The sequence below is a fragment of the Marmota flaviventris genome, chromosome 11 (genome assembly GCF_047511675.1).
Source record: "Marmota flaviventris isolate mMarFla1 chromosome 11, mMarFla1.hap1, whole genome shotgun sequence".
NCBI classification, from domain to species: Eukaryota; Metazoa; Chordata; class Mammalia; order Rodentia; family Sciuridae; genus Marmota; species Marmota flaviventris.
The window spans coordinates 34,232,139-34,376,317 of record NC_092508.1 but is presented as its reverse complement, the minus strand read 5'-3'; the positions used below and the strand labels follow the sequence as shown (position 1 = coordinate 34,376,317).

Sequence of the window (144,179 nt, the reverse complement as noted above, 5' to 3'; positions counted from 1 at the left end):
GAGGGAGAAACCATTTTAAAATAAAAAGTAAAAGGGGCTTGGGATTTAGCACAGTGGCAGAGAAACTCTGGGTTCAACCTCTAAATCCCCACCAGAAAAAAAAAAAAGTTGGCCGATGAGAGTGGCTCAGAATTTAATCCCCAGTTCCACCAAAAATAGAGCATGTAATATTATGAATTGTTAAATTAAGTCATAAGAATGCTAGAAAACAAATACCTTTATAAACAAGAATAACCAGTTAGAAATATGAAATTATTATTACCAGCACCAATTAGTTAGAAAAATCGGGAAAAAATTCATTAGGAATAGAGGAGGGGGTGAGGGAGTGGGGGGTGGTTGGCGTGGCACTGCACGTGAAAGCTGGACAATAAACCCAGGGCCTCCACACGTGCTCAACATTCACCCTAGACCCTCAGCACAGAAAACAGCAATTGTTAAAAATATATAACAACTAGGAATAAACTCTCATGCAAGCTCTACAGTTATGAAACTGCAAAACATTCTTGAAATGATGAAAAACTTCACCCAACTGGAGTCAAACGTCTATTTGGATGAAAATCATAAGGAAAAAAAAAAAAAAAGACAAACGCCTAAACCCTATATATATATATACCATAAAGCAGGGCACAAACATCAGGATAGGCCCCAAAACAAACAAACAAAACATATATGTACAGTAGTGACACTCCTGTAGAAACATTACTACCAGCACCAATCACCAATACAACTTACTATACATAAGATTACCATTGATTATCATAAACGCTTAAAAGGAAAAGTCTTCATTTAAAAAATGTGAGAGCCAGGCCCAGAGTGACCTCTGTAATCCCCTCTCAGAGGCTGAGAGGGAACTAAGGTACTATGGCAGGAGGAATAAAGTTAGAGAGCAGCCTGGGAATTCAAACCTTCTGCCAAAATAAGCAATAAAAATTGTCATGGCTAAACCAGGCAAGGTGGTGCACACCTGTAATCCCAGCGGCTCAGGAGGGGAGGCAGGAGGATTATGAGTTCAAAGCCAGCCTCAGCAATTTAGCAAGTCACTTAGCAACTCAGTGAGACCCTGTCTCTAAATAAAATATTTTAAAAGTCTCAGTGCTTAAGCGCCCTGGATTCAATCCCTAGTAAAAAAACAACAACAACAACAAGAAAAACCCGCAAAGCTGTGGCTTAATGGTGAAACTCCCCTTGGTTGAATCCACAGTATCAAACACACACACACACACACACACACACACACACGCACGCACATATGCTGGGCAGGCCCACACACAACAGAATGAATGTCCAGCCGCTTACAGAGATACACTCCTTTAATCTCAATAACTCTGCAAACTGAGGGAGGAGGACTCCCAGTTTGAGGCCAGCAACTGAGGGAGACACTGTCTTAAAAAGTAAAAAGGGGTACTGGGGATGTAGCTCAGCAGTAGCGCGCTTGCGGGAGGCACTGAGTTCCATCCTCAGCACCACAAAAAAGTAAAATAAAGGCAGTGGGTCCAACTACAAGAAAAAAAAAGTTAAAAGGGCTTGGGATGTATCTCAGTAGCAAAAAAATATCTGGGTTCAACCCGTAAATCCACACCAGAAAAAAAAAAAAAAACTAGCCTGTGAGTACAGCTCTGAATTTAATCCCCAGTTCCACCAAAATCAGAGCATGTATATTATCATTCATTAAATTGTCTAAGTCATAAGAATGCTGGAAAACAAATATCTTTATAAACAAGAATAACCAGTTAGAACACAATGGGGAAAAAACTCATTAGAAGTAAATGAGGGGTTGGAGGGTTGGGGGATGGTTGGCGCGGGGCTTGAACTCTAGACATTAAACCCAGGGCCTCCACACATGCTCAACATTCACCCTATACCCTCAGCACAGAAAACAGCAATTGTTAAAAATATATAACAACTAGGAATAAACTCTCATGCAAGCTCTACAGTTATGAAACTGCAAAACATTCCTGTAATGATGAAAAACTTCACCCAACTGGAGTCAAACCTCTAGTTGGATAAAAACCATAAGAAAACCAAAAGACAAACGCTTAAACCTGGATGCAGAAGGTACCAGCCTGTAGTCCCAGCTGCTCAGAAAGCTGAGACAGGAGGACAACTTGCACCCCGAACTTTAAGGCAGGCCTGGACAACATAGGAAGACCCTCTTCCAGAAAAAAACAAACTAACAAACAATAACAACAAATATGAAATAACTCTACTCCGGACGTGAGGCAGTAGGATGAAAAGTTCCAAGTTAGCCTGCCTCTAAATAAAAAATTTAAAAAGGCCAGGGATAAAGCTCAGTGGTAGAACACCTTTAGGTCTAATTCCTAGTACCGAGAAAAAAAAAAAAAAAAGAGCAATAAAGCAATTAACAAAGAAAAGACAAGCTGGGCAAGGTGGCACACACTCCGGTAATCTCAGCAGAGCTAAGGAGGTTGAGGCAGGAGTGCAAATTCAAATCCAGTCTCAGCAATTTAGCAAGGCCCCAAGTAACTTAGCCAGACCCTTCTAAATAAAATATAAAAAACCGGCTGGAAAAGTGGTTCAGTAGTTAATCTCCCTGAGGTTCAATCCCTGGGCCTCCCAAAAAGATAAAATAGAAAAAGACCAAAATGTTCCACCACCCAGGTGCTGAACAAAATGCAAAGGAAGTCTACCTACTGAACCGGCAGAAATACAAGGACTCACAACCCTGTTGCTGGACCTTGGGTACTGACCCAATGATTCCACTTCCACAAACTCATTTTGAAGAGTTAGGGCCAATTCAACAAGTATATTCCACAAACTCGCTTAAATAAGGGCAAATAAGGTGGGCGAACTAGCGCATGACAATGATCCCAAGTATTCAGGAGCGTCAGCCTAGAGGATATCAATTTTAGACCAATCTCAAGCAAGTTAGTGAGACCCAGTTGACTCAGAATAAAAAGTAAAATAAATAACAAAAATGGACTAAGGGGCTGGGGATGTGGCTCAGTGGTAGAGCGCTTGCCTACCATGTGTGAGACGTGGAGTTGAATTCTCCGCACCATATATAAACAAATAAAATAAGGTTCACAGACAACTAAAAATATATTTTTTAAAAAATGGGCTGGATATGTAGCTCAGCGATAAAGTAGTCCTAGGCTCAATCCCCATTAGCAAAAATAGTTTAAACAAACAACGGCAGACTACTATGAGGAAATATCCATGCATTGGCTCATTCAGGCTTCTAAAACAAGACCCCATTGCATCTCTGTCTTACAAACAACCGTTTATTTCTTACCGTTTTGCAGGGGTAGAAGTTGGAGATTGAAGACTGCTTCCAAATTGCTTGAGACACCTTCCTGTAGGCTCCTCACAAAAAAGGGGAATCACTTCGTGACCTCCTTTATATAGCTACATCAAAATGGGGGGTGGGGGCGGACTCCACCCTCATGGTCCAAGGATCCTCCCCCTAAGAGATAAGTTTCAGCTCCCTAAGGGTACACTTCTGGCGCCACCACTCCCTCAATAGGGTGGGGTAAATTAGAGTGCATCCAAACAAAATATCACTCAGCCTTTGGGAAATTATTTAGACCATGAGGCAAACAAACTTTTCATGTTTTGAGACAACAAAGGAAACCCAAACACCACTAGTGTGACAATAATAATGAATTGCTATTGATAGACTTCAGTATTTATGAAAACCTAGCTTTGAGAGATACACAATAGAACATTTAATGCAATGGTTTTGCTAGCCATGCATGGAGAACTATTGAAGAGGGGCAAAGTGGCAAAAGCACAATCTTTCAACTTTTGTGAATATCAAAAATGCTCCAGGGCTAGGATTGTGGCTCAGTGGAGGAGCGCTCCCGTTTGCCCGTATGGGGCACTGGGTTCCATCCTCAGCGCCACATAGAAATGAATAAATAAAATAAAGGTACTATGTCCATCATAACTGAAAAAGAAAGAAAGAAGATGCTCCACAAATATTTTTTAAGTTATCCGTGTTTCCACTTACTGACATGAAAAACCTTAAGACAAACTGTCACATACAGTACCAGGGAAAGAGCGGGGTGTGATGGCACACACGTGTAATCCCCTTGGCTCAGGAGGCTGAGGCTGGAGGAGTACAAATTCAAAGCTAGCCTCAGCAACATAGTGAGGCCCTAAGCAACTTTGCAAGGACCTGTCTCTAAATAAAAATTTTAAAAATGGGCTGGGTGGGGGCTGGAGATGTGGCTCAAGTGGTAGCACGCCTGCCTAGCATGAGTGAGGCACTGGGTTCGATTCTCAGCACCACATAAAAACAAAATAAAGATATTGTGTCCACCTACAATTAAAAAAATAAATATTTTTAAAAAATGGGCTGGGGATGTGGCTCAGTGGTTAAGTGCCCCTGGGTTTAGTTCCTGGTGCCAATAAATAAATAAATAAGAATCAAAATTTTAAAACACCAGGGAACAAAATGTGAATTTATTCAGGTAAATTTATGTATTATATGTACATGTTAAACACAAATGCAGGGTGATATTCTCAAATTAACTATGAAAATATTAATACTGGAGTCACATTAGACTATGATTTCCACAACTACTTCCTAATGAGACCTTTCTACATCACTTGAATTTTAAAATAAACCCTTTGTTTTCACAATTTAGTAAAATAAAATTATTTCATTTTCTAAATGATACAGACACACAAACATTAAGAAGATCTACTAAGGTGCTAGGGGCATAGCTCAGTGGTAGGGTGCTTGCCTAGGAGTGTGAGGCATATTTGATTCCCAATACCTAAAAGCAAGGGGCCAACAAGGAGGAGATTAAAGCTGCAGACCTAAGGTCAGTTGAGGGTCACCCACAGAAAAATCCAGAAACAGCAAGGGGCAATAGAAGCAGATACCTTACACAGACAGTGGGCAGAGGAGGACAGTTCAGAGAACCACAGACCAATCAGAGTCAGGAGCAGTAGGGAGGGGCTGAGTGAGCACCAAAGAATTCTGATTCTTCTTTGCAGGACGAAAAAGACAAAGGAAAGAAAGAGCAGGCTGCATTTAAATGTAACAACAAGACCTGGAGGACCTAAAGAGAGTGCTCAGCATAGTATAGGATGCAAAAATGTAAATTTCCAAAGGTGCCACCCAGTCATACAGGAGGTGAAGCACAGGTCACAATCTAGGGGGAGAGGGGATGTTCCCAGAACAGCCAGAACACCCACACTTTTCTAATAAGACCACAGCTCAGTCCCTGAGGCATAAGGATAGTTTCCATCCCTTTGCACCAAGAGATCAACCTGATGCTAAAATTTTAAAATTATAAACCCTCCACTCCACTGAAGAACTGCATGATGCACGTACCACCACCCTTGTGTTCACAAGGAAATCAAAGGCCAGGAGTTTGTGCTAGATTCAGCATCTCTCTCCACACTGGACTTTAAAGCCCTTCTTAGAAGGTCACCCACAGGCCAAGAATAGAGGCTCATGTTTGGAAGTCAATCAATAGGGGAGCAGAGGGAGGAGGATTGAGAATTCAATGCCAGTCTCAGCAACTTATGAGGCCCTTAGCAACTTGGTGAGACACTGCCTCTAATTAACAAATAAAAAAATGGGCTGGGAATATGGCTCAGTGGTTAAGTGCCCCTGGGCTTAATTCCTGGTGCCAATAAATAAATAAATAAGAATCAAAATTTTAAAATACCAGGGAACAAAATGTGAGTTCATTTAGGTAAATTTATGTATTATATGTACATGTTAAACACAAATCCAGGGTGATATCCTCAAATTAACTATGAAAATATTAATACTGGAGTCACATTAGACTATGATTTCCACAACTACTTCCTAATGAGACCTTTCTACATCACTTGAATTTTAAAATAAACCCTTTGTTTTCACAATTTAGTAAAATAAAATTATTTCATTTTCTAAATGACACAGACGCACAAACATTAAGAAGATCTACTAAGGTGCTAGGGGCATAGCTCAGTGGTAGGGTGCTTGCCTAGGAGTGTGAGGCATATTTGATTCCCAATACCTAAAAGCAAGGGGCCAACAAGGAGGAGATTAAAGCTGCAGACCTAAGGTCAGTTGAGGGTCACCCACAGAAAAATCCAGAAACAGCAAGGGGCAATAGAAGCAGATACCTTACACAGACAGTGGGCAGAGGAGGACAGTTCAGAGAATCACAGACCAATCAGAGTCAGGAGAGGTAGGGAGGGGTTGAGTGGGCAACCAATGAATTCTGATTCCTTTGCAAGATAAAAATGACAAGGGAAAGAAAGAGCAGGCTGCATTTAAATTTAGCAACAAGACCTGGAGGACCTAAACAGAGTGTTCAGCATAGTATACTATGCAAAAATGTAAATTTCCAAAGGTGCCACCCAGTTGTACAGGAGTTGAAGCACAGGTCACAATCTAGGGGGAGAGGGGATGTTCCCAGAACAGCCAGAATTTCCCACATGTTTTCTAATAAGACAGCTCAGACCCTGAGACATAAGGATAGTTTTCATCTTTGAATGTGCAATCCTCCTGCCTCAGCCTCTGGAGTGGCTGGAATTACAATAATGCTAAACACTGAAGATGAATGAAGGCAGACTGGTATCTGCCTTCATGTCAAAATGATCATCTCCACACTAACCATTACTTATCCCTTTCCACCACTCCCTCAAATGTAGCTCCAAAGGGAGTCACTTTTCTATCTGTTAAAGTTAAAACTGCCTGAAGAAATCATTACATTAAGGTACCCTCCCAGAGATCTGGAAGAGCTCCACTAACCCATGTCTACAAACCAGGAGCTCAAAGCCCTTTGTAAATGCAAAACTCCAGAGATTGCATAAGCATGATAATCCCTGCCCTCTACTCAAGCTGCATGTGTGTTGGGGAAGAGCAAGAGGGTACATTCAGGGTATCCCAAAACCAGGGAGAAAAGGTTCTTAGTAATCCAGAGCCATCTCATCTCTTAGGCTACTTCTTTGGAGAATATAAAGGCTTTTTTGGAGGGGAGGGGGGATAGCACAGCCAGAGATATCAAAGTCAGCAGGGTAGAGGTAGAAATAGCTCTGGAAACTTCCTTTCCAGGGTTTCCTTAGTTAGATTTCTGATTAGTTTCTTGTTTATTCGCCCTTTCAGAACTGCCTACTATGTCTTCAGAAATCCGTGTACTCAGGGGGAAAGTCAAGCCCATTAAATAAGAAGTTGAGGAGAATAATGTACATGTGAGTAGTCCTAAAGGTCAGGAGGATAAATAGGTACAGCAGTCTATGGACATGGGGCCTGGTGCTTCTTGATGGTACAGAACCAACAGAAGACGCACCAGGAGTTCAACCATGTAGAGGAGCTTCTGAGACCCCAAAACTCAAGGACAGTTCAGTGGACCCCTGATGCTGGTGAAAACTAGGACTTGGGGTGTAACTCAGTGGTAGAGTCTAGCATGGGCGATAGTCTTGTCTAGCATGGGCGATGCCCTGACTTCTACCCAAGCGTAGGGGTGGCTGGTGACACACCAGCTGAAAAATTTTGGGAAAGGGAGTGCATGTTACAAATTTTGATTATTGCCTTCCGTTCTCCAAGACAGGCAAGAATTCAATTCAAACTGATGCTCTAAGTGAACCAGATTCTGTTTCTTAGATTTGTTGTTGTTTCTGTGTGTGTGTGTGTGTGTGTGTGTGTGTGTGTGTGTGTGTGTATGTGGTACTGGGGATTCCACCTGGGCCTTGTGCATGCTAGGCAAATGTTCTATCACTGAGCTATACCTACCCAGCCCATCTTTTCCTATATCAAGCGAGGGTCTTGCCAAGTTGCCCAGGATGGCCTTTGAAGTTCCTGATCCCAATGTCTCAGCCTCTAGAGTAACTAGGATTACAGACAACAGGGCCCTGCCAGATTCTGCTTTAATTTTAGGTGTTGATGCTGTTACTGACAGTCAGCCAGATAACCCGCCTGGCCAGCAACCCTGTAGGCAAGACTCAGCTGCCCCAATGCATAAGAAATAAGGAAGCAAGGAAATACAAATTGTATGCCTGTTGACCAAACTGGGAAGAAGCAGCTAGATTGTTTCTCTACCGGCCTTAAAGAAACTGGTTACAACTTATAGAAATGAAAGACAGGTGGGCTAGGGATGTGGCTCAAGTGGTAGTGCACTTGCCTGGCATATGTAGGACACTGGGTTCGATCCTCAGCACCACATAAAAAAAAATGAAGTAAAGATATTGTGTCCACCTAAAATTAAGAAATAATTATTTTTTTAAAAAAGAAATAAAAGACAGGAGATATATATGTACAGATGTAGCTTGGCTATGAAGCCAGAGAATGTGAATTTCAGCTTCCTTGGCAAGAGCTTGGTCAGGACTTGCTCTTAATTTCAAAGGGGATCTGTTTCAATGCTGTCTATACATTTGAATTTAACAGATCCTCATTCTGATCAACTTTAACCATGTCTCTATGAGCACTGTTCTCAAGTAAGCCTCAATTTCCATAGCCTAGTTTAGAAAGGATCTTCGTACCCTGACTTTTTATCACTCTCAATATTTAATCAAATTCTGCACTCTCCCCACCCTTAATGTCTCATCACCCTAGCCTGCCTTCAGCAAGAATCCTGTTTGGTAATTTTAGTAAGAATCTCCCCTACCCTTGATGTGTTGTAGTAATTTTCCATCCACCATTACCACCAGCCTGTTCCTTGACTATACTTGTACTCAATGTCAAAAACAAAAACAAAAAAATCTTCCATACTGCAAAAGTCTTAACACTTTCACCTATCACAATAGTCCTCAATAAAATCTTCCTTACTCTGTTAACTAGGGTCAGATCAATTTTTATTAAAAAAAAAAAAAAAAGCCCCGCCTATTCTAGACAGCACTGACATGTGTCTCCAAGAACTAAGAGACACTTATAAGGATCTTATTACTTGGTAATCTGAGGTGAGGAGGTACAGGACCAAATCAAAGGATACCACTTTCTCAGAGTATTTTTTCCAGTTCTTAGACAAAAGAGAGAGAGAGAGAGAGAGAGAGAGAGAGAGAGAAAAGACATAACATCCTTAAATGCAGTAAAGTTGTGATATGGAAAAACACCAAGTATTTAAAATAACAATATCCCAGTAATCATTCCATTTACACAATAAAATTAAATATGGATTATTAATTAATTTCATATTAATGTCCTTCCATAATGTCTTAACATGGAGTCATACTCTTCAGATAAACGGCCTTGAGCAGGGGTTGGACACAATACCCTGGCCTCATGGTTGTTTCACAATATATCCCAACCACCTTTTATCACAGCCTGGGCTCCTCCAGGGCAGGAGCTCTGGTTGGGAGTCAGGATGGGAAGCTGCTCATCACAGCTGAGCCCAGGCCTCTAATTCCATTATCACTTAAAGAGTACCAGGTACAGGACAAGTGTTGTGGCTCAGTGGTAGAGTGCTTGCCTAGCACGTATGAGGCCTTGGGTTCAATCCTCAGCATGACATAAAATAGATAAATAAAATAAAGATATTTTGTCCATCTAAAAATAAAAATTAAAAAAGAAAAAAAAGAGTAAAAGGTACAAAATGTGGACCATGAGAAGCTCCGGACAATATTTAGGTTCCTTAGATATCCAATAATGTAAATAAGTTACTAAATTTGTGCCTGGAACTTTTGAAGTTATAAATTTTATTTTTTTATTTATATTGTTGTACTGGGGATCAAAATCAGTGCCTCCCACTTGCTAGCCAAGCACTGTATCATGGAGCTACCTCCCAGTTCTTTTTATTTTGGAATTACAGGTGGGTACCACTACAATGCACAGAAATTTAATTCTTTAAAAAAAATGTTTTTTAATCATAGTTGGACACAATACCTTTGTTTTATTTGTTTATTTGCATGTGGTGCTGAGGGTTGAACCCAGCACCTCACATACTAGGTGAGCACTCTACCACTGAGCCACAACCCCCGCCCCAGATATTGAATTCTTTATTGCCCCTCTGGTCAAATTATGTCTGGTGCTATTTCTTTATATCATTATTTGATCTCAGTTTTAAAAAAAGAGAGAGAGAGAGATTTAAGAAAATGTAAGTCCTTGTCCAAGTGGTAATCACATTTCCCCAGTGGCAATCAACACAGACTGAATATTATTATATAGGCTTTAAGATTTTTTAAAAATAGTTTTTAGTGTTAGCAGACCTTTATTTTATTCATTTATTTATATGTGGTGCTGAGAATTGAACCCAGTGCTTCACACATGTGAGACAAGCACTCTACCACTAAGCCACAACCCCAGCCCCAGGCTTTAAGATTTTTTTCCAAGGATGTGTATGCATCTATGTGTTCATTTATAATGGATACAAATAAAGAGTTCTCTGCTTCTGTTGGGGTATAAATGGCAGATAGTTGTAGATTATATTTCTACAGTTTTTTGTTATTTTAGAATGGCTATAAAGTGCTTTGTATTTGGTCATTCTATTAACTTGAGAGCAAATAGAAATTCTTCTTCTTCTTCTTCTTCTTCTTCTTCTTCTTCTTCTTCTTCTTCTTCTTCTTCTTCTCCTTCTCCTTCTCCTTCTCCTTCTCCTTCTCCTTCTCCTTCTCCTCCTTCTCCTTCTCCTTCTCCTTCTCCTTCTCCTTCTCCTTCTCCTTCTCCTTCTCCTTCTTCTTCTTCCTGAGGATTAAGCCCAGGGGCACTTAACCATGGAGTCACATTCCTAGTCTCTCCACTTGTTTTTAATTTTTATGTTTTAGTTGTAGATGGACACAATATCTTTATTTATTTATTTATTTTAAATACTTATTTTCTTAATATTTATTTTTTCATTTTTTAAATATTTATTTTTTTAGTTATAGGTGGACGAAATGTCTTTATTTCATTTTTATTTGGTGCTGAGGTTTGAACCCAGTGCCTCCTGTGTGCTAGGCGAGCACTCTACCACTGAGCCACACCCCAGCCCCTTTATTTATTTTTATGTGGTGCTGAGAATCGAACCCAGTGCCTTGCATGTATGAGGCAAGCCCTCTCCTGATGAGCTATAGCCCCAGCCTGTCCAGCCCTTTTTTAATTTTAAATTTTGAGACAGTGTCTTGATAAGTTGCTCAGGTCCTGGCTAAATTGCTGGAGGTGGTCTCAAACTTCTGATCCTCCTGTCTCAGCTTCCCTAGTCATTGGGAATACAGGCATGTGCCACTGGGATTACAAAAATGTGCCACAGGGCCTGGCACAAGTAGGAATTTTTTTTTTTTTTTTTACAGAGAGAGAGAATTTTTTTAAAGAGAGAGAATTTTTTAATATCTATTTTTTAGTTTTCGCTGGACACAACATCTTTATTTTATTTTTATGTGGTGCTGAGGATCAAACCCAGCGCCCCGTGCATGCCAGACGAGCGTGCTACCTGCTTGAGCCACATCCCCAGCTCAAGAAATTTTTTAATGGAACGATTTTTGTAGCAAATTTATAAGAAGAGAAAGTAGGCGGGCCCAGTGGCACATGCCTATAATCCCAGTGACTTGGGAAGTTGAGACAGGAGGATTACAAGATCAAGACCAGCCTCAGCATCTTAGCAAAGCCTTAAGCAACTTAAAGTTGCTGTCTCAGAATAAAAAATCAAAAAGGCATGGAATGTAGCAGTGGTAAAGACCCTGGGTTAAGTCCTCAGTACAAACAAACAAATAAACAAGAAAAGATAAGGAATGAGCCCTCAGTTTTCTTACAGTTTTTAAAAAATATTTTCAGTTATAGATGGACACAATACCATTTATATATTTATTTATTTATTTACTTATATTTATGTGGTGCTGAGGATTAACCCAGTTCTCACACATGCTAGGCAAGTACTCTACTATTGAGTTACAACCCCAGCCCTTATAGTTTTTGACCTAACAATTTTTTAACCTTTCTAGAATAATTCCATATGTACTTTTTCATTGCCAGTCAAATTTCTAACTTAAAATATAATTTAGGTTACATGAGTGATGTAGACATTTTATGAAAACATTTATTATGTAAACAAAACTTTAATAATCAATATGTACACATTAATGCCTTGTGCGTCACCCTCAGTTTATGGTTTAAGATGGTGGTGATGATGATGACGACGACGATGATTTCTACAGTTTTTTGTTATTTTAGAATGGCTTATAAAGTGCTTTGTATTTGGTCATTCTATTAACTTGAGAGCAAGTAGAAATTCTTCTTCTTCTTCTTCTTTTTTTTTTTTTTTTTTGATACTGCGGATTAAATGGCAAGGATGATAATGATGAAGCCTGATTTAGTTAAGAGCATGCTCTGTGGCCAGGCATAGAGGTTGGTGCTTTCCTATGGTCCCAACTACTATGGAGGCTGAGTTTAAGACCAGACTGGGAAACTTAGAGAGCTTCTGTTTCAAAATTTAAAGAACCTGGAGGTGGGGCTGGGGATGTGGCTCAAGCGGTAGCGCGCTCGTCTGGCATGCGTGCGGCCTGGGTTCGATCCTCAGCACCACATACAAACAAAGATGTTGTGTCTGCTGAAAACTAAAAAATAAATAAATAAATATAAAAAGAAAAAAAAAAAGTAAAGAGCCTGGAGGTGTAGCTCAATGGTACAGTGTTCCTGTGTTCAATCCCTAGTGCCAGGCAGGCTGTGGGGAAAGAACAGTTGGTGGAAGTGGATTAATTGAATTTGAATTCCTGGCTCTTACTCTTACTGACTGTGTTGTCTCAAGGAAGTTATTTAATCTCTGGACTTTAATTTCCTTATCTATGAGAGGTCATGATGATCATGATCATGATAATAATAATATCTAGCCCATAGGATATTTATGAGGATCAAATGAATTAATATCTGCACCATTTTTAAATAGTGTCTAGCACCCAAATTCTTGGTGAATTAGAATAGTGCCTAGCATATAGAATGCACAAAGTAACTATTTATTAAACAAAGCAATGATAATTAATATTCACTGCAAACTTACTGTGTGCCTGTTTCCAAATTTAGTACTTTGAACACATTATTGCTTTTCATTCTCCCAGAATCCTATATGAAGGATAGAGACTCAGGTTACAGATGAGGAAACCTGAAACCCAGAGTGCTTAAGTAATTTGTCCAAAGTGGCACAGCTAGTGTGTAGCAGAATTGAGGCGGAGTTAGCCTATCTCTATCTAGAAGTTATATTAATACCCACTGCATGTCCTTGTTGCATTTAAACCATTCTACTATTGATCAAGTTGATTCTGTACCATTTGGGATCCTCTACAACCTCAGTGAGCTGCATAAATATTCAACTTTGTCATTCTCTTCTAACTTTTTTGTAACTATTCAGATAAATCTTAATTTATTCATATCTTTTTGATATCAAAGTATACACATTTTTTGAGACAGTTTCTCCCAATGCTGTCCAGGCTGTCCTCAAATTTATAATCCTCCTACCTCGCTCTCTATATAGATGGGATTTCAGACATGTGCCACTATCCCTGGCTAGAGATATATTTAATGACAAACAAAATAACATAGCTATCTTTAATAAGGATAGTAAAGATGGTTTTAGGCTCACAAATATCTGTCTCTGCTAATAGGAGATTACTTGGATTATTTAATCTATTACTTTGGTGACTAAATATTTTATTTGTTTGACCTCAGGTTGAATCCTTCTGAAGTACAGCAAGGCCAAAGGTACCCAAGGGTGCTTAACCACTAACCATATCCGTAGCCACTCCCAGCATTTTTTTTTTTTTTTTTTTTTTTTGGTATCAGGGATTGAATTCAGGGGCACTCAATCACTGAGCCATAGCTCCAGCTCTATTTTGTACTTTATTTGGAGACAGGGTCTCACTGAGTTGCTTAGTGACTCACCATTACTGAGGCTGGCTTTGAACTGATGATCCTCCTGTCTCAGCCTCCCGATCTGCTGGGATTAGAGGCATGTGCTACCTTGTTGGCCCTCACAGACCTTTTTATGTTATTATATTTTTAATATTTTTTAGATGTTGATGAACCTTTATTTTATTCATTTATTTATATGCAGTGCTGAGAATCAAACCCAGTGCCTCACACATGCTAGGCAAGTGCTCTGCCACTGAGCCGAAACCCCATCCCCTTTTTATGTTATTTTGAGACAAAGTTTTCCTAATTGCTGAGGGCTTTGCTAAGTTGCTAAGGCTGAACTTAAACGTGCAATCTTCCTACCTTAGCCTCTTGAGGAACTGGGATGGCAGGCCTGTGCCATCACACCTGGGAAAGTCCATATATTACAACAAACACTAGGATCGGAATGAGGCTCTTGAAACATCAAAAAGGTAAACATACAGTCATGGATTTAATACTTTGAATATTTTTTCTTTCCTAAGGATTGAACCCAACACTTTGTGCATGCTACGCAAGTACTCTACCAATGAACTATACCCCTAGCTCAGTTTTAAATAATTTTCATTTCCTTTCGTATATTTGTAAATTATTTATTTATTTATTTATTTATCTTAATGCCTTTATTTATCTTAATGTGGTGCTGAGGATCAAACTCAGGACTTCACACACGTTAGGCGAGTGTTCTATCACTGAACCACAACTCTAGCCCTGTAAATATTTTTAATTGTTGTAAGAGATGTTTCCAAAAGTATTGCTGCATTTCAGGGAGAAAAGACAGGATAAAAGAAGTCTCCTACAGAATCAAGGTGCATTCATTTACCAACTCTCTCCCAATTAGAGGTGTTGGATGAGCCCTTATTCCTGCTCCACTGGGACCCAGTCCAGACCCATCAGTCATTTTCTCCACTTGGGGTTCATAACGTGTGTAGTATTGCGTGCTTTGGGTATTGTAAGGATGGCCTTAGGCCTTAGCCTTAGCAACCCCATCTTATTTATTTTTTGAAAGATTTATTTTTTTGTTGTAGTTGGACACAATACCTTCATTTTATTTATTTATTTTTATGTGGTGCTGAGAATTGAACCCAGGGCCGCACACATGCAAGGCAAGTGCTCTACCACTGGACCCCAACCCCAACCCCAGCAACCCCATTTTAAAACTCCACTTTCAAACCCGCAGCCCCACCAGGCACACCTACAGAGCCCTCCAATATGATCATCAGGCATTGCCCTGACATAAACAAGTCACTTCTCCCCAACCTGAAAAACTCAGAGTGAGGTCTGTGTCATGTTGCCCTCACCCTATAAGGGTAAGAGGCAAGAATATCAGGGTGGGGACCACCTAATGCTTTAACCATCTGATGCTTTAACCTCAGGGCAAATGTCATCACTGAAAAATATGATAGTGTTGTAGGGACAAACGAGGCAAGGCACCCAAGATAGCAGGAAACAGTTTTATTTGGCTGCAGCCAGGTTCAGGGGGCACAGCTTTTGCTATAATCAATTAATCCCCTGAACCCTGGGTTCAGGGAGTTTCAGAGTTTTACACCCAGCATGTAAGGGGAGGGGCTCAGAAGTTCACAGTCTGCAGAAGTTCACATAAAAGCAGCTTTTTTTTCATTGTTCTGGCCAAGTTAACCCTTCAAGTACAACACCTGAGAAGGGGAGAGGTTCTTCTACCCTTTCTTTCTTCTCCCTGCCAGCTGTTACCATGGAGCCCATTTGTAAATTATCTTAAAAATGTAGACATCTCTGTGAAGCTCAGCTCAAGGCCAGAGGCCTTGTTTGCACATTTATTCAAAGTACTATACTGGATATGTTTGTGAAAAACTATTAAGGGGGTGTCCAGCACCTGGAGTGCTGGTATCTTCTCAGCCAGTGGCCAAGTAAACAAGGTGACATGAAAATTGGAAGTTTATCTACATTGGACTCTTTTGCAGAGACACTTTTGCTGACAGTCCTAAAATCAGCCATGGTGAAGAGGGCTTTTCTGTGGAGAAAGGGGGTGCCACTTCAATTCCCCCCTTTAATGATGCTCCTCATAATTTAATCCTTTAAATTTAAGAGCATCATTACCATTATCTTGGCTTAAAGCCTTATACAATGTCAAAACCTTAGTTGTTATCATCCTTTCAACAGCAGCTTCTTTAGTGGACCAAATAGTTTTAATGCACAGTGGAGCCAAACATGGGAGCAATAAACAGGTTAACAGCAGAATACCCACTACACCAATTAAGCTTTTAAATCTACCAAGAGTTGAAAACCATCTCCCAAAAGCATGTTTGGGACCCAAACTTTAATGCCCTTCTAGGTATGCACTAGCACATGTGCTAGTTCTCTTGTGTTGTTGGCTATATCCTTAACTGTTTGTCTATTGTCATCCATTTGGATGTAACAATCTGAGCTGTTGAACTCTCCACATATGTTTTTTCCTCAGCCAGTAAGTAATCTAATGCCAAGCGTTTTTGATAGTTAGCCACTCGCATCTGGTCTGTTGTGTGGCCAGGAGGTCAAAGGATGTGGCAGTCTGATTAATAATAATTTCTAGTACAGCTTGTAAGTGAATAATTTTGTTTAACATGTAAGTAGGAGTTTCATAGCTCCAACTGCCATTTTGTGCCCATAAGTGGCAATAATCCTCTGAGGTGGCCAGTTACCTTCTCCCCAAGATTGGTCACCTCCTACATCAAGTTTCTTTCCAATGGACCTCTTTTTCCTTTCCAGTCATCTATCTATAGCATTCCTCTGGTGGGAGAGGTCCTAAATATATTTTACCACCTCTTAGTTATAGTGGATTGTCTTGAATTTTTTCACATGATCTCCATTGTTGGAATTGGAGTAGGGCAGAATCCCTTAAGGTTATCAAAGAAAACCAAGCTAAATAATAGACTAACAATTTGTTTATCATAGGTTAAACAGCAGAAATTAATAAAGCCAAACTAATAACACCAAACAAATCCTAGAAAACTTATATAAGCAAGATAAAAATGTATAAGTGAAATTTTTGTTACCCAGAGCCCAGTCAGTAGGAGTTACTCTTATCAAACCAGTAGCAAAAACCAAACAGAAAATTATGTATATATCTAGAAGCAAGGGATGGCAATGCATTACAGTGTAAGAACTATCTCAGAGGTTGAAAGAGTTCATTAGTCTTGGTGGGAAGTTTATCTTTCACCGGGCATTGATCATCCAGTCCCTCCTGTGTGGCTGAAACAGGGCCATAGTCTCCTCAAGCTTTGGCCATGCATAGACCAGTCAGCTTCCGGAGTGACTGGAGCAGGGCTGTTGTCCTTCTGATCCTCAAGCTTCTCTGATGCTCCTTTTTCTTCAGGATGGTCAGCTTCAAGGGCACAGCAGCATCTGGAGAGCACTCCCCAGTCCTCAGCTGCAGGAGTGAGTCTGGTGTAGTGAATCCAGGGACCTATCTCTGTAAACTTTACTGCAGTTAGGATGGATAAAATAACAGTGAAAGGGCCCTTCCAAAGAAGTTCAGGGGTTGAATATTTCATTCTTTGACCCAGACTCAATCTCCAGGCTTGAAGGAGTGTGCACCTGGGTCAAACTTACTGGCAATCTTTCTCTAACCCATTGGTTGAGAACCTGTAACATTTTTCCTAAGGCCTAAAGCTGTCATCTCAGGGTTAATTTTTCTATCTCTCTTAAGTCTCCCAGTAGTCCCCTAATAATTGGGGGAGCCTCCCATTTATTATGTCAAAAGAAAAGAATTCAGTCCTCCTAGTGGGAGTGGATCTAATCCTCAGCAGTGTGATAGGGAGAAGTTCGTCACAATGTGAGTCTCCTGACACTGCTTACCCAATTAATTGAGCCTTAAAGCCCTGTTCATCCTTTGAACTTTACCAGAACTCTTCAGCCTATAGACAGTATGTAACTTCCATCTAATGTTTACACTCTTGGTCAGTAATCATATCACCTTTGCCCCAAAGCTGGCCCATTGTCTGAGCCAATAATTATTGGCACACCAAATCTGGGAATCATTTCCCAGAGAAGCAACCTAGTATCTCCCTAGCCTTTTTAGTGCATTCTGTTAGGCTTCTACCCAGTCACAGTGGGAACACACAAAAACCAAAAGTTACCTATAGCTCAATGAATGTGGTAGTTCAGTGAAGTTTACTTCCAAGTCTTCAAAAGGTGCTCCTCCTAAAGTTTGGGTTCCTGGTGGGAGCCCTGGGCTCTGACAAGGATTGTTGTGAGCACAAACCTCACATTGTTTGCGGATCATCCAGGTGTTGCTTGTGAGCTGGGGGACATAGAAATGTTGAATCAAACTGTCTCAAGTGCTGTATGTCCAACATGTTTTTCTGAGAAGCTGTCTGATAAAGGCTGGGACTAGAATCTCCGGGATGGCTATGCCGGGCATCAGAAAATCTCCACCATCCACCTGGGAGAAAATTTTCTTGTTCAGTCTTATATCACTTACTTTCATGTTGGGAGTATGTTAGCTCCCATTCTGTTAGATAATCGGCCGGGCAGAAGGGCAGCATTTAAACCTGGGACTGGATTTTCTTCCCATTTCTTGCAGACAACTAACCTGGCCTCTCTGTCAGCTCTCTGGTTGCCTTGAGAAACCACAATGACTCCCTTTTGATGACCTTGGCAATATATAATCACAATCTTCCCGGGAGCCCACAGTGCATCCAAAAGTTTAAGAATTTCTTGCCCATCCATCATGCCCCCTTTTTTTTCCTCCTGAGTTAATGAGCCCCTTTTCTTTATATAAGGCCCTATGAACATGAAGGGTAGCGAACGCATATTTTGAATCTATGCAAATATCCACACAGACTCCTGCTGTCAACTGAGGTGCTCGAGTCAAAGCAATAAGTTTTACTTTTTGTGCTGAAGTTCCCTGAGGCCGAGGTTCTGCCTCGACAGTAGAGTCCAAAGTGACCATTGCATATCCAACAAAATATACCTCATCTTTTATAAAACTGCTTCCATTTGTGAAGTATTCTGCATCAGCGTCCTTGAGAGGCTGGTCTGTTGGGTCTGGTCTGCTGGAGAACACTTCATCCATATCCTCAACACATTTATGATCAGGTTTTCCAGGTCCAATGGGCAGCAAAGTTGCTGGGTTTAGAGTTTTGATGACCCCAATGTGGATATGTGGGTTTTCACATAACATGCCCTGATATTTGACCATACTTTCATTAGTTAACCAATAGTGTCCTTTATATTTTAACGATGTCAAAATTGAATGAGGAACTCTGACAACCAGTTATTGTCCCACGGTCAGTTTATCAGCTTCTAACACCAGAAGAGCTGTGGCTGCAAGGGCCCATAAACAAGTGGCCAGCCCTGGGCTACAGAGTCCAGCTGTTTGGACAAATAGGCCACTGGACGGTGCCATGTCCCCAGCATCTGAGTCAAAACTCCCACAGCCACTCCAGACTGATCATGGATGTACAGAAAGAAAGGCTTTGTGAGGTCAGGGAGCCCTAATCCAGGTGCACTGGTGAGTGCTTGTTTAATGTCCTCAAAGGCCTTTTGCTTAGTTAGCCCCCACATCAGAGGATCTCATTCTCCCCCATTTGTGGCTTCATAGAGGGGTTTTGTCATAACTGAAAGTTGGGGATCCATATATGGCTCCATATATCCAATAGCCCCCAAGAATTCTCTAGTCTGATGGCAGGTTGAAGGGACTGGAATTGAGGAGATCTCCTGTTTCTTTTGAGGCCCAGTTGCTGTTGTCTGTTCTGTTACTGAGTCAGATGGTAACCAAAGTATTTGGCCTTTTTCTTGATAGATATGGGCTTTTAAGTCAGAGTCCAGTACTGTCCCAAGGATGGTGTCCTCAAACCCCTGGGAGGAACTGTCCTTTAGGGAAGGGAAGCATACATAGAGCTTCTGGCACTTTAAGATGCAGGAATTTTTTGTTATCTCCCAGTGCAGGATCTTGGCTTCTGGGATTTTCCAACTCTTAATTCTAATGTAAATCTTAGCAGAGACTGATGACCTAGGACATCATTTGGGTAAAAGGCACCTATGTAAATCTCGCTGTGGGCTGTCTGCCAAGGTTGGAGGGCAGCGGTGTGGTCCCATGCAGGTCCCAGTGTGGCAGCCACATTGTGCCCACCTCAGTGTTGCTCTTTGACTGTGTGGCTTTATCCTCCTGCCAGGTGGGAGCCTGCTCTAATTGTATATAGTGGTTGCCCCACTTGTGCTTTTGTTCAGTATGTCTGGGTGCATGGGGCTCTGTGGCCCTTCCTGCTGGTGGCTCACAGCATGTGGCTTGGAGCCAGGGTGGCATGTCCTTTTGGAGTGTGCACCCTATGGCCCACTATCAGCCATTAACATGAATATATTCCTGTTCATTTGGGGGCTTGCAGCAGCTGAGCCCTCCTGAGGCGCTGGGTCCCATGCATCAGATGCAGTTGTGTGTGTCTATGGATTCTTGCCATATTTGTCAATCATCAACTTCCGAGCAAATGGGAAGAAACTGAAAGTAGGGGCTGGGGCCAAAGTCTTGGGGGAAAAACATTCGCTCCTTCTCTGTTTAAGTCTTAGCTCTTGAGCATGGCAGTGGGTACTTGTCTGCAGGGGCCATTGAGGCTTCCCCTTTTGTCTGGCCATGCTTTTTTTATCCTTATAAATATTTGGACCATTGGTTTTGTTCTATAGACCCCCCTCCCCCTTTGAGTGACCTCTGGGTTTGTGGTGAGGGCAGCTGTAAGGAGATCTTTTTGGTCTGCCTGTCTTTGATCCTCTGGATCTTGATTGATGAAAACTGTGGTGGCCACCTTAATCAGCTCACTGGCACACTTCTCAGTAAAGTCCTCTAGGATTGTAATTTTGGCAAATGGCTCTCTGAGCCTGTCCCACAAAGGCTGCATTGATCACCTGTTGCTTGTGCCTGTGCATTTCTTCACTGACAAACTTGCACTGCGGGTGCAATGATTGTATGGTGCCCCTCCTCCCCCAGGCACCTCTGGGCAGGAAGATGGGCAGCAGCGGCGGTGGCCTGGACACTTAGCTCTGAGTCAGTTGGGCCCACCTCTTTTGATTATTGCTGCCAGTTTCATAGGGCAGAGGGGCCTTAGGCAGATGTGGGGCCCAGAGAAATGTTCAGGGCTATCAAGGGTGTGAGAGGGAGATGGTGGAGCAGCGGGAGGCTTATCTCAGCTCTGTTTGTCTGCAGATGTGCTCAGCTTAGGCTAGGGCTCAGGGCTGGCTCCGATTCCTTCTAATTCTTGGGCACAGACAGTGTGTTTTGTTCTCTTTTTTTTCTTTTCTTTTAGACTTTCTATGAGGGCTTCTTGATATCTCTTTATCTTAGACCTTCTTCTTTGTTGGGGCCCCATCCTAGGTCTGGATAATAGGCTTCATGAGATCAGGCATGGCCCAGGGTTTCTCTGTGTAGGAGGGAGTATGATTTTTCCAGCTTATGAGCTCAATGGTAGAGAAAGGCTGGCACACAAAACCACCTTGTCTCCCTCAGATGTTTCCCTTCTGTCCAACATGGACAGGTCCTTTAGTCCCTTGCAGGGGCATCTGGAGAGTTCTCATCTGAGTTGTGGCTCTAGTCTTGGGACAAATCTCCCACCTTCATCTTTGGAGGCGAAAGAGTCTTTGGTCCTAGGAAGCCTTTGGTTCTGAGGACATCACAGAGGAAGGAATAGCCAGTATTGGGGGCCATCATTTGTTGCCTCTAAGGACAAGGGGGCTGAGGGGATAGTCTGCTGTCCCAGTGGTCTTGGCAAAGTTGGGTAGAGTGGCACATAAGGTCTTGGGTCCTCTTCTGGCTCATGGGGAAAACTGTTTCTTTTCCTGTCTTTCCTAGTCAGGTTTTCTGCTTAGCTGCTTTCCGCTGGGTCTTAGAGACCACTATGCTCCTGGCTAACAACAGCTTGGACTGTCCATCTAGACAGGCTCTCAACCAAGGGGGCTGTTTCTGTACTATCTCTTGCCAGCAATCAATATAAGAGAATTGGTTCAGGGGTTCCAACAACAATCAAAAGGGACCTCAGCAATGACTCTCTCATCTAAAGATCCTTCTGGTGGCTAGCCCACATCTTGGGTGAGCCACTCTAATTCACAGAGTCTTCAACATTTGTGGAGGGAGTCTCACTCCACAGTTACCAGGAAAAGCTTCCTAAAGATTTCTCGCAGACATTTCAGAAGGCTCAGTTTCCTTAGTGTGCCTCCCATGTTCCACCCTGCATCGGTGTCTCACACTTAGAACAAAACACACTTAGGACAAGACTCGCTTCATCCATCTCCGGCCGCTCCTCTTGCAGGGACTTAGGGCCCTCTTAGCCTTGCGGGTCGGTATCAACTCCCAACCTGGAGCTTTCACCTAGACATTGGTTGGTGAAATTCCGCCATAGACTGTATGAGGTGCCACGGAACCGCGGATCAGGACTCTGCACTCGCTTCGGCCCTTGGGTTGGGTCGGAACCCTTCCCTTTGTCCGTCTCATTCACACACTTTCCCATAGACGTGGTCAGAACAAAATTTCTATACCACCCAAATTCCAACAATTCCAAACCAAACAAAAGGGCGTCATGGTTTCCCCCTGCTTGCTGACCCCGAACACACGGCGACTTGGAGAGCCAAGTAGTTGGCCCTGGCAGGGGTCCCATGAAAACAGACGGGGCTGGGGAAGAGGGAGGGGAGAATGGGGAGTGGGTGGTGCAAGGAGAGGAGGGCTCAGAGACCAGATCCACTGATGGGTGTAAGGTTTGGGGAGCAGGGCCTGGGCTGAGGGAGGCCAAAGGTCCAGAAAAAGGGGAAGGGCTACATTTTCCCAAAGAGAACCCCCAGGGCCAAAAGTCCAGGTCCAGTCTCCTGGCCCAGGTGAGCATCCTGGTAAAGGAATCAGAAAAATTGGCACAGCAGGGACAGAGACAATGGTCCCAAGGATGGCACAGCAGCAGGAAGTGCCAGAGGACACCTGTTGGTGGGTTGGTGGCCAGGACCTCAGTAAGGATACCAGGCTAGGGACCTAGACATGGGCCCCATCCTGAAAAAGCAGGGAAGGGCAGGGCTGGGTAGGCATGCAGCACTAGGGTTCTGCGATGCAGGGAAGCCAAGGGAAGCAGGGATGCAGCCCAAGCAAGGGGCCTGCAGTCCAAGCCCAGAGACGTACTGAGCAAGAAGGACCACCAGAGACTCAAGTGAGGAGACAGGCCAGGGAATGGAGATACAAGGGCCAGGGCTGCAGTAGGGGCCTCAGGATAGTGAAAATGGCTTAGGAGGGAAGGCAGGGGATCCAGCAGTGGGGAGGCAGTCTCCATACTTAGGGCCACTGCCAGGTCTCAGGGTTCCGGGTACAGGACCAAGGGCCCAGGGAGAGCAAGGGGCCCAGGCAAGGGACAGGACTCTCTTTCCCATGAGGTTCCCTGGTCCAGATGAGAATCAAGAGACAAGGAACAGGCCAAGGGGGCCTGGCAAGGGACAGTGGGGAGGAGGAAGGTGATGGGAGGTCATGGTGCGGGGTCTCGGTGGATGCAGAGACCAAAGACCAGGTGGATGCAAGAGCCAGGACCCAATCCAGGATCCCAGGCAAGGAACCAATCCTACTAACAGAGCATTAGAAACCCAAGAAGCAGGAGGCCAGCACTCCAAGGGAAAGCGCTAGTGGAAGGAGACAAAGGGTTGGCACTAGGATGTGGAGACAGATGGCAGTGCAAATGGCACCCAGTGGAGTGCACTAAGGGGCCCAAGCAAGGGGCCCCCAGGTCATACTCTACACGAAGTGACACCTCACAATGCCGTGCAACAAGAGGAATGTGGTCCGGAGTTCAGGCAAGCAGCTGAAACTGGAGGCAGGCCCTGAAACTGGAGCACAAAATGTCAGGGTTAGGGAGGGCTGGGTTGGGGTAGGGGAAGCATGCAAGGCTAGATGGTAGTGGAGGGAAGGTAGAAGATTGTGCAGGGCAAGGTCAGTGAAAGGCCAAGTCCATGCCAGGTGTCAATGTTTGGAAGGCGAAGGGGGCCCAGGCAAGGGGCAGGGCTGTGTTTCCCATAGGGAGTCTTCAGGGCCCAGAGGTCAGCCAATTCCACTCCTCTGCCCCAAGTAATTAGAACCTCACAGAGAGACCGGGACCAAAGATGGGCATTGTGAGGGCATACCTTGCATCCAGAATTGGGGGCGAGGGTCGGTGGGGAGCCAGGACTCTTTTGAGCAGGCCAGGCTAGAGAGAAACAGGGGGAGGGGAGGGTCCTGGCAATGCCAGGATTCCACAGCATGAGGGGAACAGAGGGGAGGCAGAGCAGGGGCCCAGCAAAAGGGGCCTGAAATCAAGGGATAGGGTCCTTGAGAAGGGCCGCCAGGGGCTCAAGCAAAGAGACAGGCCCAATAATGGAGAGCCAAGTGCTAGCATCTGGGCCTTGGTGAATGAAAAGGGACATGGATGGGGAGGGGCAGGAGGGGAGAAAGGGGAGCCGGTGGCACAGAGGGAGGAGGGCTCAAGGCCCAGGTCCACTGCAGGGTGTCAGGGTTCGGGAGCAGGGCCTGGGTCGAGGGAGGCCAAAGGGCCCAGGAAAGGGGCAGAGCCACGTTTTCTCAAAGGGAGCCCGCAAAGCCAAGAGGCCAGGTCAGGTACCCTGGCCCTTGTGTGCATCCTAGTAAAGGGATCAGTTAAAGGTGCGCGGCAGGGATAGGGACAACAGGAGATCCAAAGGAGGGCACAACGGAAAGGGTGAGAAGACGGGTATTGTTGGGGTGGGGGCCAGGACCCCAGCAAGGAGACCAGGCTAGGGACCTAGATGAGGTCCCATGCCAGAGAAGAGCAGGGATGGGCGGGCAGCACTAGGGTTCTGCAGGGAAGGGAAGCCAAAGGAAGCAGGGAATCGGCCCAAGCGAGGGGTACAAAGTCAAAGCCCAGGGACGCTGGGAGCAAGAGGGGCACTGGAAGCTCCAAGGAGGAGCCAGGGAAGGAAATGGAGAGCTGAGGGCCAAGGCTGGGGCAGGGGGCTCAGGACAGTAGACAGGGCCGAGGTGGGAAGGCAGGGGATCCGAGAGGTGACAGGCACGCTCCTCGAGGCCCAGGGCCACGGCAGGTGTCCGGGTTCCATGTGCAGGACCAAGGGCCAAAGGACAGCAAGGGGTCCAGGCAAGGGGTAGGGCTCTGTTTCCCATATGGTACCCTGGCCCAGATGAGAATCCAGGGCCAGGGAATGGGCAAAGGGGGCCTGGCAAAGGACAGGGCCCAGGAGGAGGGCAATAGGAGGGCCCGCCATGGGGTCGTGGTGGGTGCAGAGGGGGCGAGATCCAGGACCCAAGCAAGGAGCTCAGGTAAGGGTTCCACCCGACTGACCAAAAATGAGGGACCCAATGAGCAGACTGCTCCCAGGCATGCCCAGGTAAAGCACAAGGGGATGGGGAGAAAGTGGCAATGCAAGAAGGAGGAGTCAGCTGGATGCACAGGGCAAACCAAGTGGAGCACGCTAGGGGGCCCAAAACGGAAAGACATCAGGCAAAGCCACACAACGCTATGCGACTCGGGAATGCGATCAGGGACTCAGGCGAAGGATCAGGGTCAGGGAGGGCTGGGTTGGGGTTGCCACAGCATGGAAGGCCAGAGGGGAGGGGAGGGAAAGGAGGGAATGGTGCAGGGCGTGGCCAGTGCAAAGCACACTTCCACTGCCAGGTGTCAGGGTTCTGGCGGCGAGGGGGACCCAGGTGAGGGACAGGGCTCTGTTTCCTTAGGGAGATTTCAGGACATAGAGGCCAGTCAGTTCCACTCCTCTTCCCCAGGTGAGTAAATCCTAAGAGAGGGACCAGAACCAAAGGAGAGACTGTGAAGAAATACCTTTCGTCCTGATGTGGGGGGCATTGGTGGGGAGCAAGGACACAATCAAGGAGCTCAGTCTAGGGAGAAGCTGTGGGAGGGGAGGGTCCAGGCAGTTCCAGAATTCCACAGCACAAGGAAAACAAAGGGGAGGCATATCAGCAACCCAAGTAAGGGGCCTGAAGTCAAGGGACATGAGCAGGGTCTCAAGCAGGGCGGCCAGGAGCTCAAACAAGGAGCCAGGCCCAGGAACAGAGAGCCAAGTGCAAGGGCCGGGGCCAGGGGGACATGAAAATGGACAGGGCTGGTGAGGGGAAGGAGGGAAGGGAGGGAGCTGGTGGCGCAAAGGAGGGAGGCTCAAGGCCCAGGCCCATTGCAGGGTGTCCAGTGTCAGGGAGCAGGGCCAAGGCTGAGGGAGGCCAAATGGCCTATGCAATGGGCAGAGCTACATTTTACAAAAGGGAGCTCACAGGGCCAAAAGGCCAAGTCCAGTCCCCTGGCCCTGGTGAGCATCCTGGGAAAGGGATTAGGAAAAGGGCATGGCAGGCACAGGGACAACAGGAGGATCCAAAATGTCACAGCATGAAGGGCCAGAGGACTGGGGAGGGTGGGGTTGGTCCCAGGACCCAAGGAAGGAACCCAGGTTAGGGACATAGAGAAGGGTCCATGCCAGGGAAGTTCAGGGAAGGGCAGGGCCATGAAGGAGGGGCTGCACTAGGATAGTGCAGTACAGGGAAGCCAAGGGGCACAGGCAAGCGGGCCCAGTGAGGGGCCCTCAGACAAACCCCAAGGAAGCACGGAGCACGAAGGGCCACCAGAGGCTCAAGTAAGGAGCCAGGCCAGGGAATGGAGAGCCAAGGGCTAGGGCTGGGGCAGGGGTCTCAGGAAAGTGGACAGGGCCAGGGAGGGAAGGCAGGGGATCTGGCAGGGGGAGGCCGGCTCCAAGTCCAGGGCCACTGCCAGGTGTCAGGATTGTAGGGGCAGGACCAAGGGCCCAGGGAGAACAAAGGGCCCAGGCCAGGGGCAGGGCTCTGTTTCCCATAAGGCGCCGTGGCCCAGATGAGAATCAAGGGCCAAGGACCAGGCCAAGGGAGCCTGGCAAGGGACAGGGGCCAGGAGGAGTGTGATGGGAGGCCATGGTGGGGGGTCGCAGTGGGTGCAGAGAGGGGCAAGAACCAGGACCCAATCAAGGAGCCCAGGCAAGGGACCGACCCCACCAAAAGATATTAGGGACCCAATGAGCAAGAGGCCTGTGCTCCAGGAAAAAGCACTAGGGGAAGGGGAGAGAGGCGTGGTGCTAGGATGAGGAGACAGAGGGCAGCGCAAAGGGCACAGAGGGGAGCGGGGTAGGGGGCCAAAGAAAGGAGACCCCAGGTCAGACCCGACACAAACAGACACCAGTCAAAGTAACATGACACGAGGAATGCAGTAAGGGCCTCAGGCCGGCATCCAGGCCTAGGGATTGGGGGGCGAAGGGTCAGGGTGTGGGAGGGCTGGGTTGGCTTCAGGGCACCTTGCAAGGATAGAGGGCAGGGGAGGGAAGGCTGGGGATCGCCCAGGGCAAGGTCATCACTAGGCCCACGTCCACTGCCAGGTATCAAGTTTGGCCTGCGAAGGGGACCCAGGAGAGGGGCAAGGCTGTGTTTCCCACAGGGAGCCTTCAGGGCCCAGAGGCCAACCTATTGCACTCCTCTGCCCCAGGTGAGTAGATCCTCAGAGAGAGACCAGGACTAAAGGAGAACCAAAGGAGGGCACTGTGAGGGATACCTTTGTTCTGGGATTGGGGGTTATTGGTGGGGAGCCACACCATTGGAGGAGCCCAGGCTAGGGAGAAGCAGGGGGAGGGAAGGGTCCGGGCAATGCCAAAATACCACAGTACAAGGGGAACAGAGGGGAGGCACAGGAGTGGGGCTGAGCTAAGGGCCTGAAATCAAGGGACAGGGACAGGGTCCTCGAGAAGGGCGGCCAGGGACTCCAGCAAGGAGTCAGACCCAAGAATGGAGAGCAAAGTACCAGGACCTGGTCCTGGGTCCAATGAAAACAGACAGGGCTGGGGAGGGGAGAAAGAGGAGTAGGGGAGCTGGTGGTGCAGGGAGAGGAGGGCTCAAGGCCAGGGTTCACTGCTGGGTGTCAGCATTGAGGAGCAGGGCCTGGGATGAGGGAGGCCAAAGGGCCCAGGCAAGGGGCACGGCTACCTTTTCCCAAAGGAAGACCACAGGGACAAATGCCAATTCTAGTCCCCTCACCCTGGTGAGCATCCTGGGAAAGGGATCTGGAAAAAGAGCCCAGCAGGGACAGGGACAAGAGGAGGGCCGATGGAGGGCACAGGGTGAAGGGCCGGAGAAAGGGTTTTGGTGGGGGGTGGGCCAGGACCCCAGAAAAAAGTCCAGGCTATGGACCTAGAGGAGGGCCCAGGCCAGGGGAAAGCAGGGAAGGGCACAGCCAAGTAGGCGGGTGGCACTAGGGTTCTGAGGTTCAGGGAAGCCAAGGGGAGCAGGGAAGCAGCTCCAGCGAGGTACGCAGTCCAAGCACAGGGGAGCATGGAGCAAGAAGGTCCCGGAGAGGCTCAAGTGGGATCCAGGCCAGGGAATGGAGAGCCAAGGTTAGTGCTGGGGCAGGGGACTCAGCACAGTGGACAGGGCTGAGGAGGGAAAGCGGGGTTCCAGCAGGGCGGAGGCAGGCTTGAGGCCCAGCGCCACTGCCAGGTGTCAGTGTTCCAGGTGCAGACCCAAGGGCCCAGGGAGACCAAGGAGCCCAGGCGAGGGGCAGGGCTCTGTTTCTCATAAAGCAGCCTGGCTCAGATGATAATTCAGGGCCAGGGACCTGGCAAAGGAGGCCTGGTAAGGGAAGGGGACCAGGAGAAGGGCAACGAAAGTGCACGGTGGGGGCGGGGTCACAGAGGGTGCAAGGAGAGGCCAGAGTCATGACCCAAGCCAGGCACCCAGGCAAGGGACCCACCCAACCTACTGAGGATGAGGGACCCAGGGAGCAGGAGACCTGTGAGCACCAGGGGAAAGCACAAGGAAAAGGGAGGAAGGGGCTACGCGAGGAACAGGAGACTGAAGGAAGTGAAAGAGGCACCTAGGGGAGCCCGCTGGCAGGCCCAAGCAAAGGGCCCCCATGTCAGACCAAACATGGAGTGACTCCATGTCATGCCAAGGGACATGAGAAACATGGTCACGGGCTCAGGCGAGCACCCAGGCCCTGGGACTAGTGCACTAAGAGTCAGGGTTAGGGAGGGCTGGGTTGGGGTAGGGGCAGCATGCAAGGCAAGAGGGCAGTGGAGGGAAGGGAGAGGATCACTCAGGGCTCGGTTGTAGCAAGTCCCCTGTTAACTGCCAGGCCTCAAATTTTAAGGTGGAGAAGGGTATACCAGCAAGTGGCAGGGCTGCGTTTCCCACAGGGAGCATTCAGGGCGCAGGGGCTGCCAATTCCGCTCCTCTGTCCCAGGTGAGTGGATCCCCAGAGAGGGACCTGTACCAAAGGAGGGACAAAAGGGGGTACTGAGAGGGGATACCTGGCGTGTGGAGGGAGGGGGGTGTCAGTGGGCTGCTAGGACCCATTCGAGGAGCCTAGTCTAAAGAGAAGCAGGGGGAGCGGAGGGTCCAGGCTGTGCCAGGATACCACAGCATGAGGGGAACAAAAGGAAAACACATGAAGGGGCCGGTAAAAGGGGCCTGAAACCAAGGGACAGGTACAGGGTACTCGAGAAGGGCGGCCAAGTGCTCAAGCAAGGAACCTGGCCCAGTAATGGAGAGCCAAGTGCTAGCACCTGGGCCTGGGTGAATGAAAAGGGACATGGATGGGAGGGGTGGGAGGGGAGAAAGGGGAGAGGGTGGCACAGGAGAAGGGAGGCTCCAGGTCCAGGGTGAGACCCAGGTCCACTGCAGGGTGTCAGGGTTCGGGAGCAGGGCCCCATCTGAGGGAGGTCAAAGGGCAAGGCAAGGGACAGGGCTACGTTTTCCAAAGGGAGCCCTCAAGGCCAAGAGCCCAAGTCAAGTCCCCTGGCCTAGGTGAGCATCCTGGGAAGGGGATTAGGAAAGCAGGCCTGGCAGAGACAGAAATGACAGGAGGGCCAAAGGAGGGCACAGCCTGAAGGGCCACAGGATGGGTGTGGGTGGGGTGGGGGCCAGGACCTCAGCCAGGAGCCCAGGCAAGGGACTTAGAGGAGGGCCCAGGCCAGGGGAGAGCAGGAAGGGCAGGGCTGGGAAGGCGGGGCTGCACTAGGGTACTGCAGCACAGGGAAGCCAAGGAGAGCAGGGAAGCGGCCCCAGCGAGGGGCCCTCAGACAAAGCCTAGAGAAACATGGAGCAAGAAGGGCCACCAGAGGCTCAAGCAAGGAGCCAAGCCAGGGAATGGAGAGCCAAGGGCCAGGGCTTGGGCAGGGGGCTCAGGACAGTGGACAAGACTTGGGAGGGAAGGCAGGGGATCCAGCAGGGGGCAGTCAGGCTCCAGGCCCAGGGCCACTGCCAGGTGTCAGGGTTTCTGGTGCAGGACCAAGCAACCAGGGAGAGCAGTGGGCCCAGGCAATGGGCAGGGCTCTGTTTCCCATAAGGCAACCTGGACCACATGAGAATCTAGGGCCAGGAAGCTGGCCTGGCAAGGGAAGGGGGGCAGAAGAAGGGTGAGGGTGGGGGGCTCGGCACGGGGTTCTGGTGGATGAGGAGAGGGGTGAGAGCCAGGAGCCAAGCAAGGAGTCCAGGCACGGGACTGACCCGACTGACCCAGGATGAGGGACCCAAGGAGCAGGCACGTACTCCATGGGAGAAAAGTGCTAGGGGAAGGGGAGGAAGGGGCAGAGCTATGATGAGGAGACAGAGGGCAGTGCAAAGGGCACCTAGGAGAGCGCCCTAGGGGGCCAAATCAAGAGGCCACCAGGTCACACCCGACACGAAGAGACACCACACAAAGCCACACGATATGAGTAACACGGTCAGGGCCTCCGGTGGGCAGCCAGGCCCTGGACTGGAGGGCGAAGGGTCAGGGTTAGGGAGGGCTGGATTGCTCTAGGGGCAGCATGCAAGGTGAGAGGCCAGGGGAGGGAAAGGAGGGGATTGCCCAAGGAAGGTTGGCACTAGGCCCACATCCATTGCCAGGTGTCAGAGTTGGGTGAGGAAGGGGGCCCAGGCAAAGGGGAGGGCTGTGTTTCCCACGGGGAGCCTTCAGGTTGCAGAGGCCAGCCAATTCCACTCCTCTGCCCCAGGTGAGTAGATCCTTAGAGAGGGACCTGGACCAAAGGAGGGGAAAAGGAGGGCACTGTGAGGGGTACCTTTGTTACGGGATTGGGGAGGTGTTGGTGAGGAGCCAGCACCCATGCTAGGAGCCTAGGCTAGGGAGAAGCAGGGGGAGGGGAGGGTCCAGGCAGTGCCAGGATACCACAGTACAAGGGGAACAGATGGGGGGAACAGGGGGGCCCGAGCAGGAGGCCTGAAATCAAGGGACAGGGACAGGGTCATTGAGAAGGGCAACCGGGGGCTCCAGCAAGGAACCAGGCCCAAGAATGGAGAGCCAAGTGCCATGACCCGGTCATGCGTCCCATGAAAACAGACAGAGCTGGAGAGGGGAAAAGGGGAAGCAAGGGGAGAGGGTGGTGCAGGGAGGGGAGGGCTCAAGGCCCAGGTTCACTGCAGGGTGTCAAGATTGGGGAGCAGGGCCCAGGCAAGGGGCATGGCTACCTTTTCCCAAAGGAAGCCACAAGGCCAAACCCCCAGGTCCAGGCCCCTGGCCCTGGTGAGCATCCTGGGAAAGGGATCTGGGAAAGAGGCCCAGCAGGGACAGGGAAGACCGTAGGGCAGAAGGAGGGCACAGTAGGAAGGGCCAGAGGACGGGTGTGGGTGGAGTGTGGGCCAGAATCTCAGAAAAGAGCCCAGGCTAGGGACCTAGGGGAGGGCTCAGGCCAGGGGAGAGCAGGGAAGGATGGGGCCAGGCAGGCGGGTGGCACTAGGGTTCTGAGTTGCAGGGAAGCAAAGAGGAGCGGGAAGTGGCCCAAGGAAGGGGCATACAGTCCAAGCCCAGGGATGCACAAAGCAAGAAGGGCCCCCAGAGGCCCAAGCGAGGAGCCAGGCCAGGGAATGGAGAGCCAAGGCCCAGGGCTTGGGCAGGGGGCTCAGCACAGTGGACAAGACTTGGGAGGGAAGGCAGGGATCCAGCAGGGGGGAGCAGGCTCCAGGCCCAGTGCCACTGCCAGGTGTCAGGTTTCCTGGTGCAGGACCAACTAAGCAATCAGGGAGACCAAGGGGCCCAGAGGATGGACAGGGCTCTTTTTCCCATAAGGTGCTCTGGCCCAGATGAGAATCAAGGGCCAGGGACCAGGACAAGGGGCCCTGGCAAGGGACGGGGGCCAGGAGGAAGGCAATGGGAGGGCACTGCGGGGGGTCGCAATGGGTGCAGAAAAAAAAGAGTTCTTGGAACTTTCCAACAATAGAAAAGGCTGTCCTTTAAGTAGCAGGTTTATAGGAGTTGGAAACATTCCATAAGAAACCAGAGTCCTTGATACACACATTATGAAAAGGAAGTCTGCAAGGGAGGTTGAGCTCGACAGAGTGCTGAATCTCAAATTTTCAGCCTTAACAGCCCACCTACAGCAATGTGTTAATGCCCTCTTAATATCACAAGTGAAATGCATAATAATAAAACCTATTTAAACACATAATTTCAAAATGATCATACAACTCTTTAATGTAAATATTAACAAGAAATAAAGGGGGAATCATTTAAATTAAATAATATACCATTGCAAGATGTAAATATTCAGAAATGACTAAACCAGAATAATATATATTCTGGGTCAACAAAGACAAATAATATATATTTTTTTAATTTTAATGTTCCTACATTTTGCAAAATGTTGTTAAAGGCATATTACTACCCCCATTGAAAACCATTAAGCTGCCAGATACTAGGACACACATCTGTAAGCCCAGTTACTTGGGAGATTAAGGCAGGAGGATCACGAGTTTTAAGCCATCCTGAGCAACTTAGATCCTGTGTCAAAATAAAATTTAAAAAGGGATGGGCATGTACGTCTGTGGTAGAACAGTTTCTGAGCATGTGCAAGCACCTAGGTTCAATACCCATAATAGGAAGAAAAATAAAACCCCAGTAAGCTAAACTACTTCAAGTCTCCTTTCCCCATCTCTATGCTTCTACAACTTTGTGAAGCACCCTGCATATTAACAGAGTCATTTCCCATAGGACTGGCTGCCCAATCAGATTCATCCTAGAGTGAGGTGATGACATGCTGATAACTGCTGGCCGCCACCCACTGCTTGGAAAATACAAAGTGAGTGAGAGCCTTCAGGTTTAACAAGCCACTAAGACATTGTGTTAACCAATCAATAGTAAAGACAGTTGATTCCTACCACATAAAGGGATATTTTGATGCTGTCTAAAGCTAGTCAGAACTTTCTGTCTGGATCATATTCAACTTGAACTCTCCCTGAGTGTTCCTCCTGTATCTGTCACATCTATCCACATGTATAAGCTAGGTAAGGGTGGATGACTGTGATCAGATGTGTTTGTGTACAGCACAGTTAGGTTGCAAAGAAGCATGATTGAGAAAATTGTCTTGCTATCATTTTGCAGATCAGAGTCATGAACAATGGTGTGATCAAAGCTGTTGATGTCAAATATTACATCAATGGTGGATGCACTCCTGATGAGTCTGAGATGGTGAGAAACAAGCTTTTCCATAGCTTTCCAGTGGGGCTATATGTGCCATGCTTTATTTGCATGAATATTCATTTTATGAATTAGATAAATTCTTAAAGGGTTTGTGTTAAAAGTAAAATTTAGAGAAATTGTTTTCAATATTGTATAGAAGTTGTTTTTTTCCCCTTTAATCCAGGTGCTGGAGTTCATTGTGCTGAAGTCTGAAAATGCATATTATATTCCTAATTTCAAAGCAAATTTGCCCTCTAACACTGCCTTTCAAGGATTTGGCTTCCCTCAGGCCACGGAGGTAGTAGAAACTTACATAAATGCTGTAGCATCTCAATGTAACTTATTTCCAGAAGAGGTAACCCGTCAGAACCTCCTAATAAAATTCTGGCTTCATTGGATCAAACGTATCTTGTGCACCTACACATAGCATTATGTCAGCCTCTAAGAAATGAAGCATATCATTGTATCAGTTAGCTTTTGCTCTTGTAATAAGTCAACCACAAAACCAAGTGGTTTAAAATAATTAACATTTTTCATGAATCTGTAGGTCAACTAGGGAGTTCTTCTGGTCTGGGCCAGCTCAACTGGAGCTCTATTGATCTCAGATGGCTTCACTAACTTGTCTGGTGGCAATCTGGTGGGTTTATCTGGGAATGCCTCAACTGGGAAGGCTGGAAAGTGCTCCATAGTAGTAGGCTGTGGTAGGCTAGCCCATATTAATTCTCATGGCAGTGTCCACACAGTTCCCAAGAGCAGCAAGAATGTGGCGTGCCCCAATATGCCAGTACTTTTCAAGTCTCGGTGTGCCTTACTATGTATTATCCCATTGACCAAAGCAAGTCACAAAACCAATCTCAGAGTCACTATGAAACTACCCCAGGACAGACATAGAGTAGAATGATTATAGCCATTTGTGCAAACGTTTAACCACAGACAAGACTTTGAGGAGCTAATTTGAAAATAATTAGGACATAAGGCAAAGTTATATAGGAGTAAAAGGACTTTGAGCCAGAATTTGAACTTATCACTAATAAACTTGTGACCAGGCTAATAATTGTGCCTACTGTTTCTCAGGGTTATCATGAAGTTAATTGAGATAAACACACTTAGATAAACACTGATGCCTGAGCATATAAAGTGTTTCATAGTAATTTCTGTTTTTCATTACAATTTTATATTTTTATAATTATATAATTTCAATTTTATATTCATACATTTGCATTTACATATTTATAGCCACATATATAGTTGTTTATTTTTTTAGAAATATTTTCTCTGTATCAGGCATATAACAAAAATGCTGTTATATGTGGAACAAGGATCCATCCTTAAAATCCATTTTACTTTATTATCTTTCAAGTTAAAAAAATAAACCTGTATAAGAGAACAAGAAAAACAGCCTACAAGCAGACATTTAATCCTGAGCCCTTGTGAAGATACTGGAAAGAATGTCTGGAGAAACTTCATTCTATGCTAGGAAAACAAGCTACAGAGAAATTTAACCAAAAAAATTACTGGAAGAAGAGAGGGCTTTCCGTTGTCCCCATGAAGTATACCATTGGGGTCCCCATAGCCTACTACACTCAGGTGAAGTGAGGAGAGATGTCCTCCTGAAAGCCCTGTTCCAAATGACTGGCCTCTGGAAAAGGCAATCATATGCAACAAGGGGTTGTCCCTGCTGGGGTCAGAGAAGAAACTGGGGCACTTTCCTTTAGCAGGAGATAGAGTAGGCTTAAGCAAGGATGGGGACTATAGGTATTAGGGCAGACCTAGCAGGACATGGCATGAGGACCTCAGAAATCAATCAACAATACAGTCTAGCTCGGGGGTTACATGAGTATTGGGTAGGGAGTCTTAGGTTGCCTTGTATGTGGCTGTCTCTTGGAGGTCAATGATTGAAAACTGAATGGGTCAACAAAGACAAATCTATGACAGAGTAATCTCCCCAATGCATGAGAAGCCATAAGACCATTTTCCAAAGACAGGATGATAGAAAAGAAGGAACAGAAGCCAAGAGGAGGGTGTTCTGAGGCTGAGATGAATAAGAGTAGAGATACAAATGGACTCACATTTGAATTAAAGGTGGAAGCTAAGCTGGGATCCACTAACTCCCAGGGATCTAGTATAATCTTAGAAGTCCAAGAAATTACCTCAATAATTTCTGTTTTCACTTCAATAGAAATCTTTTAAAAATTAAAATAAACATATTTCAAGTATCAGTGGAATACTTGTATTGATGATCATATTTGTCCACATTTGGGACCAACACTATTTTGGGTCAAGGCAACAAAAACAACAACAAAAAACAGCAGAGATGGATTTCATATATGAATGATGTTTTCCTGCCCAGTATAAAGTAGGTGATGACAGGGAATAAAATGCAAGTGAAAAGCTCATTGCCATTTCAGTAAGAAGAGTGGAGAGAAAACTGATTCTTTACACTAGCAGAGTAGGCATGTTGGACTTAAAAGCATCTGCACGTTAGCAGACAATATTTCCACACTCCAAGCAGCAATTTAACTTCCAAAACACAGTATCATCTCTCAATTGAATTAATGTTGTTATTTTGAACTTTATTAGTATATGTATTGATGTGCATGATCTGTCATTTTGGTTTTGCTTTATAGTTACAAAAAAGCTATAACTCTAAGGAGACTCTGCTTAGCTTTATGTTAACATATATTTAAACATTGTAATAAAAATAAATCAACACTGTAGAAGCTACAAGAGGATCTTTTTCCTTTGAAAAGATTCCACACATTTCTTTCTCAAGTTTGAGAAACCCTCCTATAAGAGTAAGGAAGATACTTTAAAAAAATGGCAGGCTCCATCAAAAGTGATTTAAATAACCAACATTTTGCTATTCCCTTTGCCTTTTATTTCTGATATCATTTCAAACATTTATTTCTAGAATGCCTGCCAGATTCTCATGGCCCGCCTACAGCCCATCATCAGGAAAAACCCTAAAGGAAAATGGGTAGAGTGGGTGAGTGTTCCTTTTATTATCCCAGCCAGGAAGAAGCAAGGACATCCACATAGGAATGAGTCATAGATGTGTGGACTGACAAGTGGCAATCATTCAAGAATACTTATGTATTAGCATTTACTTCTACCTTACAGAGCAGGTAAAAGAGATACCCATGTTCATTGCCACCTGGTTCTATTTCAGAACCTAATATCTTATAGAACACAATAGCAATAAGAGCTCAGATATCAAACCCCAGGGACTATTGCCCCTGTGTCGTAGCTATGGCAGCAGGGCCAGGGTCTCAGGCTTTGGTGTTCTAATCTGTGCAATGGAGAAAACAGCAATGCTAAGATCAAAGGATTGCTCTCCTTTTAATAGTTGTTACTACAGTTACCATTATTAATATTGTTGCCTGCCCCTAACCAGGGAAGATGACATAATCTTACATTAAGACAGTTGGTCAGATTAGTGCAGGGTGAAAATACAAATATGCATATATGCATATGTGCATATAGGTGTGTGTGTGTGTGTGTGTGTGTATATATATATATATATACACACACACACACACACCCTATGTACATACCTAAATATGTAACTACATAAAAATATAGTATAGTATACCCCTCTCCCTAATTTGTGAAAAATAGTAAAATTTTTACACTGTGCAACCCACTTTGGATAATACCAGAGCACAGTTATCTGCTATTTTTCCCTAACAAATTGTGACCCATAGCTCACACTCAGTCTTGAGTTTCACTACAGATAAATGTAGGTACAGAGCCCCATGTAAACAAGAGACAAGCCCAGAATGGATGGCATTTTTTAATTACTTTCCCTAAACTTTTTAACTAATCATCTCTTTCAGATTGCAAAAGCTCTTGAAAAATCCATCAGTCTCTCAACTACTGGATATTTCAAGTAAAGGACATTATTACTTTGCTAATAGTATACTTGGGCAGGGGTGATGTGGGGTGGGTGTTAATCCTGTAGTCAAGGGAACTCTGGAGATGGGGAAGGAGATGAAAGTTTGGATCGGGAGCAGGGGAACAATCCAGAGCCTCCTTGGGGAAGGGCAGACATAGTCCATCTCCTCCTGAATCTGCAGCAATTCTCTTGTAGCCCTGATCACAGTCCCCTCACAAGAGAAGGAAAAGCAGGCCTCCAGCCACAGCGTGGGGCACGGTCTGCAGCCTTCTGCCCTGTAGTATAGGACCCCACACAGCCAGGTGACCAGATCACTAATCAGGAAAGTACCTTTGCTTTTTAAATTCCATTCCTGATTTCTCTTCTCAGAGGCTTCCAGACAAATATGGACTGAGTGAAGGAGGAAGGTGATGCATTTCCTTATTTTGTTTATGGAGCATCCTGTTCTGAGGTTGAAATTGACTGTCTGACTGGGGCTCATAAGGTAAAAAGCAACATTTATATGTGCCATCTTTATAGGGTCAACACAAAAAGGGATATGTTTCCTACACTGTAAATAATAACCAACTTGATTCTCTAGGTGGAAGAAATAGGGACAGATATATAACTTTAGTTTTAAAAAATCTACTTTAAATAAATTATACTGTCCATTATATCTTTTCTCTTGGTGTAGCTCCTTAGAACTGACATCTTCATGGATGCTGCTTTCAGCATAAACCCAGCCCTGGATATTGGACAGATATGTACCTTCCCCACAGAGACTTTTAATCAATCCTATTTAGCAGGAATTCATTCAGAATACAATTCTCCAGAATCATCGAAATCTTGTTCATACCTCATGCAAATATTCTGCAACATATGTATGACATACATGCGTGCACACTTGCATACACCCACAGATAAAATACTAAAAGAAAATTCAAGAAAAAGTTAACAATAGATGTCTGCATTTCAGGAATATTTTTGATTTATTTTGCTTTGTAAGTCTCCATGCTTCCTAATTTTTCTTCGATGAATATTATGTTTATAATTAAAATATTATGCGGGTCCATAATGGTTAAGTTACATTAGTGCTTATATTAATATTGAATTTAGACATTGAACAATTTGGGGAAATAAAATAGAAAAATGTTTAAACACAATTTTTCCCTTTTTGCTGAATTTAATTCTGATTCATAGCTCACAAATAAATAAAATTAACTCACCCAAGTCTTTTAAACTTAGAGTTAAAACCTTTCCAGTTGTTGGGGCAGCTCTGCTTTTTCTAAGTTTGTTTCTCAAAGTGGGGGCATCATCACACCCCAAATCTGATCACCAGCTCCCAGGTGAGTCAAGGTGACTGGTCCCTAGTGTGCACCTCAGTAGCAATTTGGAGACTGAATATCTTGGCATCCAACCCTGAGAAATATGTGGTGCTTTCATCTGCCAGTCTCATCTCACCATCCTAAATCCTAAAAAACGAGTTTGCCTAGCTTGACCAATGAACTTCGTAAGGAATAATTCTGTTGACCCATCAGTGTTTCTCAAACTGTGGTCCTCAGACTCTCTGTAGCCAAAGCAACTATAGTGTTTCTGGCCCACTTCAAGCTCAGTCTTACTCCATCATAACTTTGCTAGACTAGGAATTGAAATCTGTACCCACAGTGGATCTTAAATTCATAAAGTTTGAGAACTACAGCTAGCCCCAGGCCCTGGTCCACCTCTCCTTTTCTTTCCTCCTACTCCCAGTGTAATGCCAGATTCGTGGGAACCCCAGTAGACCTCCAGGAGCCGAATCCAATGCAATCCCACAAGAGTCTTTATTGCAAGCTCAAGCTTGGACTCACAACCATTCCTGATGCAGCGGTCCCAGAGAGTGAGTCTTAGTCCTTTGTTCAGTGAAATTTTGTAGGTTTTGGGGGGATACTCTATGCATCACAACATCACACAGCAAATCATTCTAGACCACGGAAAAAATCAAACAACAACTCTTAATATTGATTAGCACATTCACTGGCGGCAAAAAGTTGGGTAGGGGTGATTGGTTAGTGCAAGAAGGGGATTCGTTTGAACTGATTGGTTTAAGCCACAAGGGGTGTACATGCTAAAAACTACATGGTTTCCCAACATGTTATCAACCACCATAAACTACTGGGGGGGGGGTCATCTGGCATCCCCGCTATTTTTCCTGTCTCATGCTGATTGGTGGTTGCTATGGGTCTTCACCTAGCCTAACTGAGTCAGGGACACCTGGTGCCACAGATCTCTCCTGTTATTTACAGACAAACAACTCAGCAGGGTGGGTGTGTGCTTAGGAGTGCTCTGTGGGTTTTCCACAGGACAAGGGTCACGCCCCCTTCCTTAGGAGACGCCTTGAGGTAGAAGCTGGTTTCTCAAAAAATGGAGTCACATCAGTTTCTCACCAGCTAATTCCTACCTCTTTATTGCTCTTATAAAGGAAAATGGGAGATCTGTATTTAGAAAAAATTCTACGTTTGTCCCATCAGAAAAGGAAAGAAAAACAGAAGTGTTAGAGCCCTTGGGCTCTTATCTTTTCCTTTAGAGACACTGTCATTTCCTAAAGTAGCATTTAAATGTACTTAAACTCATTCCAAAATTTGAAGTTTCAGTAAAAACTCAAGCCATAATTCTCCTTCAATTTTTATAATCTCCAGACAGACACTCCCTTTGAAAGGAACCTTTATCTCAGAGCATAATAATTTATAAATAAAGCAACATGACTTTTAATGAATATAGTTATTTCTTCCAACCCACCATGTTTAACATTGATCTACTCATCATAGTAATTTATAAAGGGAAGCAAAGAATCAGATATTAATATCAGCTACAGTGTCCTGGCTCCATTTATTCTAGTTCATGCTCCTTTTATGGTAGCTTCTTTTCTATCTAATCCACAGACATTTATTGAGAACTCTATGTACCAGGCACTGTGCTGAGAATAGAATAGAAGTAGACCCGGCCTCAGCAAGCTTAAAAGTGAGGGGGAGGTGGATAACAAGTATTCAAGGTGCAGTGAGCCTGGGAGATGCACCCAGAGGAGGAGGAATATCCTGAGAGTGGTCATTTTCACCTGGAACTTAAAGGGTGAGGAGTGAATAGGGGTTTGCCAGGTAGACAAGTTGAGGTGGGCAGGTGTGAAGAGAATCAGGAGAAGCTGCATTTACAAAGACTTGGAGGTGGGAAAGAACTGGGTGGGTTTGAGAAACTACCTGGAACTTGGGCAAGCGTTAGGTTACGTAGGGTACCTGAGGATGAGCCCAGGCAAGGTGGAGGCACCTTTCTGAGGACCCTTTGTAAAGTCCATTGCAATACATTCAAGAAAAGCTCACTGTGGTGAGGAACTCAACTTCCTTTCATACTGGAATATTTTTTTAAACCAATATTATCCAAATCTCACATATGTAATTTCTGACTGTAGGTTGAGGGAGCATTTATCCAGAGCATGGGATTTTATACCATAGAGGAGCTGAAATGCTCAACAGAAGGTGTGCTTCATTCTTGGGGTCCGGATGACTACAAAATCCCCACTGTCACTGAGATACCAGAAGAATTTTATGTCACTTTTGTGCATTCCCAAAACCCCATTGCCATCTACTCATCCAAGGTAAGAACTTGACACCTCTGTATTGGCCAGGTCCACCATAACCAAATGCCACAGGCTGAGTGGCTAAAACAACAAATTGACTTTCTCACGCTTCTGGAATCTGGACAGTTGAGATTGGGATGTTGGCAGGGTTGGTTTCTTCTGAATCCTCTCTACTCAGCTTGTAAATAGCTTTTTTCCTCCTTCCTATTTCTTCACATTGCGTTCCCTCTATGCCCATCTGGGTCCTAGTTTTCCTATCTTATAGGGACACCTTTGGACAAGAGCCCACCCAAATGACCTCATTTAATCATCTCTTTAAAGACCCTATCTGCAAAAACAGTCACATTCTGAGCAACTGGGGATGAGAACCGTTTTAGTCAGCTTTTTCATTGCTGTAACTAAGAGATCTGACCAGAACAATTTTAAAAGTAGAAAGTTTATTTAGGGCTCACAGTTTCATTCCACGGGGCTCAAGGTGAGGCAGAACATCATGGCAGAAGAGTGCGGTGGAGAGAAACAGCTCACATGATGATCAGGAAGCAGAAAGAAACTCCACTAGCCAGATACAAATATATAGCTCCAAGCCATGGACCAATTGCTCCTGAAGCCACACATTACCACTTCAGGTAGCACTCAGTTAATCCCTATCAGGGGATTAATTCACTGATTGTGTTAAGACTCTTACAACCCAATCATTTCTCCTCTGAACCTTCATTCTTGCATTGTGTGAGCTTTTGGAGGACATCTCACATCCAAACCATAACAAGGACTTCAATATATGAATTTGAGGAAAGATAAATTCAACCCCTTGAAAAACCTCCTCTTACAAGAGGAGGTTTTTTGAAACAACCCCCAGAACTGTTTTGAATTTGGTTGTTCCTTTGAATTGCAAATCCTTCTAAAAGGAAACAAGCTCTCTCAGAGTAATGCTCAACATCTTCAGAATCCTGAGTCCTCTTCATTCTTGAGTCCTCTTCATTCTTCATTTAGAAATCTAAATCAAATAAGAAAGGTCAAGGAGAGCTGAACATCTTGACTCATTAGGCTAAGTGCCACCAGAAGATAAACTGACCTTACAGGCAAATTACATCAGCCTGAAAGGTCTAGCCAACTTGCTACCAGATTTCCTCATCATCTCAGAGGACCCTCTCTCACTGGTCCCACTTCTCCCTCCATATTTTCCTCAGAGTAAACTGGTTTTTGAAAACCAAAGCGTGGAAACATTCTTGTCTGTTCCCAGCCTTTGTCCCATTTCTCCACCAAGGTCCTGGCCAAGAAACCACAGACCAGACTACCCTAAGGAAAGAAAGAAGAAATATCAGTACAAAAAGCTTTGGTGAATCATTCAAAATATAATGTTAATTCACATCCATCTAACACACTCCAAGAAAGCCCACGTGAAAAGGACCAACCGTGTCACTGTCCCCAAGACATCTACAAAGATTGTGGTCATTTTGTTTTGGCTTTGAATTAAAACACAATGACCCAGAGAAAGGATTGGAGTATCCTAGAGGGAAACCAGGGACTTTGGTCTTCAGGACTTTACCTGGGAAGGAGAACAAGAGATTTTAACGGCTAGATATCCTGGTGTCCTGGAACATTTTCATCAGCTACTCTCAAGAGCACCCACACACAAAGAATTGCTATGGGGGAGTTCAACCCAATAATCCAGATGCACTCCACTCTAAGGGGCGATAAAGCAAGAACGGGTGAGCATGCATGCACATGCCCGTGTGTGTGTGTGTGTGTGTGTGTGTGTACACAAATTAGTCCTAAAAAAACTTCCAGTTGTACCTCTCTCAGGGATTGGGTGAGGCCGGAATGTTCTTGGGATCCTCTGTATTGTTTGCCATATATGATGCAGTGACTGATACCCGTGGAGATAGGGGGCTGAGCAAGACCTTTGCCATAAGTAGCCCAGCAACTCCTGAATTGATTCAGATGACTTGTGTGGATCAATTTACTGACATGGGAAGGGAGGTTCCTGTAAGAATTGCCCCTTACAAGGGTTTTCAGGTCCTTGGTTTGGATTTGATAATGATGACAAAATTAAATTTAAAAAAATTTACTTCCATAAGCTTCCAATACGCTTCAAAGCAATTGCAAAGTGAGAAAATCTCTTCAAATAAAGATTGAATTATTTCAGACCCAAAAGATAAACACACTGAGCCAGTGCTAATAGAAGATGGATGTGGTAGGTTGCATCTTTAAACACTTTATCAAAATGCAGTTGGTGTGGCATTTTGATTAACTCAGTAACCAAATTATATTTACTAGATATCAGATCTGGTCTATTATGCAGAAGTATTTGTTAAGTAAACTAAGAAAAATAATTTAAATGAAAAATATCAGGTCCCTGGACACAACTTGATTTGCCATATAATCACACAGTAATAAAACACAGTTTCATTTGCCATCTGCTAAAAATATATCTTGAACTATCATCAGAAAGCATTTCTCTATTGAACTGCTTACTGAAGCATGAGTCTATCATATAAAATTAGATTGAACATCATGCTTTAGAAATTACAGGGATTTTGAATAAGATGCATCTTGTCCCAAACATAAGTCTTAGAGGATAAGGAGGTTTATGATTCAAGAATTCAAATAAATATGAAAATTACATAATTTTGATAAGGATAAAAGAGACATTGATTTTCCCCTTTTTAAAAATACATTACTTTTAAATTATAACATTTTCCATGTAATAAAACTATATTAACAACTATCTTCCTTCTTTTGATTTTTTTAGATTTCTAAAGATGACCCTTCAACATTTACACTTTGGTCCATCCATATGTCTTAACCTTGTGTTTTCAAAAAAAATGAAATAACACGTGATTGATCTTTAAAAAAAAGTTTCAAATCAAAGCAAAATATAGGTTCACTCCTGATTGTCAAAGATAATTTTAGCATTTTTAAAATATTATCTGTGGCTTAGGTACCTGCATGATTGTTTTAGGATGCAAATTTTCACCCAAAGTATAATGAAAATTAGAAATAGAAATTCTATTTTTAATTTTTATTATCCTAAATATCTATATCAACATGATTTTAAAACATGGTAGAGTTTTCATTAACCTGGAACAACCCAAGAGAGACTACTCATGCTTTATTCTTCAGAAATCTGCTCAAAGCAGATTAAAATCTGTAAAATCATCCACACCAAAAACTATCAAGACTGGATTCCCCCAATGTCTCCTAAAAATAGCCAGCTCACATGGTAAAAACCCTGGTTTACAGTGCTTGCCAATTCCCATGGTATAAATATTCCCACAATGGCAAATTCCAAGCCACCACTTTAGGAATCTAAATGTGGTGTTGGAAAGAAATGCTCATAATCAGCTCTTGTGAGTAGCTAAGAACTGTCTCTAACACTGCATGTCCACCACAGTCCCAAGGCTCCTGTCAGTCCCATGTGATCTATTTAGAAGGGGCTTTAGGAAGAAGAAGCTACCCTGGTGTGGATGCAGTTTGTCACCAATGGTTCATGTGCTGGAAATTTAGTCCCCAGTGTGGTGGTGTTGAGGTAGTAGAACCTTTAAAAGAAAAGGCCTAGCAGAAGGTTATTGGGTCAAGACCACTAGTGTGAAGGGATTAATGCTGACCTCAAGGAATGGATTGGGTCTCATAGAAGTGGACGAGTTTCCACAAGAGCAGGTTCCTAAGAAACAGTGAGCTTTGCCCCTCTTCACTTCTTGATTCCTCTCTGGCCATGTGATCCTTTGCACAAGCTACCAGCATGTGATGCCATCTGCCATGTTGTGAAACAGCGGAGACCCTCACAAGATGCAATCATCCAGAGTCAAAATAAAAACCTCTTTTCTTTATAAAGAACCCAGCCTTGGGTATTTTTTTATTGCAACAAAATACTAAAACTAAGGTACTATTCAAAGCCTCCAACTGGTCTGTACCCACCATGAGCCATGTACATGGTACTGTATCTTCCTACCTGGAAGTTCACACTGAGTAAAAGAAAATGATCTCAAATCACTCTTGAGTCCCTTGTTTTAGATTAGGGTCTGACAGGTGAAATCAGAACCACTTTCCTTTGCCATCAAAGAGGCACAGAGTTCTCAAGAGTCTTTTTTTATTATTTCCTAGCTATTTTACATTGCCTTTTCCTGCAGAAATGCAGTCTTATGCCATGGATTTTTAGTCCACTGTGAGGTTTGAAAACACAACCCTAACCCTAACCCTAACTCTGGGCAAACTCTTAGTGCTTATTACTTGTAGAAACTTATCATTCCTACTTTGCTTCATTTTGGAGCCAGTAAAATTTTGTCAAAAGAGAAATTCTACATGGAATTGCTACATGTACAGTGCTTCTCTTTTCATATTCGTGGGCCCAAGGATGTCTTATTTCTCCTGGACCAAACGTTTGCAATTAAACAGTTTTGTATCGCCTTATGGAAACCAGGAAAATGGAGTTGAGTGAATACTGGTAAGGATGGATTTGATTTCAGTTTAGCACCTCAAACCTGCAGATGCTCATATTTGGAAAATGGTCAAAAAGAAGGCTGGAGCAGGGCTCCATAGAGATCTCTGTTGTTTCCTTTAAGGAAAAATCTTAAATCCTCTGCATTTGATATGTTCAGTGATGTAAATTGGCCAATATTCTTTACACTACCAGAACATACAGAATTGCAGGTTGAGTTCTCCAGACACTGACACAGAGTTTGGGAAGCAGGACTTTTCCTAGAAATTGACACCCAGTAAATAAAAGTTGAAAATGCAGAATTGGGCAGAGGAAGAGGTTGAATTGCAGTGTAGTCCCCCAAAATACCATGAACTCAGCAGGGAGCGCTGGAGCAAGTAGTGCTCCACTGAATTGCAGACTGCAATGTACCTCCACATCACTCACTGGCAGGGCTCCCTCAGGAAGGACACAACCTTGAGGAAGGAGGCTCTCCACCTTCAGGAGCTGGAGGCCCATGCTGACACCACTCCCCAGTTGGGCCCAAGTGCTTCCTTCAGGGATCTGGTTGGCTCACCTCCACGTCTACCACCCAGACCTATCAGTTATTCTTCCTGTTTTGCCAGTTTATTGCTTACATGGGTATAAGTAGCAAATCACATTTATACATTGGATGAAGTAGTTTTATAGAAAAGATTAATTTTGCATTCAAAGAAATGCACAATACATATGAATATGTAATGTTTTTCTACCTTAAGTCAGTACTTGCCCCAGAAATTCTATGTCCTAAATTTACTATATTGTTTTCTTACTCATTCAAAAGTATTCTTTTAAATTCATTACAGCACACTGTGTAGGGTGCTGTTATTTATTACAAATAAAACTACAGAGCAAGTAGTTCTTCCTGAGATTCATTATCTCAAATTGACACTAATCAAAAACTCCATATAAAAAAGTGACCATGTGAAAATGTTAAAGATGATGACTATCTGCAGAGCTCTACACACCCAAGCCCTAAGTTAACAAAGATGGCCTGGAATCAGCATTGTAAGAAAGCAAAAACTTATTGTAAAAGATCACAGGAGCGCTTGTGCTCTCTAGTCGGTGGTGCGAGCAGTCGAACTTGCCGCCGCTCCCACGATGGCTTGGGTCTGGACTGCGCCACAATCTCTTGAGAGAAGTGGGTCTTCGGATCCTCTTTAGTGCCAGAGTTGGGGACACAGGCAGCTTGGACACAGCAGGATAACAGAATCTCTGGATGGACTCTTCCTGGGAAGCCTTGCTAATTTGCAGCACCTGGACAATGTTCCTCATTAATACCTGTCTGTCAGCATAGTGGTGACATCATTTCACTGTGGTGGCAGGGACTCAGCTCCGAATTATAAATTGAAAAAAACCTGGATCCCAGTCTATCAATGGCTTCAAGACAACCAGAAGTACCTGCTCTTGGGCCTAGTAGGCCCCTAGGCAAGATGTCCCTGCCCATCGGGATGTGCTGTAGGGCATTCAGCTATGATGATGCCCTTGAGGACCCTGCACCCATGACTCCTCCTCCATAGGACATGGGCAGCATCCCCTGGAAGCCAGTGATTCCAGAGCGCAAGTATCAGCACCTTGCCAAGGAGGAGGAAGGAGAGGCCAGTGTATCCCCCACTGCCATGACCCTGTCAACGGTCACTGACAGTACGGACAAGGTCCCAGTGGTGAAGGCCAAAGCTACCCATGTCATCATGAATTCTCTGATCACAAAACAGACACAGGAGAGCATTCAGCGTTTTGAACAACAGGCAGGACTGAGAGATGCTGGCTACACACCGCACAAGGGCCTTACCACCGAGGAAACCAAGTACCTCCGAGTAGCAGAAGCACTCCGCAAACTAAAGCTGCAGAGTGGAGAGATAACAAAGGAAGAGAAGCAGCCTGCGTCAGCCCAGTCTACCCCAAGCAGCAGCCCTCACTCTTCCCCCAAGCAGAGGCCCAGAGGCTGGTTTTCTTCTGGTTCCTCTGTAGCCTTACCTGGTCCAAGTCCTAGCACCATGGATCCTGGAAGTGGAGATAAGGATAGAAACTCATCAGATAAATGGAGTCTTTTTGGTCTAAGACCCCTTCAGAAGTCTGATTCTGGAGGTTTTACTATCCAGGCCTACAAAGGCGCCCAGAAGCCCTCTCCCATGGAGCTGATCCGTGCCCAGGCCACCCGAATGTCTGAAGATCCAGCAACCTTCAAGCCACCCAAGATGGATGTCCCAGTGATAGAAGGGAAGAAACCACTGCCGCGGACCCATAATCTCAAACCGCGTGACTTGAATGTGCTCACACCCACTGGCTTCTAGAGTGTGTCTATTCCAAGGACTTGGGCTGGAGGGTTTCTTGTCCTTTATTCCCCTTTTACCTTAGCTCTGACATAGGAATGGTATATTAAAACAAACAAAACTGAGGATAGAGGTGGAGACATAATTAATTCTGAGAAACATCAGTGCAAAGCTTGTCCTTGTGTGGAAGAAACCATTTTGTAGTGTTTTAGAGTCAAACTAAAAAAAAATCTCAGCAGTGATTTTGGGGGGAGGACTTCATTACCCTTTCTTATCATTTACCCCAGACCAGGACTTTGATCATTGCTTACTAGGTAAATGTTTATGCTATTCCAAAATCTAGGCTTCTTTTTACCACCATCAGCATAAACACACCATGGTGTAGAGGTGTCCGCTGACAAGTTTGGCCTTTTTGACTCCGCTGATGTCAGGTAGGGGGACCTAAGACCTGTTTAAGGTCTGGGTACAGTTAACAGCCACACTTCGCAGGGACCCCTATTTTCTAGGCTAAAACTGGTCTCCTTGCTTTTTGGTCAGTCTAATGGATTGCTTTGTCCTGTAATCAGTTCTTCATTCTTCTTGGTACCTCTTGAGCTGCTGCTGTTGGAGGGATGCTTCTCATTTACATGTCACAGAATAAACACTAGTCTTGCATATCCTTTCTTGCACTTTAAAGATTAAAGTAAGATTAGTTTAACTCCAATTTGGTTTAAACTTCCTAAAATAAGAAAATTAAGTCTATTGATTTAAGATATATTTTGTGATGCTGGGGATTGAATCCAGGGCCTTGTACATTCAAGGCAAGTGCTCTACCATTATTGAGCTATACCCCACCCCCTGCCCTAGGATGGTAAACTTTTAGAGTAAATGAAATTCATTTGAAATTAGTGTCAATTATTTCAGTTTCTTTGTATAGGTCAGGGCTTAACTTTTTGGAGGGGACATGGATATATTCAAAATAAGAAGAAAAGCATTTTTCACCAAAATGAGCCTCATATCTTTATGCAACATATCTTAGAAACTGCATTTTTATTTCTCCTCACTTTGTACATTTGTCTTGAACACTGTCTCAGATACTTGCCATTTTTGTTTTGGTTAGGATTTTTGTTTACATATGAAGCTGACCTTCTTATAGAGAAGCCTTTAAGTCTAAAATTGTCAGAACAACTAATTTATTTGTGTCTTCTCTGTTATGATCTTTTGTTTGGACAATAAAGATCCTTACTGCTTTCTCAAAAAAAAAAAATATCACAGGAATACCCAAAGGGTATTTCTAATGCTAATAGATGTTTAATATCAAATAATTCTCAAAAATTAGAGTCAAAGAAGTTTGATCATCAGGCCAATCATTTGATTCACTTGCTAAGGAATATTCAATAAGATACTTCCTGATTGACATTTATTAAATTCATATGCACACTAGACTATATTTTTAGGTCCTTCTTTAGTTTAGTTGATCTAGTTATCTATCCTTATACTAATACTGTATTAATGAATACCATAGCAAGTCCTCCCTTGATCTTCTTGTTTTTCAAATTCATTTTAGCTGTTTGGTCCCATACCCTCCACAGAAAAAAAAAAAAAACATTTTATCCAATTACCCCTAAATATTAGGTAGGTAGAATTCTAATTAGAATTGTATTGAATTTAAATATTAACTTTAAGAGAGTAGCCGTGTGTGTGTGTGTGTGTGTGTGTGTGTGTGTGTTGCTGGGGATTGAACCCAGGGCCTTGTGCATGTGAGGCAAGCACTCTACAAACTGAGCTATATCCCTAGCCTGAGAGTTGCCTTTTTATATTAACTTTGCATTAAAGAAAATTTTACGTCTTTCCATTTGTGTAAATTTTGTCTCATGAGTAGATCCTATATTTTTTTTGAAAGAGGAGAGATAAATTTGTTTTTACATGATCTATGTTTTGGAGCTATAAATTTTCCAATATTTATGTTATAACCATTCACTAGAATGTTTCTTTCTCCACCAATGTTTATATGAATTTATATGTTATATCACTTTTTCATTATTTTATTTTATCCATTGCAACCTCCAAAGATATGTTACACAATAAGAGAGAAAAGGAACTTTATGATTCTCATTTGACTTTCTACAATTTATACCTTCCTAATTAACCTGCTCTTATCTATTTAGACTTCCTCTCCTCACTTTTCCTGTATAATCTCAAATTTTAATCAGAAGAGAATTGGTTTTTTGCTTTGCCTTTAAGGATAGTATTAGATATTGGTTTTTCTAAGTAATCTGATTTCATTAGTTTCTTCCTCTTCTCTGTGATTTGGAGTTTTTCTTGAGAACAGCTTCTGAATCTTATCCAGTAATTTAACATAATCTATTTATTTGACCACAGTTCTCCTTCTCTGTTTTTTAATGTAATATACCAAGCCAGATTTAATAACACTGATATTTAACTTATAGTTCTGATATTGAAGCACTCTTGTGTCCCAGAAATAATTCTTACTTAGTATATTATACCTTGATACATTTCTGGACCTGATTTACTAATATTTTAATATTTATCTTTTTTTTTTTAGCTTTCAGCGGACACAACATCTTTGTTTGTACGTGGTGCTGAGGATCGAACCCAGGCCGCACACATGCCAGGCAATTGCGCTACCGCTTGAGCCACATCCTCAGCCCTTACTAATATTTTACTTTAAATATTTGTATCTATATTCATAAGTGGGATTATTCTATAATGTTTTCTAATATTTTGAGTTTATAAGATGAATTAGGCAGAATTTCCCTTTATATATGTCAAGGAGAGTTTAAATACCCTTGTCATTATCTTAATGATTGATTATACAAAATTCATCTATAAATCATTTGTTCCTGCTTCTTTGTTGAACAATAGGATTTAAATCTTTCATCCTGCCCTTCATGATTTCTTATTCTGCTGTCTTGCTCTGTACAGAGATATATTTCCTGCACTTTGTTTTCCAGGTCACTAATTTGGATTTCAAAAATGATCATCTCATCTACTGAATTGTTCTTTGGCTGGTCTATTTTACTCCAGAAAGTGTTTTGGAGGGCTGCAGTTTAATGTTCTTTTTAAAATGCAGATTGACAGTTGTCTCCTCCCACAGTTCTCTTGTGCTAGGTGTGTGTCCCACCTATTTTGGCTGATCCTCCCTCTGCTCTTGGACCTGTATTAGTTTCCCAGGGCTGCTCTAACAACTTGTATAACTTAACACCACAGAAATGTATTCTCTCCCAGGCTTAGAAGCCTGGAATCAAGGTATCAACCTTCTTTTAAAGGCTCTAGGAAAGAGTCTTTGTGCATCTTCCTGGCTTGTGGTAGTTGCCAGCAATCCTTTCCACATTGTGGCCTGAAGACACATCACTCCAATCTCTGCCTCCATCTCACCATCTTCCCTCTTTGTGTATCCATCTGTCTCCAAATCTCCATCTCTCTCATGACAGGTCATTGGATTCAGGGGTCACCCCAATCAAGTATAACTTCATCTTAACTTGATGACATCAATAAAGACCCAGTTCCTAGGGCTGAGGTTGTAGCTCAGCGGTAGAGCACTTGTGTAGCACATGTGAGATGCTGGGTTCAATCCTCAGCACCACTTAAAATAAAAACAAATAAAAATAAAGATATTATGTCCAAATACTACTTAAAAATATTTAAAAAAAAAAAAAAAACAGTTCCCAAATAAGATCACATTGGGAACACCAAGCTCCCTAAAAGGACCATTAAATTTGTTTTTCATCTGTCAGCTCACTGGGCTTCAGCTTAGATTAGAGTACCCTAAGAACCCCAACCACAGGCTGTAGAACAAAAAATGTTCCTAATCCATCCTCATCCTCAGAAGGGTAGAAGCAAGAAGGCTGCCAGGGCCCTGTGATGCAAATAGAGGAAGCCGCCTAGCCTTGGGTCTCTCCCACTCCTCATACTCATCAAGTCTCAGGGACAAGAAGGGCTCACGCACTGCTTTTGGCACTACTGACCTGCTTACCTCAATGTCAAGATTTCTCTCCATGTATCACCCCCATCCAAGGACCAAGCTCTCTCCAAATTCACTGTTCTCAGGCTGCTGATCTCCAGGCACTCCCTCAGCCTTTGGGGAAGAATCCTCTCCCACAGAGCCCAGAGCCTCACTGGCACCCAGCTTCCCATAGACTCAGCAGAGGTAGAAAGGTTAGAGCCTGGAAGGGCACAGAAGGGATCTCATGGTCAGAAGAGTGGAGAGGGAAAGGCCTGGAATATGGGTATTTAATGATCAACCCAAACCCTCAAGGTCCTAAAAAGTGCTCACTGTCTGCTTGCCTTTGTTCCATCTTTGGATTTCAAATAACTCAACACAGAAGGCCATACCCAGTGACACCAAAGCCTACTACCAGTATTTTTCCATTTATATCAGTGAGCAGAATGTGTTACTTCTTCCCCCACCCCCCAGGAAGAAGGCCTGTTTGAATTGGAGGGGAGGGTAAGTGTCATTTCCAATATTAATTCTTTTATTAGCTAACAGTATCTTTGATGTAAATCATAAGTCCTTTTATATAACAAACATCTGAGCACCTGTTAACATGTGGAGTTTCTCTTGCCCACTGGAATAATCCATTTAAAAGTGAAGAAACTTGTTCTTCCTTCTTCATTAAAGGAAAAAAAAGAAAGAAAACAAAGTGATTGCTTTTTGCCATTGTCTTGAGTAAGATCTGAGAGTCAGAGGACTTGGCAGAAACTGCAGCTCACCCTCCTGCTTTACTTCGCAGAGTCTTTGTTCACTCTGAAGTGGATGTTTTCCAAGCTAAGCTCCCCAGAGCCCTGGGGGTTTCTTAAGGGAAAGAAAGCCAGAGGACTTGAGACCTCACTCCCCATCTCCTCAGCTAGAACAGCCACCTTTTTGTTTCATCTGTTTACACTTCACAAGATTTCACTCAAACAAAGGTTTCCTGGCCCAAACAAGTTTGAAAAACATTTTTTCAAAGGCAATGCAGGATCAGTTTTCAGTTTCCCAGCAATTAATGCAATTGGTTCCCTAATCCAAAGTACTTTTATATAACCTAAATCTAATACCATTATCCAACGTTAGTACTCCAAAACTGTTTTTCTACCCTAAATGCTTGAACTTTATGTCGATGCTGAGAGATATTTTCCAATGGCTACTTTGGGAACACCATGGTTCATGCTTTCTGGTCTCTGGTAGCATCCAGCTCCCATCAACGGTGACTATGGGCCCTTTGTGTGTACAAGTCGCCCTCTTTTAGAGGGAAGCATGAAGTGGTGAACAGATTGGGGACCCTTAAAAAAGCCCCTGAGGGCATTCAAACGAATGCCCTCAAACTAATGCTCTTAAATGGAAGTGACCACATCCTGTGTCTCCATGTGCTCCTTTCTCTCTCTCCCCATCCTGCTTACCTTCTGGGTTCAATTCTCAGGGAATTAACTCTTGTTCATCTTTCAGGCCTAAATGTGCCTTTCTCAGATGGATTGCCTGGTCCTTGTCCCCAGAAACAAGGCTACTTTCTCTGTTTTGTGTTTGTCAAAGGCATAAATGTTGAATTCCCTGCAGAGAAAGGAAATGGATGGATCTGGTGTCCTTTGTACCTCTGCCACTTAGCAGAGTCTGGTGCAAGGCAGATGCACAATGTCTAGCAAATTAGTTCAACATTAATGTCTCCTTCTTTTAAAGTATCTTGGGTCATCAGTCAAGTACTTATTCACCCTTGCAATGAATACGTTATCATTCACCCTGGGCACTGGGTGGGGGGGTGGGATACAAGTAGCTATTATATACACTAAGGTTCTAAGTAGAGAACATCAAGTTAAAGTAGAAAGACACATAGAAAAGTAGTTTGACTAGAGTTTGATTTTTGTTGTTGTTGTGTTTTTCTTTGATTTATTTGGTTTTTATGTGTATGTGTAGTTGTTTTTGTTTTTGCTTTGTTTTACAGAGCAAGAGCATCTGAGGCCAGAAACAAGGACAGACTGTGGAGGACTTAGGGCTGAGTTTGGACCTTATGTTCCTGGCCACAGAGAGCTACTAGGGGTTTTTGAGCAAGAGAAACATGATCAAAAAGGCTAACTCAAAGGTCCCTACTCACTCACACCATGATCTACAACTTCTCACAAACCTATTGTTAATTTATTCAGCCACTTCTTAATACAAGTGAAACTCCCATACACACTTGTGTCCACAGGTATACTAGGCCTGGTATGCCTAAGGACCTGGGCATTAGAATTGCAAGGAAAATTGAAAGCTTCAACTCATTTGGTTAGGAGTATTTTCTGGAACACCTCTGTGGTGGGAAAGATGCTGAAACCCCACCTGGATCAACTGAGAAAGAGATCTTCCCCATTAGCCCTGGCAGAGGGATGCCAGATGTCTGTGGTTTCTGGCTTGACATGCTGTCATATAGTGTGTGTTCTTAGCATAAAGGGATTGCTCTAATGAGGGTTCCATGACCTCATGAAGGAAGTGTGGGGAAGAGAGGTCTTGCCATCTCTCCTGAGCATCTACTTGCTTCATAACCTGCAATGCCAAGTCCTGGGCATGACTTCAGCTGAAAGAACAAGGACTGCTGGATTTTATCTGTAGACAGCTCACTGGAGATGTTCAGAGAGGTCAGCCTGGTATGTTTTCTGATCAAGGGTCTCTATGTATACTTAGAGGTATTTCAACCCAGGAGATCTTGGTTTTGGTTCCTGCTTTACCTTTTACTCCTGCAACCACTTTGGCCCATGGGCCTGACTAGATCACTGTGGCTGACTAGATCACTGTTTTCCAGCATAATCATAGGGGTGGGGAAAAAGAGTGCAGAGGGGCTGGGTAGATGCAGCACCCCACACCTCCCCTTCCACTAGGGCACAGGCTGGACTTGTTCTTACGTTTTCCTCCTAGGGGACATTTCCCAGGGTAGAATAAGAAACAAGTTGGGCAAGTGTGAGGTCTCAGGAAGCCCACCCCACACTCCGAGAAGAATGAAATCCATCCAGGATATGTTCTTAGGCCAGAGGTGACATTGCAGAGGGAGGTTGGGCCTAGATTATTGTTTTTCACACTGATGGTTTTCAAACTAATGCCTTTAAACTTCAGAAAAAGCTAGAAAAGGTGTGGACTGTGTGCCGAGCCAGCTTCGAAGCCAGGATTGGTAGGAGTAAGGAACAGGATTAGAGGCCAAGCCCTCAACATAAAAAACCCCAAAGCAAGGAAGTCTCCACCTCCTGCCCTCCCCTCTGAGGCTCCAGCCTGCCTGCTTCCATGCAGGGAGAGATGCCAGTTGCTGGTCCTAAATCCTTTCCACTCACTTCTGTGGCTGGTGCCAGAGAGCACTCCCCATAGAACTGTGAGCGGAGCATCAGCAGGTGCCATGCCTTGCCCATCGAGATCGGATGCGTTGGTTTTCTTCGTGAACGGGAGGAAGGTGAGTGTTGGGTGTTACTCCCCGGCTTGCAGAGGTAAGCCTGCTACAGGGCCTGATTCTGTCTATTCCCCTCTCAGTCAGGGCTTGGCTCTAGCAGTTCCATGGGCTCTGCCATTTACTGCATGATCTTACCCAGGGAGCTTTGCCTCCCTGAGTCCTCACTTGTGGAATCTGTTTCTTGGGGCTTTTGTAAAGATGAAAAGAGAGCCACTCCTTCATTGCTTAGGATCCCACAAAGTGCTTATATAACTGAGTCTGAGACACGAAGGACTTTCTCCAATAACACATCTTCATCTTCAGACTCAGGAGGATAAGAAATGGAGCTTGCTTTATCTTTCTATTTACCAACTTCATTTTTCAGTTGAGCCCCCTTTAAACAGAATCCATCAAAGTGTAATCTCCATCAGTTTAGTGTCCCCCTCTCTCCCTGGGTGTAGCCGAGTTCCAGAGGGAACCTATGTGACAAGGGCAGGGTCTCCTGGTTGCCACTTTTCCCTAACATCCTCCCCTCCTGTCCTCACAATCCATCCACACAGACCACTTCTTGCCCTCAGCGCCCTCTGCCAAGCCCTGTCATAAGTCTGTATCTCTCGAGGGCCCACAGCTTCTCTCGGGCCTTGTCCCCTCTCCTCCAGGGCCTCTCTGACCTCCAATCCCACATTCCTCACTGGGGATTGGTGTGTCTCCCCAACCCATACCCACACCTCTGGGCTTGGCCCAAGAAATGAAATAGACCATGGAGCCCCTAACGTCTCATCGTTTGCCTAAGAACCCTCTCTCCTGTATCAAATCTTCCCAATCAGCAACCACCGTGTACTTCCAAAACAATCCATAAGCTGAGCCCTACCTGCTTTGCCACTGGCCTTGGCTTTGGAGACTCAAAAGCCAGAGGCAGCTCCTTCCTCCTCCTGCTGCTCTGTGTCCTTTCAGAGTAAAGTAGCTGCAGTCAGAACAGAATAAGTCCAGGGTTAGAGGTGGTGGGGGTGAGAGTGTTAGGTGATAAAAAAATAGGATCCCACCACATTCTCAATAAGTGTTTTAAAGGACTTAGGGTGGTATAGGGGCAGGCAGAGGGGGACTTCTTCCCTTGGATAGGTGCCCCTGGAATCCAGAAAGCAGCTGAATTTTAATATCTCAACTTGGAAGCACCTTTCTATAGTTCCTTATTCTTTGAGGTCTAAAAAAGTATATGTCTTCCTTTTGGGGAAAAAGGAAGAATCTAACACTGACACCCACTGGATCTTCTCTTTCTCTATACAACAGAATGGCCGTTTTCTGGACACCCCAAGACAAAGTCAAAAGGAATATCCCAAGATACACAAGTGGGAAAGAGGCACCAAAAAGGACCCTCATGAATTCTGAGTGCCAACACTTCCACTTCCCAAGGGGAGGGATAGAGGAAGTCTAGTGTCCCACCAGAAACACCCTGGGCCCTGAGCAGGGTGTCAAGGCTCACTGTAGGGCCACTCTGCGTTGAGCGGACTGGCAGGCTCCAGGGCTTGTCCAGGATGACAGCAACTCTCCCCACTCCCTTTTCTGCCACAGATCATGAAGACCCCTGATGTCATCCACCATTTCATAGAGGTTCCAGGAACTCCTTCTGCCAAGTTTTCCTCCTATAGGACCCCACACTGCACACCCACTATCCAAGTACCTCCCAGATTTGAAATATTTCAAGAGTACAATAGGTTGAATTGGAAGATTCCACTAAGGTAGATAGTGGAGCAAATGTGAAGAATACAAGTCCAGGGACATTTGTAGACAGAAGCGGATCCCAGTTTTTATCATGAAGATCAGAACTGCCATGCTTTGTGAGGCTCCTGCCCCTAAATGTGCATGAAAGTTGTCTGACCTCAGAGCACCAAAAAAAAAAAAAAAAAAAAAAAAGGTGCATGTCTAATATTATAGCCCAAGCCCTAACAGGCTGTAATAGACATTCCACTGGTCACTGATTCAACCCCACAATAATCTCTCTTCTGTTTTAACACAGGTGACAGAAAAGAATGCAGACCCAGAAGTGACTCTGCTGACCTTCCTACGAAAAAACTGAACCCTTTTTAGCTAAGTCCTGGCTGTGTCTGTTCCTTAAAAATTTAGCCATGTGACCATGGGAACTGATCACTTCCTCCATCCAGTTGGCCCTTGGCCCTTGCTATTTGTTTTTGGCCATGGTTTTAAGTTGGATCTCAGGTGAAGGAGGCTAGTTTGGAGAGGAAGAATTTTCCCAGAGGTGCTTATATTTAATAGCATAAAATAGAAATTAAGTTCTTCATTTCCTCACGAAATAGTCCCTGGAGGGCTTTGCAGGTCCCCAGCAGAGTGTCATGTAATAGAAGCTCCTGTTAACTGCCCATTCATGAAACTAAATTCTCCAGAATCAGTGAGACAGTGTCAGAGGAAAAGATTTTCTTTCCCTATACCTGCTTTCTGACACCAGACTCCTCCAGCCCCATTTTATATTCTGGAATCTAGATTTTCATAATGGCCAACATATTTTAATTGGCAAATCTAATGGATCTCTTGGAGTTGCCAGAAAAATAAAAATAAATAGAGAAATTTCAAATTAATGAAACTGGCCTCTACAATATTGTTTATAAGCCCACAAGCTCACATGGTTTATAATTAGTTGTCAATATTTGAAAATTAGGAAATTCCATGTTTAAAAAACAAAATCAAGATTTTTCAGCTTCTCATTGTGACTGGGAAACTGGCCAGTCCTGTGTGGCAATAGTATTGCTTAGAGCTCAGTAGGGACTGTGCCTAGTTCCCTTTGAGTTCAGGCTCTCCAGTCACACCCTTGCCACTGTATTTATTTGTGTGACATCTCTGGTTAAGCATTTGAGGCTATGTTTTAATTCAGATGAATAAGCCCTATCATTAGGAAAAAATAGATAATAGCAATAAAGAGTCAGTGATTCTGAAGTGTTTTTAGCCAGTCTAGTCGATTACATCCAGTTCCATAAATTGTGTGAAACAGATCACAGGAAAAAGGATGAATGAGGCTGGGCCTAGATTCAGGATCAGACCTGGACCAATCCAGGGATGCTCAAGGAAAAAATCAAAAAGTAAAGATAGGAGTTTCCTCTGAAGATTCCTTGTTTTCAAATACAATACAAGTTACTGAGCAAAACTCATAATACATTTACTAAAAATAAAGTGCTTCTCTTCCAATTACATGATTACAGCTCAGAGGAAGACATATAATGAAATAGGATTTTTCAAAGTTTTTACATCATTATCCCATGAGATGCTTATAATAAACCTGTGACAATAAAGTAGATATTATGCCTCCTCTTGTGTAAATTAGAAAACAGGCAAGAAAAAATTAAATATGGCCCATGTCACACAGCTAATAAGGTATGGAGTGGCCTTTAATAAGACCTGGAAGAAAGAACATGACTTCAGAGACCTGCAGCTCACCCCACAAAGACCTTTAGCGACACCCTAGGGAAGCAGCTAGCTATGCTAGATGCAAAATGTTCCCCTTGGCAACTTTTCCTTGACCACCCTGACCTCCAGTAGGCCTCACAGGAACCAAATATGCCTGTGGAAGAGGAAGTTGTGGAGCCTGCACGGTGATGGTGTCTAAGCACGATCCAGTATCCAAGAAGATAAGGTACCCACAAGACACTCAGAAGCCAGAGGAGGGCTTTGTTTGTCTGCCTGGCTTGTGTTCTAATCTCGCAACTAAGAAAGATTTTTGGATTTTTGCTATCTCTGGATCTCAGACCCCTCTGAGAAATCCCATAAATGTTGGGAGGCATCTACTCAGATAATGCATAAGCTAATTACATTTTATGTATCATTTCAGGAAGATCATAAACCTCCCAAGGCTCATCTACATGCCCTAGATTAATAAACCCCACCTTAGACCAACAACATATTTAACAGATGAGGAAATTGAGACTCAAAAAAATTAAGTAACTTGTTCAGGGTAGAACTTGAACCCAGGAAGCCTGAAGCTAATTCTCTTTCTACTTTTGGGATGCCCTAACCCTGCAGAACAGGTATCTGGGCAACATTATAGAACTTGGGCTTTTTCCAAATCCCATTGGCCCAAGAAATTAAGAGATGGTTTAGAGCATAGGTCATTCAATATCATTTAAATTAACAAGCAAAAAAATACCTAAATGTGTAGCTGTGGGTAAAAGACACATATGTTTTGCTTGCCTTTGCTTTTTATGAGGTCAGTGTCTCAATGGATATCTGTTGAAGTTCAATCACTCTCCTAGAGACCTTAGTCCATTCCTGTTGTTCCCAGGTGAGTCCATCCTAGGCCTAGGAAGTTTTTCTGAAATTCAGAATGCCCATCTCCACCTTAAGGATCCTCAATCCTTGCAGATAGCACAGAGGCAAAGAGAGGACTGACTCTAACTTCTCCTTGCTGTCACCTCTCCAGTTCCCCAGCCTGTCAGAGCTGATTGATGGGCTTTGGAGGTTTTCTGCTCCCCTTCTGGCTCCAGTGTTCCCCATGAGGCAGGACTGTGTTACTCCTCCTGTTTTTTTTTTTTTTCTTGTGTTTCTCATACAAAGACACTTCTCCGTCACTGCATGCCTGGTGCCCATCTGCTCTCTGTATGGAGCCGCTGTCACCACCGTGGAAGGCATTGGAAGCATCAAAACCAGGCTTCACCCCGTGCAGGTAAACATTCTTCTGAAATTTCACACTCCTTAACTTTATTGCTTTACCAAATGTTTCTTAAATGTACTGATTCTAGATTACAATCAAGTAAGTAGAAGATTGGGGTGTGCGTTGATCAAGGTAACAACATCTGTCCCTTGATTTAAAAGAAAGCTGGAAATACATCTATATTCTATTAGATGGTCATTCTTCTCATTACTTTTTCTACCTGAATGATAAGCAGGATCATCAAAATACCAATTAATGCCTATTGGACTATGAACTAGAATACATACTACACACTGGCTATTATGTGTAGAATAAATACCTCTGTAAATAAGAGGATAAAATTCAATATTGTTCCATGTGACATAGAGGTCTCAGGAGTACAATCAGAATTGGGAATGAGTAGGGTCTAAAAATAACTTTTCTAGATTAGGAGTACAATCATTTGCCCAAATCCTAACCTAAAGCCAGAACAAAGATTTTGGATCCAAGAGTAATGGCATACATTGGCAGAGAACACATCAGTTCCTCTGTCAGTGTCCTAGAGGTTCAGGGAGTCACAAGACCAGATCAACTGAATCATTCGAGGCAGAAGGAGCCCCAAGGATCTCTGAGTTTAACCACATGAGAATCATTTCCAAGATAAGCAAAGGTAAAGAATCCAAAAGAGTCTATTAGAATCTACTAGATTAGGCAAGGTGCTCACATCAGGTCCATAAACCCCAATCCTAGGATAACACTGCATCCTGAAATCTAGAACAGGGCTTCCCAAGTTTACTGTTCCTAAACATCACCTGGGAGGTTGTTCAAGATGCAGATCCTGAGTCAGGAGGTTGGGAGCAGGGACCCCGAGTTCTGCACTTCCTACAGCTCACAGAGGAAACCAATACTGTGGGACCACAAACCACCCTTTAAGTAACAAGGATCTTGGGCTGGGGATGTGGCTCAAGCGGTAGCGCGCTCACCTGGCATGCGTGCGGCCCAGGTTCGATCCTCAGCACCACATACAAACAAAGATGTTGTGTTCGCCGAGAACTAAAAAAAAAATAAATATTAAAATTCTCTCTCTCTCTCTCTTTAAAAAAAAAAAAAAAAGTAACAAGGATCTTGAACACAGACCAAAATCCTTAAAAGTATAATTTCATCTGAGCCAACACAGAAGAATTCAAAGAAGAAAGGAAAATGAGATTGACAGTAGATAGTATTCAAATTAATCAAGAAGAGGTAGCCTCCTGGTCAACCTCCTTGATGGAGTGTTCAAGAAACTATTTTTGAAATTTATGCACACTCATTATAATTATTGATGCCTGAAGAGTTCTTCTCTGGGAGTTGAAGGTGCACAGTATCTCAACTTGAAGGATTGAGCACTTGACTTTGAGAAGTGCCTAAAATGATAGTCTATGGCTTCTGAGTCACTTCCTCCTGAAGCCTCCTAGGAAAAGGGACACACAGACCCTAACAAAAGGGCTGGGGTACATTTGCTCAGAGGGAGGGTTCCACCTCTCATACCTTGGTAAGAGTTGATCACAGCAGGAAAGTATGCCTGTACCCATGCTTATGTCCTTCCAGGAAAGAATTGCCAAGAGCCATGGCACCCAGTGTGGATTCTGCACTCCTGGGATGGTGATGTCTATGTATGCACTGCTCAGGAATCACCTGCACCCCTCAGAGGAGCAGCTCATGGAGGCCCTGGGAGGTAGGTCTGACACAGGGGAAAACCACCAGCTACCCACAGCCAGGTGAGAAGTTTTCTTCAGGCTGTTATAAGCCACCTTCCACATTATTCCTGCCCTACTAAGACCTCCACATAGGTCATTTCTAAAGTAGCTACAATTCACCCAAGAGCAGAGAAAGATACTAAGCAGTTCCCTGCTTATCACAGTATATACATGTATGTTCTGCAAAGCACTAATGCACAGCATATGGACCACACCACTTATCTGTCCAGTGATTTGTGTGGCTGCCTTCATTAAGGGCCTGTGTTAGTACTGGGGCTGCCCTAACAAAGCACCACAAACAGGTTGGCTGTAAGGAGGGCCATTCCTTGCCTCTTCCTAGCTTCTGGTGTTTGACAATAGCCCCTGGCATTTTATTTATTTATTTATTTGGCTTGTAGATGCATCACTTTAATCTGTGACTCCATCTTCACATGGACTTTTCCTGTGTCTGTACATCCAAATCCACCCCCCCCCTTTTTTTTTAACAAGGACACCAATTCGTAGGACCTTCCATAATCAAGTATAACCTCATCTTAATTCAGTTACATCTACAGAGATCCTATTCAAAATGAGGTCATAGCCGCAGGTTTTACAAGTTAGAATTTCAACACATCTTTCTGAGAGACGCAATTCAACCCTCAAGAGAACTCTTACAAATTGAGAGAATCCTTTAAAATTTGTAATGGGTGTAAGTTACTAAAGAGGAGTTCATCAATCTGTCTTTTTTATGGGATCAGTAAACTTCATCTTCAGGTGTCAACGGTCCCTCAACAAGTCGTCTGTCAGACACACAGATTCTTAATTGAGGACCCTCAAGCAAGCACACACCTGTATTCAGCCAGCTGCTGATGAAATTCCTCCTCTCTCATGTCCTCTCTTTTTCTCTCTGCTCCAATGCAGAATATCAGTTTAAGTCATGTAGAATCCCCACCTTCCTTGGGTCCCTCTCCTAGTATGGTCCTTCAGCAGATTCTCAGTTTAAAGCATGGCCAAGCCCAATCTCCCTCACCTGGCATTCAGAGAACCCTGGCAACTGGTCCCGTTACCTAAGGCTTCCTTCTCCTCCGTGTGACTCCCTTTAGTCCTTTCTCCTCTCTGCCACTACACATTTCCTCCTCTGCACCTTGCTCATGTTGCTCTGAGGATTCAGACTGCTCCACACCAGTCCATAGCTTGCTCATCTTTGAAGCCTGAGCTCCTTAGCAACGTATCCCCAGATGAGCTCTAGTCCACACTGACCCTCCTTTACCTCCACTCCCTATATCCTTGGAAACCTGAGGTTTGCAAGCTTTTCCATGCAATAGAATGTACTGCAAACCTCTTAAATGCATATTCCTGGGCCCACCCTCAAGACATTCTGATTCTAGAGAATCTGAACAGAGACAGGGATCTGTATTTTTAACAACTGCTTTCAAGAAATTCTGTTGCCTGACCTTAAAGTCTCTGAGGAGACCAATGACAAACTGCCCGAGGCATGATACTTTTCTCATATTGTGCCTTGGGAATTATTTATAGTTTCTGTTTCAGGATCACCAATATCTTACAGTCTGAAATATAGTTGTTGTCAATAAATACACAATGGAGATGGAGATGGAGCTCAGTGGTAGAGTGCTTGCATGGGCCCTGAGTTCAATCCTTAGCATCAGCAAAAAAAATTAAATAAAAATAAATAAATAAGTATCTAGATCTATTTAAAATTTCACAAAAAGCCAGTAAATATAAGTCCTCCTGACAGTCATGCTTCTCCTCCAATTAGGTAATCTCTGCCGCTGCACTGGGTATCGGTCAATTCTTGAGAGTGGCAAGACTTTCTGCATGGTGAGTAGGTGGCTCTACAGAGCAAGAATGACAGGGACACAGGAATTAGTTTTCCAAGACCATCTCAAAAGTCTATAAGGGAGACAAAGTAAGTTAGCTCCAATTAACTTAAACTGGAGTTTAAGCTATTTCCTGGGGATTGGGTAAGTTCTGTACCACCTTTGATGTTGTCCAAAACCACAGACAAAAGTCAAATGATCTAACCAGACATCCAGATATTATTTATCAGTTAGCAAAGTATCTAGATAGGACAAACAAGAGGGCTTCAGCAAACCCAAGTAGACACACAAGGGAATAAAGTTTGCTGTGGTGAGGTAAGGTTTATTCCAGAATCTAACCAGCTGGGAAGGTGTGAACAGATTGAAAAAAAAAGTTGAATAAGTAGAGTGGAATCCAAAATTCACTCCAAGTGCAACAGCACAGGGAGCTTCCTCTACAAAATGGGGGAACTTCAATGGGCTATTCTGAAAATCAAGTGAGTCTTCCTTGGCAGTGAGTAAAGTTTAAGAAATAGTTACTACTGTTTTTGATAATGTTGTTGACACTATGAACTAGCATTTGACAGGGATACCAGACAGATGCATCTGATGACCCTCTACTGAGGGTAAAATGGATATGGGCAACAAAGTTCTTAGATCCAAGCAAAGGGGACCCCACAGTTTAGAAGGCCCCCCTCTGATCTTTCTCCAGCAATTCTCAGGAGTCAATGGGGCCAAGTGACATGCCTACCTGTATCTTCACGCCTTTTCTAAGTCATTCTCCATTATAGTTTTGACTCCACTTTTAGGGCAATATAAGCCCCTTTCCTGATATACTCAAGGGTGGATCATAACAGCCAGCATCTACACCCTGCACCCTAGGTCAAAGGGAGTGGACAGAACTTGGAGACTCCGGTGGGAGTGTTCACATGGGTGAGGCCCCTCATAGTGGAGAACAGAGCCAGGGCTGAAAGAGCAAGGGAGCAGGCTATAGGCCTAGAGGTGGACCAGCAAGTATGTCCAACTTAACCACAAAGTCAAACAGATGTTCCATGTCCGTGTGTCCCAGACTTCTATTACCACATTGGGGAAGCCAAAGTTAACAAGCCAAGAAGTAAAATAGGGAATAGCCATGAACCCAACAAATTGCTGGTGTAAATGGAAAAGCTCTTGTGAAATACAAAGAAAGAAAGTTAGAGGAAAGCCCTTTCCCTATGGATGTGGTGTTATTCACCTTTCCAGGCAAACTGATTCTGGGGATAAGGTAAAATGTGGTCAGACACTCACCCTACAGCTAACACGTCCCATGGGACTTTAATGGGCGACAGCAACCCAGCCCCAGAAGGATTGTAAAAGGTTGATATCTCCTGGGCCAAGGGAACACGGGCTTCTTTCCATTATTGTTGACTCAAGGTCCATCCTGGCAGCTCTCAGAGATTTCAGTAGAAAAGGAAGCTTTCTACTTTCTTGGCCCAGCTATTTTAGTTTCTTGAACAGAATTAGTAAGATGGCAGCTTCAGACACTTGGGCAGAGTTAGAGAACTGCTGAAGTGTCAGGGAAAAGGTATTTTAATAGACACTTAGGAGAAAGGAAGAATATAGTAGAGGTAAGTTTGGAAATGAAAGAGATTCAAATGAAAACCTGCTTTAAAATTCATTATCAACTCATTCCCAGTCAACCCATGTATAGCCCAAATGTCTGGGAGATCTGATTTCTTCTTTTGCTTCTTTCAAATTTTTCTTAAGTACCTTATATGAAATATGATTATAATGAACAATGTTGTTGAATATTGTATAGAGTATATTGCTAATGTCAAAAAACATTTTATAAATTAATTTTACTTCTAATAATTAATCTTAAAAATTCATAGATATACACAATCTGTACAAAAATGTTCATATACTATGTAGTATGTAAACATGTAATATATAAATGTAGTGTATATGTATTTTATGTCAAATATCATTAATAGAATAGTGTGATGATAGTCTCTTTTATACTTTGGTATATTCTGTGTCATTTTATATTAGCATATATCTTTTATATACTATATATATATATATATATATATATATATATATATATATATATATTCTATGTATATCATCTTATATAAATAGAGAAATACAGCAAAAGAAGAAAGGCCTTATGATTATCCCTGTTCCAATAGAAACTACCAACAGTGTTAAAAAGTGAAAACTGCCAAATCCTTCAGGACACATATATACTTACCTATTTAAAAAAAATAAAAAGTGTTTAATATAAGGCATCCTACTTCTTAGGAGTCAGCTGACTGTCATCAGAAAGGAACAGGAAAATGCTGCAAGGACCAGAGAGAAAACCACTCCTCCTCACTGGACAGGAAAAGTGATGTGAGTGTCTTTGTTAGTTTAGGTCTCTGGCTGTGAGTAGTGCCTGGTCAAGTTTTGAAACTGGACTTGCTAGTTTCAATGGTCACTCTCTGCTTTACTTAGAACTGTCCCAAGTGTATGCTCAAACATGGCACTTTGCATTTGGAAGTGGGTAAAGTGGCCATCTGAAGCAAAGACTCCGATTTTCCCCTCAAAGCCTAAAAGACTAAAAGAAAAACTACGTGCACAACAGAAAAAAAATCCACCCCTCCTGAGGGTGGATCTTCAGGTGGGAATGGATTTTGGAAGCTGCCCCTGCTCACACGGAGTCTGTACTCTGTCACTGTGCCTCCTCCTCTTCAAAGAGGGCACAGCAACCTCAGGAAGTCTGAGAGCCCTCCAAAGTCACGTGGCAAGTTAATGGCCCTCATGCCTAGGACATCCAGCCCTAAACATTCCAGCCTCTGGCTTTTCTTCAAGAGATACTCATTTCCAAAAAGGAGCCACTGCCAAGTTCTCAAAGGAATTACTTGGAGAAGTTGAAATGCAGAATAAAATAGAGAATTGGCTCCTGTTATACAAGGAAACCTGAGAGTCCAGAGCAAGTCTTAGCCAACACTGTGCCTATTATCCCCTCCTCCACCTCTGCCCTTCAAACCTACCTTTTCTCTATGTTTGCCTCTGTCACTTATTGGTCTAAAGAAAGTGTGCAATGGGGGCTGGGGATGTGGCTCAAGCGGTAGCGTGCTTGCCTGGCATGCATGTGGCCCGGGTTCCATCCTCAGCATCACATACAAACAAAGATTTTGTGTCGGCCGAAAACTAAAAAAAAAAAAAAAAAAAAATTTAAATTCTCTCTCTCTCTCTCTCTCTCTCTCTCTCTCTCTCTCTCTCTCTTTAAAAAAAAAAGAAAGAAAGTGCAATGGAACAGAGGATGTTTCCCAATGGATGTGGGCTGCATCCTCCATGACTACTACCCAGAGGATCAGTACTTTGGTGCACTTAATACTTTCTAAAGTCAATCTCAATTTCTTGAGAATTCAATTTGGGCAATGATTGGTCTCTAGAGACCACCTGATTTACATTAACCAAACTTAAAAGAATATGATATTTAAACTGGAATGTGCTCCAATATTTGTTCATAAAGAAAAACACGATTATAAATTGGGTCTTGAGATCAGTGAACCACAAGTCCTTTTTCTTTTTCTTTTTCTTTTTTAGTACTTTTAGTTGTAAATGGACACAATACCTTTATTTTGTTTAGTTCTTTTTTTTTTAAATCTAAAACTGTACTAACTTTATTAATTATTATTTTTTTTTAATTTTTTATTGTGGGTTGTTCAAAACATTACAAATTTCTTGACATATCATATTCCACACTTTGATTCAAGTGGGTTATGAACTCCCACCTTCACCCCATACACAGATTGCAGAATCACATCAGTTACACATCCATTGTTGTTTAGTTCTTTTATGTGGTGCTGGGGAACGAACCCAGTGCCTCACACATGCTAGGCAAGCTCTCTACCACTGAGCCACAGCCGGAGCCACCACATAAGTCCTTTTTCTACAGGAAATCTTGTATAGGAAACCAAATTATATTGCAAAGGCTGTGTGCCAAGCAAGAACACAGAGCAGTTGCACCATCTTAACAGGTACTGTTCTGAAAGACCCCTGTTCCATGGAGGCAGCCATTCTACCTGGCCAGATATCTGCCCTGCAACCTCAAATCCTCTTTAAGCTCTCTTAACATCTTCTGTTTGGGCAAGTCTTGGCCTAGAACCTGTTTAGGGGAACTCTTCATTTCTCAGCCTTGAATCATTATGCTTATCTGACATTTTCATTCTCAGGCATACTCTCATTTCTGTTTTAGAGATACACCCCATCATCACCTTCCAAGTACCGCCCATATTTAATCTAACATAAAAACTAGTCATTCTGATATTGGCCCATAATGCCTCAATCTGCTGCCCTACAAAGAACCTTTATAAGGAAAATTTTCCTCCTGGAAGCTGGGACATAAAAAGAGACATAAAAAACCTCAGAGACCTCAGAGACATAAAAAAAAAAAGGGCACGGGGGTTGGACAAATGTCAGACCGTTTCACCTAATCATCACAATTACCCTTCAAAATAAGCATTACTTCCCCCTTAATCTTTAGAAAGGTTAAGTACCTTCCAATGGAAAGGTCAGAGAGAGGAGCTGAGAGTCAACTAGACCTGTATGCATCCCACATCTAAGTACCCTCCCCATGGCACCTGCTGCCACCCCTGCATCCCAAGGTTCTCCCCAATTTTCCTTACTTCTTTAGGAATGTTTTCTGGCAACAAGTGTTTTCCAAAGCTAAAGCAGCTCTGAGTCAGGCAGGATGACAGTTCAGGAGATGGTTCACTATGCTTTGGTTTCCTTAAGTGTAAAATCGAGATGATCATTGATTTCCTTTATACAATTATCATGAGAATTGAATAAATTATTAATACATGTAAAAACACTTGGGTTGGGGATGTAGCTCAGTGGTAAAGCACTTGCCCAGCATGCATGAGGCCCTGGGTTCAATCCCCAGTACAGGAAGGAAAAAAGCACTCAATAAATATTAACTATTATTATGAAAGTCAGACTCCGTGAGTGAGTGTATGTGCATGCTAAATACAGGACTTCTCAGAGCTTTTAGCATTTTGAATCCTGACTTGGCCTGGGAAAAGATAGTGGTACAATGTAGAGGACTGCTCAAACTTATTTAATGTCTGATAATTTTTCACTCAATGCCTTAGCATTTCCCAGAGTACTTTTTGGAGGAATTCATAGAATACTCTTTTCTCTAATATCATGCTGCTGGAAAATCTGTATCTCTCTTACAAGATTCTTATTTAAGTTATTTAGTTTGAACCATTTCCCTGTATAAGGAGAATAGGTGAATTAGTACTAGTTAATCTTGCCTAATTCCTGTAAAGAACTACAGCACTGTTGCCAATTGAGTGGGGCTGACAGGGCCATCTGCTTCTTCCTTTTATAAAGATTTGCACAGAGTTATTTGCGAAAGAGGAGTTCCAGCCGTTGGACCCAACCCAGGAGCTCATATTTCCCCCAGAACTCTTGGTAAGATGAGTTGGGTGTTTTATGTGCTTGTTTAAATATAACTGGTTATGAACTCAGTTTTATAAATGCACCCATTTCCTTCCCGTGACACTGTCAAATTGTGGAAGTGGTTGATAGGATGGAGATGCCTGTTCCCTCCCTAGATCACCACCCCTGAGCCAACCCCCCCCCCGAATGTTTCCTGAAGACCCATCTGAGGTTTTGTTAAAAAAAGATTACACCATTGCTTTCATCATTGTTATCTGGAATATGTCCCTGTCAACTGTCCAGGTGATAAAGCATTGTAAGATCCTACTTGGTTTTTCTGACCACTCCAGTGTGTTGACCCCTAAAAGCACCCCTATTCCTTACCCTCCCCTCTGTCAAAACACAATCTTTATTCCCAAGCATTCTGTGTCTGATTCTGTAAAACACCTTTTTCTGAAGGTGTTCATTCATTCATTCAAAAATCTTTGTCTATTTAGCAACATGCCAGCACTGTTCTAGGTACTGACATGAAGCAGGAAACCAAGCTAACAAAAAGCTCCGCCCAAGAGAGCTTGCAGTCTGGTAAGAAAGACAGACAATAAGCAAAACAATAGATAGGAAATACAATGTGTCAACCAGTAAGAAAAATAAAATTAAACAGAAGAATAGGATGCAGATAGTTGCCAGAGAAGACTTCTCCGAGAAGGTACCATAGGAAGAAAGTCTGGGAGGAAGTGAGGGAGCCAAAGATGTACAAAGATGTGCGGGGCAAGAGCCATCCAGGCTGTGGGAACAGCAAGTGCAAAGTCCCCAAGGGTGAGAGAACAGCTGGCCTGGTCAAGGGACAGAGTGGAGGCTGGCAGGGCTGGAGTCAAGTAAGCAAGGGGCAGCCTCTGCTGGACTGAATGCCACTTGGCTTTTACTCTGCAAAAGACAAGGAGCTATTAGGAAGGCCTGACAGAGGAGGGACATGCCCCTGCAGATGTTGCAATGGGATCATCCCAGCTGCTGTGTTCAGAGTAGTCTGCAAAGAGCCCAGCAGGGACTAATGTCTTCTTGAGGGGTGGTGGTTGGGACACGCTGCCAGAGGAAGCAGTGAAAAATGAGTGGATTCAGAATCATTTTGCAAGAAAACCTAACCAGCTTGTTGATGGATGTGATGTGGGTGTGAGAGAGAGAAATAGCAAGGCTGACCCCAGAGCTTTGGGCAGCTGAGAGAGTACAGCAATTTACAGCAAGGGAAAAACTTTAGAGAAATGGGTTATTTTTCCTTTGGGGCGGGGGGGGGGGTTCTTATCAGGTGCTTAGAAAGGGATTGGCTGGCAGGAGCTCTGCTTGAGACAGGTTAAGTTTGAGAGGTTTGTTACATTAGTGCTCATTCAGAATTGAGTTTGGATTTCAGAGGCAAAGTCCAAAATAAAGATGTTAATTTAGAAGCATTGGTGTAGTTGTGATTTTTAAGACCATAAGACTGAATTACGCTAAATTAATCTACTCTGAGTGGTCAATGACAGGTACCAGCTTATATTGTCACTTGCCTCCCCTCCCCCCCCCAAAAAAAATCTAATTACAGGAATTTGAATTTAGCCAATAGGTGTAGTGAGCATCTTTCTGGGCAAGTGGAGCCCAGAACCCCCAAAATCTTTCTATTCCACCTGGATCCTTGTTATAACCCAGGAGGACTGGTGTGCACACAAGCACACACAGTTGCATTTGCCCTTAGAGGATGGCCGAGAACCCAGAAAAGGGAACCCTGACCTTCTATGGAGAGCGAGTTACCTGGATCTCCCCCGGGACCCTCCAGGATCTCCTGGAGCTGAAATCGAAACACCCAGAAGCCCCTCTGGTCCTGGGCAATACCTCACTGGGTGAGTGGCTGCAGTGGGTCTCATCCCACCATCAGGACTGAGCTGAACCTGCTGGTCTATTACTCTGTTCTTACTTCGTGTTTTAGGAATAAAAAATCTTATTCTGTATAATAAAACCAGTGGTCTCCAAAGTTGGAGGTACACATGCCCTGATAGTATACAAGGCGATTCCATGAGGGAGGGTGTAAGAAATAGCAGGGTTTTAAAAAATCATTTAATTTATCTATCCTTTTTTAAACATCTTTTATTAAGCCTACCTTCAAATAATATTATTTCACCTCATGTAAATAACAATGTAAGAACCTTACAATTATATATTTTCAATTCCTCTCCCCCCAGTCTTTGTGCTATTATTGCATTATATTTTTAGTTTTTAATTTCAGTCTATTTTTAATGGGTGCAATACAGTTATACATAAGAGTAAAATCAGTGTGATATGTTCTTACCTGCACATGACATAGTTTGGTTAATTTTCATTCTGCTGTTCCTCCCCTCTCCCATCCCTTCTCCCTCCCCCTCATCCCCCTTCCTCCATTCCACTGTTCTCCCTTCTGTTTTCAGATCCCTCCTTTTTTAAAAAATATTTTTTAGTTGTCAATGGACCTTTATTTTATTTATTTCTATGTGGTGCTAAGAATGGAGCCCAGTGCCTCACACATGCTGAGCAAGTGCTCTACCACGGAGCCACCACCCAGCCCCAGATCCCCCCTTTTTTGTTCCTTACTTCTCTCTACCTTCTGCATGGGAAAGAAAACATTCAACCCTTGACTTTCTGAGTCTGGTTTATTTCACTCAGCATGATGTTCTCCAATTCCATCCATTGACCAGCCAATGACATAATTTCATTCTTCTTTATGCCTGAGTAAAACTCCATTTTACTCTTCTTTATCCAATCTTGCTTTGTTTTTGTTAAATGTTGAGTAGACATTGTACAATTTTATTAAAATATTCATGAATATATTAACAATACATTGTACACCCAGGGACCACCCACACCCATCGTTAAGAATTTGAATTTACCAAGAACTTGAAGGCTCCCATGTGCCTAACCACATTCCTTCCTTTCCTTCCCTTCTTGAAGGCAGTCCTTTGTCTACATGGCATGTCGGTCAATATTTTCCTTGTTTTTATGATTTTACCATGCATATTTGAATCTGTAAACAATGTCATTTAGTTTTGCATATTTCCAAACTTCACACCAATAGCCCAACACTATTATTCTTTTGCAATTTGCTTTATTCATTCAATGTTCTTGACCTAAAATTCACCCCTATTGTTGCATGTAGCTGTGCTGTATTCTATTGTATGAACATGGAACAATTTGCCCCTCCATTCTATTACTGAAGGACATCTGTTGAAATAGTTCCAGCTGTTTTCCAACTTGTGCTATTACAAATATTCTCATTTATGTCTCCTGGTACTTATGTACAAGAATGTTATAAGAATTTCCCACCCTTTTTATTTTCTATTTTTATATACATGTAGTGAGTATCTAAATAAATAAATGCATATATTGGGAGAGCATCTGTAAATTTACTTGGCAAGGATGCATGGTCATTGCCTTCACTTCTATACATATTTATTGTCAATTTTTAAAATTCATATCTTTTGTGAGACTATTTCAATGCAAAAAATATATATATATTTTTTTCTTTCCTGCCTCTAAAATATATTCACCCCTCAGGACCTGCAATGAAATCTGAAGGACACTTCCACCCAATTCTCCTTTCTCCTGCTAGAATTTCTGAGCTGAGTGTAGTGATGAAAACAAGTGATGGTAAGTGCCCGTTCTTCTTAGTAGATGTCAATGAAATGGTTCCTGTACTAAGCTTACACCTGCCAAGTAATTCAGAGCCTCCTCATCCGGTTGTATTGTCTGGCCTATTTCTACCTCTTTGTTTCTGTACTGTGATAGTACATCTCCATCGATGCACTTGACTGTCAAAAGCTTTGCAGGGAATATGAGGTATCTGAATGTCATTCAAGATCTTGCGCTCACTACAGGAGTCTTACCTACAAAATTCCATGGTCTCAGAGACAAAAAATTTACAGTATCACTTTGATGGAGATAGTAAGAAAAAACAAATGGAAAGGGGGTGAATGCAGGGGAAAAATTGGAGAAAGATTGTCTGGCATTCTCTTGCTACTCATTTTGAGGGAACAGTGGCAAAAGACCAAGTGGGACAAAGAAAACTCTACAGGCAAGCACCCCTAGTCACTTACCACACCCCTAAGTGTTCCACTAGTGTGGCGCTCTCTATCAGAGGAGGAGGGACCTGCAAAGTAGGAAGAAAGCATATAAGATTCACATTCAAGATGCACAACAAACCCTTTAGAACACACACACAAAAAAAAAAAAAAAAAAACTTATTTTACACTTTTCTTCATCCTCTGGAACTACTAGTCCTGTGCATGTATATAAATGCTCAGTCAATAGCTGATAAATGAATTAATGGAAAATATAAATGTATGAGTGGGTCAGGAACTTGAATGTAAATGGAATGCAGTAGAATAATGACCTTCTTAACCTGGGCAACAGGAAGGTTGACAGAGCTGGAAGCTTTAATTAGGAATGACTCTAGCTCGCCCTGTGTTGGTGGGGACCAGTCGTGAGCAGGGGAGGGGGCCACCACAGCTGAACCTGCTGTCCAGGAATCCTCTCTCTCTGGTCTCTCTGGTCTCTGGACCAGCAAGCCTGTTCTTCCCTGGCCTGACCCCATCCATTTCCAAAAGAAAGGACCCCTTCTTGGGTTTTGCCCAGCTTCAGTCTTTGGACAATTCAGGTAACATTGCTGGTGTGAGCAGAAGGAAAGGAATGAAAGAATGAGTGGATGGGGGTATAGACAGTAAGTCCAAGCAGAAGGTTAAGGCAGGAGGCCCTGGATCATCTAGGAATTATTTAGCTCTCCTGCTTTCAAACTTCTCTTTAATACTGTGACCCTATACTCAAGTCTTAAATAATACAAGTAAATGAAATAGGCCACTCTGCTTAAAGAAAGGGGAAGACTTTCCCCCATCCCTTCCTATCCAAAGTCCCCCAAATCTGTTCCAAGAGGGCCTCTGGACTACAACTCAAAATCCCCAGTATAATCCAAACCCTTAATTTTATAGATGTAGAAAGAGATGCAAAAATAAAGATAGTCTGTGGTCCCCAGATTATCTCTCCCAAGCCCACCCCACCACCTGTTTAATGACCATTTATTTTGACTGCTCAGTTTGGTCTCAGGTTGAAGTTGAGCCAGTCTGAAATCTAAGCCAACAAAGAGCATGAGTGCCCTCTAGTGGCGTCTAGGAACATTTCCATGCTTCTCAAACTTTTCTTATGACCCAGGAAGAATGAAAGATATTCTGGAGTAAACTGGAGCCGGATGTGCTCCCACAGCCCCCCTCAGGAAATAAATTTATGTTACTGTTGTTATTTTAACTTAAATATTTATTCAATTTTTTAATTTTCATCTATATACAAGACACGTCTGGCTCAGTGTCCTTTTCTTCCCCCTGAAAATCTTTCATCTATTAAGTGCTCCAAGAAACCACTGCACAGGCCCATGGACTCTGAGATGGGTGGAGTTCAAGTGAAGCCCCCTTTCTGAGAATCAAAGACTAAGCCCTGTTCAACTCCATTAGAATGCAAGCTAGGTTCTGTGACTAGAGAGGGAGTCAAATATAAACACAACTATAGAGAACAGGAGAGCCTCTCCCACAGAGCTGCGGCCATGTCGGCAGTGGAGACAGCCAAGCAAAAGCCCTCAAATGGATGATCTGGCCTCAAACTGAGCTTAAAATATTTTTAGAATTCTGAAGATAGGACAGACAGATGGACTTTCACTTCCTCCTGAGGCTGGACTGCCAATTTCTACTTATGTCAAAATAGAGGTGGTGATGCTGGTCTGCATGAAGCCTCGGACCTTAATAACACCAACAAAACCTTTTGCATGTTTGTTTCCATACTAAGAAAGCTCAAGTCTTCTCTTTGAGGAGACGGAATTATATGACTGGAAGCAAACATAGTTTTCCTGAGATCCTGCAAAGATAAGGCCAGGGTTTTTGCAGAAGTTAAAAATCAGCCCCCAGCAGAACCTGTGGTGACAAGGAGACACAGACCATCACTGATGTGTCTGGGTGGGAACAGATCCATGAGACTGCCTTTCATGAGATGCAGAAGCAGGAAGAGGGCAGAGACCCCAGGCTGAGACATTCCAGGGAGGAGGGATAATTCAGCTACTTTTAGGCAAGAATCACTTAGAATAAGGATATTAAGGAGCAGCTGGTGGTCTCCCTAATTGATTGCATTAGCTCAGATTAGTGAGGCAATGGGGGTGCTGTGGGTAGATGCTGGCAGAGGTAGAGGAAAGAGCGTGCCCAGGACATTTTTAATATTGGTAAAACAGAGCTGTGTGGAAGGTTGAGATGTACCCAAAGATTAATCAAGATAAAAATCCAAGCCCAACCTGAAACCTGACAAAAACAGATTAATACTTCCCAATCCTGCCAGTGATGTCAACCCCACCAGTGATGTCTAGGGTTTCATGCTGCAAATCCCAGGGGAATGAAGGATTCATTTTAAAAAGGTTGGCTAAGTCATCTCCTGAAGGCTTGGGTGACCGCTTCTATATATATATCAGATTTTCTTTTTTTATTGGTATGCTATCATTACACATAGTAGGAGATTTTTTTGTTGAATATTCAGATATGCATATAATGAGCCTTGATTTGAGTCCCTTATCCCAAATGAAGAGAAACCCTGCAGTTTGGAACTAATATCCTACCAATCCTGTGGCAACAGTTATCAAATATTGAATTACTTCCTGGACAGTTAGCAAGTAGCCCATTCAGTTCTGTTGGATGCTGTCCCATTGCTTCCCTGTCCCCTCCCCAGGGAGCCCCACCTTCTCCACACCCAACACCACCCAACCTAAAGCCTAGGGCAGCTGTTTGCTTAAGCTGTGTTCATGGGGCCTCGCTGGTGCCTCTCACAGAGCTCATTATCAAAGATTTTGAGCATCAGGTACCTGTAGAGGGACAAAATCTGAAGTCAAAGCATCATTGATTTTAGACAATGACCTTGGGAATTGAATGTCATAGAGCCAGGCCCATTTTGCCTGTCCCCCCAACACTCCCCCACACACATACATACACAGTATGCCAATCACTATTATAATGAGTTTTTCAAAAGTCTTAGAGCTTACTCACAAGGCAACCAAGCATGTCATGGGAGACTCAAGTTTCCAATTCACCTCCCTGAGGACAGGTTTAAAGATATAATGAGATAAAGAAGCAGGGTGATTTAAGGTGTGGGGAGAGGTGATTGGAGGTGAAGTGATCAGTGGTCCCCACATGCATAGTCAAACCTCATGGTTCCTCATGAGCTGTGTGTTCAGAAAATGGCAGCATTAGCATGATCTGAGGGTGGAGCTTCCAGCCTTCTGAGATCAACAGGTCACTCATTGGGCACCTACACAGACCCAAGTGAAGCTTTTGTGGTTTCAACAAAAGCAGCCTGAAGGTCCCTGAAAAGGAGCCCCAGCAACCATTGTCACCAGGACCCATTGTCATCAGGACCCATATGTCAGAGGTGTTATCTATAAGCAAGGCAAGGAGAGGCTCAACATAGAACTCCACTGTGTGAGTTTTAAAGCTAACTAAAGCCAATAACTAGGAGAGGAGCACAGGGACTTGGAGTCAAAGGAGGAAAACACACAATGGGTTGGTTAGTGTGAAAGAGACTCGGCCAGCTGAGTTTGTTGGCTGGTAATTATCCATATTAAGGCTTTGTTCCCCCATGGAGTCTTGGAGGCAGAGGTCCTATCCTTTTGATAGTTACATTCCTGAGAATGGCTCTCAGGCTCTTGAGAGATGCTTCTGAGCTACAGAAGATGCCTATCTCCAATGTAAGCCCTGCTTTTGGTAAATGCCCAGCAAATGGCCATGGCCATTGAGCAAGGGCTCCTCCATTCTGCAACCTTTGCCAGTGTTAATGCCATTAGATGTACCTCTTAATCACACAGCAACTTGCACAGCTTCACCATGATCTGTTAGAAGGGAGTCATGGAAAGTTCTCGTAGGATCTACTGCTGAGTGTCGTCTCTGGCATCCCTTCTCTCTAACCTCTATTTCCTCATATCTGTCAAGAAAAGGGTGTGATCCAGGGTTTCCCAGCCCTGGTTGCACTGGAGGTCACCTAGGGAGCCTTTTAAAAATCCCCATGCCCATTCAGGCATGGTAGCACATGCCTGTAATCCCAGCAGCTCAGGAAGCTGAGGCAGGAGGATTGCCAAAGCCAGCGTCAGCAAAAAGAGAGGCACTAAGCTATTCAGTGAGACCCTGTCTCTAAATAAAATACAAAATAGGGCTGGGGATGTGGCTCAGTGGTCAAGTGCCCCTAAATTCAATCCCCAGTAACCCTTACCCTCCAAAAAAAAATCCCCATGCCCAGAGACTCCAATTCAATTGATGTGGGAGTGAATGTTGGTGCCCTTTTTGAGTTCCCGCTGACCCTCCATGGAGCCAGCTGTAATGGCCGAATGCTAAGACCCTGGTACCAGGATTACAATTCTATTGCTTCTTCCATGTCACACAAAACCAATTCATTTTCCAGGACTAACCATTGGTGCTGCCTGCAGCCTGGCCCAGGTGAAGGACATCTTGGCTGAGAGCATCTCTGAACTCCCAGAGGAGAAAACTCAGACATACCGGGCCCTTCTGAAGCACCTGCGGAGTCTGGCAGGCCAGCAAATCCGGAATATGGCGGTATGTTCCCTGCTTTCAATCACTGAGCACACCTCGCCTCTTTCTAAACCTCACTGAAATGTCAGAATACGTGTTGGCAGAATCAGTATGCCAAAAGGTCTCGGCAGATTAGTAAGTAAATCAATATTTAAAATTAACAAGTATTATTTAATAAAATATCCAGAAATGAGCTATAAGTCAAATTTAACAGATGAGAAAAAGCATGTCATGATTTTGTTACTTTCAATGGCAAGCCTGTCAAAGAACCTAACTTATTCTCAGGTTGCATTAATAGAAGCACCAAGGAGGATAGTCTTCTCTGGAATATGCAAACCACAAGTGGAGAATATTGATCAGAAGAATGGAAAAGAAAAATGGTTAGGTTTTCAAAATATACATGCTCTCTCTGCTGCATACCCTAGATGGTGTTATTATCCTTGGGGTATGGGGAATCAGGGGAGGGCACATTTCCTTTGAAAAAGCTCTCAAGTGATTCTAAAGAGTTCTGTCCCCAGTCAGGAACTCTGACTAGACCCCCTAGAGATGGTAGCAAGAGAGGGTGGAAACATAACAAAAAGGGATGGGGGTAGACAAAGGGAGCATGAGAGATACCTTCCAATATTTATAAATCACTGGGGACAGATGTGCTATTCCATAGATCACAAAGGGTAGAAATACAGCCCATAGTTGAGAGTCCAGAAAGGCATATTTCAGCTCAGGGGGGGAAAAAATCTTGAGGATGAAGGTGTTCATAGAGGAGTAGGTTGGCAAGGGATACCCTGCCCTCACCTATGTTCTAGCTCAGACCATGGGACAACTGGGAGTTCCTTGTGGATCCCGTCACAGTGCAGGGAGGAGAGCACTGTATTGGCTGAGCGGTCATTTTCCTCCCCAGTTCTGAGGTGCTACAGGCTCCATCAGATCTGAGTAAGGTCTCCCAAGCAGAACCAAGGGACAATCCTGTCCACAGTGTGGGTTCCCCTGCCCCCCTAATGTGGTCCACATGAAGACTGGTTATTCCAGAGCTCATGAGCATGAGGATGAGATCCTGAGTATGGAGGCAGGCTGGCAGCTCTATGGCTGTGCCTCAGCTACTTGCACTGTCAGAGTTGGCCACCAAGCCAAACTGCTTGGGTTCGAATCCCAGGGTTGCCATGTCCTAGCTGGGGACCTGGGTCAAGTTTCAGGATTTCTCTGTGCCCTAGTGTCTTCACCAGTAAAGTAGGGATAACAGCCTCCATCCCGCTGGGTTATAAGGATTATTGTGTGAGTAGGCATGTCAGTAGACATGTGAAACATGCCCAGTGCTGAGGAAGGGTCAGTTATCCTCACTTCCTCTTCCCATCCAAAGGAGTCAGAGTGGGGGGGCCTCCCTGACACCCTGAGCTGAGTCCCTCTGCAAGGAAGGAAAGGTCCAAACTGCCCAAGATGCCCCTTCACCCCTTCAGAGCCACTGAGAGGACCATAAGCAGGAGCCATGGGGTGGAAGAATTGAGAGAGACTGACGCAACTGTAACTTTCTCTTCTTAGTCCTTAGGGGGTCATATTATAAGCCGGCATTGCTATTCGGACCTGAATCCAATTCTTGCTGTGGGCAATGCCACTCTCAATCTGCTATCAGAAGGTAAGCGACCCCTGAACACTCTGCACACCACCTAGAGATTTAGTGTATTTTTCATGAATTTTTTTAGGGAATTACTTTTAGTCAAGGCCCAGGTTCCTGGCTGTCAATTCTCCATGGGGAGAACAGCTCATGGGGGACGGCACACTGATGTGAGGGGCAGCTGGAGCTTCCTTCTGACCCCCCACACAACATGTGTGCACACACAGTCCAGGACCACACCCACACTTAGCCTGGGTGTTAGCTCACTTATTTGTGCTTGGCCAGCAAGCACCAGGGGTGGCGTGTAAGGCTGGGGTGAGAGTAAGGTTGCAGTGAGCACCCTGCCTGTGCCCAGGGGACCACTCCTTGCTTCCTCCTCCTCACGGTCCTCCTCCACCAGCCCCCAGTCTGAGGCTCCCCACATTACACTCTTCCCCCTCAGGTGCTGTGTAAGAATCCACGAGTCTGATGAGGAAACACAGCAGATGTTTCAAGGACATCATGGGTCCCTGGGGCGAGGGGGAAAGCAGTGATTGAGTCTAATTGCTGGCTGAGAGGAACAGTTCCTGGGGGAAGCTCCCTGCTAAACCCCCATCCCAGTTCCCCAGGTGCCCTGTGCACTCACACTGCCTCTGGCTGCCCCAAGGATTCTAACACCCCCTTGACTGGAGGCTATCTCCAGGCCTGGCTGTGTTGCACACTTGACACATCCCATCTCTGAACAATACACCTCCCAGCAGGAAAGATGGGATGTGGTCTCAGTCCATTTGTGCAGCTATAACAAAATACTGAGACTGAGTAATTTACAAAGAACAGAAACATATTTCTCACAGTTCTGAAGACTGAGAACCCAGTCTCCAACATTAAGTTGCTGACACCTGGGAGGGGCCTTCTTGCTGCATTTTCCCGTGGTAGAAGATAGAAAGGCAAAAGAGAGTAAAAAGGAGCCGAGCTCATTTTACCACCAATCCCACCCACGAATGTGGAGCCTACAGGCCCGATCATTTTTGTTGTTGTTGTTGTTCTTGTTAGTTATACATGACAGTAGAGTGCATTTTGACATATCATACATACATGGAGTGTCATTTCCCATTCTTGTGATTGTACATGATGTAGTGTTACACTGGTTATGTATTCACATATGAACATAGGAAAAATATGTTCGATTCATTCTACTGTCTTTCCCCCTCCCTTCCCTTCATTCCCCTTTGTCTAATCCAAAGTATTTCTATTCATGCTCCCACCCCATTTATTGTGTGTTAGCATCTGCGTATCAGAGAGAACATGGCCTGATCATCTTTTAAGGGTCACATTTCCTGTTTTTGGGGAGGAGTTGATTTTTTGGCTTTTTTTTTTTATTTTTTTGGTGGCACTTGGGATCAGACATAGGGTCTGTGCATACAGTGTAAGTGCTCTGTCACTGCTATACCTACAGTCCAAGGGTCACATCTCTTAATATCCTTATAACGATAATTAAATTTCATGGACTATGTGAGTTTTGGAGGGGACATGCTTTCTGACCATGGTAGGTGTCACTCCTAGTCTGTCTGATTTCCCACTGAGTATGCACCCTCTCTTCCCTAGGCCATTCTGCCTTTCCCACAGGGCCTCCAGCTCTCGAACTCCCCTTCTGCTTCCCTCACCTACAACCTGTCAATACTCACTCACTCCCTCTGTCCCTCCCACTCACCCAGTGGGCCACTGACTAGCTGGCACCTCCTTGGTGCTGACAGTGCCCCAGGCATAGAGGAGTAGTCACAACCTCTGCCCATGTGGACTTCCAGTGTATGCCCACCCAGGCATGACATGCCTCCCTGAGGTTACTGCTGGCCAACATGGTTCTACCCCTCACTGCTGGGAATTCAGATGCGATGAGGAGAAGCTTGAGGACTAAAGACAAGCATTCATCCCCACATCACCCCATTTGTCTTTGAGGCCTGCAGTGAGGAAGGAGAGGTAGGGTATACCCTGTTGACCAAAGCCAGACTTTTTTCTGAGTGCCCCAGGTCTATGGTCTGAGATGACCCAGCTCAACCCCCAAAGATAAGAGAGAAGCCAAGACTCTGGGGCAGCCCAGTTACCATCCAGGGCCTTCTCCTACAGTGGTACTAACTGTTCTTCTACCTGGGTGTTCATTGTTGTCTTCAGCTTATGGCCTCTGCTTTCCTAGCTCAACCAAAACTGTCTCTGCCTCAGGGGTGGTAGGCCCTGCTCCAGGGAAGGTATCAGATCAGCCCACTGAACCAGAAGCACGGCAGGTGGGCAGAGATCAACAGGGGCTCTCACGGTGTTCCCTGTCTCTCTCAATACACCTGCCTTCCAACCCACATAACACTAATGGTGCCAGGAATGGAACCCGTGTCCCTCCTGGGCTGCAATTTTGACCCCTTCTCAGCACATCCTTCAGTGCCATAAGCCAGATTTCCAAGCCAGAGGGCATGACTCTGATCACCAAAAGGTGACAGCTGAGCTGGAAGGAGGTTTTACACTCTGCTCATTTTTCTTCAGAGTTTTAGGTATCTGTCTCTGGAGCCAACAGCAGCAAGAACAAAAAGCAAAACCAATGATCTGAAGTCTGTTAATAATGGAAACAGCCCTGTATCTGCTTCAGTTAGGTCTATGCCCCTATCCTAAGCTGTGGCGGGTTCTATTTAGCCAGCCCCTGCTGAAAGACCAGACCATGTGCCTGGTAGGCCTGCGGCACAGGTGACCTCAGTGCTCAAAGGGAATGGGACCCTGGTGATGTGCCATAGACTCAGACCTCTGCCTCGCTCTGTGAAGAGAAAGGGGATCTTCTGTGCTCGCTGCCAACATTTAAAAGTGCAGAATAATCTTGCTTTTCTGGCTGTGACTGTGCAAAAAATATCATTTTCTTCCACAGAAGGTACACGGCAGATTCCTCTCAACGAACACTTTCTTGCTGGATTGGCAAGCGCAGGCCTTAAGCCAGAGGAGATTTTGGAATCTGTGTATATCCCTCACTCTCGAAAGGTAAGAATTCCCACTGCTGTTTTTAAGTTGTTTTTCCCTTTTCATAATGGACTCCAGTCATCTTTGGAAATCTGAAAACAAATGGAAGGAAAATAACTCTGTCCTGAAAACCTGGCTCCTGTCCCACTGTGGATTGGTTCAGCACCACGGCCCTCGGACAGCCTGGAGCCAATAGCTCCAGGGTGTGGATTTGAGGTTGTTTCAGCTGTTGGGTGCAGCCTGGCTGAGGACCTGGGTCAGGCTTCCATGCCCCTGCGTTCCCAGGGGTCAAGGCTGTGGAAAGGAGCTTCTCTACCTGACCCACAAGGAAATGGAGTCCAGAGCTCAGCCTCCGCATTCCTCACCCTTGCCAACCCCAACAGTTCGTAGAAGAATGAAGATCCCCAAATGTTTGCTAGCACAGGACCCTTGGAGTTGATGGGGCCACATAGGTGGCTGTGGAGGTGATCCCTGCCCTCACTCTCTGTTCCTTTCCCTGTCCCCAAAGCTGTACCTAAATCCAAGAGGAGAGTCTTTCCAGAGAGAAGGGTACAAGACACACACACACACACACACACACACACACACACACACACAGACTCATAGCAATCTAAAACCAGGAGACAGGGCTGGGGATATAGCTCAGTGGTAGAGCCTAGAATGTTCAAGACTCTGGGTTCAATCTTAGCACAGAAAAAAAAATTAAATAAAAATAAAATCAGGAGGCAACTCAGTTTTAGAAGCTTTTGGAAGAGAAAAACAGGCAGACTCAAACATGAGCACCATTGGACCAGCACAGATGGAGAAGCCCTGCTGGGCACAGGCTGTCTTCATTGGCTTCACCTGGGCACACCAGCGGTCATGGCACCAAGGGGTCCACTGGGCAACCATCATCCCCTGCCCCTGCTCCTGATATAGGGTTCCCTAGTCCACAGCTGGAAAGCTCCACTCAGCTCCCCTTTGAGTTTTGCCAAATGAAAAAGTGATTTTTTTCCCTACCAAAAAAAAAAAAACCGAGTTGTGTCTCTTTGAATGTTACAAGCCCCAGTATTCTTAGGGCTTCTCTGTCCTCCTGGGAGACAAAGGCATCTGAAGCCTAGAGGGAGGAGCTCCTGCAGATCCAGCACAAGTTCATGTCCCTGATGCAAGTTTCTGCAGCATTCTGTGTAGAGCCATCCCAGGCTCAAAGGGAAAGTGCACAGAGACTCCTGATCCTTGAGGTGTCTGAGATAGGTCTTGGGAAGGACATTCTCACCTCGAACAAGAAGTCAGCCCGGTTGTCCTCCAATTGTGCTAAGTGTTGTCTGTGTCCTTTTTGAGTGATTCTAAATGATTTAGTAGAGGCACCAAGAAGCAGAAACCATGCTCTTCGTTCTGACTTATCCGATAACCCGAATTGATTTTTGTCTCCACAGTGGGAATTTGTGTTCGCCTTCCGTCAGGCTCAGTGCCTGCAAAATGCCTTGCCCGATGTCAATGCTGGCATGCAAGTCCTGTTCAAAGAAGGCACAGATACCATTGAGGACCTGAGCATTGCCTACGGAGGTGTAGGGACTGCTACAGTCAGTGCACATAAATCCTGCCAGCAGCTCCTCGGCAGGTAAGCAATGAGCCCTGCACCTTAAGGGTGAAACTTAACATTGAAAAAACAAGTGGAAATTTGGCATTGGCAAGTGTTGATAAAACTCTGGAAAGATGGAAACTCCTACTTATAAAATCACTGCTTGCTCCTTCTGTATTTTTGCTGAATAAATTAAACCTTACTTAACTTGGATTAATTGGATGCCACTCTTTGGGTAAGGGACACAACAAAAATAGCCCAGGCCCAAGTTCAGCCAGCAGGCAATTATTCCCGGTCTGGCTGTCATTGTCTTATGCAAATCAACATTCAGCAAGCCACAGCAGTGTCCAAGCAGCACCTCACACTTCTACAATGTGGCACACGCAATTTCTTCCTCAGCAAAGACAGTATCCAGTTCTGAATCCTGTTTGGTTCTTAATGGGACTGGCCTAAATGGTCTGTTTAGTACTTGTTTAGTTTAGTCTGTTTAGTTCTTCTATCTTCTAGCTCTGGAACTTTCTTGATTTGTGTTGCAATGGAACAGGTCCCTTACTCACCCTGTCATGATAGTTGGGCCAATTGAAGCAGCCTCCCTAGGCCTCAATTTTCCATAGAGGTTGGATAAGGTGATATCTAAGTTTCCTTACAACTCTAAAAAGGAAATTCTGGGATCTCTAAAATGCCACCTTCTGGTATCTAGCATATGCCATGCAATAAAGACTGCCCTTTAACTGTCTCCTTCCTACCTCTGTGCTACCAGGCACTGGAATGAGCTGATGCTGGACGAGGCTTGCAGGTTGGTTCTGGATGAAGTCTCCCTCCCAGGCTCAGCTCCGGGTGGCAAGGTGGAGTTCAAGAGGACTCTAGTAGTCAGCTTCCTCTTCAAGTTCTACCTAAAGGTTTTGAAGGAACTGAAGATCCTAGTAAAACAGTTCTCTGTGCCTGTAAGTGCTCTAATGTATTTTGCTAGCCATCCTGTAACAAAGCACCACAGACTGGGTGGGTGGCTTAAACAACAGACATTTATTATCTCACCAATCTGGAGGCTTAGTCCTTGGTCAAGTTATCAGCAGGGTTGGTTCCTTCTGAGGACTGTGAGAGTTGTCTCTGTTCTCTTGCCTAGCTTCTGGCAGTGGCTGCAATCTCTGGGGTTTGTTTAGCTTGTAGGGGAACATCTCTAATCTGCCTTCACAAGACCTTCTGTCTACATGTCTGTGCCAAATTTTCCCCTACTGATAAGGACAGCAACCATATTAGACCAGGACCCATCCTCATGATCTCATTTTAACTTGATGACCTCTACAGTACACAGACTTTACCTTGTTTGGATAAGGTCAAATTCTGAGATACTGGGGATTAGGACTCCAACTTATAAATTTGGAAGGACAGACTTCAATACATGACATCTGGCTCTTATTAGCTCCTTGCAGCCATACACCCCCAGCTTCCCTACTGCTTTTGTTCACTGTCTTGTGGGCAGTCTATGCTACAACCTGTCACCTGGTTCTGGGCCCATCCTGTTCCTGGGATTCAGCCCCAAAGTGCTACATGAGGCTCAGGGTACCAAACTATCTTCAGGCCACAGTTCACCGTGTTCCCATAGCACTCAGATATCTGGTGCTTCCTTTCTCCAGCAGCATACAGCTTTTTTCTTTTAAAATAAATTTGATTGGCCAGGCATGGCAGCACATGCCTGTAATCCCAGTGGCTCAGGAGGCTGAAGCAGGAGGATCAAGAGTTCAAAGCCAGCCTCAGCAAAAGCAAGGTGCTAAACAACTCAGTGAGACCCTGCCTCTAAGTAAAATACAAAATAGGGCTGGGAATGTGGCTTAGTGGTTGAGTGCCCCAAATAAAATAAAATTAAAATTAAAATACTTGGTTGATATATAATTTACCTCCAATAAAATTCATTGTTTAAATTCAGTGAATTTTGGCAATGTGTATACCTACATAGCCACCACCTCAAACTAAACATAGAATGTTAATTCCACCAGCCCAACCCAGCCCAGGCAGTCACTGATCTGCTTTGTGGCGCTATATATTCATTTTGCTTATTCTAGAATTGTGAATGCAACATAAAATGTAAAATAAAATGTTATTTTTCAAAAAGACCAAAACTGATCTGTTCCTGATGCCCACGATCAGATTAAATTTCTGCAAATTAAAAAAAAAGACCAAAATTGATGTATATTGTATACTATTATACTAATATTTAAGTAGCTTTCTAGATTTTCTGATTGTAAAATTCTGGGGAAAATTTTTACTTTTCTTTTTCTAGAATGAATTAAGCAAAGTATCCTTTCTCTTCTCCTCCTCCTTCTCCTTCCCATCCCCTGACCATAATTACAACTTTTTCCCATGATTACAACTCTCTCCCAACCCTGTACTCTGTTCCAGCCACCCTTACCCCAACAGCCCACTGTTCTAAAACATCTGTATTTCAATGACTCAGATGAAGACCTGCTATTTAATTTCTGAGTCAAGACACTTGACATGTTTCACTGATGCACGGAGCAACTTTCCCTATTCTGCTGTTGTCCCAGAAAAGCAATCAGGACTTGGGCCTTTTTTGTAGACAACAGCTTATTCTGGAATGGCTTATCCTGTCCAACATTTTCTCCCCACCACCCATAGCCTCTGCCCCAGCTCACCAGCTGGCCTCTCCCTCCAGGTGACAGGGAAACAGATTCAAACCAGTCAGGCCAGGTCCTTATTATGTGGGAAAGGACAAGGGTGTGGGGGTCATAAAAAGCGAAACCCTGGGGCTCACTGTGGACTTTGGTTATGTGAGAGTAACATTTGTCAAGTTACTCTCACATAAACCCAAACCCAACTTAATCTAGACTAACCAGCCTCTTTTCATTGTGCTGAATCATCGCAGGGCAGCAGTCGTTATCCGGAAATTTCAGATGGGTTCCTAAGTGCTCTGGAAGATTTCCCAGTCACAATACCCCAGGGAGTCCAAACATACCAGGTCCGTGAGTCTCATTTCACAGAAACCTAAACAGGAAAAGATAAGCTGGAATTGCACAAAATGAGCAAGTTTTTCAGAGTTGTGATTTTGAGTTTTGACTTTCCAGTGGTTCCTACGTCCAAGTCAGGGTGACTCTGGAATCCAAGCTCAGGCCTAAGCTGCCACTAGATGTACTTAAGGTTGACTGATCTACAGACTATAATTATAGTCTTTTCAAAGAGATGTTCTTTGGGCATTTGTTTCATATTTACTCAGAAGTGCAGCTGAGCAGAAGGTTCAACCTCTGGCCCTGATTGCAAAAGTTTAATCACCAATCAGCAAACAAGAGCCCTTCAGGTAACTGAACTCACTCTTCTGGAAGGACAATTTAACAATTATCCATTTTTACTGAAGCACAGTCCCTCCCCTACCCCTACACACACACACACACACACACACACACACACACACACACACCTCTTCCCTGAGAACAGCTCCAGAATAAACTCTTAAATCTTTCTCTGTCTCCTTATACTCCTGCTGATGTCTTTGTGCCACTTCCAGGGGTGGCCAGGACATCGTAATCTGGATCTGGGGGACTCCATAACCAATCCCCTACCCTTTACCAGAGGCCATGAGGGCCAATACTCAGGCTTCTGACTTGGATTTTGGTCCCTCATTGGGAACTAAATCCCTATAGGCCTTATCTTGATTCTTTAAATGTGGACAGGTGGATCACTAGACCTGTGAGCAAGCAGAACAGGGAGACCGTCTAAAATGATGGCACCACAAAAGGAGAAGGTGGAGTGCCCCTTTACCTATTTCACTATTTTGCCAAAGGCTGGCCTGCCTATGGCATTGCCACATAACTGAATGACAATTCTCCAGTCTAGTTACAACACTAAGTTGTCACACTAGTCATCTGACCTGATCCAGTGCTCTTTGCCTGAGAGTACCACCCAGTTGCTCAGTCCTGAATCAGGAGTGCCTGTGATTGGCCAGGCCACTTGTGGAGATATAAGGTTTTTAGAGCAACCCTTGTCTTCCTCTACAGAAAGTGGATTCTCACCAACCTCTTCGAGATCCAGTTGGACGCCCCATCATGCACCTGTCAGGTCTTAAACATGCCACGGGGGAAGCCATATTTTGTGATGACATTCCCAGGGTGGATAAAGAACTTTTCATGGCTTTGGTGACCAGTACCAGGGCTCATGCAAAAATTATGTAAGTAAATCAAAAACTTTTTAAAAGCATAGCTAGGGATTCCTTCATAAGAACTCGCCTGTTTCTTCTACGATGTCATATACTCAAAGATCCTACAATGAAACAAATAAAGAAAAGGTCACAAGGCCCCAGAGGAGGAAGATTACTATCATAAAATAGAGATACAGTCAGTCATAGGCCTCTTGTTTCCTTCCTAACCTCACAAGACGTGTCCCTGCTGTAGCCTCAGACTGATCTCAAAGGAGTATCTCTGATGCAGGGCTGATATGCAGCTGGTGGAAAACATTGTAGCACACTTCATTATTCAACAATGACCAATATTCTAAGCTTCCAGAGAAGGTCCCTTGCCAGTCACACTGCCCCTCCCCTAGCACTTGTCACCCCATACACACAACTGGAAGGTTACTCCCTAGCCCAGTAGGGGGATCCCCTGAACCCAACTCCATGGCAGGCCCATTCTGACTGATCAGGGTGAATTCACTGTTATATGTTCTTATTTTCAACCATGTTCTGTTATGGGGCAAGATGCTCAGAAAACACACCAAGTCCCAGCTTTGTCTGAATTGCAGAGTCTTTATTAGCTGGCCAGTGACTGCTCCCTGCAGGACCCCAAACTGTCTCTGCAAGGAACAGCCTCAAGCCTGAGGGTTTTAGGATATTTAGAGGCAAAAATCTTATCCAGGTTGGCATAGCTGCAAGCAAGCAGGGGTACAGAAGCTGAATTGAGCCATTAGGGAATGCAATGCCCATAATCATAATTTCATTTCTGGGTACATTGATATTTCCCACGGGACTTTGCATAATCATAAGAAGAAGAGAAGTGGGTCAAAATGACCTTAGTTGAGTACAAATTAAAGAATGGTTACTAATGTCTAGACAATCAATCTCTGACAAGGTCTGATGTCCAAGAAAACTGGGATCCAAAAGAGAAAAATTTTACATTCTATAAGAATTGCCATTTTATGTTGCCAAACATGCTATGCTAAGCAACTATTGATAGGTACAAAGACGGGAGTATTCCTATGGCAGAAGCATTTCTTTTATGACACGGAGTCTCAGGGTAAAATGAAATCCGTTTGGTCATTGCTCATATAGCCTGCCCATGAAAGGTTTGAAGCCCTCAAATCTTGCTGATTTCTACTTCTTAAATATCTCTTTATTTTCAGATCAATAGATTTCTCTGAGGCCCTTGAACTACCTGAGGTGGTTGATGTGATAACAGCTAAAGACATTCCAGGCACCAATGGTGGTGAAGATGACAAATTGTTGGCTGTAGATGAGGTGCGTATGGAACACACCTTCCCAGGTGATTTTGGGCAGATAACCACCAAGGTACCACCTTCAGCTGCCCCCAGCTCTTTCTACCAATGGGAGGTAGAAGTGCCACCCACTAGCTCCTCTTTATCTCTAACCTTGTTATTTAGCACTACTTTTCTGGAGTCAGGAAATAATTTAGCATAAGGAAATATTACAGTCAAAATTCAAGTACCATATGCTCTTGAGACCATTTACCCTCATCTGAAGACTAAATGTGGGGCTAGGGTTGTAGCTCAGAGGTACAGCGCTTGCCTAGCAAGTGTGAGGCACTGGGTTCGATCCTCAGCACCACATAAAAATAAATAAATGAAACAAAGGTATTTTGTCCATCTACAACTAAGAAAAAATATTTTTAAAAAGAGTAAATGCAAGAAAGTTTTCTATATCAGGATAGAATGCCCTAGAAAGATCTAGAAAAGAGAGCACCAGGGGCTGGGGTTGTGGCTTAGCGGTAGAGCACTCGCCTACCATGTGCGGGGTCCTGGGTTCAAACCTCAGTACCACATAAAAATAAATAAAATAAAGATATTGTGTCCAACTACAACTAATAAATAAATAAATAGAGAGCGAGCACCAAAAAACAACCACTCCCTCTAATTTTTTCTGAATTCCCTTCCTTCCTGAACCCGGGTCCCACCTTCCTTCACACACTCCATTTTTAATAAAGTTGCTCTTATTGTCTCTGACTTTTTTTTTCTTTTTTTATTGTAGTGATAGGGATTGAACCCAGGGCCTTGTGCTTGTGAGGCAGGCACTTTACTAACTGAGCTATATCCCCAGCCCTGTCTCTGACTTTTTAATTCAAAGTTAACAATTATTTATTGAGCACTTGACTTTGGGACCAGAAAGTCTAGGTTCCTGTTCCAGCCCTTCCACTCCATAGCTGTGTGCCCTTGGGTTTCATGATCTGTAAAGAGGAAATGAGCATAGCACCCACTTCACTGTGTAGTTGTAAGATTTAAATGAGTTAATACATTTAAAGTGCTTTGGACAGTGACTGGCATAATGAAGGCTCTAGTGTTAGGTATTACTGTCATCTCTCAATGAGACCCAAACAATTTCTCCTCCAGCCATGGAGGTTGTTCTTTTAGTTGAACTCCAGCTGAAAAGGTTGGCTGTCTAGAACTATGTTAGTCTGCTTGGGTTACCATAATAAAATTCCACAGCTGGGAGGCTTAAACAACAGAAGTCTAGAGGCTTCCTCTCCCAAGTCTAGAGGCTAAGTCCAACATAAAGGTGTTGGCAGGTTGGGTTTCTCCTGAGGACTCTGCCCAGCTTACAGAAGGTAATTTTTTTCAGTGAATCCTCACAGGCATGCCTTTTCTCAAGAGCATTCCATTCTCAAGGGTGTATCTTCCTCTTCTTATAAAGACACCAGTCATATTTTAGTAGGGTTCTGCCCTATGACCTCATTCAACCTTCATTACCTTTGTCAAAGTCCTATCTCCAAATACAGTCACATGGGGTGGGGGTGGGATAGGGCTTCAACATGTAAATTTTCCAGGGCAGAGATGTGGGGGGAGAGGTTACAATTCAGTCTACTATAGGAGTCACATTGAACAAAAAATATTTTGCTTATCCTTAAACTCTAAAGTAACATCTGTGAAAGAGATACATGTGAACCAAGCACAACAGAGGACACAGTAGATTCAGTTCACAATCAATCTCATATCTACTCTGGGACTTATATTCACTGAGCAAAATAGCAAATGGAGCTGTCTATATTATTTAAATTTTACATTAGAAGTTTTTAGAAGTTTGAGCCAAACACATATAGTTGAATGAGTCCAATGTGGTTATTATTGCTCAAAAATGACATCTAAGATACCAGGCATTGGTGAAGTAGAGCTGCCTATTCCTGCCCTAATGTTCTATCTGCTTTATGCATGTACTTTCCACAGGTACTTTGCGTGGGCCAGGTTATCTGTGCTGTAGTTGCAGAGACAGATATACAGGCAAAGCAGGCAATTGAAAAGATAAAGATTACCTATGAGGATCTGGAACCTGTAATCTTCACCATAGAGGTAAGCAGGGCTGGCAGGTCTCACACTAAGATTTTAGAATCAAAAGTGCCTTTGTAAATATCTTAATGTGCAATACTGATTTAGGAATTTTGGAGAGGAGGGGGATTGGCTTTCCCTGGAAAAGTAAGTTTTCTCTGGAAGATATTACTTGTATGAACTGAAATTATCTTTGACTCCAAGGAACATTTTTTTAAAAAAATCTCAGTGTACAAGTTTTTGTCTCACATTCAAAAAGTCTAGCAGTGGTTTGTCCAGGGCTTATGTGGTATCTTAATCTGTTTTGTGCTGCCACAACAGAAATCCTAAGATGGGTAATTTATAATGAATAGAAATGTGTTTTTCATGGTTCTGGAGTCTGGGAAGTCCATGACTAGGTGGTTGCATATGGTGCTTCATCATCCCATGGCAGAAGGTAGAAGGTCAATAGAGGGTGCATGTTCATGTGTGAGAGAGAGAGAGCAAGAGAAGGCCAAACTTGCTTTTATAACAAACCCCCTCTCTTCTTGATAAAGAACCTTCTCATAATAACCGCATCAACTCATTCAAGAAAATAGAGCCCTCGTGACCTGATCAACTCTTTAATTTGAAGTGCCTGTCTCACAAGACTATTGTATTAGGGATCGGGTCTCCAACACATGGACTGTGGGGGACATATTTAAGCCATGCATATGGGTTCTTGTGTCAGGGATCCAGCCTCCTTCTACCTAGTCCCTCTGTATGCATGGTTTCCATTCTTCAGGTCACCTCTGGTCCTCAATGGCTACTGAAGTTCTGGCCATTAAACCCACATTCCAAACAACAGAGAGAATGAAGTAATGGGGACAGAAATACCCCCTCTCTTTCAGGACACTTCACAGTTACAAATGCCTAATTATATTTCATTGATTAGAACCTAGTCACGTGCCACACCTACCTTCAAGGGGAGATGGAAAATGTAGATTTTATTCCATGTGGCCATGTATCCCCTAAAAATTGGGGATTCTATTACTTGTGGAAGATAATGAGAATGGATATTGAGAAAAATAATGTTTCCAAGGTGGAGCCCAAAAGTAGTGAGAAATTTATGGTGGAATTTCATGGAAATTTTACACTCTCAATTGGAGTCTATATAATGGACTTCAGATGATATTTCCAGGAAAGCGAATGGAGAACACAATTCAAGTGAGGATGGGTATGTTAGCTCACTTTTCATTGTTGTAATAAATACCTGAGATAATCAACTTATAAAGAGAAATGGTTAATTTTGGCTCACAGTGTCAGACCAATTCATAGTCAATTGGCCCCGTTGCTTTGGGGCCTATGGTGAGGTAGTATTTCATGGCAGCAGTACATGGTAGAGCAAAACTTGTGGCTGAGACAGGAAGAAGAGAAAGAGGAAGGGACTACAGTCCCACAGCCCCCTTCAATGACACACCCCCAGTGACCTAAAACCTTCCACTAGGCCCCACTTCCTCAAGTTTCCACCACCAAGCCTCTGGGGTACATTCTAGATCTCAACTGCAGCAGCTAGGATTTGCAAGTTCTAAGAGACAGGTTCAGAACTAATTTGTTTGTGTGCTTATGACAGGTCATAAAAAGTATTGAAGACCCTAGTGAATCATTTGAGCATTTTAAAATGTTCCTAAAAGGTACAAATTGCTCAATATTCAAATAACTTTTAAAAAGTATTTCTTAATATTTCTAAACCAAATTAACTCTGCTCCAAATTCCCATTTGCCAAGTTGGCAAAGAGTCTAGGCCATTTTTCTTGGCTCACTCGCTTTCCCCAGGTTGTCCTAGGATCTTATTACGGGTTTTTGAAATTTCAAATTGAACCCCATTTTTACCAAGGGTGAAATTGCACCCAGAGGATACACCATGAAATTTTCTGAGATTCAGAGTGTATAGGGATCTAGAGTTTCCTCAATAGGATGATCCAGAATCAGGAAATAATTCTTTTGTGACCAAAAGCAGGTGATAAGAGTCATATATACCAATACTGATTCATCCATCTATTAATTTGTTTATTTATATGAATCTGTCTTACACAACAAACACAAGGTGGTGTAGAGTAGTGGTTAAAAGGACAAGTGCAAGAACCAAACTGGGAAAATTGAATCAAGGCTGTACTACTTACTAGCTGTGTAACCTTAGGCAAGTTACTTAATATCTCTATGCCAGTTTCTTCATCTGTAATCTGGTGGTAATAATAATATGTCTCATCATAAAACAAAATGAGTTCATATGTACAAAGTGCTCAGAACAGTGCCCGGCTCATAATTAGCACTCACTAAAAACAGCATTTGTAAGAAAATTATATGCCTTGATCTCATTGAGTTAGAGCCTGCAAATCTCAGTTACTATTTACAATATGGAAATAAACATCCCTGTACATGCAGAGAGTGATTTATTGAGATCTCAGTATAGCATAACATGAAATTTTCAACTATATGATTTGGTTTTTGTGGCTTTAAGAAATCAGGTGTTCATTATGAGGCAAGATGTTTCTGACAACTGAGCCTGGGCTTGAACACTGCCTCCCTCACTTCTTTGCAGCATGACTTTGAGAAAGTTATTTTCACCTCTCTAAGCCCAGTCTCTTTGTCTAGAAAATCAAGATAATCATGAAATTAATGTGAGAAGACATGTAAATATACTGTTATTGTTCAGTGCATGGTGCAAATGTTATCACTGTTATCATCATTAGCAAGAAAGGCTGTGACTCCTAGGTTTGGGGAGTCTAAGAAGGTAGCAGAGGAGTGTCCTTCTGAAGTAATGGAAGACAGCTGGGATCCACAGGTTAAGTAAGGATCACCTGCTGGTAGGTCAGTCCATGGAATGGAATGGCATCCAGTCTTCATGTGTGAATCAGTTCATCTTATTGTCATCACCAAAACAAAACAAAACAAACAACACACACCATGGAACAAAGAACTGGGAAGGCTCTTGTGATATATCCCAGATACTCAAAGAAATGAACAAACTTTCTGTATTATTTTCAAGATGTCTTGCCCCAGGATGTGTAAGGACCTGCCTATTGTGCCTCAACACAGCCTCAATTTTTCAGATTCTTGAGTTAGGGGTTCTTGCATGTGAGCCTAGTCTAATATCAGTGGTTTTTCTCAAGGAGAAGGTGAAAAAAGGGAACAGAAACTCACTTATAGTCATTGGGACTTATTGCCTGTTCCCTGGAGATCCACATTAAAAATGAGGAATGAGCATTTATCATCCTGGACCATCCTACTGCCCCCAGACCTCAATTCTCAGTATCCTTCTTAACATTTCACTAATTCTTGCTGGTTTTCTCTGCAAATCTGGAAGACAATCCTTTTGACATCCCTCTCTACAGTGGCCTGCTGCTCCAGTACTTGCTTACTTGACACCTTTCATACATCCCAGGAGACAGTGATTTGGGGGAGTATAGTAACTTTCATTAGAGGAGAAAAAAAAAACAGCTGATGGAAGAAAAAAGTAGGACTAACTGGCTTTTGTGATTTCCCCTGTTACACAGGATGCCATAAAACACAATTCATTCCTATGCCCTGAAAAAAAACTTGAGCAAGGAAACATTAAGGAGGCATTTGAAAAAGTGGATCAAATTGTTGAAGGTAAGCAACTCAGGATAGCTAGTAGAATTTTGCCTGATTGAATACTGAACAATACCTCAAGAGCATGTAATTTCTCACCAAAGAGATCATCCTCCAAAATCTTGGGGCTCTGTTGAATTTACACCTCTTCCTTTCAAATTATGTGTGGGATAGGGAGATAGATTAATTGGTAGAGTACTTGCTTCGAATGCTCAGGACCATGGATTCAATCCCCAGCACCATCATCAAAAAAAAAAAAAAAATCAAATTGTGTGTATGTGTGTGTGTGTGTTGTATTTGGGAGGTAAGCAGCAGAATAAATAGAAGAAAAATCCCTAAGATTGTGATTAGTTAAGGGTAGAGTAAGGAACAGAAGCTGACACATTTAACTTCCACAACTGTTATCTCCAGTTGCTATAAGACACATGCCTGATTCCTTAGTCAGAGCAAATGCAAACTAGTCAGTCCATGTCTTACTTGATTTTGAATTCCCCAAGATGGTGGCCTCCAGGCAGCATACACCTTCAGAAGTTGTCCTGTGCTTGTGCTTAATAGGAGAGGTCCACGTTGGAGGACAGGAACACTTTTACATGGAAACACAAAGAGTGCTTGTTATTCCAAAGACAGAGGACAAAGAACTGGACATTTATGTGTCCACACAGGATCCAGCCCACGTGCAGGTAAGATCAAGGGTCTTCCCCATCTCCCCACCTTCGTAATTCCATCATGGCGGGCAATCCCCACAGCTCCATAGTTGATAACCATTTACCTACAAAACTTTAGAATCCAAGTATTGAACACCTGTAAAGCAGCTTAGACCTCAGAATGTTTTTATTATTTTTTCTGGCATTATCAAGTAATAAAAAGAAGAGCCATGGTCACTTTAGTCTATTTCCATTCGGCTTAGATGAATTCTCAGATTGGATGACACCACTAAATTATTTTTTCTCTAAAATAATCATTACAGATAATCTTTAGAGTCAGCACATTACCTTACAGAACATTTTTTTTTTACTTCCCCAGCCACAATGTGCTCTAGGGTTTAGTTGCATACATACCAGGAATTTGCTGGTTTTCACCACTGTGGGACTTTAGGTCTAGGCATTTGACTTGGAATCCAACTTAGAACAAGAATCCAGGGGTGTGACAGTTTCCCTTCTGGTAAATTCCATTTTTTTCTGGAAGAACTATTCTGTGAAGATTAATGAACTAAGCAGAGCTCCATAAGACAAATTTGGACTATCCACTTTTTTACCAAAGGTAGATGTGAACATATTCTGCTGTGATGTTGTGTTTCCGGAAACAAAACAATTCTTTGCCATTTCCCTCTTAGAAATCTTCCTGTTATCTCACTTTTACAGAAAACAGTGTCCTCTACTCTAAACATCCCCATCAACAGGATCACCTGCCATGTCAAACGAGTGGGTGGAGGTTTTGGAGGGAAGGTGGGAAGGCCATCTGTGTTTGGGGCAATTGCAGCAGTGGGTGCTGTCAAGTAAGTATGCTAGAGGACACAGAGGGTACAGAATGTAGAGTCACTTTGGCTTCTGTCATAGTCACTATCATAGTCCTGGCAATTCAGTCTCTGTTTATAAAATGTAGATATTAATACTTATCCTCCCACTCTTCTTCATTTATTTTGGCTGTTCTTCAGTACTGAGGGTTGAACCTAGAATCTTATGCATTCTATGTAAGCACTTTCCCACTGATCTACATCACCAACCTTTTTCTTTTCTCTATTTTATTTTTTGAAAGACAGTCTTGCTATGTTGCTCAGGTTGTTTGCACACTCCTGGCCTCAAGTCATCCCAAGTAGCTAGGACTATAGGTACGCAGCACCATGCTCAGCCTTCCCACCCTTCTAGAGTTACTGCAAAAGTCAAATATATCCAGGACTTTGAATAAGTTAATATGCTTTAAATAGATAAAGTGGTCTTATTGGATGAATACCTCCAGAGCTGGGGCTGCCCATTCTTGAGCTTCAGAGAAGGTGACCTACAGGTAGAACATGGCACTCTGTCCAAATGGATTATTCTCTGGCTTTCCTTTCTACTCTCAACCCCAGAACAGTTTGGATTGAGGAAAGAACCACCCCGCCCCCCATCCTCAGCCTCACTGCATGTGGGAAGTACCACCCCCTCAAACTGTTTATCTCAGTGGACAGATGACTTGTCCTCAAAGAGAGCTCCTAGGGGCTGGGAGTGTAGCTCAGTGGTAGAGTGCTTGCCTAGTACATGCAAGACCCTGCCTTCCATCTCCATCATGGGAAAAAAAGGAAGGAGTGGGTGGTTCCTGAGCTAACTGCTGCAATGGAAAACTCACCAATTCACTTGCCATTCATGCCTCAACATTCATGTATGATAGGTGCTGGCTTTTCTGTTATTCATTCATTTTCTATGGCTGTTTCTTTGGTATTTTGTCAGAGGCTTCATCAATCTGTAATGTCCCCAGATACTGCTTCCTTTGACAACCTCCGTGTAGTTCAGAGCATGTGTCTTAGTCTGCAGGTGGGAAAACCAGGATCTGAACCTCATCTTCATTCTTTCCATATCTAACCCCTCTCTATCTCAACCACAAGGGATCCAAGTGATTAAGAGAGAATCAGTTCTTTGTGTTCTCACAAGGCCTTGGGCCTTTCAGAGTTCTCAAATGTGACTGCACATTGGAGTTACATGGGGAACATTTAAATCCCAGCACCTGCACTTTCCATCACCAACCAAGGGATTGGAATATTCCAAAACTTCCCCAGTGGTTCCATTGTGCAGCCAAGTGTGGGAACCTGTGCCTTAAAATACAACCCTGCCTTCACAAACAACTGCCATACATTACGTGACCCACCCTCCCCCCGACACCTGGAACAGTGTTCCCAAACCTCCTGGGTATTAAAAGTCTCCTGAGATTGTAGAAGTTCCTGCCTCCCCATGCCAGCCCCACTGATTCAGAATTACTAGACAATGAACCTGGAATCTTTACATTTAACTGATGTTTTTATAGTACTGTTGTTAACTTTGCGTTTATCTGTTCAAGCTCTCTCCTTTATAACTAGCTGCAGAGAGATGCATAATAATGGGATCTGGGTGAGGATCACACTTGAAGGTCAATTTGAAGCCATAAAAATGCAACTTAACTGTCATGTGACATTAATCCCTTTAGTTAGATTTTCTCACACTGAATTATCGATCACAGAGACAATAGTCATTTAGTCATACATTAATTCACATCAATGTCTAGCACATGCAGCATGCAATTCATAGATCTTTATGGGATGGATAGAGAGACAGTTAAATGAATGGCATAAATGAGTGGGAAGGTGGATAGTGGATGAATAGGTAAATGAATGGATAGATGGATATGGGAAGATAAATAAGGGTTGCGTAAATACGTAGGTGGATAGGTGAAGGAGTAGATGGAGGGGTGAGTGGAGGGTTGGGTGGGTGGGATGGATGGGGAATTTGACCCAAGATTTTTTTTTTTTAGAACTGGCCATCCCATTCGTCTTGTTCTTGATCGTGAAGATGACATGTTAATAACTGGAGGGAGGCACCCGTTATTTGGAAAATATAAAGTAAGTCTGAAAGATCAAATTATTAAAAATAATTCCTTTTACTTGAATAGTTTTCTTCTTTTTGTACTAATTTTGATTTTGTAAAAACAATCTTATTGTCTAAAATATTAATGAAGATGCTATATATTTGCATATTCATAGCATTTCGTGGTGAACTTTTAACAAATCTGGTTTAATAATGAAAATATAATTTGAAGCAATGATAAAAACACTACTTAAGGAATAAGATTTTATATTAGTAGCTCCTTAAAGAAAAAAAAATAGGACTGGGCGGTATTCAGAGCTAGTGCTTGCCTAGCATGCACAAGGCCCTGGGTTCAATCCCTAGCCCCACAAAATACAAAAACATGAGGTATGGTAGTGCACAACTATAATTTTGGCTACTCAGGAGCCTGATACAGGAAGATCACAAGCTCACGGCCAGCCTCAGCAACTTAGAGAGACTCTGACCAAAACAAAAAATTTAAAAAGGGCCAGGGATATAGCTCAGTGGTTGAGTGCCCCTGGGTTCAATACACAGAACTGGAAGGGGAAAACAAAACTCAAGATACAAACATTGTTACACCAAAACTTCTTGAATGTAAAATTATTTTATAGTAGAAATGTTTGGAAACATTTGGTCATTTTAACTGCAAAATCATTTTTTATGAAAGTTTCCACTAAGTGACCATAAAAGTGTCACAAAACCTCTTTGCAGATGAAAAAAAACAATTGGATTTAAAATTGTAAAGCCAGGAGCAAAGGCACATGCCTGTTGTTACAGCTACTTGAGTGGCTGATGTGGGAGGAGAGCTTGAGTCCAGAAATTCAAAACCAGCCTGAATAACATAAAAAGATCTCATCTTTAAAAAAAATACTTCTACTGCATTAACTGCATTTTTATGCAACTGTAGTATAAACACTATTAAAATTATTTGCTGGCATCTAGTTGACAATGCCACTTTTCAAGTTTGTAATTGAGCAGGGCACCATGGTACACACCTGTAATGCCAGCAGCTTGGGAGGCTGAGGCAGGAGGATCATGAGTTCAGAGCCAGCCTCAACAAATTAGCAAAGCCTTCAGCAACTCAGTGAAAGACCCTGTCTCTAAATAAAATATAAAAAGGGATGGAGAAGTGGTTCAGTGGTTAAGCGCCCCTGGGTTCCATCTATGGTACCCCCCGCCCCCCAAAAAAAAACCACCTTGAAAAAATTTGTGATTGAGCTGTCAGAATAGTTCTAATGTAATACAAAGCGTTACAGACATTTTTATCTGGGCATTGCTTGTGGCATACACACAGTTAGATTCCCTATCTGACTTTGTCATTCCCTTAGATTATTGCAGTATCCATACTACTAAAATCACAGCTTCCCATTCCACAACGCTATTTTATTTCTTCTGTTGGCATTAGTAATTTTTATAATTAGAGAGAAAGGAACTGTGGTTGGCCATTAAATTTTTTATTTACCTTCAAATGCACAGAAATTAATAGTCACAGCTATTATTATCTTCTAGGACCAAGAGCAATTAGAGGCTAACTGCTGGAATTGTGGCAGTTACTATTGTTAGGATGGATCTTGTGTTTTTTGTTTTGGCCTGGATTATATATTAGCCTTTATGTCATGGTTATGAGACTGATTCAGTAATAATACTTATTAAAGAAGTTCTGAATTGTTAACATTTTGGTAATTATCATAATACAAAATATAATTAAAAAGAGAGAAGTAAACTTTTTGAAAAATCCAAATTTTATCTTACTTTTAAAGAAATATAATGTCACTTCCAATATAATAATATATATAATATATTATAAAATATAATAATATATATGCATACATAGGTATAAACATATCCTCATTCAGACTTGCTAATTATGTTTTGCTTGGTTATTCAGAACTGGTTGTAAATTAGCATAATAGATATTTTGCATAAATAATTATTTCCGAAATTCTTGAAAGGTTTATCCTAAACAGTTGAAGAATTCTTTCTGCTGCCTTATACAGAGTGCTATTTGGCTTAGCAATTCTCATGAAAAGTCAAAATCAAACTTCAGTCTAGAATTTGTCAAAACTATCATACATTTTGAATTTGTGGGTTTTCCTATAGTTCTTAACTGCTCTGTGGTCTATTATTTGATATCTTTCTTGCAATAGATGATGAGAGCCATACAGTTATATAGTTTCTTCAGGTGTATTATCTTTGTTTTCAGAAGGGCAAAGGGACCAGGGCCAGTCATCTTTTGGTAATACCAGAATAGAGGGTGGGGATTTTTCTTTTCATTCATCTTATCCAAACAAGATGGCCCAAGTGGGTAGGAGGGAGGGGAATAGCAACATCAGAAACCTATGATCTGCCTTAAGCTCCTCCCAGACAGTTACAGGAGCACTGGCTCACATTCTCTAGGTCCTGTAACCATCTACAAAGCGCCTTCCCTGCCTAGGGAATTGAGAGTAGCTATTGCTGCACATCCAATCGTTGACCTCAGTTCTACAGTCTGTTCCGTAATGAGAGACCCTGTGATTCATCCCAGGACATTTTGGAATCTCAGAGACTTTTCCACAAGGAGAAAACCACAGACTAAATTAAAAAGAAAGCCAGTAAAAAGTGAAGGAGAATCTCCCGAGAGTAAGGAAGACAAGAGTGGCAATTGCACACTGAAAGACAAGCAAAAACTTTTGAAGCACAGAAAATTACATGTTGAGCGAAGAGGGCTCAGCAAAATTCAGATCCAAAGAGTTCTTCATCAATCAAACTCAAAAACAAAGGAATAGCAAGGCATGGTACACAACAGAATGAACAGGGAGCAAAGTCTGTCCCCAGTTGTGCTCAGTAGGGGAACTTGGCTATGGACTGCTCTTGGCATGTTAATTTTAAACCTATCAGTAAAATGTCCATCATTTGGTGACAGGTGGGATTCATGAACAATGGGCGGATCAAAGCTCTAGACATTGAGTGCTATATTAACGGAGGATGCACACTGGATGACTCAGAGCTGGTATGTGTATCAAAAAATAATCATGTTGGGCTGGGGATGTGGCTCAAGCGGTAGTGCGCTCACCTGGCATGCGTGCGGCCCAGATTCGATCCTCAACACCACTTACAAACAAAGATGTTGTGTCCGCCGAGAACTAACTAACTAAATAAATAAATATTAAAAAAATAATAATAATCATGTTGGGCTGGGGATATAGCAAAAAACTTCGGCTGCGGTGGTGCATCCCTGTTAATCCCAGCAGCTTGGGAGACTGAGGCAGGAGAATCTAGAGCTCAATGCCAGTCTCAGCAACTTGGCAAGGCCCTAAGCTACTCAGTGAGACCCTGTCTTTAAATAAAGTATAAAAAGGGGCTGAGGATGTGGCTTAGTGGTTAAGTGCCCCTGGTAGCATTAAAAAAAAAAAAAAACTAACCACATCCTTAATTGTGAAAAGAGTGCAAAATTTCCAGATGAGTGTTTACTCATTGTACTTGATTTTTAGAGAAAAGGAGGGGGAGGCAGGATGTGATGGCCAATAAATGTGAATATCTCCTTCTACTTTAGGTAACAGAATTTCTTATACTAAAGCTGGAAAATGCATATAAAATCCGCAACCTCAGATTCCGGGGCCGTGCATGCATGACAAATTTGCCATCCAATACAGCTTTTCGTGGGTTTGGCTTCCCACAAGGAACCTTGGTGACAGAATCTTGCATCACAGCTGTAGCAGCCAAATGTGGCCTCCCGCCAGAAATGGTAGGAATGTAATCAGGTCATAACCAAGGTTGGTGAAGAGTTAGACCAGGGTGCAAATTGGCTACCTTGTCCCAAGGAAATGAACTAGAAAAAACAAACAAATGAGTCCTGGCTCAGCATTCAATAAATTAAGAGATACCTACAAGAACTCATCTCCTCCTATCTTCTTCCCTCCTAAGGCAAAAATTTCTCTTTTTCTTTTTTTTTAATTTATATACAAATAATTACTCACAAAATATTCAAACCACACTGAAATAATCAAAGTAAAAAGTGAACATCTTCTTTCTCATCCCTCATTCCTGTTGGTCAAAGGTAACTATTATTAAGAGTCCCATGTTTACTTTTTTATCTTTACCCATCCATTTGTATTCATATACATATATATATATTGACATACTCTCTATATATGTGCACATAGTTACTTACCGAAATGGAACCATAATATATATATCATTCTATACATTTATTTTTCTACCTGACAATATGTCATGGTCATCTTACCATGTCAGTGGAATGATCTATTCTTTTTTTTTCATGACTTTGTAATATGATACACCTTTACGTTGTTACTCGTTTTGGTTATCAAAATCATGTTGCAATAAACATCTTGGTTACATATGTACCAAGGGTGTATTTTACCCCGTTGTGTAGGTGTATCTAGGATAAACTAAACTTATAGAAATGGACTTCTGGTGCACTGAAAAGCTTCTGAGAGATACTGCCAAATGAATACCCTCTAAAATTATTATTTTATGTAATATACTAGAAAGCACACAGGTTGTACAGTATACTAGAACAGGGAGAGGCAGCCTCAGTAATTGGGGTAATTGTTGATAATGCTCTTCTACTTCTCACACATTCCAATCAGACCCTAGTCTACTTTTTCCACTTCCAGCCTTTCTGCAATATAGACCCTCTGTACCAGCAAGGACTCTCTAGGCATTGTTTCTTGAACTTCTTTATCCCTAAATTCAACAGGGACCTCCAGGTTTATAATTTGTGATTGTCGAGGAGATTGACAAGGGTCTCCACACAAAAGAACACCTCATATTGTACCAGGGAAACAATAGATTTCTTAAGAGACATCAGGTAAATGTACCATGGGCACAAAGGAAGAAGACATCACAGTGGCTTGAAGGGAGAGGAATCAGGAAGAACTTTCTGGAGAAGATGGCACTTGAGATTGGCCTTGAGGAACAATAGGCACAAGTGGTGGGAAGGTAATCTAGGCAAGTGGAACCCCAAGAACAAAGAGAGTCACTCGTTGTGGCTCAGTTTCCTTATCCATAAGATGAAGACAAGATGACTTACCTCAATAGTGCTCCTGCAGAATCGAATAAATTCACATTCATTAAAATATTTGTTCTCATTAAGTACATAGTATTATTCCAGTGTTGTTGCTGATAACAACACAGTAATCCTTTTATTGTTATTGGAACAAGATGGGGATAATGAAAAACCCCTGGGTATTTCTCAATAGACTTTTTTCTTTGAGTGTTCCAAGTTCCCAAGCTATAAAACACACCCTATTCAAATAAATTCTTTAAAAAACTTGACCATACATTCCAAAGGCAATTGGAAAACTTAGAGGAGATTCTCTGTCATTATATACAAATATACTCCTCTGTAGCAGAACAAATCCTCAGTTATGACACTAAATCTTGGTTTTAATATACTGTCTATCAGCTCTGCTTCATCCTCTGAACCTTGTGGGAAAAAAAGAAAAATCTGCTTCCCTAGGCCTAGGGCATGGCATTATCCACTGCCTGCCACTTCTGGGGATAGGGGAGCTACCTTAAAAGATGCATTAATGAAGAGATTTAAAAAATTGTTTTTACAGCACCGCATGCTATTCAAAGAAAACAAGAAAAAAAAATGACCTTCCCCCTACCAAAGTTTGTAGTTTAATGGAAAGACTTTTTAAGTGTGTTTGGTGGTCAGTGTCTGTCTTACCACAACTACTGACTGTATTTCCCATCTCCTTCAGATTAGGGAGAAAAACATGTATAAAACAGTTGATAAAACCATCTACAAACAAGCATTCAGCCCTGAGACCCTGATAAGATGTTGGAACGAATGTCTGGAAAGGTCTTCCTTTTACAGCAGAAGAATGCAAGTGGAAGAGTTCAACAAGAAGAACTACTGGAAGAAGAAAGGCATTGCTATTATCCCCATGAAGTTCTCTGTGGGCTTTGCTGCAACAAGCTTTCATCAGGTAAGTCACCCTCCTGGCAGAACACTCCTGGCCCCGTTGCCTCCCACTACTCAGAAAGGAACAGGAACCCACAACAGCTGCTGTGCTTTCTGAGCTCAAGGATCTCAGGGAACAGGGTGGGGGAAAATAGGCTACTCCTGATCTGTATACCCAGAGACCGCAACACTCCTTGGTGTCCTGCTAAGTCTTCGGCAGAGAAGTCATTCCATTTTGCTCTACTAGCTGGCAGTTTCCTCTCTAAAGAATCTGTCAGTTCTGGTGGGGAAATGGGAGTGGGCATTAGAAATCTTCCAAGGTAAATATGCAAATGGAAGAGGCAAGTCATTCACCAGCCAAAGGAAAGAGGAAGGTCAGCATGCAGATGAGTCACTTAAATAATGTGAGGACTGGGACGGACAAGTCTTCCCTGTATCCCAATGAGTCATGGGCAGGAAGGCTGTTAGAAAACTGGGAATGGTTGTTATGCCATTACGGACCACCAAAATTAGAAAACCCAGCAACTGGGAAAAATCTTACACACATTAGATCTCCTTGTGTGTATGTCAAAGCAAGTTATTTAACCTCTCTGAATCTCAGCTTCCTCCATCATAAAATGTTATAATAACAATCTCTCTCTTCAGACTGATGAGGATTCTGTGAAATATGGAACGCAGAGCACTTGGCAGGGTTCCTGGAACACTAGAAGTCACCCAGGACAGCCCTAAGCCCCTCTCCAGGACAGCCCAGAGGGACTTCCCAGGGTTCTTGCTCCTATGGGTAGGATGAGATGCCCTGGGCTTCTGAGTCACATTTCTCTTCCAGGGCAAGGTACCTTTTCTATAAATAGAGGAAGTTTAACTAACAGGTCTGCAAGCTGGACTAGATTAATGGCTGGGACCCCAGACAGCTGCCTGAATGGTTTCTTTCTGACACCAAATATTCTGTCTTTCCTAAACCAACTCTCCAACACCAACTGGGAGGGACACAGGGTACCTGTGCCTTCTGGGGGTTCACCAGCCCAGAATCCCCCCACCTGGACAGGTGGGAAGGGCTGAAGGATGCTCACACTCACGCACACTCACATGCACACACCAGTTCCCCTCATCCTAAAGTCACCTATGCATCCATGAGTTATCTTATTAACAGACAAAAGACAATCCTTCCCCCATGCCCCGCCCCATGTGTCTCTTCATTCAGCTCTCCCTGAGTTGTATCTTTTATAATGAATTGGTAAGCACCATAAGGAATGTGCTTTCCTGAGTTCTTTGTTCCAGAAAATGACCAAAACTGAGCAGGTCTAGTGAAAATCCCAAATCAACTGTCAGCAGGAAGACTGTGAATAGTCTGGCACCCCATTTGACCTTGGTGTCTGAAATGAGTGAAGTCTCCTGGGACAACAACACATTCCAGGGTTTTAGAAGCTCTATACCAAGAACCAACTACAAAGACTAAATAATAATTTTTTGTTCTATCACACCTCTCTTCACCTAGATGTTCACTTCTCACTAAACCACAGCCTCACTGCTCTCATCCATGGGAGCCAACTCCTCATCTCACCAAAAAAAAAAAAAAAAAAAAAAAAATTAAATCAAGCAATGACTTTTAATCTCCTTTTGAAAGGCCTTGTCTTCCCCTCAGTTCTAAATTGATGCACCAGGAACCAAGGCTAGGAGTGGAGAGGTGTTATTTCAGGTCAGCTGATGACTCACAATGTAGGATCAGATCCCTTACTCTCTACTGACAGTGAGAACAGTGTTCTCAGAGGGAGTCAAAGACCCACAGTGGGGAAAGACTGTTATTAGCGCCTACACACCTTGGCATTCCCCGCCCCTCCAAGCCTTCCTGGGGCCTTCAGGCATCTCCAGACAGGAATGGGCTGAAATCTTAATCCCTCCTTCTTCCACCTTACCATCCATTTACTCTGCAAACTTTTGTATAGTGTCTCTGTGATTCAGATCTGCTCAAGTTTCTCCATAGGACACAAAGGCGCACAGGATCAGGGGCTCTTTCTTGGCAGAGTTTGTTACCTCTTGTTTTAGTCCTTGAACACTATTTATGCCACAAAGTAGGTAGATTAAAACAACAAATTTGTTCTCTCACAGTTTGAGAAACTGAAAGTCCAAAATCAAAGTATCAGCAGGTCTCTCCCCTTCTGGATTCTGGGAAGACTCCTTCCTTGCCTCTTCCAGCCTCTGGTGGCTCCTGTTGCTGCTTGGCTCATGGCAGCATAACTCCAATGATCAACTCGTCTCTCCATAGGCACCTTCCCTGGTGTCTTCACATGGTCTTATCAGGACACCTGTCATTAGAGACCACTCTCATTTAGTCCAGCTTCATCTTAACTAATTATATCAGCAAAGACTGTTTCCAAATAAGGTTACATTGGAGGTGCTACATGAATGGCAGTGGTTGGAGTAGTGGCAGGGAGACAGGAACACTATTCAACCCAATACTTCTAGTAAGAGGAACTACAGAGAAGGGGCGGATTGATCTTTTCCAGATGGGATGAAAAGCATTCAGGGGAATGTTAACAGAACAGAGGCTGTGGGTATAAGTCTGGAGTCTGAGCAGACAGGGAAAGATCAGGAGGAGGAGCAAGTCAGGAATAGAGAACAGCATAAGTAAGAGTCTAGGTCAGAGAGGAACAGCAGTGGGGCAAGGGAAGGGATGAAGCTGGAAAAAAGCAACAAAAACAGAACCAAAGGGCTTTATGTTGTAATAGGAGCAGGGTGTTCCCTCACAGGCAATAGGGAGATTTTGCCTACCTTGTCCACTGGCAAACCCTTCTCTCCTTCCTGACTCCATTCAGTTGTCACTTCAGAGATTCCAACCCTGAGCAGCATGGGAGAAGTTGGACCTGTCTGCTGAGGTCTCCCAGGGCCCCTATATCTCAGTGTGTCACTGATCATGGTATACTATGATGCCTGGATTCTACCCTGTCTCCCCACTTTGTTGTGAACTACTTGAAGAAGAACCACGTCATATTCCTTTTCATATGTGTAGAGCTGATAAAGTATTAAATTCATTTGCTTTATGGTCTGTGTTATCTCTGTTCTCAGATTAGCAGGAGCAAGCTCTTTATAAACAGGGACTTTAAGCAGGAGCCAACTTTCAAACATTTGGAACCAATACTCACAACTCCTGAGGTTTCCAAAAGGGTTCTGACTGCCCGGGTTCCTAAACTGTTTTACAAGTGACTTTTTGCACAAACCAGAAGTAAACTTGAGAATTGTACCAGAAAACCCTGCCTCTCTGACCCTCAATGCTCTGTGAGATGTATTTCCCCACCTGATTTTTTTTTCTTTTTTCTTTTTCTTTCTTTTTTTTTTTTTTTTTTTTGAGGGGGATACTGGGAATTGAACTCAGGCCACTGAACCACATCCCCAGCCCTATTTTGTATTTTATTTAGAGACAGGGTCTCACTGAGTTGCTTAGTGCCTCGCTTTTGCTGAGGCTGGCTTTGAAATCTCAATCCTCCTGCCTCAACCTCCTGAGCCACTGAGATTACAGGCATGTGCCACAGCACCCAGCTCCCCACCTCATGTCTTACATTAAACTTCCTGAGTGCCACCTTGCACTGAGCTGTGCCTTCTGGATTGTTTTATAGGCAGCTGCACTTGTTCATATCTACACAGATGGGTCTGTATTGGTCACACATGGAGGCAACGAACTGGGACAAGGGATTCATACCAAAATGCTGCAGGTAAAATAAGTGTAATTAAATCAATAATTTCTATCACATTGTTGACATGACTGAAATTTGGGTAAATGATGATTCAAACTCTAAGACCCTGACTATTCAGTTGAAAGGCTTCTTACATACAAAATACAGTTATTGAGGTGGCAGAAATCCCATATGTGTGTAATACTGCTCCAGGGCATAGGGATGGAGGCGGTTGTTAGTGAAGATGCCACTCATGAGCCCATAGAGCGTATGGAGGGTGTTCCATGCTGGTTTACCAAGAGGAGGAGTTTTTCAGGTATTCTATTTTAAGACCAGTAGGTATAATTTTTTATTTCACACAACAATGTTAGGTTGCTGGCATTTTATTTGAAGAGCAAGTATTTCGTCAACTATCATCCTATATTTTTAAAGGATATGTTAATATATACACATACATGGAAACTAGGAAGAATATCTTAGAAGAATAAAAGAATAATCCCCTATATTGAATACATTTAACCTTGTGACAAATGTATTAGATTGTTACAGTGCACATTTAGAACTTTTCATTATCAGAATATTTTCATTTTCAAAATATTAGAACCACATTTTACATGGTTCTAAAGTACTCCTCAGTTCAGTTTCCTTTTAACCCCATCGTCCTCCTTGCTCCCACAACTGCCACTGATATAGCTGCAAGATCTGGGCCTAACCAATTCCGAACTCCACCTGCTGCAGGAAGAGAGGGAGTGACTCATGCAAGCCAATCAGTGTCCCAGACAGGTAGATGCTAGAGATTATGCTGTAGGCCCGGAGTGGCTGGCAATTCTGTGCCATGTAAAAAGCCTATCTACTGTTGTAAGGAAAATGTAGAAAAAAATAATAATAATACTGCAAGAGGCCAAGAGAACTTAAAAGAACATAAAGTTCCTACCTGCAGACATAACCTGACACTAGCTCCATCTGTCCTTCTCAGTTGAATGAACCAGTACATTCTTTTTGGATTTTCACAGCTAAGAAACAATGATATTTTCTTTTCTTTTTTTTTTCTTAATGTTACATCTTTGTGGGGAAACTCAATAGTTAGTGGCCTTAATTAAAAGATTGGAATTTGGGGACAAGAACAGATACATACCTACAGACATCTTGAGAAGGTGTTTTTGCAAAAATAAACAAACACACAAAAAAAGATGACAGCAGCCAAAATAGTGCTTTTTTTTCTTCCTACCTCTCTCCTTTCCATTTCTTTGCTCCTCTTTTTTTTTTTCATTTCTTTCTGATTAAATATCTTAACTTCTACATGTATTTCCTAGAGAAGCTAGAAGAAAACAAACAGAAAAAAAGACTACAAAGAGCAATACTAGAGAAGTATAAACAAGAGGGAACAAATAGAAGAAAAAAAGGAGTAAACTAAAGTTAAGATGAGATGAGGCAAGAAAGAAGACCTCACGGTCTTTCCAAGTTCATCTAAGACTGACACCAACAGACTTCAGAGCAAATTTTGAGTCAATGAATCTAATTAATCTCTATCTATTCATCATCTGTCTCAATTTCTTCCTATCACTCCAACAAATAAGTTCCTGAAAATCTCAACTTTAATGTTCTAAAGGCAGAAATTTGAAAAGAAAAAGCACTTTAACATATTATCAAGACAAAAAAAAAAAAAACCTTAAAAAACAGAGTAAGGTACTACTGAAAAGTTATTTTAATGCATGCATTAAATTAAATTAATGCATGCATGCATATTTAAAAGTTATTTAAAAACATATTAGCTTAGGTTTTTAAAGTCTATCATGAATGTAATTTTTCATTATTAAGGAAAAGTAATTAATTAAGTCTTCATAGAAATCCCTGTGGACTTGAAAATATTTCCCTTTCCCATAGGTGGCCAGCCGTGAATTAAAAGTCCCCATGTCTTATCTGCACATCTGTGAAACAAGCACAGCAACGGTGCCTAATACAATTGCAACAGCAGCGTCCATCGGTGCAGATGTCAATGGCAGAGCTGTGCAGGTGATCTCTCCTGTCTTTCCCAGTGTGCTTTCCCCAAATCTCCTGTTTTCTTAGCTGGATAAAGGTATAGCAGTTAGCTTCAGAGAAATCATCCGGGTCGCTAACATGATCATAGGATAACCAAAATGTCAAGAGAGTGTATCAGGATGTCAAGTGCTGTCTGATTCACAAGTCCTCAAATGCTCAAATAAACTCTTCAATATAAAAATTTTTAAAAAGAGAGAGTATATTACTTGGAGTGAGCTAACATGAGGTGAAAAATTGATGCAGAATATAATGGCTCAAACACAACAGAAATCCTTTTCTTGCATACATATCAGTCCAGAGGGAGCATTTGGTCATTCACGTGCCCACATGTGATAGTGGCTCCTTCATCTGCAACAAGGGGCTTTCAAGGTAGCCTTGAGCCCCATCACTCCAATATGCAAGGAAGGGCCCATGAGGAAGACTCCAGGCCAGACCTGGAAGAGATGCAAGTCACTTCCACTCATAATCTATAAGCAGAACTAGTCTTGGACCATATCTAACTGCAAGGGGGGTTGGGAAATGTAGAGTAGTGGCAAACCATATGCATAGGTACCTTGGAAGGAGGGAGAAAGAATTTTGGTGAACAGGGAATCTCTGTTGCTGGAAGACACAAAAGAAATTTCAGTACCAAGAAAAACGGAGCTGTGCTAGTTTCCCCTGGCACAAGCAAGTTCTTATAGGCAGGCAGGCAGGTCAGCCAAACCCCAGCCAAGCACATATGGTACAGGTATAGTGTTATAATCAGTGTGGTTCTACCAGAGTACTCAGCTTTCCTTTGTACTTATTTTCTAATTGATGTCTTTAACAAGCACTAAATTTGCACTATTTCAGAATGAAATCATGACTTCCTAGTCTCTAATTCAAATATCTGATTGCATATACTTTTTAAATTTTTATTTATTTATTTATTTATTTATTTATTTATTTATTGGTACCAGGGATTGAACTCTGGGGCCCTTGACCACTGAGCCACATCCCTAGCCTTATTTTGTATTTATTACTGTCTCACTGAGTTGCTTAGCATCTCACTTTTGCTGAGGCTGTCTTTAAACTCTCCATCCTCCAGCCTCAGCCTCTTGAGCGCCACCGAGCTCAGCTGATTGCATATACTTTTGAAGTAAAAGATACTGTATTCATAAAGTTTCTGTTACAAACTATTCACTTTTCCATTAGAACATTATTAGAGACATATCTCCTGCCCCCCGCCCCCACCCCGCCACTTTGGACACTGAATAGATGCCGCCCAGAAGCACTGATTTCCAATCAGTCTTAAGTATATGGTGACATATAAAAGGGTAAAAAAGCAAGAACTCTACTTTGCTCAGAACAAATTTGTGAAAACCCTCAAATTCATCAGATCCAGTTTGGGGTAGAATCCAATCTAGGAGGGAAACAGGTCGGTGTGTATGGGAGTTGTCAACTCAAACTAAATGTTAATCTATCTTCCTGCATATTGAGTTTCAGGTTTCTATTTTAAGGATTAGAAATTTTGTGGATCTAGGTTATTATAGGTCAAGTTTCTTATGTTCTCATTTCAAATCCAAAGCCAAGGCCTTCATTGTAGCAATTTGATGGTAAGTGAATGAACAGATGGAAGAATGAACAGAGAATTCAGTGTTTCAGACCTGGAGGGTCATTAGCATGTCATTGCTTCAGACTGAAGAGCACAAATTTGAAGGAAAATGAAATATGTATTCCATTTATTTTAATTGCTGGAAAATGCAAAAGAAAGTATAGAATAAAAATGTAAAAAAGCAGAAGAAGGAATTAAAAATCTGATTCATCTAAGAAAGAAGATCTGGAAATATAAATTCAGTAGAACCCATATTTTCACAGGAAGTGTATCATGAAGAGGGGAAAAAAACCTCCAGTAACAGATACTTAAGAGCAGGGGCTGTGTTATCTCTGTTCTCAGATTAGCAGGAGCAAGCTCTTTATAAACATTTTCTGACCAAATGAATGATCAATGAATAGTCTTTCACACAAACCCTAACCAGTAGGCTCTTTCCTAATGTGGATTTTCTTCTTTATTTATTTTCTTGTTTAATTTTTTAATTTGTTCTAATTAGTTATATATGAGAGTAGAATGCATTTTTACACATTGTACACAAATGGAACATGGCTGAACATGGTCCAGAGTCACACTGTTTGTGTAATCATACACATATATAGGGTAATAATGTCCATCTCATTCTACCATCCATCCCATACCCACACCCTTTCCCTTCCCTCACTCCCCTCTGCTCAATCCAAAGTTCATTTATTCTTCCCTACCTGGCCCCAGCCATTATGGATCAGCATCTGCTTATCAGAGAAAACATTCAGCCTTTGGTTTTTGAAGATTGGCTTATTTTGCTTAGCATGATATTCTCCAGCTCCATCCATTTATGGCAAATGCCGTAATTTCATTCTTCTTTAAGGTTGAATAATATTCATTGTGTATATATACCACATTTTCTTTATCCATTCATCTGTTGAAGGGCATGTAGGTTGGTTCCATAGTTTAGCTATAGTGAATTGAGCTGCTATAAACATTGATGTGGCTGTCTTCTTTATTTCTTTAAGAATGCTTGTCAGATCCTTCTGAAACGCCTTGAGCCAATCATTAAGAAAAATCCAGAAGGCACATGGGAAAACTGGGTAAGTGTTCCTCTGCATTTGTTATTACAAATGAGGAAATAATCGGAAGCAGTGCTTAGAGAGTGTCACAGCAGCGCACAGTCAGTCTACATAGGACAGTTTCTCTAAGTCTCTGTCACAGTGCTACAGCATGCTTCTTCCCCTGAGAAAGTTATTCTCCAATTGAGTGGATTTCTGTGAAAGGGCAGAAAGATTGAGAAAGGCATGCCAGGATGCCTGCCATGTTGTACCGAGAGTGTGCACAGGAAATAGCAGTCACCGGGAAAAGAAAGGGAAGTGAATGAAGAATACTCAGAGGACTTTACCCATTCTACCTAAGTAGAAAAGGAGAAGAAAATCTGAGCCTTCTTAAGTCAAAGATATTGATAGTTTGAGTAGGGAGGAAGAAAACTAAAAGGCCTCGTTACTATTGAATATGTCTCAAGATAAATGACTCACTTAATCCAACCTCACAATATCTGACATCTGTTTTCATTAGAACAATTATCTCATACTTATGTACATATACTTACTAGAATTTTAACACTTAGAAATGAAGCCCAAATAACTTGTGAATTTAGCCCATATAATATGAATATGAAGCAGGTTTCAAGTTTACCTTTGTTTAGTACAAACTTCTAAACTCAATCAGAATAAATATACCACCAATGAAACGCCACATCATGTACAACCACAAGAATGGGATCCTAATTAGAATAAGTTATATTCCATCTATGTATAATATATCAAAATGCATTCCACTGTCATGTATATCTAAAAAGAACAAACAAAATTAAAAAATAAATAAATAAATTTAAGAAAAGAAACTCAATCAGAGAGAAATTGTCATGATGCCAGCCGAGGGTAAATTACTATGAAAAGTATACTATTAAGGGCAAAGCACCAGCAACAATCTGATGTCAATTTTGATAATATAGAATTTTTTTCATCTTTGCTTATCAAATGGTATATCTACTTCATTTTGACTACATATGCCCATTCTGCAGATAGAAGCAGCCTTTGAGCAAAGAATCAGTCTCTCAGCCACTGGATACTTCAGGTAAAAATTAAAGTATCTTTTTTTTAAGTTTTTTAAATTGTTAATAGATCTTTGTTTTACTTATTTATTTATATGTGGTGCTGAGAATCGAACCCAGTGCCTCACACATGCTAGGTTGGTGTGCTACCGCTGAGCCCCAGCCCAAGCCTTAAAATTAAAGTATCTTAACTCAGCTAAGAAAATTTGAGGTAACCCAGTTGCTCTAGGCCTAAATTCTCTCATCTGTAATTAAGATTTTATTGTATGGTTGCTGAAGGTCTTCTAAACTCAAAATTCTGTGATTTCACATAGGCCTTGATTTATCTTTAAAGAAATATTTAATAATAAAAATATGTTAGGCCTAACAAACTCAATTTGACTTATCTAATCATTATTTACTATATCCTTTATTGTGAGTAATAGGAATATTTTATCATTAGAAATAACTTGCAACTGAGTTGCACAAACCTCCCTTTCTTTATGATGGAAACTTTCTCTTTTGGAGTTCCTAACAGGGCAGAAGATGATGGGCAAGGTGATAATCATAATCATCATTTATGCAGTGTCTGTCAGTGGAGAGAGTCTTGGTAAATGCAAGCCAATTGAATAGAACAAAGAGAACTGGTAGTCACTTTCAAGAAGTGAAGAGCTGAAGGTGGGGGTGGGGTGTAACTCAGTGGGAGAGCACTTCTGGGTTCCATTCCAGCACCACAAAAAAAAAAAAAAAAAAAAAAAAAAAGAAGTAGAAGCCTTTGCTTTTATAATCTGATGAAATAAACCATCAAATTACGCATGCACACACAAATGAAATAGCAAAGCAATGTCATGGGGGGGAAATAGGCAACAGCCTGGCGCAGTGCACATATGCAATGAGTTCCAAATTCCTGAGTTCATCTACCCAGGAAGACAACAATCCAGCCCTCAGTCTGAATACACATTCCAGCATAAATTAAAACTCTGAATTACTGGGGCTGGGGCTGGGGCTGGGGCTGAGCAGTAGCACACTCGCTTGGCATGTGTGAGGTACTGGGTTCGTTTCTCAGCACCACATTTAAATAAATAAATAAAGGTCTATCAACAAATTTAAAAAATTAAAAAAAAAAAAAACCTCTGAATTACTGGCCCCACTTTTTCTTTTCTTTCTTTCTTTTTTTTTTTTTTTTTTTTTAAACCAGGCTGAGTTATCATCTGTCCCCTATGACTTTGGGTAGCACAGTCTGTAGGTCCCACTGGAAACACTTGATTAAAATCCATTGAGATTCCCAATGTACTGGCAGGGCTTGAGCTCAAACTTCAGATTTCAACATGGAGATCCATTGTGAGGTCCAGGCCAAAAGAGTCCATTGGCTTCTCCCTTGGTGACATCTACCTGTGTAGCACAGGGAGTAAAATGAGGCAAAGGATAACCAGGTAGGTTGTAAACACAGAGTAGCAATTTCAGTGGGCTTGATGGTACACTCCTGTAATCCCAGCAGCTCAGGAGGCTGAAGCAAGAGAATTGCTAGTTTGAGGCCAGCCTCATATATTTATCAAGGCCTTAAGCAACTTAGTGATACCCTGTCTCACAATAAAAAATAAAAAGGGCTGGAGATGTGATTCTAGCTAAATGTACCTGGGTTCAATTCCTGGTTTTAAAACAAACAGACAAACAAACAAAAAAGCCAGTTTAAATGAACATCCATCAAATAAAATACTATTATAAAACTTTGATAATTTTTAAAATGAATCATTATTGTTTTCACCTTCCACTCCCAAGCTAAAGGGTTTTATTTCTTCCCTCAGAGGCTACAAGGCCTTCATGGACTGGGAGAAGGGGGAGGGAGACCCATTTCCATACTATGTTTATGGAGTTGCCTGTTCTGAAGTTGAAATTGATTGCCTGACTGGTGCTCACAAGGTAAGTCAAGTCTAATATTCTTCTTGACAAGTAAAATCAACAACAAAATTGCATTTTACAGTAAGTAGCTCAATATTATTATATAACACTCAGATAAGAAAAATAAGATTTTTTTTTTTTTCAGTTCATCTGGGCATAGTGGATATGCACCTGTAATCTTAGCTACTGGGGAAGCTGAGGTAGGAGGATTGCAAGTTCAAGGCCAGACTGGACAACTTACCAAGACCCTGTATCAAAAAGAAAGAAAAGAATAGAAAAATAAGTGTCAAGATTCTTTCAATTCCATTGGAATGTCCAGAGATCCAGCCTTGTCTTGTAATTTCCTCTCAAAAAGACCATTTAATGGTCAAGAAGGAATTTTTCATGACAGTCCAAATTTGACTAATGTATTAAATATATTTATTCACTTTCAGCAAAAAATCATTTTCCAAAGTTTTATCCAAAAGCTTCTATTTCTTGAGGAGGTACAAGTTCTCTCATCTGAAGAGATAAGGCATTTAGCAAATAGTCTTGAGCAAATGTCTTGAAAGCACAAAGCAAGGGGCTAATGTTTCTTAAAGTCCATTTTCCCAAGGGTACCACCTACCTTTAAAGAAAAACTTGGGAGAAGGAAGGTGTGAAAATATTTTTCATGTTTGTCATTTAATTGAGCATTAGAGAAACTTATTAGAGACAGAGTTGCATTTAACCCAAAGTTAACAACTTACACCCTCAGAATACCACAGGTACCATTCTAGGAACAGAGATTATAGAAGCTTTAAATAGAAGATAGTACAATGAAAATGTGTTAAATTGTTAGAAAGTTTATGGGATGCACCAATGACACTTACACTTTTAAATTCCATGTACAAAAAAATAAAAAGCACTGGGGATGTAGCTCAGGAATAAAGTGGCCTGGATTCAATCCCCAGTACAAAAAAAATTAAATTAATTTTATACACAAATTATTCCAACAAAACCTTTTGGCAACCTTGCCCAAAAATAGAAATGACTAATTTATGTAGAATAGAAAGGGCTTTGCAAATACTAACATGAAAATATATCAAAATGTCTTTTACTGTCCCATTTTGGTTAATTTCTCCACCAATTTAAATATTATATGAATTTTTTAAATACAGTAAATCAAATAAATTTATGAAATAAAAAATTTAAAAATACAGTGAATGAAGGGCCATCTGGAAAGCAGTCGCCTTCACATTCCATTCAAGGATATCCTCAGGGTATGTTAATATCGTGTCTCCATTTTTATTCTAGATCATTTTTAAGAAGCAAACTCATGTGATCACAGATTGCTCATCTGATTGTGCTTCCTACCGTCTTTCACATCATGGCACACTTAGATAATTATATTAGCACAGCACATTGCAGCATGTGACTAACCTGGGGAGCCCTGCTCTAGGGTCCTTCAAAGCCCAGATGTCAGTATTTCTGCATACCTGTACCCAATTTGATGGAGAGCTGTTTTTTAGGTACACACCAGTTTTCAGACACCATACTCTGATAGTTATGTTGCCAGATTTAGCAAACAAAAAAAAGACCACCCAGTTAATTTGAATTTCAACTAAATAACAAATAATTTTCTGTATCCCATGCAACATTCAGGCCATTTTATCTGTCAATTCTTTCTGAGGCTCTCAGAATAAATCTCTAAAGAAACAAACCACATGAAGATCTTCCAGAATTTATGGTGCCAAAAAAGTTAAAATGTGTTCTTCCTTCTTCTTTCCAGCTTACATTTATAATTAAAGGTTCAATAATTTCAGTATCACTTTGATCCCTTAAAATAATTGATTCCTTGAAGATGCAAAACTTCCTTTAATTAAAGAGAATTCAGAAAAAGCAAATGAAGGTGTACTGCTGCCAGTTATAAGGCATGCCTATTGCTGCTGTGTTTGTGGTTAGTGTACTAACGCAGGCCACTGATTCAGTGTTGGTGCACAGTCATCTCTTTCCCTGTCCAACTCCCATAATGCAAAGCATATCGGGTTTCAAGACAGAAGTAAATTGAAGGCCCACACTGAGGTATAGCCTATTCCCTTCCCTCTCCTTGCTGAGGATAGATAAAGGCTGGTCCCAATGCCTGAGAGGCCAAGGTTAGAGTCAAAAGGAATGCCAAACCCAGAAGGCTAGATAGGAAGTAGGAGAACAGGTATTAAACTCAAACAGAGAATGACATTACCTGAATAAGGACTGGAAACAGGGGCAGAAGGAAACCCCAGAGGTATTCCTGAGACACTTGGGAGCCCCTTGTGACTCTCTAACAACCTGCATGCACATACCCTGTGCCAAAACAGAAGGGCCAGATTAATGTGCTGTTTCTCAGAGTAGAAAGCAGAGTAGCAAAGTCTAGGTTGGCCTCAACATTTTCCTTTGATACCTTCCTAGATCTTGCAAGCCCCCTAACTCATACATGACATCATGGCTACATGATTTCCTCAGTCAAATGGCAATAATGCCACCTTCATCAGATAATCATGAGGACTAGATGAGCTCATGAATTACATTACAACGATAAATCCAGGTTGAAATTAGATGCACAACCAAGCTCAATTATTCACTAAGTGACTCACTTAAACACACCAACATGCTGTAGACTTTGTAGTCCCTTAAGAGGAGTCAAAACCATGAAAAGATCTTCCAGGGTCACTGCCAGTCCTGGTACTCAGTTTGAAGAGCTTAGCAGATGTCTTGCCAGCTCCAATGTTGACAGAGTTCAGTGCAGTGTTAATTCACCAGCTGGAGTTTGGGAATAACTGGAGACTGTCTGAATAAACTTGAAAATTGTATTTTTTAATACAAGTTTTTATGGGGAGATCATTTTTATTTTGGGCAGAAAACCAGGACGGACATTGTCATGGATGCCTGTTGCAGCCTAAATCCGGCCATTGATATTGGGCAGGTAGGTGCTGGCCCACTTAAAGAGATATCCCTTCCTGAGCACAGTTGTGGTGCAGAGAAAGGCCTTCATAAAAGGCTGCAATGCCACAAAGCTTGAAATTATCCCCCTGCAGATTGAAGGTGCATTTATTCAGGGAATGGGCCTTTATACAACTGAAGAGCTGCAGTATTCTCCAGAAGGTGTCCTGTACTCACGGAGCTCAGATGAGTACAAAATTCCAACCATCACGGATGTCCCAGAGGAGTTCAATGTCTCCCTCTTGCCATCATCACAAACCCCACTGACCATCTATTCCTCCAAGGTAAGCATTCAAAACTACCACGGATCCAGTAATATAGCCAAAGTAAGTCAGTGGACAAAATAACACATAAATGTTAATTGTTACATAGACCAAACCACATGGAGTTGAATCAACCAGGAAAAACTGAGATTCAGGGAAGATGAATGATCCACCCAGTGGCGATCATGGCCAAGGAGTTTATTAATATCCTCTCTTATTGAAAACTTCAGGATTCATCAAAAAGCTTTGCCTTCTTCAGAGAATAGTGGTTTTGTTAAAAAAAAAAAACCCTTTAAGACTACAAAATTAAGTGGGATTGAAGGCATAGTGCTACTGAAATCTCAGAAAACCATGGTATTCTGGACAGAATTCTAGACAGGGGCCTCAGAAGACCTGGGTTCCTGCCCAACTCCACCACCCCCTATGGTAAGTCACTCACCTCTGTGGGGCTCAGTCCTCAACCACACCCAGAAATGAATTAAGAACAGTGGATATCAATGTGTGTGTCTATGGGAAAGTGATTTTATCACAAAAGAACACTGGCAATGTCTAGAGACATTATGGTTGTCAAGACTGGGGGTGGAGGGATTTTACTGACAGTGGGCAGAAGCCAGGGTTGCAAATAAACAGTTCCAAATCAAAATATTATCTGACTCCAAATGTCAATCGTGTCAGGAGTCAAAGTCATGAGCCAGCCCTTAATGTGGCTAACATAATGAAATTGCAAATTAAAATTAAGGTCAAGATTGTTTGCATTGCAAATTATGTGAAAAACTCCCTCAGAAGAGAAACTTCACTGAGATCTAAGATGTTTTGTAAAGCTTTCTTTAAAGTATTTTGGGAGATGATTTGCTAGGAGTGGTGAATTGACTTAAAAAAAAGAAAGTACAAATATATCTATAGGAATTACATCATTTCCAAACTGGATCCCACTTTGAGCCCAGGAATGTCCTCTGGGTATATGGAGATGAGGCCAGGGCAAATCTGAAAGGGAGAGAATCAAAGGGGCTTCAGAGTCTCATTAGAGTGGAAATCACTGCAGGGGGCAAAAGCAAAAGGCTGCTCAGAGCCCACAGAGCATCTTTCAGACCAAGAGTTTATAAGGCAGCTGGGAAACTCTTGAGTACTCGTGGTTGTGGCCAACCACTCCCAGGAGGACCCAAGAAAATCATGGGTTTGGTCCTCTGCTGAGTGTTCTATGTAATTACAAAGGACCCCCAGGTACCAGCCCCAGCACTGTGTTCTGAATTTACTCATCCCTCACAGCATCCCATAAGGTAGACATCACTGCCTGCGTCTCATTGACAAAGGAAGAGAGGCTTTGAGAGATGATCTCATCTACCTAGAGAAACAGAGGATACAGCCTAGGATTCAGACTCAGTCTCTCTAACTGGGAAATTGCAAATTGATAACCCACTGACTGAACTTTGCCCAAAGATGTGAAATACGAATACCTAGTTGGCTGTGGTGGTACATCCTGCATCTCAGGAGGCTGAAGCAGGAGAATCCAAGTTAGAGGCCAGCCTGGGAAACTTAGCAAGACCCTGTTTCAAAAACTAAAAAGGGTTGAGGACATGGTTCAGTGGGAGAACACCCCTGGGTTCAATCCAGTACCACAAAAACAAAACAAAACAAATACAAATACCAAAAATTGGATGGTCTGGTAATTTCAACTACCTTCCTGGAAGACAACAGTTAGCAGAACCAAGGAACAGTGGCCCCCTTTAGATAAGTACCTCCACTTCACCACCACCCCCACTACTCCTTATTGTCCTTCAGCTGCTCACTTCACTCACTTGCATCACCTGCCTGTTCCTTGCAGACTGAAGTTTATAAACTCTCTTAAGTGCTCCAGAGCACCCTGCCTCCTCAGATCCTGGAATCATAATTAGGTATTTTTTTCTCTGCTTATGAATTTGGCCAGTTCAATCCATTAAATGATCTTTACTAAATAGGTTCCCCACCCCCACCTTTGTTCTTAGAGAACAAAGGCTTAACACAGCCAAGATAAAAGATCTAAGAAGTTTAGGTAATACTGGGATTTTAAAAGTACTCAAGCTTCATTTTATCAATAAGTCAATCAACAAACATTCATGGAAAACCAATTTGTGCAAGGCTCTATGTCATGAGTTGAGGATATAATGGTGAACAAGACCTGGCTCTGCCCTCTAGTAGCTAAAGTCTAAATTTCTAAAATAAATGTGCTTTTTTTCAGGGCCTCGGGGAGTCTGGAATGTTCCTGGGGTCATCTGTGTTCTTTGCCATCATGGATGCAGTGGCTGCAGCGCGCAGAGAAAGAGATGCAGCTGAGGACTTCACGGTGAAGAGCCCAGCCACGCCAGAACAAGTTCGAATGGCTTGTGCCGATCGGTTCACAGAAATGGTATGGAATTATTATCTATTTTCCTAAAACACGATTTTTCTATTTTGTGCTTCTTGGACCTCTGGAGTAGATTTATGACCTTATCTATGTCTAGCTAATCAAACTATAAAATGATAAAAACAAATCACACAAATAAATACTGTATATATGAAGTACTTTTTTAAAAAAGCATCTCCCCATGTGTTATTTAATTTAACCATCTCAGCAGCCCTGAAGTAAGATCATTTGTCATGCTTCCAAAACTAATAACTAGCTGGGGGTGGTGGCTCACACCTGTAATCCCGATGACTCGAAAGGCTGAGGCAGGAGGATATGGAGTTTGTCAGCCTCAGCAAAAACAAGATGCTAAGCAACTCAGGGAGACCCTGTATCTAAATGAAATACAAAATAGAGCTGGAGATGTGGCTCAGTGTTTGAGTATCCCTGAGTTCAGTCCCTGGTACCTACCCCAAAATAAAAAAAATAATAACTAGGCTGGGAGTGGAGCTCAGTGGTAGAGCATTTGCATGGTGGAGGCCCTGGGTTCCATCCCCAGCACTGAAACAAACAAACAACAACAACAACAAAAATAGCTAAAAGGGAAACAACAAACTTGCTAACTCCAGTAAGTATTCCCTCCCTCTCTGCCACCTACCCTGCCCTGCCCGACAACAAAACAAACACAAAACATAACCTCTGTGTCATACAGGCGTATTTGATAATGTCATCCTGCATGTTCCTGCGCCAACAGAATACACACCATCTGACTGCTGTTTAGAAACAAAGTGGTCTCCCTGCCAGCCTCTGCCTTCCTACTTCAACCCATTTCATGACAGTCATGCCTACGTGATAGGACTAGTCAGAGACACATGTGGCAATCCCAACCTGCTGGAAATGACAGATACGCAACATTTGAGACATCCTCAAACATGCCCTTTGACAATTTCCTAAAATCTTCCTAATTTAAATAATAATAGCTGCTAGTACTGACTGAGCACCTACTAAACATTTTGCATATACTACCTCATTCATCATCATAACAACTCTATTAAGTCTATTATTTTCTTCATCTTAATATTGGGAAAACTGAGGCATAATGATTTACCCAAGATCACACAGTTAGCTGGTGGAGGTAAGATTTGAACCCAGGCTATCTGGTACTACTGTAGTGCACTGCATCCCAGAGAGAAAAGAGCTGATTCTCTATTTCCTAAAACTAAATGTTTGTTTTCACATTTATATTCAAAGAAATCCAATATTTAGCAGACCTCTTCAAACAACCAGCCATAGAGTAAAAGAATAATGAAGGAATATTTCTTAAAGGGAAGCATCATAATTATTCATTTCTTTCCCTTACATGATCCACTCCTTTTTCCATCTCCAAATCTAACTCAGCAACATTTCTTGTACTACAGTAATACCAGTCACTCTGTAACTTCCCTCGAAGTCTTCTTCCAAGTCAATGGTTCTGAGTTCATCCAGCCCCATTGAACACAGCAGTCATGACCATCAACTGTCTCTGGCTGGTCCTGCCTTAATGGGTAGGGCCAAGGAACTGGCAAGCTACATACCAGAACCCCTTCTCTATGCTGATTTTAGTCTGTAGAGCCATTATCAGCCCATTCCTGACTTCTTTCATAACATGGTAACTATAGAACATGGTAGCTTATATCCCAAAAGCAAAAGCACTTCTAACTTTTTTTTTTAATGTCCTCATGGGTCATGGTGACTCACACCTGTAATCCCAGCTACTCAGGAGGCTGAGGCAGGAGAATTGCAAGTTCAAAGTCATCCTAGGGAATTTAGTGAGACCCTGTCTCAAAATAAAAAGGACTGGAGATGCAGCTCAGTGGTAGAGCATTTGCCTAGCATGCATAAGGCCCTATGTTCAATCCCCAGAACACACACAAAAAAAAGACTTCAGCGATCCAAGAGTTACTTTGTTCTGTCCTCTAGACCCCCCTCCTCAGCTGTTCAATGGCTCAGAGAACAGAGCAACCAGAAGAGAACAGAACAGCTTCAGTGGGGCCTCCCCAGGAGAGCAGAGAGGAGGAAGTTCTAATTCTGCTTAAAAAGAGGACCAGAAACACCCAAAATATAGAATCTTCTGCTATTTCCTGTTTCCAGAAATGGCAATACTCTCCATCCATACAGAAACATTCGCAAGAGGGGCTGTGGATGTAGATTAGGGGTAGAATGCTTGCCTAGTGTGCATGAAGCTGTAGGTTCAATCCTCATCACCAAAATAGAAAGAAAGGAAAGAAACATAAATAAGAAACCTGGGAGTCCTCCTGGCATCTCTCTACCTCGTACTCTGCAGCCAGTCCTACACCATTTCCTGTTAATGTTAACTCTGTCAAAATCCCTTGAACTAGTCCATTTCCTCCATTCTTTTTTTTTTTTAGATTTATTTATTTGTTCTAATCAGTTGTACATGACAGTAGGGTGCATTTTGGTACATTATACATAAATGTAGTATAACTTCTCATTTTTCTAGTTGTACATGATATAGAACCATACCGGTCATGTAATAACACATGTACATAGGATAATAATGTCCAATTCATTCTACTATCCTTCTTACCCTCCTTACCCCCTCCCCTCCTGTCACTATACTTTACCTAATCCAAAGTACCTCTATTTTTCCACAGCCCACCCCTCATTGTGAATTAGCATCCTCATAGCAAAACATTCAGCCTTTGGTTTTTGAGGATTGGCTTATTTCGCTTAACATGATATTCTCCAGCTTCATCCATTTACTTACAAATGCCATAATTTCATTCTTCATTAAGGCTGAGTAATATTCCATTGTGCATGTATGCCACATTTTCTTTATCCATTCATCTGTTGAAGTCCATCTAGGTTAGTTCCATAGTTTAGCTATTGTGAATTGAGATGCTATAAACATTGATGTGGGGAGTCATTATATTATGCTGATTTTAAGTCCTTTGGGTGTAAACCAAGTAAATTTCCTTCATTCTTAACCACCACATCTTTCATTCACTCAACAGACATTGGGTAAATTTCCTGTGTTCCAGGAATTATTCTATAGACAAATGCCAGGAAGATAGCAGCAAATGAAACAGAGACCCCAGCCTTTGTAGAATTTACCTTCCAGAGACCCTAAATCCAACTCCACATCTGCAGCCTGTGTCAAGGCCAATTCCTTAGTGGCCTCTCCACATCCTGCAGCCAGAGGTTTGTGGGATGACAAAATTGACAATGTCCCTCTAGCACACTCACAGATGAAAAGCATTCCATTGCTTATAGGAGAGGTGAAATACCTTGTCCACCAAGCCTACAAACCTTCAGCATGGCAGCATCCACTCACCTCTCCAGCCTCACCGGACTCTATCCTGGTCATATTTGTTAGTTCTGTCTGTTCTTTTACTAAGGACTGAGTTGCTATCTCCTGCCACATGGCCTCAGCCTTGCTCTTCCCTCTACTTGGAAGCATCTTCCTTTTCACAGCTGGTTAACCCTCACCCGCTTTTCATGTTTTACCCAAATCCAACACATTAATTTGATGCCTTCCTTTCTGCATACTTTCTTCTTGTTGTTGTTTATTTGATACTTAGGATTGAACCCAGGGAAAATTTACCACTGAACCACATCCCCAGCCCTTTCTACTTTTTATGATGGGGTCTTCCTTAGTTGCTGAGGCTGGCCTTGAACTAGGAATCCTCCTGCCTCAGCCTTCCAAATCACAGAAGCTTTCTGCATAGTTTGAGATAACCAAGAAGATGGTGATGAATCAGTCTTATAGGTTGGTTCTCTTAAGGAGTTTCTAGAATAGCAGGGGAGAAAGACAATTACTGTAAATTCTAAGTGCATGGCTGACTCTGGGTTATCCCAGTGCACCAACGGAATGTTTTTCTACCTTAGCCTTAATCTTTTTCTTAAAGTCAGAGGGGCCATAGATGGGGGTCTCATCTTTGGTCACTCATTATGTAATTGTTTATTCATCTAATATTATTTGTTAAACATCTTCCAAGTGCCAAGCACAACTGGAGAACTAGTGAGCAAGACACTTTCTTCCATCATGGAGTTTATATTCCTTTAGGGAAGCCAACAGAAATAACTAAACAAACATAATATGGAATTTCAGGTGTGTTGAATACTATGAAGCAAAATAGAACAGTAGGGGGCTACAATGCGATGGGGAGATGAATGTAGATAGTTTGTTAGAGAAGTTTTCTCCAGGGGTGTTCACATTTGAGCCAAGGTCTGCATGAAGTGAGGGAGAGAGTATAAATCTGGTAATGCTGTGTTCTGGGCAGAGAATAGCTAATGCAAGGGTCCTGAAACATATTCAACCACTTCAAAGTAGCCTGGGACTTGGTAGGCCTCAAAAGTGGCCTTCTTATCTCTAGTCTTGCCACTCTGATAGAAACTGAAAGACTATAATCATTGTTCTCCCTGGAGAAGAGAGGAAAATAGAGATGTGTGGAGTTTTAGTCAGCTCTTTTGCCACTAGGACCAAAAGACCTGACAAGAATAATTTTAGAGGAGGAAAAGTTTATTTGGCTCTCACAGTTTCAGAGGTCTCCATCCATAGATGGCTGAGTCCATTGCTCTGGGCCTGCAGTGAGGCAGGACATCATGGTGGAATGGTAGAGTAGAGGAAAGCAGCTAAGGACATAGCACCAGAAAGCAGAAAAAACACATTGCAGATCAGGGGCAAAATATAAACCCCAATGACTCACCTCCTCCAGCCACCCCCTACCTTCTTATAATTACCACCCAGTTAATCTCTAGCAGAGGACTGAGGCACTGATTAGGTTAAGGATCTCAGTACCCAATCATTTCACCTCTGAACTTTCTTGCACTGCCTCACACATGAGCTTTGGGGGGAAACTTCATATCTGAACCATCACATGTGCCACTCTATTGTCTGCACATCTGCATGATGAAACCCAGATAGTCCTTCTGCCAATCAGCAACTTTCCTGGCAACTGTCCTCCATCACTTCCCAGGTCTGCTTCTTCACATCTTTCCAAGGTAGAATTTCTCCACTCCTCTAGGACCATAGCACTCCTACCGAAGTTCCCGTGGGCCTGGCTGCTAACACAAACCCATCTCTTGAAAGCATCTTGGAACAAATCTTGAACCCATATCAGAACTGACATTTTTAAATACATTGGGTCAAACTACAACATGGTTTTTTAGTTGAAATGTGTGATGATTCAGGACTGGAGTTGTAGTTGTGGTAGAGTATTTGCCTAGTATATGTGAGGTCCCAGGTTCAATCCCCAGCACTACAAAACAGAAAAAAGAAATATATGACAATTCACACTGACACACAACATGTGTTATGCAATATATATATATATATATATATATATATATATATATATATATATGTATATATATATAGACAATAACACTTGTATTTGGCCTTTCGATACTATTATAAAAACACAATTTGTTCTGATGAGTAGGAAAGTCAGGGGTTTAGGTACTAGAACATGAGCACTAGAAAGTTCAAAACCTCCTTTTTGAATAACCTTGTCCTACCATAAGGTAAATAATGGCCTGCCTAGATCTATTTCTTAAACAGGAATGATGGTAAAACATTCTGTACTTTCCCCTAGGAATTAAATAAATAATGCATGTAAAAATACCATGTAAATACGAGTCACTCTGTAAATATTAGTGTTAAGGTCTTCACCAAATACCCATAACTATTAATGACCTTATTCAAAATATGCCTCTCCCACAAGGTTGAAAAAGTGTTTCCACATTAAATCAAGTTGACCTGCTGAGGCCAGAACAAATAACCACTCATAACTAGAAACCTCATTTTCATGGGTAAATTGGCTTCTGCAAAAAGCAGGCATTAGTAAGAAGCTTAGGGCATTTTTGTTATAAAAAATATTATCTGAATGAGCATTTACTATATCAAAAGTTTTTTCTACTTTTTTGAGTTTTGGTCAACTTGATCACCAAGTTGTTGACTGATATTTTATACATGGGCCCTTTCTTAGGAGGTTAATTTCTAGTGAGAACAGTTTTGCTGGTGACAATTTCTGCTCTGAGCCCAGCAGGGCAAAATGGCCTAGCCAGACACGGCCAGAAATATCATCTATGCAATTTCCTTTTTGGTAATGGGAGGGAAAAAAAATGTATTTCTTGGAAAATGTGTTTTGTACAGCCATTTAAAATTCTACAAGAAAAAAAAAAGGAGTAACTCTCCCTTAAAGGTATACAAAAAGATACATAATTCACACTTTCAAATTAGGACTTCTCCTTAGAAACAGTCATTTGATTTTTTTTTAATCTTTCAGCCATGGAGACATGAAGGATTTCACAGCCTTAAAAATTAGAAAAATGATTGGGTATGGTACTGAATGCCTCTAATCCCAGTAACTTGGGAGGCTGAGGCAGGAAGATCATGAGTTCAAAGTCAGCCTCAGCAAAAGTGAGGCGCTAAGCAACTCAGTGAGACCCTGTATCTAAATAAAATACAAAATAGGGCTGGGGATGTGGCTCAATGGTCAAGTTCCCCTGAGTTCAATCCCCAATACCCCCACCCCCACCCCAAAAAAGCACTGGGGATGTAGCTCAGTGGTAAAGTACCCCAGATTCAGTTTCCTAGTACCAAAAAAGAAGAAGGAGGAGGAGGAGGAGGAGGAGGAGGAGAAAAATTTAGAAAAATGCTGCCTTGGAGAATTTGGCAATAGGGAAGATGAAAACAAACAAAAATATTATACCTGTTATTACAGTAGCAAGAAGCATTTGTTAAGTCCAAAAAAGTAGAATATGGGGGAGGGGGAAGTGCTAGGGGTATTGCTCAGAGGAGCACTTGCCAAGCATGCATGAGTTCCTCCTTTCAACCCCCAGCATTCAGGCTGGAAGAGGTGGCAATGTAGTTTATGTGGGCTGCTATGGTGCAAGGTTATGTAAAGCCAGTTGGCAGATTCAGCTTTCATCTTCTGAAAGCTAGAACCTGAAAATCAGCCTAGGGAGAAGTTTATAAACAGGTTTCAGTTCACACCACATTTTGATAATGCTGACTCATGAGGAATCCTCACAACCACCAGCTATGTTCAGCTGAGGCCTGCTTTTAGTAATTTAGTTGTGTGGGGGGGAGTCTTTTCATCTTTAGATAAGTACTCCATTCCAAGTGGCCAGGCCTGTCCTACCCCTGCTCTTCTAAAAGACTGGCCAGTGTCTAGTCTTGGGAGGCCTTTGCCTTTCCCTATAAATCCTAAAATAGTCTCCACTCCCCTTCCCTCCTCCCTCTTAAGCATTTCCTCTCTTGCCATCCCCAAGTCTCCTTCCTCCTCCCCGCCTCTTTGGCAGTTCTAGATGCCCAGACTCAGAGATTTGGCAACATTAAAAGTGCCACCTGGTTAGTTCAGTAAAGGGATCCCCCTCCTCCCAGATGAAGGAGAGGCATAGGAGCATGTCAACTCCTGTGGGTAGCTTGGTTTTACCACACTGATCTCAGCTGGTTCTCCCCAGAACACTAGTCCCAGGAAATATGTTCGGTCCTTTATCTTCTACAGCCCTGGATTTCTCTGAGCAGGGGGGACATACTGCCAATCCTGCAAGACTGCATTTATGTACTCTGGTTCATATATTGCAACACATAAAAACATGCAGTCGCCAGTGTGTTCAGCTAAAATCTAAGCTACAGATAATTGGCAGGGCCTTATACCAGCATAAACATGCCTCAGTCACATGGGTTTTTTGAGATGGAACAGGCTGAATAACTCAAGAACAGACTTCTCAGGCTAGAGTCTCCCATGGTGCCTTTCTCAGAGAAGGCACCTCCTACTGTCCTTGTTCCCATGAGACACTTGCACGTGCGTACATGCACACACACACACACACACACAGAGGCAGGTGCATGCTCATTCTTTATCACTTTCTTCTTCTTGCCTCTCTTGCTGGGAGAGGATTTATGGGCACTCTAACAGCCTGTGAAACTTGTTCCCCTTTAAACATGGTTATCCCAGGACGCAGGGTCTGAATCTGTTCCCTGCAATGCCTGGCAACACTTCACACAGTAGCCGTTCTTACTACTACTGAAGGGGGATTCTCTGAAACTGTTTTGTTGTTGGTTTGTTTTGTTTGTGGTGCCAGGAATTGAATTCAGGGTCTTGCACTTGCTGGGCAAATGTTCCACCACTGAGCCACACCTCCAGCTCTCTGATACTGTTATCAAATGTATATTTTTTTAATATTTACTTTTTAGTTATAGTTGGACACAATATCTTTATTTTATTTATTTATTTTTATGTGGTGCTGAGGATTGAACCCAAAGCCTCTCGGGTGCTAGGCAAGGACTCTACTGCTGAGCTACAACCCCAGCCCCTCAAATGTATATTTTTGTATCTAAAAAACTCTTCCACCTGGTCTCTGAAAAGTTACTTCTTAGGTTGGGTGAAGTAGAGCTAGAGAGAGCTCCTAAAAGAAAGGAGACAAGGCTGGAGGCATTCCTCAGTTTAAGAAAGGGCATAAGAAATGTAGAATGAAAAATAGAAAGTCATTTTATCTGGCCAGGGAAAGGAGTACAATGAGCTGTTTTAGCTTAGTGGTTGGCAGATAATTGGCAGTGATTGGCAGATAAAGACATGACCCTGGAGTCAGAGGAGGTTGGGTTTGAACCCCAGCTCTACCTTTGGTGATTTATTTAATTTCTGTGGTCACTCAGTTTCCTTATCTATGAAATGGAGTGCAGCTTGGAGGATTGGAGAGAATAATTCTATTAACTTTACAGGGCTGTTGTGAGAATTGAATAACACATATGCTTTAGTCAGCTTTTTCCCTGCTGTGACCAGAACAGCTGTAGAGGAGGAAAAGTTTATTTGGGTGTTAATGGTTTCAGAGGTCTCAGTCCATAGAAAGTCAGGACCGTTCTTGGGGCTCGAGGTGAGGCAGAACATCATTGCAGAAGAGTGGGGTGGAGGGAAGCAGCTCACATGATGACCCAAAAGTAAAGAGAGATTCTTGCCAGATACAAAATATATGTCCCAAAGACACACCCCCAATGACCCACCTCCTCCAACCACACCCTACCTGCCTTCAAGTAGTGGCAACCCAATTAATCCCACCAGGATTAAATCCCAATATTTCTCCTCTAAACCTTCTTGCATTATCTCACACATGAGCTTTTGGGGGACACATCACATCAAAACCATAACAACATCTAAAGCATCCAGCAGGTGTCCCACACATAGTAAATGGTCAATATATATTGATGATGATGATTAAGATGATAGCAGAGAAGATGATGATTGCATCAGGGATCTCCAAGACCATCCTCAGAGTCAATAATTTAGCAGAATGACACACAGAACTGAGAAAAGCTGTTACAAGCACAGTTGTGGTTGATTACAGTGAAAGGATACAGATTAACATTAGCCAAGGAAAAAGGTACATAAGGCAAAGTCCAGCAGGAACCAGATACTAGAAGTGGAATCACACAAACAGCACTTAATTCTCCTAGCAATACTATGTGTGAAGATGTATGGAGTATTACTAACCAGGGAAGCCTTGGTTTTTATTGAGAGTCAATTATATAGGCAAAGAATTGCCTGCTGGCTGAACTTGTTTGATCACTACTTCTCCAGAGGTCAAAGTGTGTGTCCCAATGCTCTAGACAAACAGAAGACATTGCTATTAGGCAGGATATTACCAAAGTCTTAGGGTAGATAACCAACTGCAAGGATCAAGCCTTTTTTCTTTGGAGAATGGGGGAATGTGCAAGGTTTGGACAACTCAGGCCTCCAGACTTAATCCAATACTGCATCATGATGATGATGTTGATGAATACTGGACTGAGGCAACTAGCAATGTTAGTAGACCGTGACACCCATAAAACTGGGCCCAGGACTTATTTTAGAAGCTGACCTTTAACTAAAACTGGAATTGGTCTTGACATTCAAAGTGAATGTATTGCTATAATTGTAGCTATCAAGAGTCAACCAGCAGGGCTGGGGTTGTAACACTGTAACATCAGTGTTAGAGCACTTGCCTAGCATGTGTGTGAGGCACTAGGTTCAATCCTCAGCACCACATAAAAACAAATAATAAAATAAAGATTTCTTAAAAAAAAAAAAAAAAAAAGTCAACCAGGGCAGAAAAGGAGAGTAGAAGAAGATAGCACCAAGCAAAAGATGGTGGTAAAGAAGGAAAGGAGGGAGCTCACCCAAGATCAATGCAATGCAATAAGTCCCAGGGCTTCAATTTTTGGAGACCAAGAAAGAAAGGTATGTCCTCACCCAAAGGTCTAAGGCATAGGTGGGACTGAAGAAGGGAGGGGTGGCATGAGGATGAGATTGATTTAAGCCCAGAACAGAAAGGTAGCCCAAGAGTCCACATCTGGTGAAAAGAATAGGAAGTGGGTTTAGAAGATTAAAAAGTCCCTCTCCTTAGCAGAATCTACCTGATCTGAATCAACCTTAGACTAGACTGAGGAGCTTTGTCCAGTGTCTGACCCAGTCCAGGGAGAACAGACTAGTTCTGAAACAACTGTACAACACCACAGGCGCAGGTAAGAAGAGACAAAGGGAAGGGAAACCTAGCCCTTCATTTACATTTAAATTCGCAGACCACAAAGTAAGAATAGAACTTGTAAATATACCCTAAAAGGCAGGATTGAGGTGAATTTACTTTGTCTTTCTTTGTTGTTTGATTTGGTTTGCTTTTTCTTGTTTTGTTTGCAGTGCTGGGATTCAATGAAAGGTCCCATGTACTCTATCACTGAATCCTATCTGCGGCCCTTTTGTTGTTGTTATTTTTTGTGAAATTATATGAGTAGGAGAAAAGCTTTTTGGAATCTCTATAACTTTCTGTCATTAGGTGGTTGATTGGTTTTGTTTTTAACATTTTCTGGGGCTGGAGATATAGCTCGGTGCTTAGCATGTGCAAAGCCCTGGGTTTAATTCCCAAAGGCAAAAAATAAATAAAATATCTTTGTGAATAAAAGTAAATGAACCCTTTAAAGAAAAACATGACAATAGAGAAAGAAAGGAATATGTGTTCTGCTTTGGGGGCAAACCTAAAGGAAAGAATTCTCAGCAGAGGAGATAGACATCAGAATCATAATGAAGAAAGACAAACAAGTCAAATTCTTGCAGCTTGTAGCCCAGGATAGTGAAGAGGGATTGGGACTTAACTAGCCAAAACACAGTGCCATGCAAATTATTTGGCTAATGATGCTGACAGCACTGTGATAACACTGCAAAAAGTCTTAGCATAAGCAACATCTCCCAGCCTAGACCTTTCCCCTCAAGTCCCTCTCCAAATAATTCATAGAATATATGATTCTCTTTGGAATTCATACCTGGAAAGCAAAGAAGATAGATTACTAATGGAAGTGTCCTCTTACTGAGCAACATTAAGTGCAGCAGGGATCATAACACCAACCCACTGTCTTAAATTTTAAGAGTTCTCATATGAAAGAAATGACACAGTCCCATTCCCCAGGAACCAGGAAAATCCTGCCTCCTCCCATCAGAATTTCTCAAAGCTTAAAGATCTGATATAATTTTCCTGGAAAAATATTGCAGTGGTATATGTATTAAGCATTTAACTTGCTTTCTTTCTTAGATCCCAAGAGATGACCCTAAGACATTTAAGCCTTGGTCTATCCCTATAGCATAACCCTGCTATTATTTCCTGAAAGGTAAGATCAATAAAATGAAAGGTAATCAATCAAAGAGGAAAAATTAGCCAGTCCAGTGGTTCTCAAACTGTGTTCCATGGAACCCTAGGATTGAAGTTAATACATTTTATTCAATACATTTGATTCAAGTTAATACATTCAAGTTAATACATTTTATTCTGTGTCTTAATCCTTGATCCTTTAATCACTCAATATGCATGACTTTTGAATATGAGAATGTTAGGTCAAAGTGCTATAGCCAACAATGAAGTTTTTCTTTTTGTTAGAAAACAAAAATGTGGTAGATTAAGACATTTTAAATATTCTACTCCCTGATTTGAGAGTCACTTGCAGCTTGAATTCAACATGCCAAATTGAAATCTATTGATTTTCTGCATTTATAATGCTAGTGCTATTTGGAAGAATCATCTGTTTATATTCATTTAATTTGACTGCTTCAGTTTTGTGCTGCTGCCTAACACAAAATTCAAAGCACTGAAGGCTGTGGAGAATGACCATAGAGACACCCTGATTTAAAAAAACACATTGTCATTGTTAGAAAATTAAACTTCTGCTTTTCAGCATACTTAATGGGCAACAACATAAAAACTTAAAGCATCTGGAAGAGAGATAACTACATCATAAATTCAGAAAAAAAATAATTTTTTCATTTAAGTGTAATTTTCCAATTAGATATCTGAAATAATCCACAAGTGTCAATAATTATTAAGTTCAATTCTGTTGTGTTTTGTCATGAGAATAACTTGCGTTACTATTTTTACTAAATCAGGCTAAATATCTGGTGAGCATTTGCTACTTCTTTACAATGACAAAAATCAAATTAGGCAACACTTAAAAATCACATCTTAAAATTTTTTGAAAAATAGTAATTTTAAAACTCAGGGAATTTAAGGCAGAATTATCCAACCTCTTTAATTCTCTCTCTATTTTTCTTTATTCTTCTAAATCCTAAAGTTAAAGTTAATATTATGACACTTCCTCTCTAATTTCTATGTAAAGCAAGGCACAAGCATGTATAGCACTATGCCTGACAAAGAGAACTCAGCAGAGGGTAGTTACACACAGGGATGCACAAATGCATGCTCACACACTCACACACACACACACACACACACACACACACGCATACATATTCAGGTGTGCTAAGTAGCAAACTTTAAATTTTAATAAATTAGATAATACCAGTGAATGAACTGGGTTGTCCAATTTTTGTACAAACCTTAAAATATATTAGGTCCATCCTCAAATTGCAAAATGAATTTTAGAAATAAAAATAAGACAAAAACCTCTTACCACTTTCCCATTTAGAATTTTATTATGCTGTACAATCAAAACAAAATCCAGATATGAATTGCATTCTGAGTCTGTTAACTGTCATCTTTTATCTGCAATTTCAATTTTTTTGTGTTCTCCAAGATGGCATAATTGCTCTAATATATTTGCTTTACTAGCAAGTGTTAAGCATTGACCTTATAAATTTATACCACACTAAAACTACATGTACATGTGTATGTGTCTCTCAGAACATTTTAATCCTCCACTAAAAATCTTTAAAAACTTCTGATCTCAGCCAGGTGAGGTAGCGCACACTTGTAATCCCAGCAACTCGAAAGGCTAAGGGAAGAGAAGGGCAAGTTCCAGGCTAGTCTGGGCAATTTAGCGAGACCTGTCTCAAAATGAAAAACAAAGGCCTGAGGATATAGCTCATAGGTCGTGGTAGAGTGCCCCCTACAAGACAACAACAAATTAAAGAAAAAAAAAATACAAGCAAAACCCACCTGATCTCGCCCATCTTCTTTCATGAATGAAGACTCAGATGCCGAGGGAGATTAGGAAAATACTCAACTGTACTTCTTCATAACTGTGTAGTTTACCAATCCAATTTTCAACTACTTATTGTTGTTCTTCCCAAACATAAAAATTGAAGGATCTGTACCTTTGTTTTATAACTATTCTTTTCTCTTTTTCCCCCTAGGTGTTACAGTTTTTCAAGTGAAAAGATGTCTTGTTTTGTTTGTTTGTTTGATGTTTTGTTAGTCCTAACTAGAATCCAAACTGATACTTTTATACTGTTGAGAGAGAGAAAAATAACACAAAATTTATAAACATTCTGATTAATTACTTTAACAAGACAAATCATTACTTTAAAATTATTTAATTAGACTCCTCGACTTAGAAGCCACAAGACAAGGTACAAATCGAGATGAAACTAATATTGGAGTGCTATGAAATAGCCATAGCAAGCAAATTTAATGCTAATTTGTTTCTGAAAAGATGGTGTAAATATTGCCATGAAAGCTAATTTTCCCCTTCTGCATCCATCCAATCTAACTGGACTGGTCATACCGGTTAAAATCATTGAAAGATAAGTATCAGGGTGTGGTGGTGCACACCTGTAATCCCAGCTACTCAGGGTGCTGAGGTAGGAGGATTACAAGTTTAAGACCAGCCAGTGAAATTTAGCAAGACCCTGTTTCAAAATACAAAATAAAAAGGGCTGGGGATGTAGCTCAGTGGTAAAGGACCCCTGGGTCCAATCCCCAGTTTAAAAAAAAACAAACAAAAAAAAAAAACACTTCTTAGTAAACATGTGATGACTTTTCCTGGTGATGCATTTGATTCAGTGGCCATAGAGCATTGACACCACAAGTGTTCTTCAAGCAAGCATTTATTTTGTTTTTACCCTGGATTGGCTGTGGGTCTGTGTATGTGCATTTGACAGCAAAGGAGTGGTATTTTCCTCATGAAGATCAACTATTCCACTGGTTAACATTCCTTAGGAATTTGGAAAGGAAAAAGTAGTATGAAACATTTTCAATGCATTGCCACAAAGCATTTTTGTTGTTGTTGATGAAAAATATCTGATGTGGTATCAGAGTTTCAGAAATATTGAATACTCAGTTTCCCATATGCTGAAGTGAGTAAAACAGAGTAAATGAAACATAAATTGTAACCACCTCTACAGTGTTGCTTAAAACATGCAGAGGGGTTGAGGGTGTAGCTTAGTGGTAGAGTATTTGCCTATCAGGCATGAGGCCCTGAGTTTGATCGCCAGAACTGCTAATAAATAAATAAATAAATAAAATATGCAGGATCCATAAAATCTGAGTGTTACAGGAGGAGAGCCAGTGTGTACATTAGGCCTATTTGACCAGAAAGTCAGGGGAAAAACTGACACTCTGCTAGCTAGAATTTACATAATGAGGCTTACCCAGCTGTGGATTGCAGTGATTCCTTAAGTGGATGCAGAAGCAAGAGTGATGGATGATGGATGAGAGAAGGTATGGGATGAGGCACACAGATGAGCCCTGAAGAGCAGGTCACTCAAGGCCTTGGACACATTTGCTTGAAGGAGCTAGCATATGGCTGTCCGTAGGCTAATTTTGGAGAAAGTGGAACAGTAGCATAAGGGGAAAGGAGATGGGAGAAGGTGATGGGCAGGACAAAGTTATGCAAGACACTTGTGCAGAAGAGCTGGGGAACTTTTCAGGAGTGGCTGGGGTGAAATATATTGAGAGTAATAAAAATAAATTTATAAACTTCTTTTGAAAATAAAATCCTTAGTTGTATAATCTAATAAAAATGCGAGAAATTTGCTTTGTCATTTGTATCACTTCAAATAATGGTCAATAACTTAGAAAATCAAGAGTTAAATGTTTTCTCTCATGTGGAAGCTAGGGAAGGAAGATCAGGGAGAGGGGATCAGATATCATAAAGATAAAGGGAAAAATCAGTGGAGTAGAGGAAGGAGATCAAGAGGGAGGAAGGAAGGATGGGAAAGGGGAGGAAATATAGAATGGACTTAACAAAATCATGTTATTTGTATACATAAATGTAAACTAGAGGGAATTTCACTTTTATGTATATGTAGAAAGTATCAATCAAAAATAAATTAATAAAGGAGCAAAAGAAAGATCAGTAGAGGAGGGAGAATGGGGGTGGGGGAAGGTGAGGAAAAGGTTAGAGTTGGGGGGAGGGATTGAAATTAAATTTCTTGTGTATCTGATTTTGTCAAAATGAGCCCAACTACTATATATTATTATAATGCTCTAATTAAAAAAAGATAAATAAATAATGGTAAATATACTGGGCGTAGTGGCACATGCCTATAATTCCAGCTTCTGGCTGAGGCAGGAGGATCACATTTTCGAGTACAGCCTCAGAAACTTAGACCCTGTCTCAAAATAAAATAAAAGAGGACTGGGGGTGTAATTCAATGGTAAAGCACCCTTAGGTTAAATCTCTAGTACTGCATGTGCACACACACACACAAATGATGATAAATAGAGTTTGTATTTGTTCGGTCTATTAGGATCAAGGATGGTTACTGAGCATTTATTTTCTCTGTCATGGCAAATATTACCAAGTGCTAAAAATAGAGGCATCTGTCTATAAATGATTCCTCAAGTCGGTGCACTAAAATCTGGATGAAATATATATATATATATATATATATATATATGTGTGTGTGTGTGTGTGTGTGTGTGTGTGTGTATATAGTTTGTGTGTGTGTGTGTATATATATATATATATATATATAGTTTGTGTGTGTGTGTGTGTGTGTGTGTATATATATATATATATATATATAGTTTCTGTGTGTGTGTGTGTATATATATATATATATATATATATATATATATATATATATATAGTTTGTGTGTGTGTGCGCACACACGCTTGAACCCAGGGACTTGTACATGCAAGGTAAGCACTCTACCAACTGAGCTATATCCCCTGTCCTTGAATGGGTATTAATAAAGTGTTGAGGTTTTTTTAAAGACACATTTGAAGTCATATTTTTGAAACCAGTTCTGTCTGTGGGTTCCATAAGTATTATTGAAAAGATGAAACTTAACTATATTTTAAAAAATAATACATTGGCAAAATTCAAACACATATGCATAGCAAACTGATTCTCATACTGCCCTGGCATGAATGCTTGTGCCCCCTGCCCCCAGCCCATTCATATATTGAAGCCCAAATCCCAAATCAAGGGTATTAAGAGTGGGCCTTTGGGAGGTGATTATGTCATGGGGACTCTTCCCTCACAAATGGCCTTAGTACCCTTAGTATCTGGATAGCCAGCTAGCTCCTTCTACTATGTGAGGACTCAACAAGAAGGTAACACTTATTCATCAGAAAAGAAGCCCTCACCAGAAATCCAATCTGCTGGTAACTTAATCTTGAACTTCCCAGCCTCCAGAACTGTAAGCAATAAATTTCTGTTGTTTATAAGCATTTTTGTTGTAACCTTCCAAACCAACTAAGACACACTCCATCCCTATCCATCTAATTCTACACATGCATAGAATACAACCACTTTCATAAGCTACTCTTTATTTGATTTTTCCCCATCAGAAATAACTGGGCCCAGGATACCCATATAATCTGGTCAAGATCAGAGCTACTCCTAGGTGGCCCTACAAATGTATGGGACAAAATGTCCTAATGTCATAGAAAGTCTAAGGCAACCAGAGAAGTACCTGGTTCCTGCCCATTATACCTCCTGCTCCCCTTCTCTCTCTAGACAATTTTATCCCCTCCTTCCTACCATTGATGGCAGCCTAATGACTGTAACAGAGAAGAGCTGTAATTCTTACTGCTCATCTTGAGTTCTATGCATCCTATTTCTTTGCCCCTGGTCCTTGGGAACACAGGTGTGCTCTTGTCTTTGTGAGCCTGGATTCTCCAAGTAAATCCCCCTGCCCCCGCCCAACATAAAGGAGCCTGCTTCTAGCTCCACTCCAAATCAGTGAGAATTAACACTTGATCTGTCTTGTATAATTGGGAAGATAAACAGCAAAAATATATATTTCCAATTCTTAAGATGTCAAAAAGATATCAAAAATTAGGCATAAATTGCCTCAATCTCCCCATACCACCTTGAAAGTCAATGTTAAGCTCTAACTGACTACAAAATAATAGCATTCTTTCCTTGGCAGAACCACCAGGGCAGGACAGGCTCTCCCATGCTCCTGTAACTTCACACTTGGATGGTGGCAATTGCTGGCTAGCTGGTCTTGCTCCAAAACATTCTGCATATAGCTGTCAGGATAACCTTTCTCAACACCTATAATCACCCACCACCACTGGGTAAAAGAGTAGCATTCAGCTGGATGGTTTCTTATTCCAAAAAAAAAAAAAACTTTATTATCCTCTGTATAGTGGTCACCTACACAAATGGTGACTACTGTGGTGATGGTGATCCAAAGGTGGAAACTCTTCACAAAGAAAAAAAAATGGTGTTTTAGTCAGCTTTTTTACTGCCATGACTAAAAGATCTGACCAGAACAAATTGTAGAGGAGGAAAAGTTTATTTGAGGACTCATGGTTTCAGAGGTCTTAGTCCATAGAAGGCTGGTTCCATTCCTTGGGGCTCAAGGTGAGACTGAACATCATGACAGAAGAGAGCAGTGGAGGGAAATAGCTCACATCATGGTGATCAGAAGGCAGAGAGAGACTCCACTAGCCAGATACAAATATATACCCAAACCCATGCCTCAATTCCCACCTCCTCTAGCCACACCCTACCACTTCAGTTACCACTCAGTTAATTCCTATCAGGGGATTAAATCACTGATTTTGTTAAGACTCTTACAACCCACTTATTTCTCCTCTGAATCTTCTTGCATTGTCTCACATGTGAGCTTTTGGGGGACACCTCACATCCAAACCATAACACATGGGTTATTTTCTATCTTTTCTTTATTTTTCTTAAGGAAATCATCCATCCTTCATGCCATGTGTTCCAGTTGGGCTGCTGGGAAGGGAATACGATAACTCCAGAGCATTAGGCTCTTGAGAAAGGTTAAATGTCCACTGCAGCACATCACCTGGATGGCCAAGCCATGGAATCCATAAGTTCTTGCTGCTGAGATCCTGGGAGGTGCCTTGTTCCTGTACATCTCAAGGTCTGGTTCTTCAGCTCTACCCTCAATTCTGGGAGTTTGTATTCACTTCCTACAGCTGGCAGCTGGAGCAAATGACCATAAGCTGGGAGGCTGGAGCCTTCATTCATCACAGTTCTAGAAGCTAGAAGTCCCACATCAGTTGTCAGTAGGGCCATCAGTTCTCAGAAAGGGTCCTTCCTTGCCCCTTCCAGTGACTCCAGGCATTCTTTAGCTTGTGGTCACATCATTCCAGCCTCTGCCTCATCACCCCATGGCCTTCTTCCCTGTATGCATCCAATTCTCCCTCTCCTCTCTATAAAAACACCAGTCATAGGATTTAGGGCCCACCCTAATCCAGTAGGATTTCACCTTAACTAATTTCACCTGCAAAGACTATACTTCCAAATAAGATCTATTATGGTTTAAATATGAAGTGTCCCCCAAACCTTGTGTGTGAGACAATTCCAAAAAGTTCAGAGGTGAGATGATTAGATTATGATATTTGTAACCTAATCAGTGGGTTGATCCACTGATGAATTAACTGGGTGGTAACTGTAGGCAGGTAGGGTATGGCTAGAGGGGGCAGGTCAGTGAGGGTATACCTTTGGGGTTTATATTTTGTCCCTGGCAGAACTCCTTCTCCCTCTCCTTCTCCTTCTCCCTCTACCTCTCCCCCTTCCCCTCCCCCTAAACCTCCGAGACCATGAGCCAGAATAAACTTTTCCTCCCTTAAGTTGTTCTTGTCAGGTATTTTGGTCACAGTGACAGAAAGTTGACTAAAACAGTCATTTTCTGAGATACAGATAGATACGATTTTTGGAGGACACTATTAGACATTCTTGCTGAGGCTAACAGATAGTCTTTGAGTGGAAGTAACTCTCTTTTATACCCCTATGATACCTGGCTCTCCTAGTGCATCATCGATTTTCCTACATGTGTATTCCCCACTTCTTAGATAAGAAACCCAGTGACTGATGGCAGGGACTATATTCTACTCACTTACCACAGGATCTACCTCAAACTGAACTTACATATATTTGATTAAGTAAGGACAATGAACGTGCCCCTTTACAACAGACAGTGTTGATGTAACTTAAATACCCATGACCAAGGAGATCTAAGGAAGATAAAAAGAAGTGATTACTCTGACAAATAAACCAGACTTCACATTGTTATTGAATTTAAATTTGCTGAAGATACCATTTATTTTACTTCAACATGTTAAGAAAAAAAATTCTGAATCTTGGAAATAAGGCAAAAAGATGTACTATTTTTCAATGTCATATTTTAGCACTGTCTAATAAGCCCATTACAGTGTATCTATGTGGTAGCCACTAGTCACATGTAGCTATTTAAATTTAAATTTTGCAGGGAGGGGAGTACCAGGGATGAAACCCAGGGGCACTTAACCACTGAGCCACATCCCCAGTCCTTTTTATTTTTTATTTTGAGACAGAGTCTCACTAAGTTGCTTGGGACCTTGCTGAGGCTGACCTCGACCTTTCAATTCTCCTGCCTCAGTTTCCTGAGTTGCTGGGATTATAGGCATGTGCTGCCATACGTGTCTAATTTTAATTAAATAAAAATTTCACCCTCCTGGTTATCCCAGGCCCATTTCAAGTTCTATATCCACATCTAGCTAGTGGGTACTAACTGACATTCATAGCAACCAACAATTCTTTTCATAAACACCAGCATCCTCCACTAGTGAGAAGTAGACCAAGAGACCTGCATGAGTGGATAAAGAAGTCTGATGGTAGAATTATAGGGTCTCTAGGTTGGCAAGTGACAGCATCCTCTGGAGGAGAGTCCCAGAAGAGAAGTGGAATTGTTGATGGTTATTTAAAGTGCTTAGGTGACCAAGATTGAAGTATGGATTCATGATATGAATTCTCCAAATGAAAAATTACTTACATCAAGGAGGTTTATTGACTATACTTAGAGTGTAGATGAAATTTATGTCTAAATATGTCATTTAATTTATACTAAATTTCTCAAGTATTTTAAGGTAAATTACAACCCAGAAAACAGAACACGATTAGGACCAAACTCCTTCCAGGCACAGTGGCATATGCCTATAATCCCAGCTACTCAGGAGGATAAGGCAGGAGGATCTCAAGCTCAAGGCAAACCTCAGCAATTTGGCAAGACCCTGTCTCAATAATAAAAAAGGACAGGGAGGTGCTGGGAATGTAGCTCAGAGGCAGAATTATCCTGGGTTAAATCCCCAATACCACAAAAACAAATAATCAGCATGGTCTCCTAGTCTTTTCAAGCTAATCCCAGCTTGCTTTCTACCACCCCTTCCGCAAAATACACATGCACAGATACACACATACCCAGCACTGGATATACCAAGTTGTTCCCTGTTCTTAGAATTTGACAGCTATGGTCAATTTTAGGTATTTCCACATGCCCTCCCTTATTCCTCCATCTGACCAACCTCTTTTCTTCTTCCAAGACCCATCTTGAAAATCTCCTATTTCAGGATCCTTAGGGAACCCCTTCCTCCTCAACTCTGTGGAGCTGATCATTTCCTCTTTTGCAATCTAATGACATTTTTTTTACACACCTCTATGTCAACACATTCAGGATGGTGGTGTGCTATGTACCTCACTAGATGGTGCACATCAGAAGCACCATGATTTCTTTTCTTTGTAACCCCATTACAGCATACTAAACACAAAGCAGAAATTTGTTGACTAAAGAAAAGAGGCAGCCAGGTATGGTGGTGTACCTATAATATCAGCAGCTCAAGAGGCTGAGGCAGAAGGATTGTGAGTTCAAAGCCAGCCTCAGGAACTTTGCGGGGCTCTAAGCAACTTAGTGAAAACCTGTCTCAAAATTTAAAAAATATAAAAAGGGCTGGGGATGTGGATCAGTAGTTAAGCACCCAATGCGTTCAATCCCCAGTACCAAAACAACAACAAAATAGTGGCAGTCCTACAATATTTCATTGTTTCTTCTTCACCCAGGAAAAGCAGAGATCTGCCTAATAATATCTCACCAAATGCATTTCTCAAAGGCAATTAAATCTGTTTTTTATATTGTTCTTTCTAAATAAGTGTCAGTTTCCTGAAGTCATAAAACTCCAATGTTCTTCATGTATTTCATAACCCTTTTAAACTGCATTTTAAAACGTCTTCATGGAATTTATGTAATAAAAATGTGAGTTGATTATGTGTATGAATTATCACACTGTACCCCCATAAATACAATAATTAGGTGTCCTTTAAAAAGAAAAACGTAGCTGGGTACAGTGGTACACACCTGTAATCCCAGCGGTTTAGGAGGCTGTGGCAGGAGGATCACAAGTTCAAAGACAGCCTCAGCAAAAGCAAGGGGCTAAGCAACTCAGTGAGACCCTGTATCTAAGTAAAATAAAAAATTGAACTGGGGATGTGGCTCAGTGATTGAGTGCCCCTGAGTTCAATCCCTGGTTACCACTCCCTGAAAAAAAAAATAAGTTGAACTCAAAATAATAGGTTTAGAAAAATAATGGAGAATTTTACTTTAGCACTTAACTCGTGCTGAGAGTTTGTTGTGGGTAAGTTTATTACATAATGTCCTCTGATACTAAATCCTTCTGCATTGGTCAGGTTCTGAAATAAGGAACTACTTCTCATGTGAAAATTAATTTTGTCACAGAAAGATCTGGGAATTACTCCAAGACAGTTTTAATACTGCCCTGTAAGAGTAGGATGCAAAATGCACCATAAGAAAAAAGTGTTCTACTTTTTCTCATCACATAAATTGGCATTAAATTTACTTAATGGTAGTTCATGATCTTCTTTTGAAAGAGTAATTATCGATTATATTGTAGTTAGTTTATATTGAAAACAAGGCAACCCTAACTGGGCACAGTGGTGCATGCCTGTAATCCCAGAAACTCAGAAGGCTGAGGATCACAAGTACAACACCAGTCTCAGCAATTTAGTGAGATCCTGTCTCAAAAAAAAAAAAAAAAAAAAAAGGGCTGGGGATGTAACTTAGTGGTAGAGTGACTCTGAGTTCAATTCCCAGTACCCCAACACACACACACACACACACACACGAAGAATAAAAGAAATATTAAACTACAACGCAAATAAAAGACCACCAACTCCAATTTTAAATCAAATTAAAGCAAACTTATATTGTATACACAAAGAGAGCTGGCCAGCGGCTGTCTCACCTAAAATATGGGCCACAAAACAGCCCAGCTTTCAGGGAAGAAAAGGTTTATATAGCACAAAAAGTTACAAACAGGATTGTCTTAGGAACTTACAGCGAACAGGGTTCTGGCAAACGTAATACAAGGGCAGTTAGCAGATTAATGATCTATCTGGCTTGATATTTCGAGGTAGGGAGTAAATTCAGATCCCAACATCAGAATTTATGAGGAACCACTGAGGTTTCAGAGAGGGTTGTTATCTGGTCATGGAGAGCCAGGATTTATGATGCACCACTAAGGTTTTAGGAAGGGTTGTTATCTGGTTAAGGAGAGCCAGGCATGGATGAGTTCAGAGCATGGGCAGGAATTCCAAACAAGTTTCGAAATCTCAGTATTTTAAAGTAAAACAGAAATGAACTTTTCATGACTTTGTGATGAGATGGCTCCCAATCTTAAGATGGAATTAGGCTGGGTTCATCAGAAAGAATGGAAATAAGGCAGTGCTGCTTACTTACAAAATTGCTGTGAAAAATTATGCAATACATGTGAAAATATATTGCAAGTGGCTACTTCCTCTATAGACGTAAGGTCTACTCTGACCATTCTATTGGTAGTACTAGTAGTAGCAGTGGTCATGTACTCCAAGTAGTTGCAGTACTACTACTGATGCTGTGAGTTAGCTTTCTGCTATCATAACAAACATGGGAGGTAAATCAAGTTAATAAGAAAAATGTTTATTTTAGCTCTTGGTTTTGAAAGCTTCAGTCCGTGGTTGGCTATCCCTATTGCTTTTGGGCCGGTGATAAGGAATATATCTTTATGGGGAGTGCATAGTGGAGCAACTGCTCACTTCATGCCAGCTGGTGGAGGAGGCTGGACAGAAAATGAACTGTGCACCAGATTTCTTGAATTCCTAACCATCCCAATGATTTCAGCCGAAATAAAAGAGGGTACTTATTTACCAAATTTTGCTAAAATATTCAGGTAATAAAACAATGTTTATTTTAATGTTATATTGATTGTATCAAATATTATTAATCCTTATAGCATAACTATAATTAAAATATCTTATGCAGCAAGTGAAATGGTATA

The 144,179-nt window shown here is 42.4% G+C and overlaps 1 protein-coding gene and 1 pseudogene across 1 annotated transcript; both read left to right on the top strand.

Annotated features, from left to right (window-relative positions):
- Window positions 1-46,197: 46,197 nt before the first annotated feature.
- LOC114083512 (putative monooxygenase p33MONOX pseudogene) lies at window positions 46,198-47,433 on the top strand (annotated as a pseudogene).
- A 7,276-nt stretch (window positions 47,434-54,709) lies between these two features.
- On the top strand, window positions 54,710-134,077 carry LOC114097888 (aldehyde oxidase 2). The gene is made up of 36 exons (XM_071619368.1): window positions 54,710-54,763; window positions 56,754-56,811; window positions 58,283-58,379; window positions 59,297-59,405; window positions 60,960-61,086; window positions 62,865-62,926; window positions 65,188-65,277; window positions 68,272-68,352; window positions 70,043-70,187; window positions 71,872-71,964; window positions 76,786-76,937; window positions 78,447-78,540; window positions 81,401-81,510; window positions 82,905-83,089; window positions 83,811-83,988; window positions 85,932-86,024; window positions 87,058-87,227; window positions 88,394-88,508; window positions 90,446-90,568; window positions 94,059-94,155; window positions 94,690-94,814; window positions 95,496-95,629; window positions 97,612-97,699; window positions 100,588-100,674; window positions 101,218-101,409; window positions 103,397-103,624; window positions 107,211-107,306; window positions 109,152-109,280; window positions 111,873-111,947; window positions 112,934-112,986; window positions 114,748-114,862; window positions 117,696-117,761; window positions 117,874-118,062; window positions 120,257-120,424; window positions 131,966-132,041; window positions 134,017-134,077. Exons 1-35 carry the CDS (start codon window positions 54,710-54,712, stop codon window positions 132,017-132,019), a joined length of 4,032 nt encoding a protein of 1,343 aa, XP_071475469.1. The 3' UTR covers window positions 132,020-132,041; window positions 134,017-134,077.
- Window positions 134,078-144,179: the final 10,102 nt, after the last annotated feature.

Coding starts and splice junctions, on each gene's coding strand:
- LOC114097888 (XM_071619368.1), top strand. CDS start 54,710: ATGCCTTGCCCATCGAGATCGGATGCGTTGGTTTTCTTCGTGAACGGG. Junction 83,989..85,931: donor TCCTAGTAAAACAGTTCTCT/GTGCCTGTAAGT, acceptor GAATCATCGCAG/GGCAGCAGTCGTTATCCGGA. Junction 100,675..101,217: donor CACTGGATGACTCAGAGCTG/GTATGTGTATCA, acceptor CTTCTACTTTAG/GTAACAGAATTTCTTATACT.